Genomic DNA, 144,179 nt, shown 5'->3' on the forward strand with positions numbered 1-144,179 from the left:
AGTAATGGCTTTGTGCGGGCTCAAAGCCTAGGGTCCCACCCTCTTGGTCAGTCATACTCCTACCTGACCTCCTCCCGCTTGACCCGGCTTGGCCCCGCTACTTCCTTGGCTTTCGCTGAGCCAGAGCTGAAAAGTCCATCGGCTCTTCCAGGGTGTTCTCCGGTTCAGTCAACTCCATAGGGCAAGGCTCACTCTCCTCCTCTCTCTCCTCAGGAGCCCAGTCCATATTCTCTTCACCCCGCCCTTCTCCCAGCTGCTCACCCTTTCTTTCATTAAAGCTCTTTGGTGTCTCTTCTTTCTCCACCCACCTGTTCCACCACCTCTTCCACCAGGTTGGAGAATCAGCCTTATTCCTTCCCCTGCGGCCCTCCTCTGGAGACTCCTGGGAATGCACATAGTTTCTCTTATCCCCGGTCTCCCTTGGGGCATGCTGGGAGTTGTAGTTCTTTATTTCTAGTTTTTCCCTGGGGAATGTCTGCCTATAATGGGGGTATTCTGGCCTATCCCAGGGTTCCTTTGGGGCCTGTCCTACATACTCTTTACATACCCCCCCCTTAAATTTCCACCCCCGCATTCTTTTTCCTCCTCCTCCTCCACCCGGGACAGGGCATCAACATTTCCTAAACATCGCCCGGGACGATGCTCCACCGCATATTGGAAAGGCTGCAATGCTAAGTACCATCGCATTAGTCTCCCATTATTATTCTTCATTACATTCAACCATTTCAGGGGAGCATGGTCCGTTACCAACTTAAATTTTCTCCCTTCTAAATAGACACTACACTCCTGCACTGCCCATCGTATGGCTAAACACTCCTTTTCTATGGTGGAGTAATGTTCCTCATGAGGCAGGAGCTTCCGGCTTAAATAAAGCACCGGGTGTTCCTCCCCTTCATGCTCTTGGGACAGCACTGCGCCTAAACCCCTTCCTGAAGCATCTGTTTGAAGGACAAAGGGCTTTTCAAAATCAACTGCCTTCAGCACAGGTTCCTGGCACAGGGCCCTCTGCATCTGTTCAAATGCCCTCAACTCCTCCCCTCCCCACCTCAAGTGGTCCGGATTCTTCCCTCTCAGCATGTCAGTTAAGGGAGTGGCCATTGCGGAAAAATGAGGGATGAACCTGCGGTAATACCCTACCATCCCCAGGAATCTACGCAATTGTTTCTTGGTGTTTGGCCTGGGAAACTCTTGGATGCTTTTAACCTTATTCAGTAAGGGCCGGACCTCTCCCCTTCCCACATTATACCCTAAATACTTCACCCTGTACTGCGCAAAATAACATTTTTGGGGTTCAGGATGAGACCTGCCTCCCTAAAAGCCTGCAGCACTGCCTCTACCTGGTTTAAATGGGTGTTCCAGTCTCCACTATGTATTACCACATCATCCATATATGCGGCGGCATATGCCTGGTGTGGTCGGAGAACCCTGTCCAGCAACCTCTAGCAACTTGCAGCAGCTGAATTAAGGCCAAAGGGCAATCTTTTGAACTGGTGAAGGCCTATGGGCGTACTAAAGGCGGTCTTAGCTTGTGCCCCTGACGAAAGGGGAATCTGCCAATACCCTTTTGTCAAGTCCAGGGTGGTGAGATATTGTGCAGATCCTAGCCTGTCCACCAGCTCCTCAATATAGGGCATAGGATATGCATCTGCTTGCGAGATATTATTAAGCTGGCGGAAATCTATGCAGAATCTCCACTCCCCTTCGGGTTTTGGTACTAACACCACTGGGCTTGACCAGGGGCTATTTGACTCTTCGATCACCCCGAAGTCTAACATTTCCTGGACCTGTTTTATCACCTCCCTCCTTTTCATGGGGGACAGCCTATATGGCTTTTGCCGCACTACTTTACCCCTTTCCGTTATGATGTCATGTTCCACTAGGTGAGTATTTCCCGGGCAGGCCGTCAACACATCATCAAACCCTTTCAGGAGCCTTCCTATCTCTTTCTTTTGTACTTGTGTCAACCGGGGATTAACCCCTGGTTCACCGGGCTTGAAAATATCTCTTATTTGCGGTCCCAACTCCTCTCCCTCCTTTTCCTCTCCCTGGGTCTGAAAGCCTACCCTTGCTACCCAGGGTTTCATCAGGTTAACATGGAAGGTTTGGACCCGCCCCTTTTCATTCGCCACCTCATATGTAAGAGGCCCAAGTCTCCTCCTCACCACCCAAGGACCCTTCCACCTAGAGGCAAACTTATGAGGATCCTCCGAGATTAGGATAAGGACCCTATCTCCTATTACAAACTCCCTCTCCCGAGTACCCTTATCATAATATTCCTTTTGATGATTTTGGCTCTGTTCGAGCCTATCCTGGGAATATTCCTGTAACTTATCTAATCTGGTCCTCAGATCCTGTAGGTATTCGACCACTGACTGATCGGAGGTGTCCGGGGGTACCCAGTGTTCCTGTAAAATATCTAAAATGCCCCTGGGCCTCCGTCCAAACATCAATTCATAAGGGGCAACTCCTAATGAGTCCTGCACCTTCTCCCTGTAGGCATTTAGCACGAAGGGTAACAGTTGGTCACAACCCGTCCTATCCTCGCCTAACGCTTTTTTTAACATACCCTTTAAAGTTCTATTAAAACGTTCCACCATCCCATTAGTTTGAGGATGGTAGGCCGCTGTACGGATATGTTGTATCCCAAAAGCCTCCCACACTTGCCTTAAGGTACTTGACATAAAGTTGGACCCCCTGTCAGTCAAAACTTCTTGGGGGAATCCCACCTCACAAAAGATTTTTATCAGTTCCCTGGCAATGACCTTCGCTGATATGCTTCTCAAAGGAATGGCCCAGGGGTACCTAGTGGCCATATCCATAACCACTAAAACGTAGAGGAAGCCTCTCTGAGATTTTGTTACTGGGCCAATAATATCCATGGCTATTCTCCTCCCCGGTTGTTCCACTCTATCAAGGGGTTTTAACGGTGCCTTAGGCGGTAGCCGGTCTGTCACCTTCTGACAGTCGGGGCAGGACTTGCAATACCTCTCCACCTCCCCATAAACTCCTGGCCAATAAAACCAGCCCAATATCTGAGTCAGGGTAGCTTGGGAGCCCTTATGCCCCCCCAAAGGGTGATCATGCACGAGCCTTACTACTAGGGGACAAAAAGCTTGGGGGACTACTAGCTGTCTCCCCGCTTCAGAGTTCTCCCAATTGGGTACCCTGCGATATAGAATGTCCCCCTCTATCATGAACCCCGGGGCTTCCTGGCCCTCCCCCTGTCGGGCCCGCTCCCAGGCATATTCTAAAGTAGGGTCCGTGGCCTGCTCCCTATGAAACTGGGGAAACTGCTCGCTCAATTCTTTCGGGGCCACTGGCAGATAACTTTCTTTTCTTGCCTGCTCCAAGGCCTCCCGTCTGCCCCTCTGTTCCTTTTTTTTCAAAGCTTTCCCCTTTCTCTCTTTTCCCGGCTCCCCTAAGACCTCCCCTTGAAAAGGAAAAATACCTCCTATCCCCTCTTCCTCAGCGTCTCGCCGAGCCTGAGAGCGGGTAGTGACCAACACACTTTTCCCACTAATACACTCGGTAAAGGGGGGCCAGTCCCTTCCTAAAATCATCTCCTGTGGCAGCCTGGGCAGAACGGCCATGGCTATCTCTATCTCCCCTGTGGGCCCCTTCACGTGAACCCTATGGAGGGTATTACGAGTACTGGCCCCATGTATACATTGAATAGCCACTGCTCCCTCATAGGTATCCTTATATCCTGTCCTCCTCTTTCTTATTTGTTCCCATAACCTCCTAGAGATCATGGACTGGTCTGCCCCGGAGTCTAACATGGCTACCATCGGTAAACCCTCAACCTCCACCTTAGCCGTATACCGGGGCCTAAACCCTTGGGCAACCTGCGAGGTCCATCCCTCTCGACCTGGGCAATCCCTCCTGAAGTGCCCCGCCTTCCCACACTTATAACAGAATTTTCCTTCATACGAGGGGGCCTTTTTCCCCGGGCCTGAGGGCACTATGGGCTTTCTACCACCCCAGCCGTAATCGGGTTTCCCTCCCTGGGGATCTGGCTTAAAGAAGGAACTTTTGGAACCCCGGCCTCCCACAGGTCGGGGCTTACCCCCCCCAGGTCGGGTTCTCCCCAATGTTGGGCTTCCAAATACCACTCCAACCCGGCTGTCACGGCCTCCACCGTCTTACAGCCCCTTTGGACCAATCCTGCCCTAATCTCCCTGGGAAGGCCCTGCAGGAACTGCTCCACTACTAATTCCTGAAGAATCTCTCCCGTGGTGTGGCGATCAGGTTCCAACCATTTTTTTTACCAAGTCCATCAGTTTAGTGGCCACCGATTTAGGGGTTTCCCCCTTCTCCCATTTAGTGGACCGAAACTTACGCCTATAAGTCCATACCGGTCTTTAATGGCCTCTCTCAACCTCCCATAGTTGGCAGCGTCCCCAGGAGCCAAGTCTCTAAAGGCTCCTAGAGCCTCCCCAGATAATGAAGGCACTAACCGCATGGCCCACTGCTCTTGTGGCCACCCTGCGGCTACTGCCACCCTCTCGAAGGCGGTCAGGAAATCATCTACATTATCCTGCTCAGACAACTTTCCCCAAGTAAGTGAGTTCAGGGATAAAGGTCCTACCGCACCGCTTCCTCCTGGTCCCTGTCCAGTGGCTCCGGCTCCACCGCCCCTGGGAGCCTCGATCCCTCGCTGAAAAAAGTCCTGGAGCATATTCAGCACCGGTTGTTGCTGCTCTCGTGCGGCCGTCAAGGAGTCTTCCACCATCTTCCCCGTCAGTTCTTGCTGTTTCTGGAACTGCATCGTCATCCAAGCGAAGATCTCCTTGGGGTCCATCCTTGCTCCGGAACAGCGACTCCTGGTGGGGAACAAAAACAGAGGACACCTCCAAGTGCGGTTTCACTACTTATGTTTCCCCTTTTACTAGGATCCCTTTATTTCCCCCAATCTAGGCCCCGCTTACCGGAACCCCAGACGGGTCTGCGCCTTTCTCAGCGTTGGCCCCTCCGTCGGGCTTTTCTGTCCTGCTGGTCTTGGCCTCCTCGAGCGACAGGTCCGCGAAGCGATCCCACTCCTGACACCAATTGTAAAGTGTATCCTCTTCCCTCAGCGGTTGCAGCTCTCCACAACCTGAAGAACACCTTCCAGTACTGCTCCTTTTCCCCTCAGAACAATGAAGCTTGTTTATTGCCTAGGAGGGGCTTCCCTCCTTCCCTCAGTTGTGGCACCAAAACACAAAACAAAGCACAGTTATCATTCACCTTTCTCAATCCGGTTAGTTTCCCAGTCCAGGGTTCCACAGCTGCTGCCTCTCCCTCCCGCCTGGGGGAGAGTAGCAGCCAATAAAATAAAATAAAAAAGAAAAAGAAATACCCTGTTCAGTGTAGCGGGGTTTTCCAAAACACAGTTCACTTTTAGCCAGGCTTTACCCCTTTTGCTCAGTTTAGCCAGGCTTTCAAAACACAGTTCAGTTCTTGCCAAGCTTTCACAACACAGCTCAGTTTAGCCAGGCTTTCAAAACACAGTTCAGTTCTTGCCAAGCTTTCACAACACAGCTCAGTTTAGCCAGGCTTTCAAAACACAGTTCAATATTAGCCAAGCCTCAAAAACATAGCTCAGTCCAGCTAGGCTTTCAAAAACACAGTTCAATTTTAGCCAAGCTTCAAAACACAGCTCAGTTTAGCCAGGCTTTCAAAACACAGTTCAATATTAGCCAAGCCTCAAAAACATAGCTCAGTCCAGCTAGGCTTTCAAAAACACAGTTCAATTTTAGCCAAGCTTCAAAACACAGCTCAGTTTAGCCAGGCTTTCAAAACACAGAGTAATGGCTTTGCGCGGGCTCAAAGCCTAGGGTCCCACCCTCTTGGTCAGTCATACTCCTACCTGACCTCCTCCCGCTTGACCCGGCTTGGCCCCGCTACTTCCTTGGCTTTCGCTGAGCCAGAGCTGAAAAGTCCATCGGCTCTTCCAGGGTGTTCTCCGGTTCAGTCAACTCCATAGGGCAAGGCTCACTCTCCTCCTCTCTCTCCTCAGGAGCCCAGTCCATATTCTCTTCACCCCGCCCTTCTCCCAGCTGCTCACCCTTTCTTTCATTAAAGCTCTTTGGTGTCTCTTCTTTCTCCACCCACCTGTTCCACCACCTCTTCCACCAGGTTGGAGAATCAGCCTTATTCCTTCCCCTGCGGCCCTCCTCTGGAGACTCCTGGGAATGCACATAGTTTCTCTTATCCCCGGTCTCCCTTGGGGCATGCTGGGAGTTGTAGTTCTTTATTTCCAGTTTTTCCCTGGGGAATGTCTGCCTATAATGGGGGTATTCTGGCCTATCCCAGGGTTCCTTTGGGGCCTGTCCTACAAACTCTTTACAAGAGGAAGAAGCGACAGGTCTTGGCTATCTGCTGGATATGCGCAGAGAAGGAGAGGGAGGAGTCAAAGATGACACCAAGGTTGTGGGCAGATGAGACAGGGATGATGAGGGTGTTATCAATTGAGATAGAGAGTGAAGGGAGAGGAGAAGTGGGTTTGGGTGGGAACACAATAAGTTCCGTCTTGGCCATGTTTAGTTTCAGGTGACGGTTGGACATCCAGGCAGCAATGTCGGATAAGCAGGCCAGTACTTTGGCCTGGGTTTCCGCAGTGATTTCTGGTGTGGAGAGATAAAGCTGGGTGTCGTCAGCCTTGGGTCCAGCTGTCAGACCTGTGAGTTCCTGTACCAAGCAGAGCGCTGCCGAGCCCGGTAGTTGGATCAGGTTCTGCTTGGCGTCCAGACAACCCCGGGTTTCACCTGCGCTGACCGCCATTCCCCAGAGGTTGAGCCCCTAGGTGCGGGTGGCCTTCAGGGCTTACAAGATGGAGCAGGAAGCGGGGTGATGAATGTGATGGCCAGACAGGCAGCAGGCAAGAGAGTGATCAAGGTACAGGCAGAGTCAGTAGGCAGGCAGCAGACACAAGAGTAATCCAGGCACAGGCATGGTCAGTAGGCAGGCAGCAGACACAAGAGTAATCCATGTAAAGGCAGAGTCAGCAAAGAAGAACAAAGTAGAGGAGAAGCACACTATGGAACAAGTAACACCTACCAAAGTAGAAGCCGAAGCAAGGAGTCTAGGGAGAGCTCAGCTGATAAAGTGCTGGCGTCTGACATCAGCAGGGAGAAGGGGCACAGCCATAGGACAAGAGCAGGGGAAAGAGGAACCGGAAGACCAATAGGAGAGAAGCAAGGGAAGCCAGGCAGAGGAAGAGCAGACCCAGGTGGTTGGAAGCAAAGCAGTCAAGGAGCCTGGAAGCCAGGCAGAGAGACAGAGCAAAGCCAGGTACATGGAAGCAAAGCAATCAAGGAGCCTGCAACCAGAGAAGAAGAACTACACACACATGGCTCAGGGCTGTGCCAGTCAAGTGTGCGTGTCGACGGGACCCTGCGCAGCCCGAGAACGCCGCTTGCGTTGGGGTAGGGGACATGACACCAGCATCTTCTTCCCTCCTCACTCTATCTCACAATCATTGCCGGTGGCAAAAGTCATTCATATTGATTCCCTGTGTCAGCCCTGCAGGCTTCCCTCTGTTGCATCCTCCTGTCCTCACTGAAGTTACTTCCTGTTTTTTTCACTGAACATGGCAGAGACAAGCCTGTGGTGCTGGAGCAGGCAGTCTATATGAATGGCTGCTGCCACCAGTGATGGTTCTCAGTTAGAATCAGGAGGGTGGGTTCATTCAGAGAAATGAAAAGCTGCTGGGCCATGCGCAGGAGAGAAGCAGATGCCTGATCCAGGGCAGAAGAGAGGAGATGGCTGCAGGACAAAGAGAAGCCAGAAAGATGCAGACATATTGTTACCAGGGCAGAGAGGAGAGGGAAGAGAAAAAAAAAGTTATTTTGGATGCAGGGGAAGAGCAGAAGCAGGAATAGATATTAGACTTGGGGGCAGAGGGAAAGGAGGGAAAAGAAAGAGAGATATTTTGGACCGAGAAACAGAGGGAAGAAGGAACAGGGAGGGAGATATTTTGTATCCAGAAGCAGGTGGAAGGAAGAGAGAGGGGGAGAGAAATGTTGGACCTCAGAACTAAAGGTAGGGAGAGAAGAGAGAGAGAGAGAGAGAGAGAGAAAAGAAAAGAGATATTGGACCGTAGGGACAGCCAGGGAAGCAGTGCCACCAAGAGACATATCAGGCCTGGGGCAGGACTGCCCCCCACCTGGGCCACCCCCACATTTGGGCTGTCACCCCCTTACTGCTGTGTCTGACTGCTCCTCTTTCCATCTGTCATCTCTTGTTCCTGTGTGCCGGGACACGGATGATTGCATTAACACGATAACCTAGATCACCTCGGTTATCATGTTAATACAATCATCCAGGTCCTGGCACACAGGAGCAGCAGGAGAGAGACACACCCGAAGCAGGCAGGCAGGCAAGCAGGAAGAAGCTTGCCAGTGCCGACACCCCCCACCCCTTGGAGACTGGGCCCGGGGAATTTCCACCCCCCCCCCCCCCATCTCAGCGGCCCCGCAAGGAAGGAAGATAAGATAAGAGTAGCCATACTGGGTCAGACCAATGGTCCATCTAGCCCAGTATCCTGTTTCCAACAGTGGCCAATCCAGATCACAAGTTCCTTACAGAAACCCATATAGTAGCAACATTTCATGCTACAATCCCAGGGCAAGCAGTGGCTTCCCCATGTCTGTCTCAATAGCAGACTATGGACTTTTCCTCCAGGAACTTGCTCAAATCTTTTTTAAACCCAGATACATTGACTGCTGTTACTACATCCTCTGGCAAAGAGTTCCAGAGCTTAACTGTTCATTGACAACAAATATTTCTTCCTATTTGTTTTAAAAGTATTTCCATGCAACTTCATTGAGTGTCTCCTGGTCTTTGTACTTTTTGAAAGAGTAAAAAATCAATTCACTTTTACTCCTATCTATTCAGGATTTTGTAGACATCAATCATATCTCCCCTCAGCTGTCTCTTTTCCAAGTTGAAGAACCCTAACCTCTTTTATTGTTCTTCCTTGAACCTTTTCTAATTCCACTATATCTTTTTTGAGATACGGTAATCAGAACTGAATGCAATACTCAAGGTGAGGTTGCATCATGGAGCAATACCGAGGCATTATCATATTTTTGGTCTTAATTTGCATCCCTTTCCTAATAATTCTTAGCATCCTGTTTGCTTTTTTGGCTACCGTTGCACACTTGGCAGAAGATTTCAGCTTAATGTCTACAACGACACCTAGAACTTTTCTTGGGTGCTGACCCATAAGGTGGACTCTAGCATCAAGTAACTATGATTCGGATGATTTTCCCCCATGTGCATCACTTTGCATTTGTCAACATTAAATTTAATTTGCCATTTGGATGCCCAGTCTTTCATTTTCCTAAGGTCTTCTTGAAAATTTTCACAGTCTGCTTGTGTTTTAACAACCTTGAATAGGGTGATGAAGGGAGAAGGAAAGAGAAAGTCAGAGACGCTGGACCATGGGGCTGGAGAAGAGAGATGTTGGGCCACAGGTAGGAGAAAGAGGGAAAAAGGATGGGACAAAGAGTTACTGGGGGTAGAGGGGAAGGGACAGGAAAATGTCAGGCTAAAAGGATGGGGAGAGAGAAAGAAAGAAAGAGATGGGGAGATTCTGGGCTACAAGGATGGAGGGAGAAGAGATGATAATGGGAGTAGGAGAGGTCATGGGCAGATGTCAAGGACACGAGTGAGAGGAGGATAGTGAGTACAGAGGGTAAAAAAAGTCATAATGGGGAGTAGAGAACAGAAGTGACTAGGAGGCTGGGGAAGGAGTGAGACTGGAAATGGGAGAGCTAAGGGTTAGAGAAGGAGATGAAAATTTGATAATTAGGTAGAAAATAAAATGGAGGCGTAAAGGTTGAGAAAAATGGTGAAATTTGAGTGAAGAAAGGCTGAACAAGTAAGGGAATAAAAAGCTAACATGGAAAGATCTATATGTGACAAGCAGATGTAGTGAGGTAATGGAAAAAGACAGGAGGAGAGAAGAGAGCAGCCCCTGGAAAGAGAGTTAGCAGAAGATAGACTGAAAACTGGTACCAGCATGGTGGAAAAATTAAGTATCCAGACAACAAAGGAAGAAAAATGTGTTTTAATTTGAATTTATCAACTGGAATACGTTAGCTTTTGGAAATATGTATCACAGATGTCTTTCTGTTGAGTACAGGAGGAAATTTGTTTATTTTATTTCTACAGTGTTGCAGAACATGCAGAGTCTGACTTTTTGCTGTTTGCTGTTCAATTTTTGTCCTTTTTTAAAGTTATATATTATTTCACAACTAGTAAGAAAGGCCCGTTTCTGAGGCCAATGAAACGGGCGCTAGCAAGGCGCTTTCCTTACCACCCCCCTCCCCTTGTTGCTGGACTTACTGTCCGTGTTGATCGCGGCGGATCAGCTGTTCGAACTGCACTCCGTGGGAGGGGGGGGGCGGGTGGAGGATCTGCTTAGGTTGCTGTTTTTCTGTGTGCGTCGGGGGGGGGGGTGAAGCGTCGGAGGGCGGTGGAACTGGGGATCCGTTGAGTGTCGTAGCCCCGCCCCGAACGTCATCACGTTGTGCCGCGAGGGCGGGGCAAGCACTCCTGATGGAAAACTGATCTGGACCATGACAACTTAACTTGGAATGCTGGGTAAGTTTGCCTCATAGAACGTTGGCGGTGTGTTTTATAGAGAGAGATGTGCCTGATAGTGGAGAGATTTATGTTTCCGTTGCTCAGATGACATGAGATTCAGAATATTTTGCATGGCGACTTCCATGAAGAAATGTCTTAGTTCTGATCTGCATCTGTTATTGGTGGAGGTTGGATTTTTATTTTATTTGTTGCATTTGTATCCCACATTTTCCCATCTATTTGTAGGCTCAATGTGGCTTACATAGTTCCAGAGAGGTGTATTACAATATCCGGAGTAGACAAACACAGAGTGTAAATTATAATTAAATAGAGCTAGTGTGGTTTTCCCCATGAAGGTTGCATGGGGTGGGATCGTGCGGCAAAACGTTTGTGTACTGTCCATTTCCTAGTTTAATTATGTCGCTGTTTTCAGGTCTTTTTGGCGATGCGTTCCATAGTTGTGTGCATATGTAGGAGAAACTGGACACAGAAGTTGATTTGTACTTTAGTCCCTTACATCTTAGGAAGTGAAGGTTTAGGTACGTTCTTGCTGAGTCAATTGTGTTTCTAATTGGTAACTCGATCAATTCAGTCATGTAGCCAGGAGCTAGACCGTGGATTATTTTATGAACCAGCATACAAATATTGAAGGTTATACATTCTTTGATTGGTAGCCAGTGTAGTTTTTCTGGAAGGGGTTTCACACTTTCAAATTGTGTTTTTCCGTAGAGAAGCCTAGCTGCCATGTTCTGAGCGATCTGACGTTTCATTAAGATTTGATCTTTGCATCCCGCGTATATTCCATTGCAGTAGTTGACGTGGGTTAGCACCATTGTTTGAATCATGTTACGAAATGTTTCCCTCGGGAAGAATTGTTTTATGTGTTTGAGTTTCCACACTGTGTAGAACATTTTCTTTGTTGTGGCTTGGTTCTCTAGCGATAAGTTGATGTTGATGGTAATGTTGAGGATTTTCAGATTGTCTGAGATTGGGAGTGTATATTCCAGGGTATTGATGGTTGTGAGGTGGTCTGTGCTATGTTTGGATGAGAGAATGAGACCGTGAATTTTTTCTCTATTTTTAATTTGAATGCCACTGCCCAGGAATCCATGATGCTCATGCTGTTTGTAATTTCATTGGTGATTTCTGATGGGTTTGATTTAAAAGGCATTTATATTGTGACATTGTCTGCATAGAAAAAAGGGTTACGGCCTTGATTGGATAGGGACTTGGCTAATGGGATCATCATTAGGCTAAATAGAATGGGTGAGAGAGGTGATCCCTGTAGTACTCCGCATTCTGCTTTCCAAGGTGATGAGATATTTGACTTTGATTTTACTTGATATGTACTTGTGGTTAGGAGCCCCTTCATCCAGTTAGGAATATTCCCTCCAATTCCTATCTTATCGAGTATTCTTAGTAGTATATTGTGGTCTACACAAAGTTATTAAAAGTCATTAAATCGCGGGAGGATTGTGAAAAATTACAAGAGGATCTCACAAGACTGGGAGACAGGGCATCTAAATGGCAGATGACGTTTAATGTGAGCAAGTGCAAAGTGATGCATGTGGGAAACAGGAACACGAATTATAGCTACGTCATGCAAGGTTCCACGTTAGGAGTCGTGGACCAAGAAAGGGATCTAGGTGTCGTTGTTGATGATACATTGAAATCTTCTGCTCAGTGTGCTGCTGCGGCTAAGAAAGCAAATAGAATGTTAGGTATTATTAGGAAAGGAATGGAAAACAAAAGTGAGGATGCTATAATGTCTTTGTATCACTCCATGGTGCGACCGCACCTCAAATATTGTGTTCAATTCTGGTCGCCGCATCTCAAAAAAGATATAGTGGAATTAGAAAAGGTGCAGAGAACGGGAACGAAAATGATAAAGGGGATGGAATGACTTCCCTATGAGGAAAGGCTAAAGTGGCTAGGGCTCTTCAGTTTGGAGAAAAGGCAGCTGAGGGGAGATATGATAGAGGTCTATAAAATAATGAGTGGAGTTGAACGGGTAGATGTGAAGCGTCTGTTTACGCTTTCCAAAAATACTAGGACTAGGGGGCATGCGATGAAGCTACAATGTAGTAAATTTAAAACGAATCTGAGAAATTTTTTCTTCACTCAACGTGTAATTAATTCTGGAATTTGTTGCCAGAGAATGTGGTAAAGGTGGTTAGCTTAGCGGAATTTAAAAAAGGTTTGGACGACTTCCTAAAGGAAAAGTCCATAGACCATTATTAAATGGACTTGGGGAAAATCCACTATTTCTGGGATAAGCAGTATAAAATGTTTTGTACTTTTTTGGGATCTTGCCAGGTGTTTGTGACCTGAATTGACCACTTTTGGAAACAGGATGCTTGCCTTGATGGACCTTTGGTTTTTCCTAGTATGGCAATACTTGTGTACTTATGTACCATATCGAATGCGCTTAACATGTTGAATTGGAGTAAAGGGAATGTTTTTACCTATTGCAATTTCCTACTTGAATTTGGTCAGGAGAGTGAAATTTAGTTTCTGTACTATAGTGGGGTCTGAAACCAGATTGTGATTCATGCAGTATTGAAAATTTGTTGATGTATTCCATAAGTTGTTTGGCTGCAATGTCTTCAATCAATTTGATTATCGGTGAGATAGATGCTACTGGATGATAGTTAGTGATTTCATTTGTTTGTTTTTTTTCCCTTGGTGTCTTTTGGTATTGGTGTGAGTAAGATGTTGCCTTTTTTCTTAAGGAATAGGCCTTGTTGGAACATGCAGATTAGGTGGGATGTGAGATTTTTGTAGATGCAGAGAACGTTTGCATTTAACTTATAAGAACCTTCTCAATCCCTGATTGTAGTTATGAGGAGCACCCTCACTTTGCTGGTGCCTTAGGGAGGGGGGTCTGTGGGTATTGCATACCTGGCTTCTGCCTCTGCTCAAGGCCTTGTGTAGGCCTCCAGTCCATTAGGGTTTGGGATATATGGGCCTTGTCTGCCCTGATGTTCACTGGTCTGCCCAGTCCCAGTGAAACTGACTGACACTGCAGCAGCAACATGGCTCTAAGGCCTTCTCTCATGGCCCATGCAGGCACACTAGTAAGGTCTCAATTCTGGCCTCATCCAGAAATAAATCCAGAACCTCATTGGGACTTTTCTTTGCACTGATTGCAGCAAAGATTTTTGCAGCAGTGTAAATCAGAGCCAGAGCATCCCTTCCTCTGTTCCTCTACTGGTGCCCAGGTAAAAATCAAACTAACTTTATTTTACATATTTATGATGGAAGGTGGGATGGACAGGGGAAATGCTGTGCTCAGATAGGGGGTGGGAGGGGGGGTGATGGAGGGCCAACCCATGTTAACCACCCAAAATGGCAGGTCTGGCTATGTCACTGAGTCACACACATAAATAGTAGTATTCTATAACTTATGCATGAACTTGTTTGTATAGTATTTGTATGCACCAGATTGTAGAATGAGGGGTTTGTTGATATCCTTATTCTCCTATGGTAGTTACTTGTGTCAGTGTGATAAAGAATAGCCTGATCTAGCCGGTTCTGGGTTTTACCTCACTGCCTATAGGAGCTTGCAGTCTTGCTTTTTCTTAAGATGCATGCACACAGGAAAAAAAAACAGGACAGGGTTAACATGTTCCTAATCATATCTTTGTACTCACACCATCAATTTGTAATCTAGATGTTCCTTAAGATGTGGAGACATGTGTCAACCCTAATCCCCCCTCTGCCTCTTCCATCCATATTAAATGACTTTCTCAGAATAAGTCACTTAAATTATTCTCCTAATTTACATGGTTCATACAATTCTGCAAAGTCAAATAAATGTACTTCTGTCCCAGAGAGGGGTAATTCTGGTCCAGAGGGCAACTATCTTTGTGAATTTAACCCTATGGGTTAAATTTGAAAAGATTACCTGGCTCCTTCTAGATCTGGTGTAGAGACAGTGAGCAGCAGTGCAGTGAAACTGAGTGGTCTGTGTGCATGCGCTGAGTGTTCCGCATGCTGATGGAACTCTCAGGAGAGTGACAGCTCAGACTGGCAGTTGGGAAGGAGCTGTATTGGTGAGAACATGTTACTAGGAAAAGACTGGAAGAAAGTTGATGCTGGAGATCATCACCTGAAAGAAAAGGCGCCCACCGTTCAAGAGAGCCAGAAAGAGAAAACAAAGAGAGCAGCTAAGTGACTGGAACTATTTTAAAAAGAGCACATAAGAGAAAATAGTAAAGGAAACCTGAACAATAAGTGAGAGATAACTAAAAGAAAAAAAAAAGAGTAGAGGAAAACTTACATGTTGAGATCCTTGAAGGTCTCTGGAAATCTGAAAGACAAGAGAAAAGAAAGTTTAAAGAATCTAGTGTGTTGCAAAATTGAATGTACTTAAATGCTTTATGTACCATCTTCGGAAAACCAAGATATGAAAGGGTAAAACCACTACGAGAGAAACTATATTGGCTTCCACTTAAGGAACGCGTTACTTTTAAAGTTTGTACACTAGTCCATAAGGTCATCTACGGCGAAGCCCCAGCGTACATGTCTGATCTAATAGACCTACCACCCAGAAACGCTAAAAGATCATCCCGAACACACCTAAACCTCCACTTCCCCACTTGCAAAGGCATGAAATACAAGACGCTGCACGCGTCAACCTTTTCCCACAAGAGCACGCAGGCTTGGAATACACTACCGCGCAACCTGAGAATGATTGACGATCAAGCTTCCTTCCGTAAACTACTAAAGACTCACCTGTTTGAACAAACTTACGGAAAGAGCCAACTCACATAGAGTCCATACTCACTATTCATCAATGCAATATACATCCACTTTGATCCCTCATCCCGCACCCCAGTCTATCATACACTTATCCACGGAACTATGGACACCATATGTCTTTGTCTAACACTACCCTTTAGCTTCCCATTGTCCCCTTCCAATTATTTCTATGTTGATGTCCCATTGTCATATTCCTAATTTGATATTTGAATGTCTCGTATATCTTTGCACAATGTAATCCATAACCAAATTGTAACAAATGTATTTCTATTATTCATATCCTATTGTAAGCCACACTGAGCCCGCAAAAAGGTGGGAAAATGTGGGATACAAATGCAATAAATAAATAAATAAATAAATAAATAAATAAATAAATACCTAATATTTATACTTATCTGAAAATGCTACCAATGTTTCTAAACTGATTTGTGTTGCAAACCTGTAATTGAAATATGTATGTTAAATTTGCAAGTTGGTAAAACTTCAATAACATTTAAATATAATTCAAATAATAAAAAAAAATATTTTCTTTTTATTGTTAAACTCCCTGGTTGGTGTTGAGTCATTTTGGGGAAACACTGTGACATATTTGGTACCATCGTTGTTATACCTTGCACTGCCACCAGGGGGTTTACATGACGGTGACTCTACCAAGTCCTATTAGAGCTTTCTTGGCCCTATCTTATTTTTTACCTGATTCTTCCCTTGCTAAGACCTATTACAAGGACAGAGGTGCCTCTCATAACACCCTAATCCTTAGCAAGTCAAAATAGCTAATCCCTAAATGTAGTCTCATGGTCTTACCGCTGGGTAGGGGAGTCAGCCTTCCATATAAGAGCAATTTCCTTTCCTAATGATTCTACCATTCTATTTGCTTTCTTGACTGCCATTGCACATTGAGCAAAGAATTTCAACATATCATTTGTGATGACACCTAATTCCTTTTCCTGGTTGGTGATTTCTTAATGTGGAACCTTGCATCATATAGCTATTGGGCTACTCTTCCCTATGTGCATCAGTTTTCACTTGTCCACATTTGAAAGTGATAAGGGTGCAAATCACAATACAAATCCCCCCAATACAACGATAAAGCGTGCTCAGCATTGGGGAGGGGGCTATCACCCACAAAGCTGGCTTATATGATCACATTAGATGTCTAATTGGATGCCCTATCTCCAAGTCTCATGAGGGTCTCTTGAAATTTCACACAATCTTCATGTGATTTAACAACTTTGAATAACATTATGTCATCAGAACATTGGATCACCTTAATTGTTATTCTTGTTTCCAAGTCATTTATAAATATGATAAAAATCAGCACAAAAGGCGTATGACTCCTAAGACTCATGAAAGACTCCTAAGAAAGTTAAAAAGTCATGAGATAGGAGTCAGAGTAGGCTTAAATGTTCAATATTCTCAGTGGAGTAGTTTAAATAGTGGGGTTCCCCATGGATCTGTTCTGGGACTGCTGCTTATTAACATATTTATAAATGACCTGGAAATAGGAATAACAAGTGAGGTGATCAAATATGCTGATGACACAAAGCCATTCAAATTTGTTAAATCACAAGAGTTTTGTGAAAATTGCAAGAGGACCTCAGCATCCAAATGGCATATGACATTTAATATGAGTGCAAAGTGTTAAATGTAGGGACGAGGAACCCAAACTATAGTTAAGTGATGCAAAATTCCACATTAGGAGTCACCACCCAGGAAAAGGATCTAGATGTAATTGTTGATATTACATTGAAACTTTCTGCTCAGTGCACAGCAGCAGCTAAGACACAACTAGAATGTTAGGAATTACTAGGAAAGGAATGGAGAGTAGGGCTGAGAAAATTATAATATCTTTGTATGGCTCCATGGTGTGAATGCACCTCAACTATTGTGTGCCATTTTGGTCACCCTATCTGAAAAAAAGATATAGCAGAATTAGAAAAGGTACAGAGAAGAGTGATGGAAATGATAAAGAGGGAATGAGATGACATTCCTGTGAAGAAAGGCTAAAGAGGCTAGGACTCCTTCAATTGGAGAAGAGATGGTGGTGGGGAGATATGATAGAGGTCTATAAAATACTGAGTGGAGTGGAATGAGAAGATGTTAATCACTTGTTTACTCTTTCCAAAAACACAGTGAAAAGTGGGTATGCTATGAAGCTACTAACTAGTACATTTAAAACAAATTGGAGACAATATTTCTTCGCTCAAAGTCTAATTAATCTCAGAAATTTGTTACCAAAGAATGTGGTAAAAGCAGTTAGTGTAGCATAATTTTAAAAGGGCTTGGACAAGTTCCTAAAAGAAAAATCCATAAACCAGGGATCCTCAAATCCAGCCTTCGAGGTCCAAACCCCAGCCTGGGTTTCAGGATTTCCACAATGAATATGTATGAGATCTATTTCCATTTATTTCATCCATTGCATGCAAATAGAGCTCATACATATTCATTGTGGACATTTTGAAGCCCAGTCTGGGTTTTGGACCTTGAGGACTGGATTTGAGGACCCCTGCTATAAGCCATTATTAAGATGAACTTGGGAAAATCTACTGCTTGTTCCTGGGATGAGCAGTATAAAATCTGCTTTTCTTTTTTGGGATCTCACTAGGTACTTGTGACCTGGATTGGCCACTGTTGGAAATGAGATACTGGGCTTGACGGACCTTTTGTCTGTCCAAGTATGGCAGTGCTTATGTTCTTATGACACTCTAGTCCATCTCATTTGCATTGATCATGCTCTTCCCTCTCCTTCCTTTTCCCCTCAGTGTTTTGCTGCCCACTCATGCTTGCCATCTGCAGCATATCCCATGACTCATCCACCATCAGGGCCTTTTTTAATTCTCCCTTTTCTCGAACTGTAGTCCAAAGGGGAGATGCCCAGCAATATCAAAGAGTCTCATTTCTTAAAAAATATCACCACCACTTCTTTGATTTCTCTGTATGGCTGCAGTGTTGTTGTTCCACTTGGCATTCTATCATTGTTTTGAGTCTCACATCCTGGTTTTCCTCATTTGCTCTTTCACTGTAAAGTCCTTTAGGGAAGCTATTATATCCCTTGGTCCTGATCTTCTCCTTGGACTTAAGTCCTGTACGCATAGTCCACCTTGATGTGTTCTGGGGCCTTAACTCCCTCTTATTCCACCAATGACTAGGTGCAGATTTGCTGAACCACTTTTGCACAGTCCAAAAGGCTGTAGTCCTCTGGGACCCTCTGCAATCTAACGTTATTCAATCAGGACCTATTTTCCAAGCCTCTGCCATCATGTTGATCTAAATCTATGGCCTCCTCCTATTACTTCTACCTCACCATCAGGTGTTCTATTCTGTCACCAATATCAACCATGTCTCTTTTAGGGGCCCTTTTACAAAGGCATGAGAGGGCTAATGCTTGGGTTGTGTATGCCAAATTTGTACTACCGCTAGGCTAGAGTGTGCACCTGCTGGTAATTCTGAGTTTGGTATGTGTCGGATCCCACAGTAGAAAATAAATCTCTATTTTCTACCATGGGAGGCGTTCCTGGCGGTAATCGGCAGTTGGTGTGTGCTGCACAGTTACTGCACTGGTAGCGCAAGAGCCCTTACCACTAAGTCAATGGTTGGCGTTAAGGGCTCAGGCCATAAATAGGTGTGCGCTAGTTTTAATTTTCCGCATGTCCATTTCCTGGCCCATAAACCCCCCTTTTTTTTCCCAGATGCGGTAAATAAATGGCCCAGCATGTGTCCAAAACACGCACCCAAACTACCGTAGCCCGCTTTTTAATGTGCCTTTGTAAAAAGACCCCTGTGCTCTTCTATTTCTTTATTTCATTTTTTTACTGCTCTAATACTCTGCTTTAATCTGCCATCCACCTATGAATCTCCATTTTTGTGATCCTTCCCTCCCTCCATGCCACTCTCCCCCATGGCTCCTTCCTGCCTTCACTCTGACTCTGTTGCCCTATCCTTGGCCACCTTTAAACCTAGACTGAAAGCCCACCTCTTTAACATTGCTTTTGACTCGTAACCCCTTGTAACCACTTACCTCCACCTACCCTCCTCTCTTCCTTCCCGTACACATTAATTGATTTGATTACTTAATTTTTTGTCTATTAGATTGTAAGCTCTTTGAGCAGGGGCTGTCTTTCTTCTATGTTTGTGTAGCGCTCCTTGTCCGCTACAAAGGTGGTCTTGAATGGCTCCAACTTCTTCTTGATAGACTTCATTCCATTTGCATACAACTCGCCAACTATTATAGATGGGTTTTATTGGTACAAATAATTACTTCTGTAGCCTGCCCTCTGAGAGCTCATCAGTTTGGTGACCATCGTCATCAGCTGTCATCGTTCCTCTGGATATTATTTTTTAAGTAAACCCTTTTACAAAACTGTATTTCTTGTACAAACATACGGTTTGCATTTAATCTAAAGACATTATCTTCTTATTGGCACTGTACGTAATGAATGTTAAAATCTTTAAACCCCTACTTAACATTTTAATCCCTCAAATAATCCAAATCTTTGTGTGTCCCTCCAAAGCTCCTTAACTACCTCCTTAATGGCAAGTCACTGCCAATTATTTTCCATTCATCCACCTTCCCCAACCTAGGGGCTTGCTAACTTATAGCTAGAACAGGGGGAAAAAGGTGCGTATAGAAGTTATGGAATTAGCTGAGTCATTTGAAAGGACTGTATCGGGCAGTGAATGACATTAAGTACTAAGTACTGTAGAAAATATGGAATGATTTTCTGTCTAAAGCACTTTTGCTTGTAAAGAAACTGTTCTCTTGGAAATGTGTTTCCTTGCTATTATTTCCAGTTAAAGAGACTTTGTTTAGAGGAACCACAGTTTTGGTGCACTGTCCCTTAATCTGACAAGTGAATTTTTGTTAAGGATCTTGAACTTCACCTGAGGACCCTGGAGAGTTCTTTCACGCTAAAGAAACAAGAAGCCCAGTAGAGTAATTTTCTTCTTATGGGTTGATGAGCTTGGGGCTTATACCGCCTTCATTTAGCAGTCACTACATTGTGTACATAAGTACATAAGTAATGCCACACTGGGAAAGACCAAGGGTCCATCGAGCCCAGCATCCTGTCACGACAGCGGCCAATCCAGGCCAAGGGCACCTGGCAAGCTTCCCAAACGTACAAACATTCTATACATGTTATTCCCGGAATTGTGGATTTTTCCCAAGTCCATTTAGTAGTGGTTTATGGACTTGTTCTTTAGGAAACCGTCTAACCCCTTTTTAAACTCTGCTAAGCTAACCGCCTTCACCACATTCTCCGGCAACGAATTCCAGAGTTTAATTATGTGTTGGGTGAAGAAATATGTTCTCCAATTTGTTTTAAATTTACTACACTGTAGTTTCTCGCATGCCCCCTAGTCCTAGTATTTTTGGAAATCATGAACAGACGCTTCACATCCACCTGTTCCATTCCACTCATTATTTTATATACCTCTATCATGTCTCCCCTCAGCAGTCTCTTCTCCAAGCTGAAAAGCCCTAGCCTCCTTAGTCTTTCTTCATAGGGAAGTCGTCCCAACCCCACTATCATTTTAGTCGCCCTTCGCTGCACCTTTTCCAATTCTACTATATCTTTCTTGAGATGCGGCGACCAGAATTGAATACAATACTCAAGGTGCGGTCGCACCATGGAGCAATACAACAGCATTATAACATCCTCACACCTGTTTTCCATACCTTTCCTAATAATACCCAACATTCTATACGCTTTCCTACCCCCCAGCAGCACACTGTGCAGAAGGTTTCAGTGTATTATCGACGACGACACCCAGATCCCTTTCTTGGTCCGTAACTCCTAACGTGGAACCTTGCATGACGTAGCTATAATTCAGGTTCTTTTTTCCCACATGCATCACCTTGCACTTGTTCACATTAAACGTCATCTGCCATTTAGCCGCCCAGTCTCCCAGTCTTGTAAGGTCCTCTTGTAATTTTTCACAATCCTGTCGCGAGTTAACGACTTTGAATAATATCCAGTATATTTCAATCAGCTATTGACTTTCTAAAGTGCTCTTGGTAAGCTATTATAGACATGCAAAAACCATATCAATGATATGGAATATTCCATCGGAGTTACTCAAAAGAAAATTTTCTATTTGGGAAGCACCTTTTTGCTTGGGACTACAGCAGTTTTGGGTATATAAGACCTGGTGTTCAAAACCACCTATCCAGATAGAAGATGCCGCTAGCCGGATAATTTGTGCTGGCCACTTCTAGCCATTGATATTCAGTGGCATTTTCTGGATAATGCTGCTGAATTTTTTACAGACTAGGTCGGTATTTACCAGATAGTACTACGGCGGGGCATGGGTGAAGCAATGAAGTATTTGGATAACTTATGACAGTAAAATATTGTCCTAAATTATCCAGAGAGTTATCAGCATACTTACCAGTGCCAAATATGTCCACTTTCCGGATAGAGATGGCTGTCACCACTCTATTGAGATCTTCAGTGCCGGCCGCTGTCCGGATACTGGTTCTGAATATCTAAAGCTTTTTAAAATGCTGCAGCTGGCATTAAATAAATAAAGCACTTAACAGGTGGCTTAATATCAGTCCAATAATTTGTTTATACATCCAAAACTATGCATCTAAGAGATGAATGAGCCATTTGCAGCTTGCAAAACAAAACAAAAATGTTCAAAATGCATCATAAGGTAGCAAAAGGATGTTTTTCTCTCAAATATATCCAAGTTGCAATTTTTGACACCTCACTTTTAGACATTTTGCTCCACGGTTCATCCAAATTTCAAGGGGGTGCATTGGGAGCGTGTTTTGGGTGCGGCACGAATGGCATCAAAAGATAGGCATTTTTCTACAATAATGGAACAAAATGAAAACATCTAGGGACAAAGTTAAGACACTTTGGTTAGACCCGTTTCAATCATGACCAAAGAGTGACATAAATGACCAAATGACCACTGGAGGGATTAAGACATAAACTCCTGTGGTCTCCCTGTGGTCAATGACCCCCTCTCACACCCCCAAACTGTGAAAGAAACATAAGTACATAAGTAATGCCACACCGGGAAAAGACCAAGGGTCCATTGAGACCAGCATCCTGTCCACGACAGCGGCCAATCCAAGCCAGTGGCACCTGGCAAGCTTCCCAAACATACAAACATTCTATAAATGTTATTCCTGGAATTGTGGATTTTTCCCAAGTCCATTTAGTAGTGGTTTATGGACTTGTCCTTTAGGAAACCGTCTAACCCCTTTTTAAACTCTGTCAAGCTAACCGCCTTCACCACGTTCTCCGGCAACAAATTCCAGAGTTTAATTATGTGTTGGGTGACATCCTTACACCTGTTTTCCATACCTTTTCTAATAATACCCAACATTCTATTCGCTTTCCTAGCCGCAGCAGCACACTGAGCAGAAGGTTTCAGTGTATTATCGACGACGACACTCAGATCCCTTTCTTGGTCCGTAACTCCTAACGTGGAACCTTGCATGACGTAGCTATAATTCGGGTTCTTTTCCCCCACATGCATCACCTTGCACTTGCTCACATTAAACGTCATCTGCCATTTAGCCGCCCAGTCTCCCAGTCTCGTAAGGTCCTTCTGTAATTTTTCACAATCCTGTCGCGAGTTAACGACGTTGAATAACTTTGTGTCATCAGCAAATTTAATTACCTCGCTATTTACTCCCATCTCTAAATCATTTATAAATATATTAAAAAGCAGTGGTCCTAGCACGGACCCCTGAGGAACCCCACTAACTACCCTTCTCCATTTTGAATACTGCCCATTTAACCCCACTCTCTGTTTCCTATCCTTCAACCAGTTTTTAATCCACAATAGGACATTTCCTCCTATCCCATGACCCTCCAATTTCCTCTGTAGCCTTTCATGAGGTACCTTGTCAAATGCCTTTTGAAAATCCAGATACACAATGTCAACCAGCTCCCCTTTGTCCACATGTTTGTTTACTCCTTCAAAGATTTCCCCACACAAAAGCCGTGCTGACTTGGTCTCAGTAATCCATGTCCTCGGATGTGCTCTGTAATTTTGTTTTTAATAATAGCCTCTACCAAAAGTACATATCAGTTTCTTTGACAGCTTCAGATGTTATGGCCAGTCTTATTAGAGCAGCAAGCAGGTCCCTGGAGCAACCTAGTGGTCAGTGCAATGAATTGTAGAGAAAGGGACTCAGGCCCATATCCAATCTAATCGTTAAAGTTGTGGTGAAAAGTGTGAGTCCTCCAAAAACACAACATAGCTATTGAACCCAAAGTATGCCATTTAAAGCTGGTAGGTTTTATTTGGTTCTGTTGTATATTGAGTTCATGTGTTCTGGTGGTCTGTGAGATGGGCTTCAAACTGAGTTTGAGAAAGTTAGAGAAAACATTAAATTTCAGTTTTTTTTCTTCAGTTCTCTTTTTCTCTATTCCATATCCTTTCTTCCTTGTATGTGTGCTCCACTTACTTCAGCTTCATTCATGTATTCCTAAATCCCCTGTTAAATAAATGTACGTTCTCTCTTCTGCTTGCCTGTTACTATTCTCTCTGTAGTTTTAGACCCTGGAGCTGTCACTTTGTCTTTCCTTTTGCATCTGTGCCTACAATTAAGCATCTGGGTTTTGTACTCCATCTTACTGCGCCTGATCTTTCCCCCAAATCACTCAAAGACAGCATATAAATGATTGAAAGCGTTATTTTTATTCTTCTCTGAATGGAACATGCCCAGGAAATACTCAGAATAGTTTTGAAGTCACAGCTTCACGTGCTGTCCATCTTTATCCCCATTTGATTTCCTTTGCATTGTTTTCTTCTTTGGAATGAGTCGGATAGTTGAAGACCCTTAAACATAATGGGGCCCTTTTACCAAGCCACGTTAAAAAAGTGTCCAGCACTGCTGTCAATGTGTGGGTTTTCTACACATAGCAGGCATTTTTAGTGTGGTGGTAAAATGGACACAATACTATATTTTTCTCTAATGGCCACGTCCTAATTTCCCAATTAGAGTGTTATGAAGGCTCGAAATGTAATTTTTAAATGCACATTTATATATATGCAATCTAAGCTTATAAATATTTTTTGTTCATTGAGTATATAATTTCATTGAGCATATATAGATCATATTTTTTAATTTTAGTTATGAGAGTAGGAAATTTCATTCTCTCTTTTTAACAATACATGTATTTATATACAGTTTTATATTTGCTGTCATTATAAAGGTTTTTAAATGTTATGTCATTTGTCTTGTAGCCCCTGACGCAGCCCCTTTGGGCAAAACACGGCCTGTGTCGGGCTGTCTTGAATGTCTGGTTTTCATTTAATAAATTTATACTTATGTTCCACTTCTACTGATCTGCTTTGTTATTTTCCATCTTGGAGCTTGCATATCGTCTGCCTTGTTGTTTTCTTGGACCTCCTCAATTAGAGTGTGGGCATTACCGCGGGAGACCTTACTGACACCTATTTTGTTGGCACTAAGGGCTTCTATGCTAACCCCGCAGCAATCAGGCAGCACACAGCAATGTACCCTCACTACCTGATTAGCACAGGGCACACCTACTCTCCACCCATAATCATGCTTCCCATGCTGCAAAATAAAAAATCTTTTTGAGCACTGGATTAGCACACACTAATGGTCACACTACCGTGGGATGCCTCAGTGCATCCCATAGCAGTACATTTTGCCATGTGGTAGGCACATGCTAGTGCCAGGGATAGGAAATCCACCTGGGTGGATGAGCAACAAAATCCTACATAACCAAAAGACAGAAAAGAAAAGTAGGAAGTGGACCAATGACTCCAGAGACTGGGACAGCTGGGTCAAGTTAGGAAACTTTATTACCGACTTGACACAGATCTGTGCTTCGGCCACAGGCCTGCCTCATGAGTCTCTGTGATGTACTATGCCACTGAAAGATGGGGGGGGGGGGGGGTCTCCATTAAACATTCACTTGCCATAGTTCGTAACACGCAGCATATTACCTGCTCCAGGGACCTGTATACTGCTGCGATGGACTTGTGTACGGCATTTGAGGCTGGCATAGAGGCTGGCAAAAAAGTATTTTTAAACTTGTTTTTTTGTGCCGGGAGGGAGTTAGTGACCACTGGGGGAGTAAGGGGAGGTCATCCCCCATTCCCTCCGGTGGTCATCTGGTCAGTTCGGGCATCTTTTTGAGGCTTGGTTGTGAAAAAAATTGGACCAAGTAAAGTGCTCGTCAGGGACGCCCTTCTTTTTTCTATTATCGGCCGAGGACGACCATGTCCTAATCACGCCCCAGTCCCGCCTTCGCAACCGTGCCGACATGCCCCCGTGAACTTTGGTCATCCCCGCGACGGAAAGCAGTCGAGGGTATCAAAAAATCGGCTTTCGATTATGCCTATTTGGACGACCTTGCGAGAAGGACGCCCATCTCCCAATTTGTGTCAAAAGATGAGTGTCCTTCTTTTTCGAAAATAAGCATGATTGCAGCATGAGTTGTGATACGAACAAAAAAGATCAACAAAGCTCAATTATTTCAATTGCATGATATGAAAACATAGACCATAATTTGTCTGGAAATAAGCTATGAGAAAATAAATGTACTTTTTGGGATCTGCTCAGAAGTTGTTTCCTAGACTGGCTGTTGTTGAGGAAGGAAGCTGGCCTCATCGGATCTTGGCCTAACCCAGCATGACTTATCTTATGCTCTTATGTTCTAAGGAAGTATCCTATATAATAAAACTCACCTCCAACGTTCTAAAGTGCTTGGGACCGTGGCTCCCTCAGCACGGAGGTGGTCTGCTAGGCAGCATCGAACTTAATGACGTCAACAAACAAAGCTGAGCGCAGGAACTGGCCCTCCGGTCCCGCACTAAAAAAAAAAAAAAAGTGAACACACAGGCTCCGGGCACCTCAGCAGGGGATGTGGACTACAAAGCAAGCTGCATAAAGCTTAGCAGACCGACCAACTTTCCTAACAGCAGGTACAGGGCAGGAAAAAAAAGAGCACAATCGCGAGATTAAAAAAAAAAAAGAAAAGGAACTGAAAAACGAAACACGGAGGGGGGGGGGGGGAGGACGGGATGACCCTGCACCTCAGACAGAAGGAAGGGGTCATACACACACACAAACACACACACACTCACTCTTTGTGTGTCCCTGTGACACACTCTATCAAACTCACACACTCTGTCTGTCTGTCAGACACACACATACTCGCACTCTCTCAAACATACACTGCACCTGGAAAGACAGTGGCTTCACATGATAGTACAACACAGCAACAGATGATTTACAAATGAAACAAATTTTCCTTCTCATTATACCGTAATACTTTACTAACAACTCTACAGTTACCAAAAAAAAAAAAAAAACATTGCTAGCGCCCGTTTCCTTACAAACAGAAACGGGCCTTTTTTACTAGTTATATATAAATTCTCTAGCTACTATTTTCTGAATGAGAATAATCTTTATTTTTTAATTTATTATAAGCATTAATATATTTTTAAACAAGACATTGCATTACTTGTACAGAAAAGATTAGTTATCTTAGAAAATTAAACTGGGAAAAAAGGGGAAAGAAAAGAATAAACTCTAACCAATCTCAAGTCCACAATAAAAGTCCAAGATTCCTAAACAGCGGCGATTTAGGAAAAATATTTTTTAAACACATTTGCAATCAGACGTGAACCAATTCCTTATTAGATTAACTAGTGCTTTTTGATGTTATGAAAGCAGCAAGCTGAGAGGGTTCGTAATAAATATATTTAAAAGAGAATAATTATATATATATATATATATATATATATATATATATATATATATATATAATTCTCATTCAGAAAATAGTAGATAGAGAATTTTATCTAATGTAAGTACAATTCGGTCTTCATTGAACTTCTGTTCAAAGGAAGTTGATATATATTTCCAACTGAGTTTCAAATACATTGCGGGGGAGGGGGGAGGGGGGTGTTATCAAGGCAAAGTAAAAGCCGAGCTTTTACTACATCTTGATTTACCATGGGAGTCAGCAACCTGCAGTACAGTAGTCACACAGGTTGCTGATGCCCGTAGATATGGACTAATGCTGCTTTGTTGATCCAGTTGAGACATATTGCCACTGCCATTAAACAAGCAATAGTGTCCTTTTGAAAATGCTGCTGATGCAGGCAACACATGCCAACTCATAGCCATGTCAGGTCATTTTATGCAAGATAGTTGTTGATGTTCGCCAAATAATCCTTGGATTGCATGCATTTCGACTCATTGGTTGTGTTCTTCTTTCCCCCTTGGTCATCGTTGCTGTTCTTTCCACTGTTACTATTCTAACACCATAGGCATGACTTTATGGATATGCTTATTCAGAGGGTCCTTTACTAAGCTGTGGTAGCATTTTTAGCATGCAGTAATGATTGGCATGCACTAAATGCTAGAGCGGAGTGGAGGAGTGGCCTAGTGGTTAGGGTGGTGGACTTTGGTTCTGGGGAACTGAGTTCGATTCCCAGCACAGGCAGCTCCTTGTGACTCTGGGCAAGTCACTTAACCCTCCATTGCCCCATGTAAGCCGCATTGAGCCTGCCATGAGTGGGAAAGCGCAGGGTACAAATGTAACAAAACAAAAACAAATAGATACTATTGGAGATTCTACATGGAATGTTGCTACTATTGGAGATTCTACATGGAATGGAATGTTGCTATTCCACTAGCAACATTCCATGTAGAAGGCTGCGCAGGCTTCTGTTTCTGTGAGTCTGATGTCCTGCACGTACGTGCAGGACGTCAGACTCACAGAAGCAGAAACCTGCGCGGCCACATTGGTGATCTGCAAGGGCCGACTTCTACATGGAATGTTGCTAGTGGAATAGCAACATTCCATGTAGAATCTCAAATAGTAGCAACAGTGGAGGAGTGGCCTAGTGGTTAGGGTGGGGGGTAGACTTTGGTCCTGGGAAACTGAGGAACTGAATTCAATTCCCACTTCAGGCACAGGCAGCTCCTTGTGACTCTGGGCAAGTCACTTAACCCTCCATTGCCCCATGTAAGCCGCATTGAGCCTGCCATGAGTGGGATAGTGCGGGGTACAAATGTAACAAAAAATAAAAACAGAGATGTCCATGAGACTCTATGGGCATCTCTAGCGTTCAGCACATTCTTATTTTTAGCGAGCTAAAAATGCTATCACAGCTTAGTAAAAGACCTCCTCAGTGCTTAATATTCCACCTACTAAATGAATGCATAAGGAACTTTACAGATTAAGGGGCTCCTTTTACTAAGCTGCAGTAAGGCTAACATGCAGGTAGCATGTACCAAATCAATACTACCATCTGGGTAGCACAGGCACCCGGCAGTAATTTTGAAGTAAGTGTATGCTATTTAGGTACATAAGTATTGCCATACTGGGAAAGACCAAAGGTCCATCGAGCCCAGCATCCTGTTTCCAACAGTGGCCAATCCAGGTCACAAATACCCAGCAAGATCCCCAAAATGTACAAAACATTTTATACTGCTTATCCCAGAAATAGTGGATTTTCCCCAAGTCCATTTAATAACGGTCTATGGACTTTTCCTTTAGGAAGCCGTCTAAACCTTTTTTTTAAAACTCCGCTAAGCTAACTGCCTTTACCACATTCTCTGGCAGCGAATTCCAGAGTTTAATTACACGTTGAGTGAAGAAAGATTTTCTCCGATTCCTTTTAAATTTACTACATTGTAGCTTCGTCGCATGCCCCCTAGTCCTAGTATTTTTGGAAAGCGTAAACAGACGCTTCACATGTACCCGTTCAACTCCACTCATTATTTTATAGACCTCTATCATATCTCCCCTCCCACGGTAGAAAATATTTTTCTAAATTTCTACCACAAGGGGCATTCCCAGTGGTAATCGGCAGTGCGGCCACATTAGCGCACTCTGATTACTGCAGGAGTAGTTCACAAGCCTTTACCACTAGGTCAATGGCTAGCGGTAAGTTCTCAGGCAGTAAATAGCTGTGCGTTACTTTTAATTTTAGCGCACGGCCATTTATCGCCCCACTAAAAAAGCCCTTTTTTCTCAGCCATGGTAAAAAAAATAGTCTAAGGCATGCCAAATTCACACATCCAGACTTCCACAGGCCACTTTTTACCGCATCTTACTTAGTAAAAGGGCCCATAAATCAGAGAGAGAAGAACTTCATAAATTGATACAAAAAGATTGGAGAAAGAAGAAAGATTAAGAACAAATCAGGTTCCTCTAATGAGCAACTGACCCTGTAATTGTCTGCCAAAAGCCTTTTGAAAGAATTGTGTTTTTTAAACTGGATCTAAACTTCATGTAGGAGGGTTCTGAGCAAAGATTCATGGACAAAGCATTCCAGAAGGTAGGAGCAATGCAACAAAAAAAAAAAAAATGGATTGTTGAGTAGAGTAAAAATGAGAACAATAAACTGAGGAAAAGAACCAGGCACACCCATTAAAGGGGGGGCCGACCACAACCGGGCTGAAGGCCAGCGAAGACAGAAGTGTGAGGGAGGGTACAGGGAGGGCCAGCTAGAGAGCAGAGGTAGTAGTGGGAGGGAAACAAGGGGTAGCAAGGGGAGGGGGCAGGAAAGAAGGGGAGGAGCAAGGGAGGAAGAGAGAGGAATTCGAACTGCACAGGAAGTCCTTTTGAATTTGGAGGCAGGAGAAGAGCAACGCCCACCCGCCCACCCACTTGAGAGGCAAGATTTGTCGCAGCGAGGCGTTAGACTACAATGTTTACGCACAGCCAGCAATGGGTACACAGCAGCTTGACACATAACAGTTACAAATTTGGGGTAACTACTGCTGCAGAAAGAGTTGTGTGGAAAGATATCAAGTTGATGCAAATGGTAGGCTTGCATGTCAGCAGCTTTGTTATAAGGAAACAACGTGTATACAGCTTGTCTCCTGGCTTCGACGGCTGGGAGGCCTAGAACATCATTTTGCAAATGCGGTAGGTGCCTCCTTCAACGGGAGACACCAAGTGACGTCAGGTGCTTGGAAAACAGCACAGGGGGCCACAGAGGCTTGGTACGGCTTGCCCTGTGGCCCAGAATATGCAACTACGTGTAGAAGCTGTGTGCCTGGGTAGAAATGCATGCTGGCATAATGATTATTAGAAGATGTAATGTAATTTGTTTAAGTTGTAACAATTTTGATGTTCCTGGCTGCGGCCACAATAAATCCAATTCTATCGAAGATACGGCTTGTAGTGTGGTATTGAAGGGGGCGGGGGTTGATACGTCTGATTGTGTGCCGAATGCCTGAGTTGTAGTCTAGATTCATCTGCAGAACAACGTGCTTGAGTTGGAACATAGGATGTAACATTGGATGAAAGACAAGGAAGGATGCCAGAAAAATATAATTTTGTGAGTTAGCTTCAAGATTTTGAAATTAATTATTTAGCGGGCTGGAAGCCAGTGGTGATGGATCAGAAGAGGAGTGATACGATCAAACTTCCTGGCATGGGAAAATATACGACTAACTGTATTTTGGACAGATATAAGCATTTCATTAAACTATAAGTAATACCAGCATAAACATCGTTACAGTAATCTAATCTTAAAATAACTAAAGTATAAAGAAGGGTCATGCAAGCTGAGGCATCAAGGAATTTATGGACAGCGTAAAAATATTTTTTGTAATGGCAGCAGCTTCATGTTCAAAAGTTAGTTGTTGGTCAAATTGATGTTTGAGGTATTTAAACATTTCAACAAGGATGATTATCAGCACTGTGAATAGAAGGAATGGATGGCCAGTAAGACAAGATTCAATAGTCTTAGAAGAATTAAGAACAAGACAGCCAATGAATCAAGGCAGCACTGGACAGCTTCAATTGTGTCTTCCTGTCAGTCAAGTCACCTTACTAACATTCATCCTTTTTCTTTTAAAGATTGAATTTAAATTTAATTTTGTCCTTCTTTTATGGTATTTCATCCCATGTATATCAGTCCAGTACGAACAAGCTTAAAAATGGCCTGCGGTAGTGTAGGTGTGGGTTTTGGCTGCACCTTTAAAAAATGCCATTTTTGGGGGGGTTGGGGGGGCAAAAATGGACACGTGGCAAAATGAAAATTGGTGCACTTTCATTTGGGGTCTGAGACCTTACCAGCAGCCATTGACTTAGCAGTAAAGTCTCACCGGGTGGTAACGGTCAACGGGTGTTAAAAATGCCGATTACAGCCTGCACCATAAAATAAAAATATTTTTTCATGCATGTATCGGATGCATATCAAAAATGAAATTACACACCCAGGCCACGTGGTAGCTGGGTGGTAACTCAGAATTGACATGCGTTAGGCGTGCATAAGCGCTTATGCGGCTTAGTAAAAGGACCCCTGATAACGTTACACCTTTTTCCATTGATACTACTGAATATACAGCACATCTGTAATAAATTCACAAACAAACCATGGTATTTGACAGTTCTTGGAATGGATCAAATGCATTAGCTCAAATGGGAAAACATGTTCAAGTGTGGGCCAAAAGAAAATAGTTACATTTTTCCCCTGAAGAATTCTTTTTTATCCCAAGAAAGATGCATCCAGTGACACTTACTCTCCTTTTCTGCGCATATCCAGCAGACAGCCAAGACCTGTCGCTTCTTTCTCTATAACATCAGCAAAATTCACCCTTTCCTCTCTGAGCACACCACCCGAACTCTCATCCACTCTCTCATTACCTCTCGCCTTGACTACTGCAACTTACTCCTCACTGGTTTCCCACTTAACCATCTATCCCCCCTTCAATCCGTTCAGAACTCTTCTGCGTGTCTTATCTTCCGCCTAGACCGATATGCTCATATGACCCCACTCCTCAAGTCACTTCACTGGCTTCCGATCAGGTACCGCATACAAGTCAAGCTTCTCTTATTAACCTACAAATGCACTCAATCTGCAGCCCCTCATTACCTCTCTACCCTCATCTCCCCTTACGCTCCTACCCGTAACCTCCGCTCACAGGACAAATCCCTCCTCTCAGTACCCTTCTCCACCACCGCCATCTCTAGGCTCTGCCCTTTCTGCCTCGCCTCACCCTATGCTTGGAATAAACTCCCTGAGCCCATACGCCAAGCCCCCTCCCTGCCCATCTTCAAATCCTTGCTCAAAGCCCACCTCTTCAATGTCGCTTTCGGCACCTAACCATTATTCATCTATTCAGGAAATCTAGACTTCCCCAATTTGATTGTCTGCACTTTTTTGTCCTTTAGATTGTAAGCTCCTTCGAGCAGGGACTGTCCTCTGTGTTAAATTGTACAGCGCGGCGTAACCCTGGTAGCGCTTTATAAGTGTTAAGTAGTAGTAGTACTTCTTATTTTTCTTTGTATCTCTTCTTCATCCCCTTTACTCCATTTGTAAAAAAATTTAGAGGCATAAAGAGTAGGAATGATACAGTATATGCAATGCCCTGTTGTTAATAACTGTAAAATATGTAACCTTATATTTCCTATTCAAAACTAATATGCAGGGAACCAACGGATTTAATTCTGATAACGAAAATTTGTTACTGCAGGATTTTATTGCTGTAATAAATACAGAATTCATTTGGGAGACAAGACTTCCATTTGTTATAGCCCAGACTTGTAATAGAGGGAATCACTGTATTTCCTCTGGATGCTTGTTACAGTATCTTCCCTAATATTTATGCATGAACATTTGTTCAAGTACCTTATTGTCTCCAAGTTTTCAACCTCGTGTAATTTATGCAGTTCAATTCCTTTTCCATGTCAAGATAGATTACAGTGTTAGGGAAAAGTAGGAGGCCGAGCCCCTAAAATGTGCTTAATTAATAAAAAATTCTTTTCTATCAAATCCAGAATCTTTGATATTAATGTTCTGGTCAAATTAAGTATTTTATCCAGAGTTTTTTATTTTTCTGAATCATGTTCCATGGTTTGTTCTTCCATGGTTTGTTTCCTTCTCTCTCTCTTAGCCTCTTTATCTTTCCAGTGAAATGTTGATTTTCTATAGTGTAAGGGGATATTATTTGCATCGTACAGAAAGGGGTAAAGTCAAGAAAGTGCACTAAACATTAGGTGCAAAATATATGGGCACAGAGGGGTGAATTCTATAAATTGCACCTAAAAAATTGGTGAGGAGAAAAACCTGCTTAACTGCTATTCTATAAGTTATGCCTAAAGTTAGGCGTGGTTTATAGAACAGCACTTAAGCACAGGGGTCAGATATATAAATGTAGGTGTGTCCATTTGCACCAACAAAAATGAGGTGCAAATGCCCCCACCTAAATTTACACATGGAAACCCCTTATTCTATAATTACATGCTTAACTGGAATCCACATCCATGTTCCTTCCTGAATTTTGGCACACCTAGGTGACTTCAAGGAGCTGCCCATACCTGGATAAGGGCCCCACAAGGCTTCCCTATCCCCTGCCCGTTCCTCCAACCCCTTCCAACAGTCATAACAGTCTGATCACTAAAAACCAACCTGTTCAAAAAGGCATACCACAATGATCTATCCTAAATTCCAGATAACGAAACTTATACCAGAACCGGACAAAACTGGACCCTCGATACTTGATTGCTTAATTTACTCTGTCACCATTAAATTTTAACACAATACCACATTATTTCTCATTCTGGAAATGAACTCTCTATACCTGACTGCTTAAAGTACTCTGTCACTTATGAACTTTAATGCAATACCACTCTGTATTTCTCATTCCGATAATGGCGATCGCCACTACGGCATAATGTAAGCCACATTGAGCCGGCCAATAGGTGGGAAAATGTGAGAAACAAATGCAACAAATAAATAAAACACCCATGACCCTCCTATTTCCATGCCCACTTTTCTAGGATGTGGATTAGAGCTTGTTTATGCTTTGAGTGAAGAAATATTTTCTCAGATTTGTTCGAAATGAGAGGCATTTTCTAACTCGATTTAACAGCAGAAAACCCCTCCGGGAAAATTTACACTGGCTCCCATTCGAAAAACGCATTGCTTTCAAACTTTGCACCATGGTTCACAAAATTATCTACGGTGAAGCCCCGGGATACATGACAAACTTGATCGACTTACCAATGAGAAATACATCTGAATCAGCATGAACCTATCTGAATCTGCACTACCCAAGCTGCAAAGGTCTTAAATCCAAAACAACTTACGCATCCAGCTTCTCCTACTAAAGCACACAACTGTGGAATGCATTACCAAAAGCCTTGAAAACGTCACATGACCATCTAAAATTCTATAAAGCTCTAAAACCCAACCTGTTCAAAAAGGCATACCATACTGACCAAGCTTAAATGCTCAGTCTCAGCAACACAACAAAACTAAAGAACGTAATGGACATAACACAACCCTTCCGCTGTACGATTCCTTAATGTGGTTGTGCCACATGAACTTTATCTTACCACAACATCACTTTCTATTTGTTCACACCAGAGTCCGCAAACGCCTCTCCGGTACTATGTAAGCCACATTGAGCCTACAAATAAGTGGGAAAATGTGGGATACAAATGTAACAAATAAAAAATAAATAAATAAATAAATAAAACAGGATAGATGGCAATGATGATAGGAAATGCCTATGATTTTCTTTTTCTTCTGGGGGGTTATTAATATTGTTTTTTAAGCACTATAAACTACTAAGATATAAGAAAATGATGTGAGAATCAAGCCGGAGTCTTTTGCATAACTTCTTAGAGATCTGGTACAGGGTTCTTATACAGATGCTACTATATTCCAATGGGTTACTCCAATCTTTTTCTGATGGAACATCTCAGCTCATTACAGACAGACATTTTGTCAACTAACAGGAATTTTATTTGGGCAAATAATGGCAATAGTTTCATTCCTTACAAAATTTGGCAAACATCACCAAAGCTAGTTTAGGCTATTAACCCCCCCCCCCCCCCCCCCCCCCCCAGAATAAATAAACATGGCCCTAGCAAGCTTCTGCTTCCAGAATGTTGAACATAGAACCATTGTTACCAGTTAACTGATTATCAATGGAAAGACTAATTGTATTAGATGCATTACTCATAAACCAAAAGTCCAATCTGCTCATGACAGCTACAGTGGATTAAGTACCTCAGATCCATGAATCAAAACTGTATTGTATGATTAAATGGCAGAAATATGCTAATTCCCACTTGACAAAGACCTATACGTTTGGATACAACACACATTTTGTAAGGTCCCAGGGATGTGCACAGAAATTGAATTGTCCGTAATTCATCTGCAGAAAATGTTTGTACCTTTGTGTTCCTTCTTGGTTTCTTCTTCTTTTTTATTTCTTTTTGAATCAATGTAGTTGTGTGGATCTAAGGAAAAGTAATTTTTCCTACTTACTTTCAGTATTATAGGTTTAAGTGAACTGAGTTGTTACAGAGTTCATCATTTTTGCTCTGTACCCTGAGACACATTATATGATACAAGAGTAAATTCCATTTTTCCCAATTGTGCATTTCAGTCAGTAAGGATTTATTCTATAATAACCCAATGGCTCAGAGAGCTGAAGACACCTAATACATCAACTCAGGGTCACCTGGGTATATGTAAACTTATATTGTAATCTATAGCTCAGATAAAGTTGTACTGTTGACCACTGTCGGTGACCCAGACACGTTTAGGCTCATAATAATATGTACATCAAAAGCTAAAACAATGCAAAGCTATTTAAAATGTAAAAAATATTAATAATGTGTTGATGAACGCAACTATATCCTTGTGTATGCACACTAGTGAACAGATTACTTAATCAGAAATAATAAGATCAGATAATTATACAGTATCTCGTGCTTCCACCTGGAAAGATTCTCTAGTTCTTTTTGGCCTGTAATCAATACTTTTAAAGGCAAATGTGAAATATTTCACAGCATAGCGATACCAATAACTATAAAACAACATTGACATCTTGATGGGCGAACAATTTATCTATGAATTATCTAGTTTGTTAAATATTATAGACAGAGATATACCATATATACTTTAAAAGAGTTGTGAAATATTGACGAAGTGAATCTGTGCTATCAATATTTTTTCTACTATAGAAACAAACCTTGGGAGTTTACATTTGTGCTCTAGTTTTAAAACATTAAATAGAAATGAGGGCTCATTTTTGAAAGGGAAAACCATCCAAAAAGTGTCATAAAGCACCATTTGGATGTCCAAATCTGTGTTTTCAACACCTGTTTTGCAGATGTTTATCTAGGCATTTCATCTGCAGTGCATTCAAATCACAAGGGGGCTTGTCGGGGGAGTTTTGAAGGTGGGATTAGGGTGAGCTTAGGGCATGCCTAACACTTGGACATTTTACAGTCTTAATGGAAGACAACCAAAATGTCTAGAGTGAGAATGTCAACATTTTGGTATAAACCTGTTTTTCCAACAAATAAGACATACGGATAATAAGTCAAATAATCCCACTGGAGGGATTCAGGGATGACTCCCAGTGGTCACTGACCCATTCCCACCACCAAAAAATGTGAATAAAAATAGAATTCACCAGTCCCCATGACATCCTCAGATGTTATAGCTAGGTCCATTAGAGCAGCATGCAGGTCCCTGGAGTAGTGTAGTGGTGGGTGCAGTGCACCGTAGATAGGTAGGCCCAGGCCCATACCTGTAGTGGAAACTGTGAGCCCTCAAAAACTCACCAGAAACCCACTGTACCCACACATGTGCCCCCTTCAATCATAAGGGCTATTGTAGTGGCCTCCCACTTAACCATCTATCCCCCCTTCAATCCGTTCAGAACTCTGCTGCGCGTCTTATCTTCCGCCTAGACCGATATGCTCATATCACCCCTCTCCTCAAGTCACTTCACTGGCTTCCGATCAGGTACCGCATACAGTTCAAGCTTCTCTTGTTAACCTACAAATGCACTCAATCTGCAGCCCCTCATTACCTCTCTACCCTCATCTCCCCTTTACGCTCCTACCCGTAACCTCCGCTCACAGGACAAATCCCTCCTCTCAGTACCCTTCTCCACCCCCACCAACTCCAGGCTCCGCTCATTCTGCCTCGCCTCACTCTACGCTTGGATTAAACTCCCAGGGCATGCGGTAGCCAGGCAGTAATTCCAATTTAACACACGCTGGATACACGTAGGGCCTTGCAAGCCTTTCTAAAAGGGCCCCATAGAGAATTTACCTCCAAGGAAACCTTCAGGCTTTCATTTCACTTTTCAGCATTTTTGTCTTTCAACATATTTTATCCCTTTCGAGAAAAAAAAAACATGCTTGGCACTTCCCTATCAGCAGTACCTAAAAAAGCAAATGTAAAGCAGCACACCGATAGGGATCGGGTGTTGTATTTCTTTCAGTGAGTTGAAAAATAAAATACAGTCACAAGGAAACAGAAAAAAAAAGAACAGTAAGGGAAAAAGACAGACAGATTGATCTAGAGACAGACAGACACACAATAGGCAGCAGAAACATTCATAGATAAAGATAGATAAGACAGAGCTGGAATACGTTTGAGTGATTTCTCAATCTAAATCCCTGTATAAGCCAGCTCAGTTTGGCTAAGTAATCGGAGCCCTATGTCCTATCAAAATGAAACAGAGCTGAAATCAGGTCAGGCTCTTTATTTCAGTGGGAAATCATAAGAGTTATTATTTTCCAAATACAGTAAAAAATATAGTCCTTTTTGAACATACGTTCAGGTTGCTACAGCTGCAGTTCTTACCCAAAGACAAATGTTTGTCTTCTTCAGAATCTTCCACCTGAGCAGATATAGAAGGCAAGCTCATTTCTTTTCATCAGTTATCCAAAGCGCCGGTCGAGCTACTCTGTCAACCTAAAGGACATTTTTATGGCCACTTAACAGACTTTCTGGGCTTTTATAGATTTTCAGCACTTTTATTCCAAGCCCTGTAGGTTACACTTGTATTTCTCTCCTTAGCCTCTGTGTACCTAGAGACATATTTTAAGCACAATATTCTCCCTTCATTATCTGCCCCATCACATTAACTTCTCTCCATGCTGGTTCTGTTTTGGATTATATTTAACGTTTACTTTCACTCAGTCATCTACTCAGTTTCTTTCTGTTGTAAGCTTCAATAGTTAAAGGGTGGGGGGTGGGGGGGTCTATGGTTCTGTCCTGCTTTACTGGGCTTTTCTGAGCAATTAGGATCAATACTTCAATTACTTTGTCTTTGAATGTTATCAATAGAAATCAAACAAAATAAAACATGGAAAAGAAAATAAGATGATACCTTTTTTATTGGACATAACTTAATACATTTCTTGATTAGCTTTCGAAGGTTGCCCTTCTTCGTCAGATCAGAAATAAGCAAATGTTGGTAGCTGACAGTGTATATAAGTGAAAACATCCAAGCATTACTATGACAGTAAAATAGATACCATTGGAGATTCTACATGGAATGTTGCTACTATTGGAGATTCTAGATGGAATGTTGCTACTATTGGAGATTCTACATGGAATGTTGCTACTATTGGAGATTCTACATGGAATGTTGCTATTCCACTAGCAACATTCCATGTAGAAGGCTGCGCAGGCTTCTGTTTCTGTGAGTCTGACGTCCTGCACGTACGTGCAGGACGTCAGACTCACAGAAGCAGAAGCCTGCGTGGCCACATTGGTGATCTACAAGGGCCGACTTCTACATGGAATGTTGCTAGTGGAATAGCAACATTCCATGTAGAATCTATAGAAATCAAACAAAATAAAACATGGAAAAGAAAATAAGATGATACCTTTTTTTATTGGACATAACTTAATACATTTCTTGATTTGCTTTCGAAGGTCGCCCTTCTTCCTCAGATCGGAAATAAGCAAATGTGCTAGCTGACAGTGTATATAAGTGAAAACATTCAAGCATTACTATGACAGTGAAATAGATACCATTGGAGATTCTACATGGAATGTTGCTACTATTGGAGATTCTAGATGGAATGTTGCTACTATTGGAGATTCTACATGGAATGTTGCTATTCCACTAGCAACATTCCATGTAGAAGGCTGCGCAGGCTTCTGTTTCTGTGAGTCTGACGTCCTGCACGTACGTGCAGGACGTCAGACTCACAGAAGCAGAAGCCTGCGCGGCCACATTGGTGATCTACAAGGGCTGACTTCTACATGGAATGTTGCTAGTGGAATAGCAACATTCCATGTAGAATCTATAGAAATCAAACAAAATAAAACATGGAAAAGAAAATAAGATGATACCTTTTTTATCGGACATAACTTAATACATTTCTTGATTAGCTTTCGAAGGTTGCCCTTCTTCGTCAGATCAGAAATAAGCAAATGTGCTAGCTGACAGTGTATATAAGTGAAAACATTCAAGCATTACTATGACAGTCTGACAGGGTGGGAGGATGGGGGTGGGTAGGAGGTATGCATGGGGTTCCTAGCCCATTATAAACCATAAAGCTGTATGTCTCTGTTGATCACCCCATCCCTCACCTATCCACACCCATCCTGTTAGAATTTCAATGATATGCTTTGATGTCCCCATGCATACCTCCTACCCACCCCCATCCTCCCACCCTGTCAGACTGTCATAGTAATGCTTGAATGTTTTCACTTATATACAGTCAGCTAGCACATTTGCTTATTTCCGATCTGACGAAGAAGGGCAACCTTCGAAAGCTAATCAAGAAATGTATTATGTCCAATAAAAAAGTATCATCTTTTTTTCTTTTCCATGTTTTATTTTGTTTGATTTCTATTGATAACCTTAAGAGTGGACTAACACGGCTACCACACTCCTCTACTTTGTCTTTGAATGAAATAATAAAGAGAGAGGATCATTCAAGGGTGTTGGGTGTTGTCTTTGAATGAAATAATAAAGAGAAAGGATCATTCAAGGGTGTTGGGTGTCATCTTAGATTCAATGTTGACTTTTAAAAATCAGATTGACACCCTTAGTAAAAGATTCTTCTTCAGGCGTTTGCAGCTTCATGCCATAAGATCTTTGAAAGAAGATTTTAGATCAGTATCTCAGGCTGTTTTGTTGCCTCAACTGGATTATTGCAACTCACTATACATGAGTATTTCAGTAAAACAATTGAGACAGATGACATTGGTATAAAATACAACTATCAGGTTGATTAGTAGGGCTGGACGATTTGACAGTGTTCCTAACATATTGTGCTTTCCATTGACTGACAGTGAATGATCATATTAACGTTAAGGTGCTTTGGTCTTTAAATCAACATCTGGTTTAAATTCTGAGGGTCTAATTGAGTTACTGGTTTTGCCTTCAATGGGTAGGACCTTAGGTTTTCTTAGGACTTGGAACCTAGGTTTCCCCTTTTTGCAAAACATTCATCTTAAATCCCTCTTAGAAGCCTCTTTTCCTTTTTCAGGAGTCAGATTATGGAATAAGCTTCCTCTTAATGTAAGGCAAGCATCTTCTTATCTCCATTTTAGGAAAATGTTAAAAATGTACATGTTTGAACAGTGATTTTAAGTGTGTTAATAATTGTTTTTATATTTGTTTTTCTTCTGTCATTATCTTTGAAGTACTATTTAATTTGTTAACCACTTTTAATTCAATTGGATTATAGCGGAATACAAGACTTCAATAGAATAGAATAACAGGGCTACATTAAGCAATTCATCATTTACCAATATTACTACTACTACTACTACTATTTAGCATTTCTATAGTGCTACAAGGCGTACGCAGCGCTGCACAAACATAGAAGAAAGACAGTCCCTGCTCAAAGAGCTATGTAATAAAAGTGAGCCAAGTATAGGACAATCAAGCCATTGTGACATCACTGATGAGGTTGGCTCTTATTGGTGGCCTGAGGCATTATGACATCACAATATTAGCTCTGGTTACAAGAGACTACTACTACTACTATTTAGCATTTCTATAGCGCTACAAGGCATACGCAGCGCTGCACAAACATAGAAGAAAGACAGTCCCTGCTCAAAGAGCTTACAATCTAATAGACAAAAAATAAATAAAGTAAGCAAATCAAATCAATTAATGTGTACAGGAAGGAGGAGAGGAGGGTAGGTGGAGGCGAGTGGTTACAAGTGGTTACGAGTCAAATGCAATGTTAAAGAGGTGGGCTTTCAGTCTAGATTTAAAGGTGGCCAAGGATGGGGCAAGATGTAGGGGCTCAGGAAGTTTACTCCAGGCGTAGGGTGCAGCGAGACAGAAGGCGTGAAGTCTGGAGTTGGCAGTAGTGGAGTCCTCTGCCTCCATTCTTACCCTTCCCATCTCTATCTCAGTGACAAATCTGATCCAATAGCAACAGACGATAGCTACCTCCACAATTAAATACATGGTCAACTTAGGCTTCTCTGCTTGGTTTCACTGTTGTTTTTTTGTTGTTGTTTTTGTTTTAGTTTTGTTGTTGTTGTTGTCACTATTATATGATGTCTGTGACTTCCTCCCCATGGGTTGTGAATGCTTTCTCTATAGTGACTTTAAAATCTGTTTCTTTCTAACATGTAGTGAATGCCTCTGCTTGTCTTGACTGATAAAGGATCCTGGTGGTTTGTGTGTTGGGTCTGTGAATGCTTTCTAGGAATTGTGGGATCACTGGGAGTGTGGCCTCTTGGAACCTAGAAATTACTGGGGATAATTTGAGTGTGGGAGATTCGCCCAGAGGTGGTTGTGAACCAGCCGGTGGGAGGAGGGTGCTAGTATAGAGCACAAGTTGCAGGTAGACCTGAGTTGTACTGGGGATAGACCCTCTAAGTGGTCGCAGGGTAGCCGTAGGTGGATGGCTAGGACTTTTGTGACACAAGGGAAGACAGTGAAGGAGTCAAGATCTAAAACTCAGCTCTCCTGAAGTTAGAGGTGCTTTGAGACACCACAGATGCAAGTAATTCTCCCTTCCAAACCCCAATTCCAAATGAGAAGCTAGCTGACAGTTACACGTGTAAAAGCTGATAAAGTCATTTTCCGAAGTGTATGTGCAGTAAGAAATGCCTGGATACTGTTCAGGCCCCTTCAACCCCCTCTAATTCTGTGCATGCCATTCATAGGCATGTGGAAGTGACAACTCTTCCAAAATCACTACTTAGGATTAACTTCATGATTCTATACATGTTGCCAAAAATTGCAAGCACAAATTTAAGCATGCTCCCGATTTGCATGTACAATTTAATAGAATAATGTATCAATTAGTGCCAAATAATTGGCTTTTTAATGGGGACTTATATGGGATCCATACCTAAACGTTACTTATGGCCCAAAAAAGAGGATGCGGAAACTGGAGGGTCATGGACCTCCCGAGGTGGATCGTGGGTGTGGTTTTGAGTTACATATGTAATTATAGAATAACGGTGTGAATTTAGGTGTGGGCATTTGCACCATGTTTTCATTGCACCTAAATGTACTCACAACCTCTCCATTTAAGCGTTTTTCTATAAACTGCACCAAACTTTAGGGTGGCTTATAGAATACTGCTTAAGTGTGTGTGTGTGTGTGTGTGGGGGGGGGGGGGGGGCTTCATTGCTGATTTTTTAAATACCGTATATGGAATCTAGCCCTATCTGCCAGACTCTATATAGCACACCTAGAGATCCGTGACAAAATCCGGGCATATTCTATAACAATGCATGTAGCTTAATTGGCTAAACAAGCTAACAGCATTGATAACAGCAATTAAGCAATAATGAGCACTAATTGGCAATAATTAGAATTTACGCACATAACTCACGAGGCATATTCTGTAATGAGCTGCGCCTAAATTCTAATGTGCGCAGTTCAAAAGGGGCATGGCTAGTGCATAGTTTTAGGCACTGGGATATCAACTGAACATATTCTATATACCATGCCTAAATCTAGATGCCACTTATAAAATACACTTAGGCAGATTTTTAGGCACCTTATATAGAATCCGGCCCTATATGACTATTTGAATGCAAATGGCTCTTAACCATTTTCTACTCTTCAGTAAAACTGTTTAGTTTGTAACGTGTATCTGGTTATTATAATGTAGCTTTTTATCTTTTATGTGAATTTGGTTTTACTGTATATATTAGTTATCACCTGCTTTGATGTGAAGAGAGGTGAACTAAATTTTTATTTTGATAAATTTATTTTATTTATTTATAGTATTTATATCCCACAGTATTCCCACCCACAGGCAGGTGGCGTACAGCAGTTTCAAAAATGTACAATAATACAGCAAGCATATAGGCAATGTCAGAAAGGGAAAGAGAAATAACTGAGGAGGGTAAGGGGAAAGAGTAAAGGCTGACAATGTGTCGCTTCGTTTGCCGGAGTTCAAAAGGATGGGATGCCAGGTGGGTTCCTAGCGTAAGCTCTACCAAAAAGGAAGGTCTTGAGACGCTTCTTGAAGGTCGGGTGATCAGGGGTGAGTTTGACCAATTGAGGCAGCCCATTCCACAGCTGAGTGCTGAAATAGGAGAAGGAGGATGCATAGGTGGTCTTGTACTTGAGGCCAAAGACATCTGGGTAGTGGAGATTCAGGTACGAATGAGTTGACTTGTGGGAGTTCCTAGGCGGCAAGTTAATGAGGGTGTCCATATAAGCAAGGGCATCTCCATAGATAATTTTGTGCAGATTTTGAAAATAATTCTGTCCTGCACAGGAAGCCAGTGTAACTTCTCATGCAGCTGTTTTGAGCTATCAAACCTTGATTTACCAAAGATGAGCCTAGCCACAGTATTCTGGGCAGTTTGTAGCTTTTTTAGAAGCATGCCTGTGCATCCTCCATAGATGCCATTGCAATAGTCCAGACGGCTTATAACTAGAGACTGAACTAAGCTGCGGAATACTTCTCTAGGGAAATACGGCTGGATACGCTTAAGCTTCCAAAGAGAGAAGAACATTTGCTTAACTGTAGAGTTCACTTGCTGCTCTAGGGTCAAGGATCTATCAACTATGACGCCTAATATTTTTAGGGGCTCCAAAATTGGCAGCACAAACTCAGGAGTGATTAATGCTGGGGACGCAAATTTATTATAGGGAGAGGAGAGAATCAGACAGTGGGCTTTCTCAGCGTTGAATTTGAATCAAAAGGAATTGGCCCAGTCAAGCATGGTGTTAAATCCTTGCCGAATCTCACTGGTTATTTCATTTAGGTCTTTCTTAAAAGGGATAAAAATAGTAATATCATCTGCATAAATAAACGGGCTGAGCCCAAGTTTTGAAAGAGCCGCAGCCAAAGGAATCAACATTATGTTAAAGAGAGTTGGCGACAGTGGGGACCCCTGTGGTACTCCACAAACTGCTTTCCAACAATGTGATAAGTTAGAACCGGTGTTTACTTGATAAGTAAGAAAGCCTTTCAACCAGGCTAACACATTACCACTGGCACCAAAGTAATCTAGGAGCCGCAGTAAGATGTCATGGTTTACCATATCAAAGGCACTAGACACGTCGAACTGTAATAGCAGGATACTCTTTCCAACAGCAATTTCCCTCTTGAAGTTGGCTAGGAGAGTGACAAGCACGGACTCAGTACTATGAAGTGGATGGAATCCCGACTGCGAGCTATGCAAAATATTGAACTTGTCCAGGTGCTCACTAAGTTGTTTATGCACCATGCTCTCTGTAAGTTTCACAAAGAGGGGAATAGATGCTATTGGTCGATAGTTGGACAGATCACTGCATTTTTTCTTGGCATCTTTGGGTACTGGGGTAAGTAAGATGTTACCATAGCTTAAAGGGAACTTGCCATTACCAAGCATGTAGTTGAGATGCAGCGTCAAGTCGGTTAGAAAACAGGCAGGGGCACACATCCAGCTTGCAATACTTCCTGGAAAATCTGTGGAGCTCCTGCTTAACGGAATCTACAAAAAGAGGTGAGAAGATTAAAAATAAATGGTCTGCTGGGTGCTCGTCAGGTCCCGGGTCCAAGCCACTGATGAAATCACTAAGGCTGGAATTGCTCCTTGGAAGGGAACTCTTTAACTTTATGAGTTTTTCTTGGAAAAATTTGGCTAGATCTGCAGCCCGTGGGATGTCTTCACCTGTTGATGTAAGCACAGTAGGATCCGTTAAGTTGTGTACAAAGAAGTAGAGCTTTTTCACATCATTGTAATCCGGGCCTATCTTGGTTTTAAAGTAGTGCTTTTTAGCCTGCCTAATTGCGTATTTGTACTTTCTGTGAGATTGCTTCCTTGCATTGAGATGTTGCGTGTTCTGGTGCTTTCTCCAGGCTCTTTCGAGTCTTCTGTTGTTGGTTTTCATAGTTCTGAGGTCATCATTAAACCACGGGGCAGCAACTTTCCTTTTTGTTGAATGCGTCTTGAGTGGCGCTATGGTGTCCAAAATGCTTCTGCATCGGTTGTCCCAGTTGAGGAAGAAGCTATCCGAGTCCACCGGATCAGGCCAATCTGTCTCGTAAATGTACAGTAAGCAGTTACTATATGAATTAGCATAGGGTAACTGCTAGCACATAACCATGTATCCGTTATCATGCTGGCATGACAGAATACACACAGAGGAGCATAATCGAACGTGAACGCCCATCTACATGGATGTCTATCTCCGAGAACGGGTACGTGAAGGGGAGGGACAGACCATATTTTCGAAAAAGATGGGCGTCCATCTTTTTTTTTGATAATACTGTTTGTGCCAGGCAAATGCATCGGATTTGTGCGAATTTGAGCTGGGCGATATCGTTTTTCAGCGATAATGGAAACCGAAGGCACCCAGCTCAAAAACAAACAAATCCAAGGCATTTGGTCGAGGGAGGGGCCAGGATTCGTAGTGCACTGGTCCCCCTCACATGCCAGGACACCAACCAGGCACCCTAGGAGGCACTTGTAACAATAAAAAAAAAGTAAAATACCTCCCAAGTCCATAGTTCCCTTCCGTTGGGTGCTGAGCCCCCTAAATCCCCCCCAAAACCCACTGCCCACAACTCTATACCATTACCATAACACTTATGGCTGAAGGGGGGGGCACCTAGATGTGGGTACAGTGGGTTTTGGGGGCAGTTTGGAGCGCTCCCATCTACCAGCACAAGTGTAAAAGGTAGGGGGGGATGGGCTTGGGTCCACCTGGCTGAAGTCCACTGCACCCACTAACCACTGCTCCAGGGACCTACATACTGCTGTGATGGAGCTGGGTATGACATTTGAGGCTGGCATACAGGCTGGAAAAAAAACTAAAGGTCTTTTTTTTTTTGGTGGGAGGGGGTTAGTGACCACTGGGGGAGTCAGGGGAGGTTATCCCCGATTCCCTCCGGTGGTGGTCTGGTAATTTAGGGCACTTTTTTGGGACTTGTTCGTGGAAAAAAAAGGGTCCAGAAAAAGTGACCTAAATTCGCGCTAAAGGCGCCTTTCTTTTTTCCATTATCGGCCAAGCGCGCCCATCTCTCCTCGGCCAATAAACACGCCCCAGTCCCGCCTTCACCACACCTCCGACATGCCCCCGTCAACTTTGTCCATTTCCGCAACAGGTTGCAGTTGGAGACGCCCAAAATCGGCTTTCGATTATACTGATTTGGGCACCCACGGGAGAAAGACGCCCATCTCCCGATTTGGGTCGAAATATGGGCATCTTTCACTTTCGAAAATAAGCTGGATTGTCTTTCAACCTACCTATTTTTCCAATAAGGTTCAGTAAGTGTAAAACTTGATCACACTTTAATAAACAGGTCCTTTCGTATCACTCAAAGCCTCCACATATGTTACAGTACGATCAACATTTAGTGACACTCATTTTTCTTGGAACCTTCAAATGTAAATACAAAGATCTGATTCACTTATTCATTCAGTTGTGAAACAAAACATAACGTGAATCGAAAACACATTGATATGTCACTGCTAATGTTTATATGGAAATGAGAGGAAAAGCTTCATACTACCGTTGTTCTACTCGGTATGTTAGCCTAATTTATTTGAAAAAAATTAGAGCAATACGGTGAAAAAGTCAATCATAAGCTGGAAAAACCTCTCTTTTATTTAGCTTCAGAAAAGTTGTCAGCTAAAATATAGAACAAAGCAGAAATTCGTTTATCTGTGCTGTGAGCTGTTGAGTTGTTGCTCTCATAAGGGTGAGGTCCTGACGGACCCGTTTCGCGCAGGCTTTTTCAAGAGTCCTCACTATTATCCCTGTAACAGCAAACAGAAAAAGATAATACTTTGCTGAAGAACTTATTTTACAACTGGGACAATCAATATGTATTTGACGCCAACCTCCAGTACCTAGAGACAGTGGCGTTCCTAGGGGCGCTGACACCCGGGGTGGATCGCCGATGCGCCCCGCCCCCCCCGGATGCAGCGCCCCCCCGGCGAAATAACCCCTCGGGTGTAGCGCGACCCCCAGGCGAAAGAACCCCCCCCCGGGGTGCACGCCGCTGGGGGGGGGGGTGCTGCGCGCCTGTCGGCTCTTCGTTTCCATGCTCCCTCTGCCCCAGAACAGGAAGTAACCTGTTCCAGGGCAGAGGGAGCATGAAAACGAAGAGCCAACAGGCGCGCGGCACCCCCCCCCAGCGGCGTGCACCCGGGGCGGACCGCTCCCAACTCCCCCCCCCTTAGTACGCCACTGCCTAGAGAGCTATTATCCTCCGGTGTATCAAGCCAGCAGCCAGAATGAAAAATAGCTCCCTGGGTATTTAAGGGCACCTGATAAGGAAACACCCCATGACGTCACAACGTACTTGCGTCCAGGGGTATCCCCTAACATGCTATTCTATCTCCCAGTTATCAAAATACACATCTAAATTGTTATGGGAATAACTTGAATGAAAAACGGAATAATGACATAATGATATTGCCTATGCTTTATGTTTGCGAACATTTTGTTTTTGAGAGCAACAACAAAACAGCCCACAGCACAGAAACGAATTTCTGCTTTGTTCTATATTTTTGCTGACAACTTTTCAGAAGCTCCTCGTCTTTCCACCTAAACCCACCTCTCCTCTTCCTCCACTCTCCATCTCAGTTGACAACACCCTCATCCTCCCCGTCCCATCTGCCCACAACCTCGGAGTCATCTTCGACTCCTCCCTCTCCTTCTCTGCGCATATCCAACAGACTGCCAAGACCTGTCGCTTCTTCCTCTTCAACATCAGCAAAATTCGCCCTTTCCTGTCTGAGCAAACCACACGAACTCTCGTCCATGCTCTCATTACCTCTCGCCTTGACTACTGCAACCTACTCCTCACCAGCCTCCCACGTAGCCATCTATCCCCCCTTCAATCCGTTCAGAACGCTGCCGCACGTCTTATATTCCGCCAGAACCGATATACTCACATCACTCCTCTCCTCAAGTCACTTCACTGGCTTCCGATCAGATACCGCATACAATTCAAGCTTCTCCTCCTTACCTACAAATGCACTTGGTCTGCGGCTCCTCACTACCTCTCTACCCTCATCTCCCCCTATGCCCCCGCCCGTAACCTCCGCTCACAGGACAAATCCCTCCTGTCAGTTCCCTTCTCCACCACTGCCAACTCCAGGCTCCGCTCATTCTGCCTTGCCTCACCCTTTGCCTGGAACAATCTTCCTCAACCCCTACGCCAAGCTCCCTCCCTACCCATTTTCAAATCTCTGCTTAAAACTCACCTCTTCAATGCCGCGTTCGGCACCTAACCTCTCATGAAATATAGTATTACCTACCAGACGGACTCTACACTTGTCTTTAGATTGTACACCTGTCTTTTTAGATTGTAAGCTCCTTGAGCAGGGACTGTCCTTCCATGTTAAATTGTACAGCGCTGCGTAACCCTAGTAGTGCTTTAGAAATGTTAAGTAGTAGTAGTAGTAGTAAGCTAAATAGAAGAGAGTTTTTTCCAGCTTATGATTGACTTTTTCACCGTATTGCTCTAATTTTTTCAAATAAATTCGGCTAACATACCGAGTGGAGCAAAGGTAGTATGAACCTTTTCCTCTCATTTCCATATAAACATTAGCAGTGACATATCAGTGTGTTTTCCATTTATGTTACATTCAGATGTAAAACATTGGCCTGAAGCTGTTTTTCTGCTATTTGGCAATGACATTCACATTTTGGCCACATTTCTCTAGAAATCACTTCTAAAAATATTTGCGCTTCCCCTCAAAAATGACTTATCTGTGGCTTTTAAGTACTTTTGGTATTCTGTCTAATCCATTCGGGCTCTCAGTTCTCTTGAACTTCTGACAAATGATAGGGTCTTCCATAACAGATTAGAGAAAAGGGTTTTTGTTTTTGTTTTTTTGCTTTTATAAGCCTTCTAAAAGGTTTTTCCTCTGTTCAGATGTCATTTATTTTCAACACCCAATCTCTTCTCATTCACTCCTAAAGCAATAAAAACTTTGCAGCTGTTCAGTGTTACTGTTATACTTCATCTAGTCAGCTCTATCACCTACCTTTAATTTATGTTTAATTATACAGCCCACTGTAGTAAACTGCTTTTATCACAATACACCAGTTGACTTCGGGGTTAGAGCTGATTTTTGTGTATGCTACAATTGCTTATGATGTAAGAAGTATCATAACACAGAAGAATCCTGTACTGCACTGGAAGTAAACCACTGCACTAAATTTGGCCCCGTTAGCATGGATATGGATGCAAATCAGCTGCAAATAGAATTACTTCCAATGCAGCAAACTGCACTAAAGATTAATGCAGTTTGTTTCACTTTACATTTAACACTGGACGTTTATTTCACTTCATAACAACATAAGAATAGCTAACAGTCAGTAGCCAATCCAGGTCTCAAGTACCTGGCAGACTCCCAAAGAGTAGCAAGATTCTATGCTATCAAGCCCAGGTATAAGTAATAAGTACATAAGTACGTAAGTATTGCCATACTGGGACAGACCGAAGGTCCATCAAGCCCAGCATCCTGTTTCCAACAGTGGCCAATCCAGCAGGTCACAAATACCTGGCAAGGTCCCAAAGAGTAGCAACATTCCATGTAGAACTGCAAACAATAGCAAGATTCTGGAATCCTAAAGAGTAACAAGATTCCATGTAGAACCCCAAAGAGTAGTAACATTCCATTCAGAATCCCAAGTACATACTAAGTAGATATGTATTGTCATACTGGGGCAGACCGAAGGTCCATCAAGCCCAGCATCCTGTTTCCAACAGTGGCCAATCCAGATCACAAATACTTGGCAAGATCCCCAAAAAGTACAAAACATTTTATACTGCTTATCCCAGAAATAGTGGATTTTTTCCCCAAGTCCATTCAATAACGGTCTATGCTTTCCCCGTGTCTTTCTTAAGAGCATATTATGAACTTTTCCTCCAGGAACTTGTTCCCACATTTTTTTTAACCCAGATACGTGTACTGCTGTTACCACGTCCTCTGGTAATGAGTTCCAGAGCCTAACTATTTGTTGAGTTTAACAAATATTTCCTCCTATTGTTTTAAAAGCATTACTACGTAACTTCACGGAGTTTCCTCTACTCTTTGTAGTTTTTGAAAGAATAAAAAAAATCAATTCATGTTTACCTGTCGTACTTTATTCAGGATTTTGCAGACCTCGATGATGGCCCTCAGCTGCCTCTTTTCCTCCAGAAATGAATTAAAACCTTCAGAGGCGAAATCAAGTTTTGAGTTCCACTGGCTTCAAGTAATTGAGTTTTTTTTTTTTTAATAGCAGAACTAGATAGAAACATAGAAACACGACGTCAGATAAAGGCCAAATAGCCCATCCAGTCTGCCCATCTTCTGTAACCCAAGTCCTACAACATCCCTACCCTGAGCACCCTGGACCAGGTTTACTCATGCCTAGCCACCCCAAGTAAGGGCACATTGTTTCTGGTCAATTCAGACCAATGTACCTTGTAACAGGCTCCTGGAAGAAAGGCCCTGGATAAGAGACTCCTCCTAAGGGACCATTAATGCCTCCCTGGAATGACATAGGTGTACAATGTCCTCTTCACCATCCCCATTTTCAAGTTTCAAGTTTATTTGGGGCTTTTTACCCTACTCTTTGTCAATACACCTAGGTGACATACATGCTAAAATATAGGAGAAAGATTGGGAAAGAAGGGTATGGGGGTTGGATGGAAATGAAAGGAATGGTTGGGGGTATTATAATATTGATGATGTCAGAAAGGTCAAACTGATGTTATTCATATCAACCCAACTTGTCATTGTCAAAGATTGTGATGAAGAGGAGGACCAGGTAGGTATTGTTGATCCACTGGTGAGGGGGGTCCTAGAGGTTTGGTGATCTTTGATAGAGGATTTCCTTGTTCCAGATGTGCCCCAAAGCAGGGGTCCTTAGACCACAAAGCCCCCACTCCTAAAAGAAAGGGAAATTAAACTTGAAATGTACGTCAGTTTTAGAGAAGGTTACCAATATGGGCTACCATTAAAATATGCTATTTTGCCACTACCTCATTCCCTTTTAGCTCCGATCCCATTTTATGCAATCGCAGGGGCATAGCCACGGGTTGGCCTGGGTGGGCCCAGGCCCACCCAGTTTTGGTTCAGGCCCACCCAGCAGTGGAGGCAGCGGAGCGGAGGGAGCAGGCTGAGCTCCGATCCCGCATCTGCCTCCCCAGCCCGCCACTGCCCCGCCCCCCGCCGTACCTTTAAATATTACAGTTTTGCTGGAGTCGTGGGCAGCCGGCATTGAAGACATCGACAGGCTTACGCCGGTTCCAGCAGCCTTCCCTTCCCTCGTTGCAAGTCGGATGATGGCTCCGCCCTCGTAGATACAGGAAATACGTCAGAAGAGGGCGGAGCCATCATCCGACTTGCAACGAGGGAAGGGAAGGCTGCTGGAACCGGCGTAAGCCTGCCGATGTCTTCAATGCCGGCTGCCCGCGGCTCCAGCAAAACTATAATATTTAAAGGTACGGGGGGGGGGGGGGCAGGAAGGAAACAGGGCAGACGGGAGAGGAGAGGAGGGTTGCTGCACATGGTGGAAGAAGGGGAGAGGAGGGTTGCTGGACATGGTGGAAGAAGGGGAGAGGAGGGTTGCTGGATGGAGGGAAGGGGAGAGGAGGGTTGCTGGACATGGTGGAAGAAGGGGAGAGGAGAGGGCAGGGGAGAGGAGGGTTGCTGGACATGGTGGAAGAAGGGGAGAGGAGGGTTGCTGGATATGGTGGAAGAAGGGGAGAGGAGGGTTGCTGGATGGAGGGAAGGGGAGAGGAGGGTTGCTGGACATGGTGGAAGAAGGGGAGAGGAGGGTTGCTGGATGGAGGGAAGGGGAGAGGAGGGTTGCTGGACATGGTGGAAGAAGGGGAGAGGAGAGGGCAGGGGAGAGGAGGGTTGCTGGACATGGTGGAAGAAGGGGAGAGGAGGGTTGCTGGATATGGTGGAAGAAGGGGAGAGGAGGGTTGCTGGATGGAGGGAAGGGGAGAGGAGGGTTGCTGGACATGGTGGAAGAAGGGGAGAGGAGGGTTGCTGGATGGAGGGAAGGGGAGAGGAGGGTTGCTGGACATGGATGGAAGAGAGGGAAGGGAGAGAGAAGAAATGCTGGACATGGATGGAGGGGATGGAAGAATGAGGAAGGAGATGAGTTGAGGGAAAAGGAAGAGAGGAGAAAAACTGCACATGGATGAAGAAAATAGGCAGAAGCTGAGGACCAGAAATGAAGAAGAAAGGAGGAAAGGAAAGAAATGGAAAGGAAGCCCTGGAAACGGAGTTAAGAGGACAGATAGCAGCAGAATCGGATACTGGGCCAGCATGATCAGAAAAACAGTCACCAGACAACAAAGGTAGAAAAAAATCATTTTATTTTCATTATAGTGTTTGGAATATGTCCACTTTGAGAATCAGGTACTCAACATTAAAAGTTTATATTTATTTACTTATTTATGGCATTTTATCCCACATTAAACATGAATTAAATTGGAACCTGGGATCATTTAATTTTTTTTTCCTGGAGACAGTAATGCATTGCCCCCCCCCCCCCCCCCCCAGGCTCTCTCCCCGGCTATAGCCAGCTCTGCAATTTTGAGGGGAGGTGCACAGGTGGATGGGGGGGGGGGTGCAGAGGTGGACCGGGGAGAGAGCCTGTTGTTAAACATTTACCAGCACACCACTGTCTAGTGCCCACCCATCCAACCTGTTGGCCCACCCAAAAATTGACTTCTGGCTACGCCACTGATGCAATGAGATCTACTTATTAATAACTCAGGTGAACAGTAAAATAATATGTCTTAACGGACGCCTATGTTGATAATTCCCCCCCCCCCCTTAATGCTGAAGTTAAAATGGAAATAAAATATACTTTGAAGTTAACTTTCATTTTATTTTAACACTTTCTGGGCTCTGTTTACTAAGGTGTGCTAGCGTTTTTAGTGTGTGCTAATGCTAGAGACACCTATAGGAATATATGAATGTCTCTAGCATTAGCATGCACTGATTTTTAACGTGCGCTAAAAACACTAGTGCACCTACAGCACAGCTTAGTAAACAGGGATCTACATTTGGTGTAGTGCTAATGTTTCTATATTTCTATTTTACCATGAAGTTCTATTTTGCTGATCTTTTCTTATTGCATAGAAAGTAAACTAAAAATAACTAGCACGAGTGTATTAAAAATAGTATTAGGAATCCAACACTGATTTTTCTCATAGTTCTGTTATTAGAGGCTGTTTGTTTACTTTAACTTAAAATTATTACCTCTGTTTGTTCTGCCCCTATTTGCATGGAGGCAGGGTGTCTATTGTTTATATGTATTTGTTGGACATTGTTTATATCAGACTGTATTGCCTGTAACAGTTTATAGTGTTTGTGCCCTTAAGAAAGGCAGGAAATGCCTTTGGACTAAATATGTTTGTCTTTCTGCAGTGCTTTGTAATAGGCTTTTCCTGAGCACATGCCCCAGTTCCCAATGCCTTATGTGGCTTTTCCTATTGGCTGGCCCTTGTCCCTGTTTAGCCCGCCCCTTCTCTCTCCATTTGGGTTGAAAGTGTGTCTGCAGCATGCTTTTCTAAGATCTGTAAGCAGACTTGCTGTAACTTGTTGCATACTCTCCTTTTAAGCTACTGTAAAATTACCAAGGGAGCCCTTTTACTAAGCTGTGCGCATCTTACACGTGTCAGATTTGAACTACCGCCCAGCTACCATGTGGCCCGGGTGGTAATTTCATTTTATAACATGTGTCCACTAAGAGCGCCGGAAATTTTCCTGCACACGGCGCTAACCGGGCGTTAATTGGCAATGTATGTGCATAGACCATTATCACCTGCTTAATGCATGAGACCTTACAGCTAGGTCAATGGGTGGTGGTAACGTCTCAGGCACAAAATGGATGTGTGCCAATTTTTATTTTGTCGCACGTCCATTTTTGGCCGCCCCAAAAGTCCTTTTTTGCAGGTGTGCTAAAAAAATGAACCTATGTGCATCAAATACACACATCTACACCAGCACAGGCCACTTTTCGGTGCACCTTAGTAAAAAGACCCCCAAGTTTTTACCAGTTTAAAAGTATCTACTCTCTCAGCTTGGTGCTAAGATCTCATGTTTCCACTCATGAGCTGGTAGAGAACATACTCCAGTCCTTCAAGGCAGAGACTCTTGTCCAGCACACTTAACTGTAAGTCATTTCTTTTGTTTCATTTTGCATTAAAGAAGATTTTGGTTCTGCATGCTAATCTACTGAGTAGAGAGAGCCTATTAGGAGACAATTAAAAAACAGGGCCAAAAATGGCCTGAAGAAAAAGACTCCTGCGGATCCCAACCCCCTCTCATAGGTAAGAAGGGGAAAAATAAAATAAAATTACATTAAATTAAATTAAATCAAACCCTCAGGGGGTTACAAGATCTTGTCCAGGTAGCTGTCATTTCACTGGTGACTGTCCAAATATTGTCTCTGACCTCTGGTAGATATTCATGTAATGGCAGGGGTTTTTTTTTAAAGAGTATTCCAGAGGCATGACCAGAGGGTATCTGGAAAGAACATAAGAATAGCCTTATGGGGTGAGCAGTCTTTTGTAAAATTTAAATCAGCATTGAAAACATTATTTTTGGCTTGCATTTGGCTGAAGTGGCACTCTTCGATTCAAGCATTTTAACCTATATTATGACGCAAGATTGTTTGATCGTTGAGTTGAATGACTGTGCTATGTATTTCTTATCTCTTTGTAGTAATTTTATTCAACACAGCTAAGATCCACTAGCTTGGTATGAGTGATATACCAAGTTTTAATTAACTATAAACTATAACCATACTGGGTCAGGCCAATGGTCCATCTAGCCCAATATCCTGCTTCCAACAGTGGCCAATCCAGGTCACAAGTACCTGGCAGAAACCAAATTAGTAGCAACATTCCATGCCACCATCTCAATAACAGACTATGGACTTTTCCACCAGGAACTTGTCAAAACCTTTGTTAATCCCAGATATGCAAACCACTGTTACCACATCCTCCAGCAGTGAGTTCCAGAATTTAACTATTCTTTTAGTGAAAAAAATAGTTCCTCCTGTTTGTTTTAAAAGTATTTCTATGTAATTTCATCGAGTGTCCCCTGGTCTTTGTACATTTTGAAAGAACACTAATATATAACATTGATAATGATAATGTTTAAGCATTTATTTTTCAGTGTTTTGAATATCTGTCATACTGTGGTCAGTTTGAAGTATAGCTAGGACTAGGGGGCATGCAATGAAACTACAGTGTAGTAAATTTAAAACAAACAGGAGAAAAGTTTTCTTCACCCAACGCATAATTAAACTCTGGAATTCGTTGCCAGAGAACGTATTGAAGGTGGTTAGCTTGGCAGAGTTTAAAAAGGGGTTGGATGGTTTCCTAAAGGACAAGTTCATAGACCGCTACTAGAAAGGACTAGGGAAAAATCCACAATTTCGGGAATAACTTGTATAAAATGTTTGTACGTTTGGGTAGCTTGCCAGGTGCCCTAGCAAGCTACCTAAATGTACAAACATTTTATACAAGTTAGCTTGGCAGAGTTTAAAAAGGGGTTGGATGGTTTCCTAAAGGACAAGTCCATAGACCGCTACTAGAATGGACTAGGGAAAAATCCACAATTTCGGGAATAACTTGTATAAAATGTTTGTACGTTTGGGTAGCTTGCCAGGTGCCCTAGCAAGCTACCTAAATGTACAAACATTTTATACAAGTTAGCTTGGCAGAGTTTAAAAAGGGGTTGGATGGTTTCCTAAAGGACAAGTTCATAGACTGCTACTAGAAAGGACTAGGGAAAAATCCACAATTTCGGGAATAACTTGTATAAAATGTTTGTACGTTTGGGTAGCTTGCCAGGTGCCCTAGCAAGCTACCTAAATGTACAAACATTTTATACAAGTTAGCTTGGCAGAGTTTAAAAAGGGGTTGGATGGTTTCCTAAAGGACAAGTCCATAGACCGCTACTAGAATGGACTAGGGAAAAATCCACAATTTCGGGAATAACTTGTATAAAATGTTTGTACGTTTGGGTAGCTTGCCAGGTGCCCTTGACCTGGATTGGCTGCTGTCGGGGACAGGATGCTGGGCTCGATGAACCTTTGGTCTTTTCCTAGTATGGCATTACTCATGTACTAGTTCAATATCCTTCTGACAGTACTATCTGAGCACGCAGGAAAGGAGAAAGATGCTGAGGAGGAGAAGGCAGAGGAGACAGTAGCAGGCCTTACAGCAGGCCCAGCCACAGCCCTCAGGCACAGTGCATGAGATAGAAGTAAAGGTCCTTTAGGGTGTACAGGCAAAGAGAGATTTTTTTTTATAGCTCACAGGTATAGGGCAGCACTTACCTGGGCATGTAGCATGTAGCATTTTTAACCCCAGATAGTCAAAGTTGTGCAGTTAGATTTTTTTATGGCTTAGGAGCAGCTATCCAGGTATTTTCATTCAGTTTAAAAATCCTGGCCCATTTTTATTCAGTTGCTTGTATCTAGATAAGCTGCCACTTACCATGCTTGTTAATATTAACCAGTTAGTCTTTCCAACTCGATAAATGCTAGTACGGCACCTAAGCGATCTTGTGCGTATACAGCTTAGCTTGCATAGTGCATATTTGCAAGTGGGGCTCTACACAGGGTAGAAGAATTGGTGGGACATAGATAAGGTTTCCACTTATACATGTAATTTACATACTACTATAAATTATGCATGTTCTCGTCTCACTTAGGTGCACACTTATACCAGCTGTATGGCTGGCATAAGTCTGTGTGCCAAAATGTTAGGTGCATTGATAGTTGGTTACTCTATTATTCTACAGTAGAATCTAGACACCTAGGTTCCATTGTGAAATAGGGTCCAACCCACATACCCTCCAGGTATGAATTTCTCCCTAAGGGGAAGATTCTGTAAATGGTGCTTAAAGTCTAGATGTGTCCGATTAATGTGACTAGCACTGTTATATATAATGTGCCTAGAGTTAGGCACGGTGTATAGAAAAGCACATAGGACCAGGGAACATGCCTAAATTTAGGTACGGCCATTTATGGCACTGAAAACCTAGTGTAAATTCCTGCACCTAAATGTAGGCATGAATACTCCTGACATACCCGCACTCTTCCCATGGCTATGCCCCCTTTCCAGCTACGTGAGTTGGAATTTACGCGCTCCTCTTTTTAGAATATATCTGAAAAGAAGCACACATATATATTGCCAATTTGCGATGACAATTGGTTGTTATTATCATCACTGATTGGCTCATTACCATTTGAATAGTGCGTGTAAATTGGCCACATGCCCAATTTAATGCACGGTACTCACCACACCTTATATAGAATCCGGCCCATATTGTGTGGCACTTTCCATTACAGCAACATGTATCGTTAAGTTAAGTGTATCTGTGATATGAACAATGACTTGGTAAATATACCATCTAGGTTAAATATATGGGAAGATTCTGGGCACAGTCTTGACAATTAATACAGAGGTTTTACAATTATCATGCGTCTAGTAAAAGAGAACCCTTACACTGGTTGTTTACTCTTTGAAATCTTTTCCCCTCCTAAATTTATAACCCCATGGAGTAATGGTCTCTGGATGCTGACTTCTTCATGACCCTAATGATTATTCAGTGCCAACTGTCTCAAACCCTATGAGCTAACTAACCTAAGTGTGAGGTTTCCTGCCTTCTACCCACAACATGAATGTGAAAGCTCAAAAAGTGCCAGTGATACCACTTCAACAAGTCCCATTTTCAGGCTTATTTTCGAAAGGGAAGGGTGCCCATCTTTTGACACGAATTGCAAGATGGGCGTCCTTCTCACAGGGTTGCCCAAAATGGCATAACCAAAAGCCAGTTTTGGCCTTCCTCAACTGCTTTCCATTGCGGGGATGACCAAAGTTCACGGGGGCGTGTAGGAGGCATAGCAAAGGCGTGGCTGGGGCATGCCTAACACATGGGCGTCCTCGACCAATAATGGAAAAAAGAAGGGTGTCCCTGATGAACACGTGGAAGGACATAATTGAACGGGGCGCCCAAGTTGTCATGAGGGCGTCCTCACAGGATGGCCCCTTAAAGGGGCAGGGAAACCCGTATTATCGAAACAAGATGGATGTCCATCTTTCATTTCGATAATACGGTCGGGGATGCCCAAATCATGAAATTTATGTTGACCTTAGAGATGGTTGTCCTTAGGTCATTTTTGAGATGGTCGTCCCCGGTTTTCGGCGATAATGGAAACCGAGGACACCCATCTCAAAAATGACCAACTCCAAGCTATTTGGTCATGGGAGGAGCCAGCATTTGTAGTGCTCTGGTCCCCCTGACATGCCAGGACACCAACCGGACACCCTAGGGGGCACTGCAGTGGACTTCACAAATTGCTCCCAGGTGCATAGCTCCCTTACCTTCGGTGCTGAGCCCCCCAAACCCCACTCTCCACAACTGTACACCACTACCATAGACCTAAGGGGTGAATGGGGGGCACCTACATGTGGGTACAGTGGATTTTGGGAGGGAGTTGGAGGGCTCAACATTTACCACCACAAGTGTAACAGGTAGGGGAATTAGAAAAGGTACAGAGAAGAGCGATGAAAATGATGACTCCCCTATGAGGAAAGGCTAAAGCGGCTAGGGATCTTCAGCTTGGAGAAGAGATGGGTAAGGGGAGATATGATAGAGGTCTATAAAATAATGAGTGGAGTGGAATGAGTAGACGTGAATAGATTGCTCATTCCGAAAATACTAGGACTAGGGGGCATGCAATGAAGTTACAAAGTAGGAAATTTATAATGAATCAGAGGAAATATTTTTTTCACACAACATGTAATTAAACTCTGGAATTTGTTGCTAGAGAATGTAGTAAAAACAATTATCTTAGTGGGGTTTTAAAAAGGTTTGGATAGCTTTCTAAAAGAAAAGTCCATAAGCCATAATTAAAGTGACTTGGGGAAAATGCACTGTTTATTTCTACGGTAAGTAGCATAAAATGTATTGCACTGTTTTGGGATCTTACTAGGTACTTGTGATCTGGATCGATCATTGTTGGAAACAGGATGCTGGGCTTGATGGACCTTCAGTCTGTCCCAGTATGGCAATATAGTTATTTCTTGACCGGAGGAGGCTTTTGCCCCATGATGCTATGAAAGCCACATTGAGCCTGCAAATAGGTGGGGAATTGTGGGGTAGAAATGTAACAAATAAATAAATAAATAAACCTCCATGTAGAGTAAGTCTACATAACTGAGTTGTGAGATGCTGGCCTATATAAAGGTCCAAAGATGAGTTTGGCCTTCACAATAAACATCAGTGGAAACTTATCATGCCATAATATTTCAGAGTAACTATGGGAAAGTAGCTGATGCTCACCTGCCTAGACAGCATTATTTTGATGTTATCCTGTTTAAGCTGTACAGATAGGATGCTAGCAGGCTAAAGTATATTTGACACTATTGATGTTGGTTGAGTTGTTGTCTTTGATGTGTTTTTTATTATGTATGTTTTATTGTGGACAGCTTAGGTTTAAGCGGGTTATACATTTTTAAAATAAATAAGCAAATAAACACTTGGAACTCTATCCATCCGCTGTCAAGTAATCTAGAAATGGGATAAATTGAATACTAAAGTGACTTTACCCACAAGTAGTCAGCGTGTCAAGGTCATCTCAAGAGCAAAACAGAAATTAAACTTTGTTGTAAGGTGAGCAGTCTGAAGGAATTCTTTGTGGGGACAAGATTTTCCTACTTGGATAAGACTGCGAGATGAACAAAGTTTTGGAGAAATATTTTTGAAAAAAAGAAACCCGGTCTTATAATCAGAACAATACGACCAACAAGCTTTTCCAACAGGACAGATACCAGGTGGAAGACCAACCTATTATTTTGACCATCTAATTCTGGGAGGGGGTGCCCCTTTTAAGAGGGTAAAAATACATTAAAATACATGACTTGCATTTGTAGTCTGGGCTACTGAAATGTGTCCCAGAGAAAGCATCTAATTAGAGTTAGGCATAGTCTATCTTATGCTCTAATGACTGTATCTATTATTGCATTTTGCTGCAATTTGTATAGAAGTGCTCTAGTATGCTTTAAAATAACAATAGATAATAGAAGTAATTTAATTTTCTTCTGTCATGTTCAGTCCTGCCATCACAATAACATTTCAACAGCACAGAAAATAAATCATGCAATAATGTCGGAAATCCATAAATAATTTCCTTCAGTCTTGTAAGGTTTGGAAAATCTGAGAGGAGAAATAAATAGTACACACAAAAAATGAATCCTCTCTAGAGAAAGCTGGACAGCTGATTGGTAGAGAGGGCAAGCGACCCTGATACCACAAAAGAAGATGATTGTAAGCAATGTTATAACATGCAAGAGAGAATCTAACAAAATCAGTGGAAAATAATGGGGAAAAAAAGGGAAGAGGGGGCAGAACACATGGTTTTACTGTCTTCTTCTGCTGTCAGTTCACAAAGCCAGAGTAATATGTATGAAAAAATGTGTCTTACTAATGGGAAGTAATTTGCCCAAGGATGTTTTCCATGCCGTGAAGTGCCTTCAACACACAAAGCTTTGAGAACTTTACAAATGGAAATGCGTCAGACCAAGGTAATCAGCGCTGAAACTCACAATCTGTAAACATTGTTCTATGTGCAATGTCATTCGTCTTCAGGAAAGGCATTCTGTAACACAATGATACACAACTTCTTAAAGCAGTTTCGTAAAGCAGGTTTCTGTACATGTGTTCTCAGTCTGCAAGCAAGCTACCAAAATCTCTCGTCCATTATGGGGGAAAGTTATCAACCTGGGCTATTGTTAAGATGGGTTATTATACCACAAGTTTTGCTATTTTGGCACAGGGTCTCATTATATAAAATGGGACACTGTGCTAAAATATCACAACTCATGGAAAATAACCCACCTTAAAGGTAGCCTAGGTTGATAACTTCCCCTCAAACTTGAAATATTTGCCCATTTTTCAGTGCATTTACAATGCATTTCCTCTATTTTTCTTGAAAAATCAAAGCCCCCCTACAGCGAATTATATGATACTCACAATAATTCTATTTAGTACTTATCTTTGTACTGTATCAAAATAAGCAACAAGTGGTAGCCATTTTTCCCTATATGAAGCAAAACGAGAAGATTTCTTTGCAAGGTGTGATTCGAATTTATAAATTTCGAGCACTAAGTTCCACCATTCCTGGTAGGTAGCCTGATGTAAAGACTTCCAATGGGAGAAGATTACCTTCAATGCTAAAGAAACCATGGTGCTAACAAGAGCCCCTTTCACTAGGAGTCAGCAGACTCTTGTAGTACTGATCCCTAAGAATCACAAATTGATAAGTGAGTGAGCCAGGAAGGTGAAAAATGTCTACCAGCTGTGAGTATTGACTGGAAATCTGGTCAAGGCATTCTGTTAAATGTCAGTGCATGCTAATTGCCATGTTAACAAATATAGTCTAGTATACATTCCCCATAGACATATTAGTAACTGGCAAAATTATCATTGGATAACATCTCACAACCCTAGGCTGACTTTAGATAAATGTTCTGTTTTAATTTTTCCAATATTGATTCTCTGGTCCAACAATAACAAATGATGACCAATATATTGCCAGTAATTGATCGTGTATGGGTTCTCGATATAATTTTAGACAGATTATCTTTTCACCATCATAATTCCCAAAATGTGAACAATTGGGTTTTTTTTAAAGTTAAGGATGCTCTACTCAGTTCATCGTGTATTTGCTATATTGGCTCTACGTGTTTATACTCGTGCATTAGTAATCTTTATTTTAGATTACTGTAATGCTTTGCTGTGTGGCATTAGTCAATGAAAGCTATGATGTCTGCGATAAGCCAGCATTCCTAGTGCACTGATCCCCCCTCACATGCCAGGACACCAACTAGGCCCTAGGGGGCACTGCAGTGGACTTCAGAAATTGCTCCCAGGTGCATAGCTCCCTTACCTTGGGTGCTGAGCCCCCCCCAAACCCCACTACCACAACTGTACAACAGTAACATAGCCCTTAAAGGGTAACGGTGGGCACCTAGATGTGGGTACAGTGGGTTTTGGGTAGGTTTTGGAGGGCTCCCATTTACCACCACAAGTGTAACGGGGGGGGGGGGATGGGCCTGGGTCCGCCTGCCTGAAGTGCACTACAGTACCCACTAAAAACTGCTCCAGGGACCTGCATACTGCTGTGATGGAGCTGGGTATGACATTTGAGGCTGGCATAGAGGCTAGAAAAAAATGTTTTTTTATTTTTTTTTGGGGTGGGAGGGGGTTGGTGACCACTGGGGGAGTAAGGGGAGGTGATCCTTGATTCCCTCCGGTGGTCATCTGGTCAGTTCAGGCACCTTTTCAAGGCTTGGTCGTGAACAAAAAGGGACCAAGTCGGCCAAATGCTCATCAGGGCCGCCCTTCTTTTTTCCATTATCGGCCGAGGACAGCCATCTCTTAACCACGCCCCCAACCCGCCTTCGGTATACTGCCGACACGCCCCCTTGAACTTTGGCCGTCCCTGCGACGGAAAGCAGTTGAGGATGGCCAAAATCGGCTTTCGGTTATACCGATTTGGCTGCCTTTAGGAGAAGGGCGCCCATCTCCCGATTTGTGTCGGAAGATGGGCGCCCTTCTCCTTCGAAAATAAGCTGGAAAGGGTGCTATATTGGAGAAACAAGTCAGATACTAAAGAAGAAATTTAATTTATATAGACATCATATGAAAAATGCCAGTTTCAACCAGGATGTCACCTCTGTGGGACAGCACGTTACAAAACCATAACACTGTATCAATGATTTTATGGTGAGAATACTAAAAGGAAACTTTAAGAAAATCCAGGAATGTAAGACCTTTGAAGTCAGAATGATTAAATATGTTGACACCCACCAGAAAGGACTTAACAAAGATCTGGGTTTTCTAGCCCATTATAAACCATAAAATTCTACGGCTTTGTCACCCACTTGTCACCATTCATCACTCCCTGTCTCTCATCCACCCAGCTCTCCCTGTTTCTCATCTAACCTACCCTACTCTCTTCCTGCAAGACTGTCATTGGAATGCTTTGATGTTTCACTTATATATACTGTTATTTATCAACATTTGCTTATTTATGATCTGATAGTTACCTTTGAAAGCCAATCAAAAATGTTGTAAGTTAGTCCAATAATAAGCTATCATCTTATTCTCTTTTCTATGTTTTATTTTATTTCTATTTTTCTAGCACAAACTGAGCAGAGCTTGGTTTTACCATATTGAATGAAAGTTTAAGTAATTCTGATTCTACATAACAGGACCTCAAGTCTACATATGCAGTAGGTTAAACCCAGTACTACTACTACTATAAATCACTTCTATAGCGCTACCAGTCGTACGCAGTGCTTTACAATTGAACATGACCTGAATCTTGTTAATTTGTATGCTAAAAATCATATAGTCCAGGTCATTGGGAGTATTTCTGCTGCCTTTCTTCTGCATTTTGATAGGTTCTCCAAGGGTGTCAAATCTAAAGATCTCTGACATTCTACAACTTTCTCAACCTCCATTCAAAAAAAAAAAACAGGACCTGGAAAGGAGGAAATACCATCTATGCTGTGGATCACGTTAACTTCAACACAGTGCATTTAACATTCCAGAGCATTCCCTTGGGTAACATGTGGTTCATTAAGAAGCTCCATGATCAGACATGACTTAATTTTTATGCAGAATGGGCAGTCTCCTAAGGCAAAAGGTTCTGGCAATCAGTGGCAGCGGCACAGCTGAATAAGAGAAGATTCATAGGCATTGTAATCATCTGCACAGTCTAGTGCCCACCAAAAAAAAAATCAAAGCTTGGTACATCACTGAATGTCTTAAAATTATATGAGGTAATATATGCCATTTTGCTTTCTACTTCTGGCTAGTTTGACTGCGTCCCTGTTCGCGGATCCAGTACCCTTACACTCGTGCTTTGCTAGTACTCAAGGTTTGGTCTGATATTCAGCAGAAGATTTATCGACCCCTGAGGAAGGCATTCTTGCCGAAACACGGACCTTGTAGGGTCCTAAATAAACCTTGTTTGGAGCTCTAACTCCTGTGTTTTAATTGGCTGGTCACTTGGACTTGGTTTTCTTCCACCTCTTGTTTAAATTTTTTATTTATAACCATTTAAATTTTTACAAGCGATAAAACAACTTGCTGGAAATACAGAGAAAGTAATATGTAGGAATTATTTCAGTCAGGTAATTCTATTCTCTTCCTTAGACCACTAAATAGAGAGAGTGAAACAAGATAAGGAGATCAATTAAACAGTAAACAGAAAAAAAACCTGTGGTATTAACCTGATTATCCCCAGATATTACTCGTCTAACTCATTATTCCACATTGATCATCTGGTTGGCTTCTTCAAGGCCAATACGGTGTATAGTCAAATCATTTCATTGAAAAACATACTTATTATCCAATATTAGTTAGAAATCATACATCTGATTACATTCTTTCTCTTTTAAAAAACAGAAGTTATTTAACAATACATATACTTAAGTCTCTAATTCAAATCCCACTGATTAAAGTAATCCCAGTTTTCACAGGCTTTTCTTCCACCTCTTGTTTGGTGTGCTTGCGTTTTTGTGGAAGGAGTGGACCCCCCCCCCCTTTATTTTGGACTAATAAATAAGCAAGCCACAAGGTTGCAGCTACTTTGACAAGACCTGTTGATGTAAGCTAGAACTTTCTGCCATATTTTTGGTGTAAGAATCATACTTCTTTGGCCTACTTAATTGTCAGAAGCAGGGGCGTATCTGCGTGGGGCCACAGGGGCCTGGGCCCCCGCAGATTTCGCCCTGGCTCCCCTCTCCCGCCGTGAACCCTCCCCCGCTGCTTACTTTTGCTGGCGGGGTCCCAACCCCCGCCAGCCGAGGTCCGACTCGCAGTCTTCATATTTCGTCTTCCTCCCACTCCTCTGTGGCCATGCTGCAAAAATAACACTGCTGATTCGTTGAATCCATTTCTGAGTCTGACGTCGCAGCACATTGTACGCGCGTACAACGTGCTGCGACGTCAGACTCCGAACTGGATTCAACGAATCAGCAGCGTTACTTACAGCATGGCCACGGAGGAGTCGGAGGAAGACGAAATATGAAGATTGCGGGTCGGACCTCGGCTGGCGGGGGTTGGGGCCCCCCGCCAGCAAAAGTAAGCAGCGGGGGAGGGGGGCCAGGGCAAAATCTGCTTTTCCAGACAGTCATCCCCCTTATCAGTCTGTGAAAAGCACTGCAAAGTACAAGAGTGTATAAAGACTAGGGGACACTTGAGGGAGTTACATGGAAATGCTTTAAAAACAAATATGAGGAAATATTTTTTTTCACTCAACCAATAGTTAAGCTCTGGAACTTTTTTTCCAGAGGATGTGGTAACAGCGGTTAGTGTATCTGGGTTTAAAAAAAGGTTTGGACAAATTCCTGGAGGAAAAGTCCATAGTCTGCTATTGAGACAGATATGGAAAGCAACTGCTTGCCCTGGGATTTGTAATATAGAGCATTGCCACAATTTGGGTTTCTGCTAGGTACTTGTGACCTGGCTTGTGTCCACTGTTTGGAAAACAGGCTATTGGGCTAGATGGACCATTGGTCTGACCCAATATGGCTACTCTTATGTTCTTATATGTGTTCTTAATGTAGAACATCTCTGGTTACCAGAGATGCCTGAATATCTGTTATAAAAAAAAGTTTCCTTCCCCCCATATTTTACTCTATTTTGTGCATTTTTCTGATTGGCTAGAGGAACCACACACCTCTAGGGGAGCACAGTAGTCTGTATTGTAACAGCTAATTAGTAGGCACTTGTTGATAGACTCTTCATCTGAGCAAATATCTTAGGTTGCCTACACCAAGATCTTCAGGGCCTCTGTTAGGAAACCAGCACTAAGAGCAGTGCACAGCTTTCAGGCAATATATTTCTGGTATCTGTGATCTGCTGCTTTTGCATCCCCAGGGCAGGCATGGAGAAAGAAGGTCCTCGTTGTTCCTGCAACTCCTGCTGATCAGTATGCCTATCCGCCTGCTGTAATTACCTTCTAATTATCCATGGATGCAAAACAGCTGTATTCACACTTATGCTGTGATTCCTGGTTTCTGATGTATAGTTGGCTGCATCTATATGACATCTCTACTAATAAGATAAATATAATTCACATTCTTGAGGTGTCTGAGTAGAAATCTTTGCTCACCGCATGCGAGGAATGCAAAATAACCTTTTACTCTGGCCTTGACTAGCTTATTGTAGCCTCAACAGTTGTTAGCAGTGTAATGCAACCGTTTGAAGGCATTCCTATACGAGTAGTTTAGAGGTAGTTTGTCAGGTTTTCAAGTTCAGAAACTAGGTTAGTGAGCCCTTGGGCCACTGCCGTGGAGCAGCAGTGGAAGGCAAAACCACCCCACACTAGAGACAAGGCAGAACTCCGACAGGAACAGCTAGACTTCACCTGCACTTGACCGCCGTTCCTCAGGATTCGAGCCCCTGGGTGCAGGCGGCCGGCAGGACTTACCAGACAGGGCAGGAACTGGATACCAACTAGGCTGAAAAGGGACTGAAAAGGGACAGAGGTGAAAGAAAAATGCATGGGAAGCAAGACAGACTACTGGGCTAGGACTCACAGACAGACAATACAACACTAGGCAAGAAATGGATAGGCTTGAGAGCAAGGACTAAAAGATGCAAAGCAGCCACTAAGAAAGGAAACACAGACAGGTAAGAGACAGAACTGAAAGCTGCCAGGCAGCCACTAAACCAGAAACATAGACCATCAAGAACTTAGACAAAGAAATACAAACAAGAAACAAGACTGGGAAACAAGCAATACAGTACAAGATAAACTACACAAAGACTAGACTAGAAACAGGCAAGCCTCTCAGTCAATAAACTGGACTAAGCAGAAGTGCACAGAGCACACCAACATACCAGGGACCTTAGGCGATGCAAAGGCAAACACAGAAGTTTCCAGGTGATTAATAAAGCCCATCAGCTGCTGAAGTTCAGCTGCAGGAATCACAAGGCAGCTACGGGTGCTGTTCAGGCACAAACAAGAGCAGCAAGTCTGGCAGCCCGGAAGATCCGGACCGGACTGGGCTGAAGTCTGGAATGGGTGACAGTTCATAGCAGCCACCGGTTCTGGCCACCCGGGGGGCGAGGTGAGCACAGACAAGGAAGCGGTCACGAACGTGACATAGTTACAGTGGACATATGACATGGAGTGGGTGTAAATGTGACAGATTTTGTGTGCTACTGGAGTTTATTGTAGGAATTTGTTTTATAAAGGCACACTCTGTAGGTACCTTAAAATAGAAAGTTAAAGGTCACTTTTAAGCCCAACACGGGCTTACTGCTCACTAAAAGGGAAGTACAACCAGGTTATCGCAGTAGCCTAGTCGTAGTTCCCATCTCCAGCATGCCATGGTATCAAGCACTACAAATTTTTTTTTTATTTTTGTAGCACCAGTTTGTACCCAATGGTAATTGGGCAGTGCCACCTTACCACTGGGTTAGTGCAGGAGCCCTTACTGCTACCTTAATGGGTAGTGGTAACGGCTCCCCTACCAAAATGGCCACACGACAAGTTCTTCGATTGCCACATGGAGGGCATTTCCTGGAAAAAAGAAAGACCTACCTTTTACCTGTTGCGGTAAAAGGGGGCCTCGGCACACGTCAAAAAACACACACCAACACCAGTGCAGGCCCCCTTTTTGCCACAGCTTTGTAAAAGGGGCCCTAAGTGACGTGAATGACTTGTCCAAAATCACAGGGATCAACACTGAGATTTTAACCTGGCTTCCGAAGCTATAGCATTAGGAAACGTGGAGGGGAATAATCGAACGCGAACGCCCATCTCCATGGGCGTCTATGTCCGAGAACAGGTACGTGAAGGGGCGGGACAGACCGTATTTTTGAAAAAAAATGGGCGCCCATCCTTTTTTTCGATAATACGGTTTGTGCCGGGCAAATGCATCGGATTTGTGCGGATTTGAGCTGGGCGTAATCGTTTTTCAGTGATAATGGAAACCGAAGGCACCCAGCTCAAAAGCAAACAAATCCAAGGCATTTGGTCGTGGGACGGGCCAGGATTCGTAGTGCACTGGTCCCCCTCACATGCCAGGACACCAACCGGGCACCCTAGGGGGCACTTGTAACAATAATAAAAAAAAAGTAAAATACCTCCCAAGTCCATAGCTCCCTTACCTTGGGTGCTGAGCCCCTCAAATCCCCTCAAATCCCCCCAAAACCCACTGCCCACATCTCTATACCATTACCATAGCCCTTATGGCTGAAGGGGGGCACCTACATGTGGGTACAGTGGGTTTTGGGGGTGGTTTGGAGGGCTCCCATTTACCAGCACAAGTGTAATAGGTAGGGGGAGATGGGCCTGGGTCCACCTAGGTGAAGTCCACTGCACCCACTAACAACTGCTCCAGGGACCTGCATACTGCTGTGATGGAGCTGGGTATGGCATTTGAGGGTGGCATACAGGCTGGAAAAAAAAAGTTGTTAAAGTTGTTTTATTTTGGTGGGAGGGGGTTAGTGACCACTGGGGGAGTCAGGGGTGGTCATCCCCGATTCCCCCCGGTGGTCATCTGGTCATTTAGGGCACTTTTTTGGGACTTGTCCATGAACAAAAAGGGTCAAAAAATGACCCAAATTCGCGCTAAAAACGCCTTTCTTTTTTCGATTATCGGCCGAAGGCGCCCATCTCTCCTTGGCCAATAAACACGCCCCAGTCCCGCCTTCACCACGCCTCCGACACGCCCCGTCAACTTTGCCCGTTTCCGCGACAGCTTGCAGTTGAAGACGCCCAAAATCAGCTTTTGATTATACCGATTTGGGCGCCTTTGCGAGATGGGCGCCCATCTCCCGATTTGGGTCGAAATGTGGACGCCCATCACTTTCGAAAATAAGGCTGTTAGTTAAGCAAAACTTACTTGACTTTCATACTTCAAAGAAGGCATAGAATGGAGTAACTTGAACACAGTGACAGTTATTTAGGATTAAAAGCTACCATATATATGAGGAAGAGAATCTAAAAAGGTTGAACTACGAAGAAAGGTCTCTGTTATTCCGTCAGAATACGAACAGTGTTGAATTCTTTTGACCGTCTGACCCTGATGCAGCTTGATGAAACTCTAGTCACCATTGGTCACGGTCTGCCTGCTATAGAAAGAAGAGACTCTACAGCTAAGTATTGCTAGCTGATATATACTATTAATTTTTTTAAAGAAGTTGGCACAGTAAAGTTGTTTTGTTGATATTGTTTATTAAGAAGGTTTTTTTTTGCCGATGATGAAGAAATCTTGCTCCTGTGGCTTTTGACCAGGAGCTTCTTGAGGCTTTTTCTTCCTTATTTTTGATTCTTTTGTTTACTATTTGCCCACTGCTCTGAGATTTGTTGTGTTTATAGAGAATCTTTTCTTTCTTTGTAGTTATTTAGGACTCACACCCCAAAGCAAGGGAAAATATATAGAGCCTATTATGTTGTCTCTTAGGAAGGAAGAAAAGACCTCAGTTCAACTTTTGCTGTTCAAAGCTTGCAGTAGCATTACTGCTTATTCCATAATCGAGTTTCTTCTTCACAGGACTCAAAAACCTCCACCTCTTTTTTTTATTTATTAGACGTGTTTGATGATTTTTGAATATTATTTAAATACCTATTGCTTCTAAAAGCAGTAACTAATGCGGCATATAAATCATCCAGTTCGCCCTGGTTCCCTCTTATTTAAATACTTATTACTTCTACAGAGCAGTGAATGATCTGGCATGCAAATCCTCCGGTTCACTCCGGTTCACGCAACAGAGAGCTGCTGCAGATTTTTCAAGAGTTTTTTTAAAAATATGTTTTCACTGATCAGTCCTAAAACAAAGTATATTTATTTAGGATTACCACCTGTTCGCGTGCATGACGGCAGCCATTTTGGAGTCAGAACCACTAGGAGCAGGAGTGAGTGGGCTTCAGTCCTGCCTCTGTCATCTCCTTTGACCACCAGGAACTTCAGGTAGGTCCGGGGGGGGGGGGGGGGGGGGCGATTGGGGGCTATCCTGAGTGGTGGGGTGGTTGAAAGGAAGTATATGGTGTAACCAGAAAAAAAAACCTTTTAATTTTACCTGGCTTCTGGAGCTGGGAGAGAGCTCCAGAGAGCTCTAGTTGAAGGTCATTTGGTGGGTGCAGGTCCAATGTGAGACACCTGATCTTGGCATGACCTGTGGGATTCCGGACTGCTCCAAGATGGTGGGATGCCGGCAAGAGCATCCAGGAAAGTCCCCATCTTGTCTGAGGCCTGGGTTGTACTGTGGATGCTGCCATGACTATGCACAGCGTTTGCGATGCACGGTGACATCGTTGATGACATCACATGTGCATTCACACTATGGAAAAGGGTCCCAATTGTTCCTGGAGTGTCCCAGAAATTGAGAAAGCACCGCACCACCAATTATTAAATAAAATGTATGTGGGGAACATTTTAAATGGGTCTTTGAAAATGCTGGGTCACATATGTTTGTGTAAACTGCACAGGAATGACATATTTTTAATTAAACAAACCCCTGTGGTTGCTTGGAAGGGAAGGGGGGCTTGATTAAGCCTACAAATATGCCCAAAATGGCATGAAAAATTGCACATGTGAATTAAGTCACAGGACTGATACCTGCTATTAAAAACAAATAATTATGTTTTCAAAAAGTTGTGCCAATGTTTAAAGGTAAGAATTTAAATATGTAGAGCTGGCTGATGTATGCCAGCCATACATACTGGCATACTTTGTCTACATTCTGTCTGTATGCAAAATGCTTGAAATTGAGAGTAACCCGTTTGAGATAACTGGGGACCACAAAAACGTAAATTTGTATATAATTCAGATCTGGGCATGACTCTGACCTGATTTATGTTATTTTAAAGCAAAAACAAGGGTTTAAGAGGTCATTTTTAGTATAAATTAGCATAATGTAATATTAATGAGAGTTTGAGTGTTTGAAAGCTGCATTCTGAATGGCTGCACTGCTCCCTAAGGGCCTATATTATCAAGCCGCACTAGCGGTTCCCACTCAACAATGCTGATGGAGCACATTCAAAACTCACGGAATTCAGCTGGAGGTGGTCAGCGGATTTTTAAATGCTGATCATTGCCGGCTACCTGATATTCAGTGCCTGGACATAGTCAGGCACTGGCATTGTACATTGGGGATTTTTGGGGGGTGGGCTGGATGACCTGCACTTATGCAGGCCCGGCCGATATTCAGCCAGGGCTGCATAAAAGTTATGCAGGCCTGGCTGAATATCGGAATGGCTGGCCTGCCCACATAACTTTTATGGTTTTTTTTTTAACTAAACCCCTGAGCCCCCTCACGATCTTCTGCCAATGTTCTTTTCTTTCCCTCCCCCCCAGCTCACATCAAGGCCCCCCGACTCCCCCCCCCCCCCCAGCCTTGCAGGCAGGCCCTCCCTCCGGGCCTACCCGTATTCCTGGTGGTCCAATGGGGTCCTTGGGGGCAGGAGGGCAGCCCCCTTGCCCCTGCCCCTTGCAGTGCCGGTTTAGAATGGCTGCCTCAACCTCTCACAGAAGACTCGGTTGAAAAACAGCAGACAAAGGATTTTGTTGCTGTACTAGTCTTACTCAACCAGTTACTCAAATCCCTGCTGACGTACAATGCAGGGCTATTTTCAGGCACTTTGTAGTACCAAAGGAAATTATCACTGAAAGCTCTGTGTCCTTTCAGCCTACAGCTGATTTGGAGCTTGCTAACAAGGAAGATTCAGCTGGAGTTGTGAGAGAACAAAACCAACAATTCTTCCTGGAAACGGAGACTTCTGGACCAGAGCCTGTTTGGCTGCCACAATAAGTTGGAAATGGTTGCTTATCTCCTAGAGTTCATGGGTCAGATATGGTAGGTAAGATTTCCTTGGCTGCCAAGTGCAATTCAGACCAACTTGGTACTTAGTTATTTCTGCTTTCACTTTTATTTTATCATTAGAGAAACTTTGTTCGTACTAGGAAAAGAATTATGAGTTGTGCTGCTAAGTTATATTTTTGAAATACATTTGCAGAGAGTAATTCTGCCAGACATGTGTTGCTTGCCGTATTTATCCTGCCAGTAAATCACATTATTTTTCAGAACTTGGCATGTTTTTCTTACTGCCAGCAGTATAGCCAAGCTTAGGACAGGTGTTAATTTATTCCTTTAGGCAAGCTCTAACAACCCTAACCCAGTTAATGATACAGTATTTATGTTGCTATGGATTCACGGAAGGCTGCAGTCTTGCTCTTATTGGATCTCAGTTCTGTGTTTGATTTTAAGATCATACTTTGTCTTTTAGAACTGGGGTTGAGTGGAACAGTTCCTTCATGGTTCTGTTCCTGCTTCGAGCATCACTGTGTTCAAGTGGAGTTAAATGGTAAGCATTTTTTCTTGCATTGTATATAGGCTTCCTCAGGTATCAGTTTTATTGTCCAAGAACATGAGTGTTGTCATACTGGGGGGACAGACCGAAGGTCCATCAAGCCCAGTTTCCTGTTTCCAACAGTAGCCAATCCAGGTCACAAGTACTTGGCAAGATCCAAAAACAGTAAAACAGATTTTATGCCGCATGTCTTAGATATAAGCAGTGGATTTTCCCAGCTCCAGCTTAATGATGGCTTATGGATTTTTCTTGTAGGAAATTATCCAAACCTTTTTTAAACCCTGCAAAGCTAATTGCTTTTACCACATTATCTGGTGTTAGGTGACTGGAGAGCAGCAGAAGCAGATCATTTCTCTCTCCTATCTTTAAAACAACTGAGATCTATAGCTATTCAATGCATTCCTCAACCACCAGTAAAAAAGTATCTATTTCTTCCAGCTTTATGTTATGTACTATCGCTCCAGTGAGTGTTTCAGGGGTCAGGAAAGCAGCATAAAGGTGTAGATCCGAGTTGTAGACAGTATATGTTACCAACATTGTTTCAGCTAGACATAAAAATAAATAGATTACTACTACTTATTTCTAAAGTGCTACTAGATGTACGCAGCGCTGTACACTTGAACATGAAGAGACAGTCCCTGCTCGACAGAGCTTACAATCTAATTAGGACAGTCAAACTGGACAAACAAGAGATAAGGGAATATTAAAGTGAGGATGATAAAATAAGGGTTCTGAACAAGTGAATAAGGGTTAGGAGTTAAAAGCAACATCAAAAAGGTGGGCTTTTAGCTTAGATTTGAAGACACCCAGAGATGGAGCTTGACTTACCGGCTCAGGAAGTCTATTCCAGGCATATGGTGAAGCAAGATAAAAGGAACGGAGTCTGCAGTTAGCAGTGGAGGAGAAGGGTGCAGATAAGAGAGATTTACCCAGTGAATGGAGTTCCCGGGGAGGAATGTAGGGAGAGATGAGAGTGGAGAGGTACTGAGGAGCTGCAGAGTGAATGCACTTATAGGTCAATAAGAGGAGTTTGAACTGTATGCGGAAACGGATAGGAAGCCAGTGAAGTGGCTTGAGGAGAGGGTTAATATGAGCATAACGACACTGGCGGAATATTAGTCCTGCAACAGAACTTTGAACAGATTGAAGAGGAGAGAGATGGCTAAGTGGGAGACCTGTGAGAAGCAAGTTGGGCCACTGCAACCCTCACTATCTTCTCTCATACCAGTTTCAGTCTTTAAAAAAGATTGCAGCACAAGACCTGTAAACACACACCTGTGTTGAAGTGCTGTCATGTCCCTCAACTCCGGCAGGAAATCAGCAAGGCAGCTTTTGAGTATGGACCTTTGCTTACAGGGCCCACACCACCCCTAAGTCTTCTTTTAAGCTTGGGCCAGTGCAAAAGAAACTGAACATGACAGTATCCACCTGGCAAGGGAAGGGTCTAGTGCATTCTGTAGCTATACAACTAGCATAGCATAGCACTTATTCTAATATTCTGCATACACCAGACATCTAGTTCAACGTGGATTACAATTACAAGATTAACCAAGTGAATTTACAGAATCATAGTAACGTGTAGTGACATAGTAAATGACGGCAGATAAAGACCTGTACAGTCCATCCAGTCTGCCCAACAAGATAAACTCATTCCCATGGTATGAGACACTTTATATGTATACCTGATTTTGATTTGTCTCTGCCTCTCTCAGGGCACAGACCGTAGAAGTCTACCCAACTGTTCTTGTAGTAAGTTCTGAAGCTAACCTCGAAGCCCCTTAAAATTTACACTCCAGCCCATCCCTATCTATTCAGTCAAAATCAGGACATAGACCGTAGAAGTCTGCCCAGCTCCCATTTTGTTTCCCAATCACCGGCATTGCCACTCAATCTCAGCTAAGATTCCGCAGAACCATTCCTTCTAAACAGGGTTCCTTTGTGTTTATCCCACGCATGTGTGAATTCCATTACCGTTTTCATCTTTCAGTTTCAATCAGTTAAAACAATAGGTCACAAACAAACAATGAATCCTCATCCTATAACATATTTCTGAAATAAAAGAGCTTTTAAGAACTTTCTAAATTGTTAATACAAAATAGATCTTATTTCCGGTGGAAGGATCTTCTAGAGCTTACAGCATGAAAAGAAAAAGGATTGAAGCAAACGAGAGGATCTGATCCCTCTAGGGCTTGGATAAACAAACATAGGGCCCTGTTTACTAAGCCACGTTACAGGCACATTAACGTCTTTAATGCACGCTAGCCATGTACACGTGTTAACCATGTACGCGCCTACAATATCCCTATAGGCGTCTACACAGTTAGCGGATATGCTAATTGTAGGCACGTTAAAAATGCTAATGCACCTTAGTAAACAGGGTCCCTCAGTAGCCAAGATCTTGATTCAGGGACAAATTCAAACAAAGCATGCATATAAAATGGGGCATCACCACATAAAATCTTAAAAAAGAAAATAGAGTATAAATACTATCCTAGCTTCCACTGGAATCCAGTGGAAGTGCAAGTAAAAACTAGACACATGACATAGCACAAAGACCAACAAATATGAACTCCTTCACACATACCCAGAATTGTCTTTACTATCTGCTTGTTATATTAACATCATGCTTTAAAATTATAATGTTACCCAAGATCCTTCTATAATACTAAATGTTACATATCTCCATTATTCATGATTTATTGTAAGCCACATTGAGCCTGCAAAAAGGTGGGAAAATGTGGGATACAAATAAAATAAATAAAAAATAAATAAATAAAACAAATCAGATCCAGATAGTGAATATATAAGTCACATTACTGCTGCCTTAGATAGACCCTACTACTACTACTATTTAGCATTTCTATAGCGCTACAAGGCGTATGCAGCACTGCACAAACATAGAAGAAAGACAGTCCCTGCTCAAAGAGCTTACAATCTAATAGACAAGAAATAAAGTAAGCAAATCAAATCAATTAATGTGTACAGGAAGGAGGAGAGGAGGGTAGGTGGAAGCAAGTGGTTACGAGTCAAATAATTTACCTAGTGGCAGGACTGTGTCTGCAAATGCTTCAGCTGTTTTTTTTTTTAGAAAATGAAGTGTTGGATTTTCAAAGCTTGCAAAATCACTCATTCATTCATTCTTGTATCCCACTATTATCCAAAACAGGTTTTGGTTCCAAGTGGCTTACAGTTGTTGAACAAAAGAGAAATTACTGTACAGTGTTGCATTAACAGTTATAGCTTAGATTAGGACATTCGGTACACATGTTATTATTCATAGGTGGAGAGAAGTTACAGTTATACCTAGACGGGGTCATCCAATGTTGAGTACGTTGCTGTTCCAACCCCACTCATAGTTGCTCCGACCTTTACTGTTCTGTCTGGATCATGGAGGGAAGATTTCTATTGCCAAACACTACCTACTACTTTTAAAAAGAAATACTGATATCCCTCTCTATTTGAAGGCGGTAGGAAGTAGTTCCCACAGAATAATATAAGTATAGACATTTATTTATTTATTTGTTGCATTTGTATCCCACATTTTCCCACCTCTTTGCAGGCTCAGTGTGGCTTACAATACATCATGGATAGTGGAAATAAGAAGAGAATAACCATTTGGTATTGCAGAAGAATTTTGGGTTACATGGTAGTGGAATATATGATAGTAATAGAGAGAGGAGTGACCAGCAGAAGAAAGGCGGTTTTAATGCCCCTGTATAAGACATTGGTGAGGCCCCACCTGGAGTATTGTGTTCAGTTTTGGAGGCCGTATCTTGCGAAGGATGTTAAAAAAATGGAAGTGGTGCAAAGAAAAGCTACGAGGATGGTATGGGATTTACGTTCCAAGACGTATGAAGAGAGGCTTGCTGACCTGAACATGTACACCCTGGAGGAAAGGAGGAACAGGCGTGATATGATACAGACGTTCAAATATTTGAAAGGTATTAATCTGCAAACGAATCTTTTCCGGAGATGGGAAGGTGGTAGAACGAGAGGCCATGAAATGAGGTTGAAGGGGGGCAGACTCAGGAAAGATGTCAGAAAATATTTTTTCACAGAGAGGGTGGTGAACGCTTGGAATGCCCTCCCGCGGGAGGTGGTGGAGATGAAAACGGTAACGGAGTTCAAACATGCATGGGATATGCATAGAGGAATCCTGTGCAGAAGGAATGGATCCTCAGAAGCTTAGCTGAAATTGGGTGGCGGAGCAGGTGGGGGAAGAGGGGGTGGTGGTTGGGAAGCAAGGATAGGGGAGGGCAGACTTATACGGTCTGTACCAGAGCCGGTGATGGGAGGCGGGACTGGTGGTTGGGAGGCGGGAAATACTGCTGGGCAGACTTATATGGTCTGTGCCCTGAAAAGGACAGGTACAAATTCAATTCAAGGTAAGGTATACACATATGAGTTTGTCTTGGGCAGACTGGATGGACCATGCAGGTCTTTTTCTGCCGTCATCTACTATGTTATTATGTTACTATGTAACATAACAGAAGGCATTATTAAACATTTCTAGATATCTGTGGGGATTTTTTTCATGTGTTGATCTTTGTGGTATATCTTGTCAAAGAGATGGGTCTTCAATTGTTTGCAGAAGTTTTCCTTATGTATGAGGTAGATCTTAGTTTTGGAATTTTTTTCCATCAATCGACGCAGCAATTGTTAACAACCATCAAGAAAGCACACCATTGTGTTTAGCTCAGTTAAAATTAGTAATTCCACTCGATGTACCATTTTGCCTTTGCTTGCTAGCTGCATAAACATCAGGCATAAATTAGACAGGCTTCTTTAGGGTGCGTACACAGGTGGGTTCCCTTGGACATCATTTTGCAATATATGTACGTTTGAAGCAACACATGTATTAAACATAACACAAACTGTGGAGAATTCAGTAAATGGTGTCCAAATTTAGGCGCCGGGAAGATCCATGCTAAATTACTATTCTGTAAAGAGTGGGTGACTTTTACAGAATACTAGCTTAGTGTGGATCTCATATTAATTTTGGGCATGACACTTATTTATGGCTGCTGAAGCTTGGTGTAAATGCTGGCACGCAACTAATCTCTTTAACTGGTCTGAAGTGTCAGCAAAAGTCACTTAAATTGTAAATAATCATCAACCCAGCTGTTTTATCATTAATAGCAATGTTGCTCCTCTTTAAATTCAAGTAACAAATTCAATTACTTTCCGACCAACTTCTTGAACTTTTTCATAACAAATCTTCTTTAATTTTCCTTTTTTTATTTAATATTTAATATTGCTTTATCACAACCAATGTCCATAAATACACTTCAAAAATCCTTCAGTTTCAGTGCAATTCTTTCACATCTATATATAATCTTAGTTAGCAGTGCACAGACAAATAAAAGATAGATAGATAGATAGATAGATAGATAGATAGATAGATAGATAGATAGATAGATATAGATATAGCAAAAGAATTGCACTGAAATTGAAGGATTTTTAAAGTGTATTTATGGACATTGGTTGTGATAAAGCAATATTAAATTTAAAGAGAAGCGGCATGCAACTAATGACAGTAGGATGAGTAAATGCATTTCAACAAACATCAAATGATTTAAAATCCTTGTGTTACACCCAGTGCATTTTTTTCTAGCGAAAAAGGTGCTGGTACACAAATGCCAGGCCACCCTTCAGGGGTGGGGTGACCATTGAGAGACCCACCACACAATAGCCAGACCCCCTGCAACAAGTCACAGAATCAATGACAAGACAGAATTGGTGTGTAGTGCCTGAGCTCTTTTATTAAAACTTGGGTCCTTGGGTCAATTTTAGCAGACAATGGAAAAGGTGCCAGTACTCAGTACCCCCTCAAAAAAAAAAAGCACTGGTTACATCTAAATTAACATAACAATGAAGAAAGAAGAAAAAAACAAATGGAGAAAGAAGTCTGCATAAGTACATAAGTAATGCCACACTGGGAAAAAAACAAGGTCCATTGAACCCAGCATCCTGTCCCCAACAGCGGCCAATCCAGGCCAAGGGCACCTGGCAAGCTTCCCAAACGTACAAACATTATATACAATCAAGCCATTGTGACATCACTAATGAGGTTGGCTCTTATTGGTGGAATGAGCCACTATGACATCACAATAGGTTAAATCACTGCTCTATGTAATAAAAGTGAGCCAAGTAGAGGACATAAGTACATAAGTAATGCCACACTGGGAAAAGATCAAGCATCCTGTCCACGACAGCGGCCAATCCAGGCCAAGGGCACTTGGCAAGCTTCCCATACGTACAAACATTCTATACATGTTATTCCTGGAATTGTGGATTTTTCCCAAGTCCATTTGGTAGTGGTTTATGGTAGTGGTCCTTTAGGAATCCGTCAAACCCCTTTTTAAACTCTGCCAAGCTAACCGCCTTCACCACGTTCTCCGGCAACAAATTCCAGAGTTTAATTATGTGTTGGGTGAAGAAAAATGTTCCCCGATTTGTTTTAAATTTACTACACTGTAGTTTCATCACATGCCCCCTAGTCCTAGTATTTTTGGAAAGCGTGAACAGACGCTTCACATCCACCCGTTCCACTCCACTCATTATTTTATATACCTCTATCATGTCTCCCCTCAGCCGTCTCTTCTCCAAGCTGAAAAGCATATCTGTGGTATTTCCCTAGTTAGTAAAATACAGTCACCAGCAGAACTTCAGTTCATCATTGGCTCAAAAAAACCTCCATCCACTTTTATTGCTTGTCACTTCTATTTCATTCCTCTTTATTTGCAACCAATTTTTATGATTGTGTAGCATATATTTTATATAAAACATTCATTGCTCATCTGGCTCTAGAATCATAGCACACTTATCTTTAAACTCTGACGGAAACCAAAATCATAAATATTGGTTGCAAATAAAGAGGAATGAAGTAGAAGAGAGACGCAATAAAAGTGGATGGAGGTTTTTAGAGCCAATGATGAACTGAAGTTCTGCTGGTTACTACATTTCAGTGGTGTCCCGAGGGCAGCTGACACCTGGGGCGGGTCGCTGCTGCGCCCCCCCCCTCGGGTGCAGCACGACGCACCCTCCCCCCTCCGTAGCGCAACACCCCCCGCCCGCGAGAACATACCTGGAAGGCGGTAGAGGGGCGGGTGGGCGGGCCAATCCGCCGACAGCACGCCGCTGGGAGGGTGTCGGCGCCTCGCTGGTTCCTTGCTCTCTCTGCCCCGGAACAGGAAGTAACCTGTTCTGGGGCAGAGAGAGCAAGGAACCAGCAAGGCGCCGACACCCCCCAGCCGCGTGCACCCGGGGCGGACCGCCCCACCGCCCCCCCCTTCCTACACCACTGCTACGTTTCACTAAAGAAGGAAGTACCACAGATATACAGAGGCTTTTTCCTCCATTTATTTTTTCTTTCTTTCTTTTTTTCTCATTGTTGTGTTGATTTTGGTGTAACACAAGGAGTTTAAACCACTTTTGATGTTAGTTGTAAAATGTTTTTCATAAGTCGTAAAGTCCCCTTCGAGGGACACCACCTTGTAGTGGTGGAGGGGCTTCTGTGTTTCAGTGACTCAGAGGGCTATGCTGAAGGGTTACCCATATCAGACAGGCCTCTGAGAAACCAGACAAAGAGTGTCCAAACTAGGGAGAGTGGAAAGATGGTGACCTGAAGCTCGTACGCTCAATGGCCCAGCTGTCCTCTGAAGTTCTGTCTCTGTTTACTTGAAATTTCCTCTCTGCAACTGCAGCTACCTTAACTGACAGGAAGGGAACAATCTGGGGTCAGCCGCCGATGACCAGAGTTTTGTCCCCTGTGCAGCAAGTGTGGGACCGCTGCGCGATGAGCTGCCCACAGATGATTGGGTTGGTGAGTCCTTTGATTAGCGCCGACGAAGGAGCGTCGATGCTCTTGGAGCTGAAAACAACCTCATCGCTCCCGAATCTTTTAACCACCATGTCCAAAGGAGTGGAGGAGTGAGTTAGGAGTCCATGCTGAAACGGAAGTCGTTTACTGCTGAACCCGAGTCGGCGGTGCCACTCCTAAACCCGTAAGAGCTATCAGCTTGGAGTAAGTGCACTATACAAACATCCGTCTCGGGATTTTCAAATTTTCACATCTCATTATTGCTATGGCGCCTAAGAAGGTCCCATTAGGAAGGGTAACATCAGTGATTGGGAGATTGAGGCCAAGATGCACTAAAAAATCATTAAAACCTTTCCCTTACTGATTCCTTAGCGACGTTTCCCCATGGTATGTTTTACTGGAGAGTCAACAAGTTAATAATACATCACAACATTCTTCCCCGTTATGCGTAAATTCTATGAGATGAGCTCCTTTAAACCCACAGAAAACCTTAACACATTAAAGGAAAATGCTTTGTCATTGTTTCAATACTCCTATCCCGCACATTCCTTAATCTTCATTTTCCCAGTTGCAAAGGTCTAAAATACAAATTAACGCATGCGTCAAACTTTTCCTACCTGGGCACACAGTTATGGAACGCACTGCCACGCAACTTAAAAACGATTTATGAACTAACAAACTTTCGTAAATCTCTGAAGAACCACTTCTTCGAAAAGGCATACCATAAAGATCAACACATGTAAATGTGACATCTCCACTTTTACCTAATATCAGGACAGTTTTTTCACTTATCTGCTTGTCTATATTTTATTACGTCATTCATGGTCTTTATGTAACACTATGATATAATTTCTAATCTGTTCTCCACCAAGAACGATACATTGTAAGCCACATTGAGCCTGCAAAAAGGTGGTAAAATGTGGGATACAAATGCAATAAATAAATAAAATAATTAAATAAAAAGGAAATATGCAATGGAACTGTATGTACACCTTCTCTTTTGAAAAGTTCTTATTTTCTTCTGCTGCTTCAAACATTTCATATCTCATATGATTTTGGCCCTGTGTGATTTTTTGCAGCCTACCTCCCTCACTACAGAGTGTGATGAGAATCTATTATTGGAAGGCAGGAGCCTACATTTTGGTTTGCTGTCTGGGAATATATAGCTCACTGCTCTATATCTCTACACAAATGAAGTTACTTATGCATATGTGCAGTGGTGTGCTGGTAAATTTATAACATCAAGCTTTCTCCCCTGATATAGCCAACCCTGAAATTGGGGGGGGGGGGGGGGGGGAGCAGAGGTGAACTGCAGGGCAACACATTACTCTCTCTCTCCTTTTATCACATTTTCAAAGCTGGAAACTGGGTTTGTGAGCCCTTGGGCCACTGCCGAGGAGTAGCAGCGGGAGGCAAAACCACCCCCACCCCAGGGACAGGATAGAACAGGACTGGAACCCCGGACTGGAGTTGCAGCTGAGGCAAGCAGGCTAGAACAGGCAAAGCAGGAACCCTAGTCTTCACCTGCGTTTAGCCGCTGTCCCCCAGAAGTTAAGCCTCTGGGTTCAAGCGGCCGGCAGGACTTTGCAGGGCAGAGCAGGAGCTGGATACCCACAGGCTGAACAAGGACTAAGGGTCAGAAGGGAAAGGAACCTACAGGGACAGCAAGGCAGAAGCCTGGGCTAGGACTCACAGAAAGACAATACAACACAATGCAGGGAATAGACAAGCTAGGGGACAGAAACGGGAAGCTGCAAGCAGCCTCTAAACAGGGGAACAAACACTGACTAACAAGACAGAACTGAAAGAGCAGCCATTAAGACCCAAGCAGACAAAGACTAAACACAAAACTAAAGCCCAGAGACAAGACTAGCAAACTAACAACAACCTAATCTAACTACACACTGACTGGCTAGAACAGACAAGAATCAAGGCAAGGATTCAAACTAGGCAGCAGAGCAACAAGCACAAACATACCAGGGCCTTAGATGCAATGCAAAGGCAAGGACTGAGAATAATAAAATGTCTAATAAGCCCAGCAGCACTTGGAACTCAGCTGCTGCAATCACCAGGCAGCTACAGGTGCTGTGCCATCTCAAACAACACAAGCAAACCTGGCAGCCTGGAAGATCCGGACCGGATTCAGCAGAAATCTGGAACGGGTGATGGTCCATAGCAGCCACTGGTTCTGGCCACCAGAGGGCGAGGTGAGCACAGACGTAACACCTTCCCCCCTCATGTCAGAGCTCCCATTCAACCATAAGACCCCCATTAAACAACAAATCTTTATAACCCAAATCAAATGCCATGTTCATAGCCTTAGCTTCAGTGGAAGTCTCACGAGGCCGCCACTGGAAGTCTCGGCAGCCATTTTTAAAAAGTGACGTAGCAGCAAGAAGGTCAATGCTGGCAGCAGGCAGGAAAGATTGGGAATCTTTCCTGCCCGAAGAATCCACTAGACCACCAGGGTGGCTTCAGGTATGTGACAGGACCCTTCGGCTCTGGGAAGGAGAGGCAAACAGATGATGGTCGTGTATAAAGGCAATAGCAGGGAGTGGGAGGAGCTCTGACTGAATTTAACAACTGGCTCGCAAAATGTTTAAAAACTTAACAACCGGCTCTTGTGAGCCGGTGCGAGCCAGCTCCAGCACACCACTGCATATGCATATTTCTCCCCAACTTTTGCATAAATGGAATCCAGCCAGTCAGCGGCGCACCAAGGGCAGGATGGTGGGGGCGGTCCGCCCCAGGTGCTGGAGGGGCGCAGAAAGCAGCCGCGCACCTGTTGGCTCCGCTGGTTCCCTGCTCCCTCTGCCCCGGAACAGGTTACTTACTGTTCTGGGGCAGAGGGAGCAGGGATTCAGCGGAGCCAAGAGCCACGTGGCTGCTCCTAGCAGCTAAGAATGCACCTGGGGGGGTTGATGCACTGGGGGGGGGGTGCCGGGGGGGGGGGGTGTCATGCTGCGATCCGCCACGGGTGGCAGCCAACCTAGGATCGTCACTGCAGCCAGTGTTATGCTTTGTTGGAGACAATGATGTGGTTTGGCAGCAGATTTTATACATATATGGTGAAGATGTCCACGTAAAAATGTATTTGCTGAGTATTTGACAAGCAATAGTTGATATTACCAAGCTAAAAATTCTTTGCAAGATTCCATTATTCTTGCTGGGACAGATTAGCTCATTAGGAGTTTCTAAAAAGGTAGGTTACTTGATTCAAATTGTATTATGAAAAGCAAGTACTATCCTAGTCAGATACTGGAGGTGGAAGACTCCTCCTACTTTTCTGGAATGGATTCAGTAAGTACGGACAGTCACAGACAGAAGGAAAAATACTCTACTGAAAAGGGGGCATCAAAAAATATAGAAGAGTAACGAAACTTCTCACAGATGATGATGATGTTCAAAACAAAATTTATTCAGAATCCTTCTAAAATCATGCAACACGCGGCCCTTGTGGTAATTTCATTTTTGGCGTGCGTCCGCTACGCGCACCCAAAAAATATATATATTTTTTTTCTGGCATGCATCAGCTACATGTGCCAAGTGGCATTTGGCACGCATATGTCATTACAGCCCAGTTACCGCGTGAGACTTTGCCACTGAGTCAATGGCTGGCGGTAAGGTCTCAGACCCAAAACTGATGTGCAGCAATTTTCATTTTGACGCACGTCTATTTTCGGCAAAATTTTTAAAAAGGCATTTTTTTTTTGCAGGTGCACTGAAAAATGATTCTGTTCGCACCCAAAACACATGTCTACATTACCACGGGCCATGTTTCAGCCCACCTTAGTAAAAGGACCCCAAAATGTGTAATGTGGTCCATATTTGAGACAATCGGTCCTCTTTCTTTGTTTATATTCAAACATTATAAGCTGGTGTCTTCAAACATTTAGAAGCTATCTTGCTGCTTAGTCAACTTTTGGGGAGTTCTACTGTTGTGATGTCAGTTGTTGCTAATTGAATACATTTATGTTTATTTGCTTTCTCTTTTTGATGGTTTCTGCCTTGTTTTCTATAAAAGAGTGAGTATGGGAAATGGGGGGAGGGGTTATTGATTGGAATATTGTTATGAAACAAGAATATTTGTAAACAACTCTTTTTTGTATTGTCCTGAATATTTATGTAACACTCCTTTGCCTGGGTGCTCCTAGGTCCGGGGTCAGAGTGGGCTGGAGCCCCCACGAAAGGCAGACTCCATCGGACCCTCACTCACTCACTTGGCACGAGGTGCCTCAGCCTGGGGATGTTAATGGGTGGGATGACCTCCTTCTTTCCCAGGAACTCCAAAAGTCAAGGTCCAAAACCCCTGTGGCAGCTAAAATAGGCTGTCTTGAGGGGACAGCAATACACTGTCTAGTCTAAAATGACCACTCTGTAGTCAGCAGCTTAAAACTCAGTTTATTCATCAACATGAAACCACAGAAACATTCCAACTGCATAAACTCTTCATCACTTGGTGTAATCATTTAAATAAGTCTTTCTTCCGACATTCCCCAGGGGAATTCTTATAGTCTCCTCCCTTAGGGTATATTTTACAAGGTACTCTGAAACAGGATTATTTACACTTTATACATCTCCAGTCCATGCCCCAAAGGCAATATTCAAAAGGCTATGCTTTAGGTTCAGACCCTCCTGGTCTAACCTCCACCCAAGGTGACCTTTGCATTGGCTCACCTTGTCAACAGGATGGGCACTCCCTGACTCCTATACCACGCTCCTAGGCTGGGTCTCTCCACTTCCCACCCAGAGCTCTCCTTCACAGTTACTATTTCTCCAAACAGCAACTTTCCTTGTTCTTAGCTAATAGATTCACTTCTTTTCAGTGGGATCCCCCTTCTCCTTCTTTGGGTCACTTGGCAGGGTCTTGCATGCAACCAAAGACTCTCAGCAACAAACAGAAACCAAAAATCCCAAATGGAAAAAAAAACTCAAAAGAAAGACCCCCCCCCCCCCCCACAGGGCAAAACACTTAACTTTATCTCCTCCTAGCTCCTCCCCCCCCCATCACTCGTCCTTTCTTAGCACTATCTCTCTGCATTTTATTTCAGAACTACTCCCCATGGACTGGGCTTCCTCCTACTCGGGGATCTCCCAGTTTCTCCCCTAGTGACTCTCTCGTAGTAATCCCAACCTAATAGGGGATTACATTTACAAAAAAAAAGAGATTAAAAAAATTACTGTTCTTGCTGAACATGCCATCAAATATACATGTATTCCTGTATATCATTATACATTTGGCAGAGCCTTTTGTAAAATATAAAAGGGATTAATCACATTTTGACCTGCATATCTCAATTTCACATCCTATATATAATAGGGCTTAACATAAGATAATTTGCACCTACGGAAAGATATAAACAGGATGGAGTCGGTCCAAAGAACGGCTACAAAATATGTAAGTGGTCTCAGACATAAAACATATAGGGACAGGCTTATGAACCTGAACATATATATGCTGGGAGAGAGGAGATATGATAGAGATGCTTAAATATCTCAGAGACATTAATGTACAGGAAGTGAGCTTTTTTCAAATGAAGAAAAACTCTGGAATGAGGGGGCATATGATGAAGTTAAGCGGAAATATGCTTAGGGGAAATCTAACAAAGTATTTGTTCAAGGAAAGGGTGGTGGAAGCATGGAATGGCCTCCTAGTGGAGGTTGTGGAGACGAGGACTGTGTTAGAATTTCAGAAAGCGTAGGTCAAGCATGCGGGATCTCTTAGGAAAAGGAAGAGTTTGTGGTTACGGAGGATGGGCAGACCGGATGGGCCACTTGGCCTTTATCTGCAGTCATGTTTCTATGTTTCTAACATGCATTTGATTTTTAAATATGCATTTTTAATTTTGTGCATTCTTAATAGTCAAGAAAAAGAGGGGTTTTTTTTAGACTGATGATTACAAATTGATGGAAAATGACTGCACATTTAGGAAGCAGTCAAAAACGGCTTTATCTAGTCAAGCAATTGCAAACAAATAGATCTTCTAACGAGGGAAGAACAGCCAGAAGATTAGCTCTATTGTCTATGAATGTATTGTCTTACTTGTTTATTTCATTTAACTGTGATTATTTAGATATTTTATGTATATAATTTTGTGTGCAAAGTAGAACTGTGGATAGGTGCGGGTTATAAATATTTTAAATAAACTAAAACAAAAATAGGAGATTAATTATGAGCCAGCAAGGTGATCGTATTAGTAAATCATGACTATAAATGCCAGCCATGTCAGTATATCCAGCACCGCTATTTGTATAGGTCGTATGACTGCCAATATAAATCACCCACACTGCAATAGGGATCATTATGAAAGAAAACACTGCTCATCTTCCAGGTTTTGTTTTGTTTTTTTGGCTCAGTATCAGACACCAGTCATAATGCCTTGTAAATAGCATCCTATATAATAAAACACACCTCCACCATTCTGAAGCTGACTGCATGGCTGAGGCTTTCCTGCTCTCTGTATCCATCTCCTGAATTGACATCACGTACTTCTGGGTTCCTCACAAGCAGAAGTGACCAACCACACGAGGTTTCTGGGCTTCAGAATGTTGGAGGTGCATTCTATTAAATAGGATTGGTCAGTTCCTTGAAGGACAGCCAGAGCTCAGCGTCCTGCACAGTAACGCTCAGACACCAGAGAGAGGGGGGAGGGGGCTGACACCAGAGAGAGGGAGGGAGGGGGGGCCTGACACCAGAGAGGGAGGGGGACAGGGGTGTGCTGGTAAATTTTTACCAACAGGCACTTTCTCCGGACGTTGCCAGCTCTGCAGTTGGAAGGGCCAGGGGTGGCCGGGGGGGGGGGGGGGGGGGGGGGGGAGGGAGCAACACTTGCCTCTCTCTCCTCCCTCCCTTCGTGCGGGCACTCTAGGCATATCTTTGCTGGCAGCCACCACTCCCAACATTTCTCTGAGCAGCATGCTGGAACTTCTCTCACATGCTCGAGAAGTCTCAGCCTGCTGGCCAGAGCTGGAAACAAGGAGCGGGGAGCAGCAGTAGTCTATTTACTTGGCTGGCAGGGCTCAGCATCCCCACCAGCAAAGTAAAAGAGAATTCAGCAGGGGGTCCAAGCCCACATTTTGGGAGCCAGTTGTTAAAGTAGCCATGGAGGGCCTTACTTTAACAACCGGCTCCCAAAATTCTTAAAAACTTAACAACCGGCTCTTGCGAGCCTGTGAGAGCCTGCTCCAGCACACCACTGGAGGGGGAGGTATCTCTGTCACACACACTCTCTCTCTCTCTCAAACACACTCTCTCTCTCTCACAGTCAATGTCTTTCTCTCTCTCACTCTCACTCTCACACACTCTATGTCTTACACTGTATCACATTCACTCTCTATGTGTCACACAGTCACTCACACATTCTCTTGGTCTCATACACTCAGTCTCACAGAGATCTGTGTCTCACAAACACTCTCTCTCTCTCGCACACACTGTATCTATGTGAAACACACACTCTCTCTCTCTCTCACACTGTCTCACATACGCACTTGCACACACTCTCATTCTCACACACACACTCTCTCTCTCTCACAGACACACTCGCACCCAGACTCACTCTCTCTCTCACACACACACACACTCGCACATTCACTCTCTTTCACACAGTCACTGTCACATACACTCTCTCAAACATACCCACTCCGAGGAAAACCTTGCTAGTGCCCGTTTCATTTGTGTCAGAAACGGGCCTTTTTTACTAGTTAATGAATATAGCCTTTTTTGTTGTTTGTTTTTTTATTTTGGTTTTGTCTGCGGTAATATATGCAAGTATATAGGTCCTTTCCAAAAAAAAATATAGGGGCATTTTTATTAAGCTGTGGTAAAAGGAGCCCTTTGCTAGCAGCGACAACCATGTTTGCCACACGCCCGGGCTCCCTTTACCACAGTGGGTGAAAAGGCCAAAATGGTACATGCTGGGGGTGGAACTATCACCAGCACGCGCGTAGGGCCAGCGGAAGGTCCTGGTTGCCATGCGGCAAGCCCATTGCCATGTGGCGATCCTTTAGTCAAAGGGCCCCATAGCCACTAGCAGAAACTCTAGAGAAGCCATTGGAAATCTGAGAGGAGATGAGATCGCGCTTGTGCTAAGCTTGCTGGGAACTGCAGTTTGAAGGAAACTAGTCTAGGAAACCAGGTATAAGAAGTTAAGAAGTGGGAAAAGGAATGGAGGAAAACAGCTGGCAAAGAAAATAAGCAGCTGACAAAGCAGGTGCCAAAGAAAAGAAAAGTTGGGATTCTATTACTAAGGCAGAGCCAAGAAGCCAGAATAGCCTCAAGTCCAACATGCTAGTAGAGAAATTCCAGTTGAAAATGTAGGGCAGACAGTTGTCCTACAGTTCATCATCTCACCCATATAAAAACACATTTTTCCACAATGAAAGCATTTACTGACAGCTAATTACAGTATTTATTTATAGTAATGATGAAAAAATAATAATCTGCAGTAATTTTTACTACCCTATCTGTGCCCCTTGGTCACACAAGAATAGATTTATAAATTATTGCATAAGAATAGTGGTTTAAAATAGTTACGGTAGTTTAACCAATATTGCATATATTACATTAACCTGTCATGACATCAACCAAAGTCTCAATATCATGCATTCCTGGGCGGACGCATTTCGGCTAAAACTCAATGCAGAAAAGACCCAATGCCTAATACTCACCTCCCAACACAACAAGAAAGAATTCACCACCATTAACACACCAGCCCTAACCCTTCCTGTCTCAGAAACCCTAAAACTTCTTGGAGTTACCATTGATCGACACCTAATACTAGAGAACCACGCAAAAAATACAACCAAGAAGATGTTGCACTCAATGTGGAAATTAAAAATAAAACGTCCTTTCTTCCCAAGGAGTGTTTTCCGCAACCTGGTACAATCAATGGTACTCAGTCATCTAGACTATTGCAAGGCACTATATGCCGGCTGCAAAGAACAAATAATCAAGAAACTCCAAACAGCCCAGAACACTGCAGCTAGACTTATATTTGGCAAACCAAAATTTGAAAGTGCCAAGCCCTTACAAGAAAAATCACACTGGCTCCCACTTAAGGAACGTATCGCGTTCAAGGTATGCTCACTAGTTCATAAAATTATCCATGGAGACGCACCAGCTCACATGTCAAACCTGATTGACTTACCACCTAGGAATGCCAAAAGATCATCCCGCTCATTCCTTGATCTGCACTTCCCCAGCTGGAAAGGAATGAAATACAAACTAATGCATGCGTCAAACTTTACCTATCTGAGCACACAGTTATGGAATGCACTGCCGCGCAGCTTGAAATCGATTCACGAAAGAACGAACTTCCGCTCATTACTGAAGACCCATCTCTTTAATAAAGCCTACCACAAAGATCAACCAATGTGAATATGCACAACTCGCCCATTTATATTCAGAATTGTCTCTTAATATCTGCTTGTATACTATTATTTTGTTTTATTATCATTATGCTGACCAAAACCCTGCAATACTAAATGTTTATTTACTAACATTCTTCCACTATTCATGATGTATTGTAAGCCACTTTGAGCCTGCAAAGAGGTGGGATAAGGTGGGATACAAATGCAACAAATAAATAAAATAAATAAAAATGAATCCTCGTGTATAATATGTGATACTGTTCTAAGATTGACTACCCTAAGGAAAGCATAGAGGAGCTTCTTAAAGACATTGCAAAATAAGAACTGAAAAACAAGATTTTATAGATTGAATTATGCTACCTTCAAAATGTATTTTTGAAGTAAGTCATAGTCCACCCAGCTTAGCAGACCAATGAATTTGAGAGACTGAGGTTATAGTTAATAAACTTACCTCAAAGAAACACTAAATGTGAGGCAAGAAATTCAGACTGCACCTCCCAAATTGCAAAAAAAGTGATCTACAAAACAGTCCACTCTGCAGACGTCACTTACCTAGGAGCCAATGGTGGAACTCCTTACCACCCAAAATAAGAAATATACAGGAAGACACTAGATTCCGCAAAATCCTCAAATTGTTCCTATTCAAACAAACCCTCACAAAGAAGAACCATATCTCAAACAACTAATTATTACCTGAATTGGTTATTACTCTATTTACCATTAACCTTCTCTTTGCTTCATGTACAATTTCTCATTCATAATAGATTTTCTAAATGTTACGTATCCATAGCTATCCCAGTATGTTTATGCTACTGTACTGTAAAATTGGATTCTTACAACAAATTACTTTCTTATGCATTATTCTTTGTTATGTATCCTATACTGTTTATTGTAAGCCACATTGAACTCAAACTTGTTTGGGATAATGTGGGATATAAATGTCACAAATAAATAAAATTAAATAGTCCACATATCTTAGCTTAGGAATGAGATTCCTAGGGGGCATGCGATGAAACTACAGTGTAGTAAATTTAAAACAAATCGGGGAAAACCTTTCTTCACCCAACGCATAATTAAACTCTGGAATTCATTGCCGGAGAACATGGTGAAGGCGGTTAGCTTAGCAGAGTTTAAAAAGGGGTTAGACGGTTTCCTAAAGGACAAGTCCATGAACCACTACTAAATGGACTTGGGGAAAAATCCACAATTCCAGGAATAACATGTATAGAATGTTTGTACGTTTGGGAAGCTTGCCAGGTGCCCTTGGCCTGGATTGGCCGCTGTCATGGACAGGATGCTGGGCTCGATGAACCTTTGTTTTTTTCCCAGTGTGGCATTACTTATGTACTTATGTAGTTACTGTCACAGTACATGCACATTTTATCCATTTGGATACATTGCCCCCTAAAAACGTTGGAGTGGAAGCAGCAGAATCCAAATGACTGGTTTTGCAACAGAGAAATAAGATAAGTAGATGAGCCTTAGAATTGTTGTCTGCCCTCGTATTATGTGTTTCTGTGTTTTATTTGAGGTAAAGCTAGAGGAACAGGGAACACTGAAAGATTCATAAAACAGACTTCCAGCATATACGGTGGGAAAAAAACGGCCATAGAATTCAAGAAGAAAAATGGTATTTGAGTGTTTTCCAAACCCGTTCTGATGATCCCACCCCCAGTCAGATTTTCAGAATATTCATGAGATAAATGTACATTTAATGGGTCTCCATTGCATTGCGGATATTCTGAAAACCTGGCTGTCTATGGGAGTCACTAGAACAGGTATGAGAAGCCCTAGGGTAAATAAGAAGGTTTGAAAAAGTCAGACATCAACTGAGCTTTATGGCATTATACAAAGAAGTAAATTGGCAAGCTAGATGGTCCTCACGGGTCTTAACTATCTCAATATTTTCTATTTTTATGCTTCTATGAAAGAAAAAAAAATCATGGATTATCTATAGAAGAACATGCAAACAAAAGAAGAGCTGAAATGATCCACTGATTTTGTTTTCTACAAAAAGGTCTTTTTAAAGACCATATTTATTCATCTCAATATACTAGTGTTCATTGACTAACTGATCATTTACATTTTTAATTAAAAAAAACTTCTGAAGCAGGCTAATAGCTGAAATATTGTACTGCATCGCGTCTTTATCAATATTTTATTTATTTATTAGGATTTATTTACCGCCTTTTTGAAGGAATTCACTCAAGGCGGTGTACAATAAGAATAGATCAAACATGAGCAGTAAGCAATTAGAGCAGTAAAAATATTCGGAAAACAATACAAACTATGGCATGGTATACTTGCAATGACCACACGTGGAGGGGCATAATTGAATGGGGCGCCCAAGTTTTCATGAGGGCGTCCTCGCAGGACAGCCCTTTAAATGGGCGGGGCAACCCATATGATCGAAACAAGAGGGGCATCCATCTTTCGTTTCGATAATACGGCTGGGGATGTCCAAATCATGAAATTTGGATCGACCTTAGAGATGGTCATCCTTAGGTCATTTTTGAGATGGTTGTCCCCGGTTTTCAGCAATAATGGAAACCGAGGACGCCCATCTCAAAAACGACCAAACCCAAGCCATTTGGTCGTGGGAAGAGCTAGCATTCGTAGTGCACTGGTCCCCCTGACATGCCAGGACACCCTAGGGGGCACTGCAGTGGACTTCAGAAAAGATCCCAGGTGCATAGCTCCCTTACCTTGGGTGCTGAGCCCCAACATCCCCCCCCCCAAAAAAAGCCCAAACCCACAACTGTACACCACTACCATAGCCCTTTGGGGATGAAGGGGGGCACCTATATGTGGGTACAGTGGGTTTCTGGTGGGTTTTGTAGGGCTCACATTTACCACCACAAGTGTAACAGGTAGGGGGGGATGGGCCTGGGTCCACCTGCCTGAAGTACTCTGCACCCACTACAACTGCTCCAGGTACCTCCATACTGCTGTGATGGACCTGAGTATGGCATTTGAGGCTGGCAAAAAAGTATTTTTAAAGATTTTTTTGAGGGTGGGAGGGGGTTAGTGACCACTGGGGGAGTAAGGGGGGTCATCCCCGGTTCCCTCCGGTGGTCATCTGGTCAGTTCAGGCACCTTTTTGATGCTTGATCGTGAAAAAAAAATAGACCAAGTAAAGTTGGCCAAGTGTTCGTCAGGGATGCCCTTCTTTTTTCCATTATCGGCCGAGGACGCCCATCTCCTAAGCACGCCCCAGTCCCGCCTTCGCTACACTGCCGACACACCCCCCGTGAGGGAAGAGGGGTTGGTGGTTGGGAGGCGAGGATAGTGGAGGGCAGACTTATACGGTCTGTGCCAGAGCCTGTGATGGGAGGCGGGACTGGTGGTTGGGAGGCGGGAAGTACTGCTGCGCAGACTTGTACGGTCTGTGCCCTGAATAAGGCAGGTACAAATCAAGGTAAGGTTTACATATATGTTTGTCTTGTTGGGCAGACTGGATGGACCGTGCAGGTCTTTTTCTGCCGTGATCTACTATGTTACTATGTTTTGGTCATCCCCACGATGGAAAGCAGTTGAGGGTGCCCAAAATCGGCTTTTGATTATGCCGATTTGGGCGACCTTGCGAGAAGGATGCCCATCTCCCGATTTGTGTCGGAAGATGTGCGCCCTTTTCTTTCGAAAATTCACCTGGGAATATGTACTAGAACATTATAATTGGTAGAGAGGGGTAAGGCAAAGTTGTAACATATAGATGGATAAGAAAGTAGGAAGAATTAGAAAGTAATGTGATTAGTTTGTAGAAAGTTGCACGTGAGGTCAGAGAGATGGTTAAATGTTATCTCAGCTAGGGTAGGAGTGGATAAACATGTCCCACTGCAGTATGTGCAGCCCGAGTCAATCCTTGTTTGTGTGAGTGAGACTAACAAGTTAGTTACTTCTTCCGTTAAAGGCTTGGTTGAAGAGCCAAGCTTTCACCTGGTTCCTGAAGTAGAGGTAGTCTTGTGTTAAGCGGAGTCTTTCAGGCAATGCATTCCAGAGTGTGGGGGCTACTCCAGAGAAGGCTTGCTTGCGGGTATCACATTGTGTAATGTCTTTTGGAGAGGGTGTAGTTAGTGAAAGTCCTTTGGAGGACCTTGGTGTCCTTGGTGGTGTGTGGAGGATCATCCTAGTCTTCAGATACTCAGGGCCATTTCCTTTCAGGGCCTTGAAGATCAGACAAATGTAGCCCTGTATTGTACTGGTAGCCAATGGAGTTTTTGCAAAAATGGTGTGATGTGGTCACATAATAAACTGTTAATCATCATTTGAAGTCTCCTTCTTTGCTTCTGGTTTGCCTGGTCTATTTCCCACTCCTTGCTGTATCATTGTCATTTCATCATGGGATCATGGCGTTCCTCTGCCCCAGCAGACCCTCACCTGTTCCGTTGAAGTACACATATTTAGGTGACCTTTTACCAAGTCAATCCAAAAAGTGATCTTGACATTCGCACATCAGTTAGTCCATTTATGACACAACTCCTTATATATTTAAATAACACAATAACAGCTTCTTTGGAATAAAATTTGGCTGCAGCTTTGTTCACCAAAATTCAATAAATAACTCAGCTCCACTTAACCTCTTCTTAGTAACATATAAACCTTTTAGCACCAGGTTAACTTCCCCCAGAGCGGTTTACTAGTGCTAAGCCATTCGGTAATGAAACTGGCTCTCAGTTTCCCCACATTACCACTTCTACCCCTGTGACTTACGGTGCCGTCAAGCCACAGCTTACTCGTGGCGGTTCTGCCCCCGAGTTCTTTCCATTCCATATATTTCACAATATTCATTTAACTGCCTCTGGTGCCTCTTTAACCCCTCCAACAGGCACCCCCCTTAAAAGCTGCTACCAATCCCCAAACTAATCTCCACCCTCTCCCCCCTCCCTCCTTCTAACCACCCACCAACCTCTTCCCAACCCACCAATCTTATCAAACACATCGGGCGGGCTGGGAAGGGTCATTAAACTTACCCCTATCCACCCTCACCCTCTCCTACCCAACTACCTACTACTTTTTTAAGCACCAAAACTCTGTATCCTATCCTATCCTTTCCCACTTCAGCCTATCCTCATCCCTTTCCTTTAACCAATCCCCTTCCTTCCTCTTCTGTTGCTATCCTGCCTATCCTCCACCTGCACATGCTCCTAACCCTTCCCCCTCCCATCCTTCCTTACCACACTCCCTTCCCTTTTACTTGACTGACTTTCAGCCTCAGGCAATGTTATTACCCCCACAGCCTAAACTGTGAGGGTTTCCTTATCCCAGCATGGGTCTTTCCTACTCACTGAGGCCACTTTTAGCACAGAGGTAAAATGGCCCCATTTTCCATTTTTCCTATTAATGGCCACGTGCTTATTTCCCCATTGGCACGTGGCCATTACTGAGTGAGCCCTTGCCGCCACCTATTTTGTAGGTGCTAAGGGCTCCTGCACTAACCATGCACTAATGATTAGCATGCGTAGCACAGAACATGCTTATTCTCCGTCCCTAGACCTGCTCCTCCCAGTACTAAAAAATAAATTATATTTTTTTAGCGCATGGGTAGAACATGCCAATCCCAAAACTACCATTGGATACCTGAGCGCACCCTATGATAGTGCTTTTACACCTGCAGTAAACACATATTAGTGCTTACAGCACCTTATTAAAAGGACCCCTTATTTTGTTTCCTAGGCAGAGTCAATACATTGGGTGAATTTTAGTGCCACCTCAAGCATGCACCATTTCCAGTGTGACAGACATTTTTTTTTGTGACAGGGCTTACCTAGTGATAATTGGGCAGTGTCACATGCTGCCTGGTTACCACCAGGTTAGAGCATGAGCCCTTACTGCTTCCTAAATAGGTGGCAGTAAGGACTCCCCCACATGTCAAGTGTGCACTTAGCGCACATCCATTTCCTTTTTTTAGCCTTTTACTCGCCATGGTAAAAGGGGCCTCAGCGTACAGCAAATCCACATACCGCAGCTTGGTAAAAGGGACCCTAAATGTCTCCTTTCTTGGGTATGTTTTGGTAGTAAAAAGAAAATATGGCTTTCCAAAAATACTAGGACTAGGGGGCATGCGATGAAACTACAGTTTAGTAAATTTAAAACAAATCGGAGAAAACTTTTCTTCACCCAACATGTAATTAAACTCTGGAATTCGTTGCCGGAGAAAGTGGTGAAGGCGGTTAGCTTAGCAGAGTTTAAAAAGGGGTTGGACGGATTCCTAAAGGACAAGTCCATAAACCGCTACTAAACGGACTTGGAAAAATCCAAAATCCCAGGAATAACATGTATAGAATGTTTGTACGTTTGGGAAGCTTGCCAGGTGCCCTTGGCCAGGATTGGCCGCTGTTGTGGACAGGATGCTGGGCTCGATGGACCCTTGGTCTTTTCCCAGTGTGGCATTACTTATGTACTTATGTAAACAGAATTTTAAAAAATAATGAAAGGACGATCACAGAGTTGTCGATCATGGAAGTGGCAGACCTAGCTGCAGCTCACCTATCAATAGTGTCTCTTTAAATAGTTCTTGTTGATTGGATGACCCCTTTGTGCTTCAGCCACCTACGCTGACTCTTGGAATGATGTAGGCGCAAAGCTGAAGAGTCAACAGAGAGTCAATGGAGTGCAGAGCAAAATGGCACATTAGCTGTCCATTACAGATGTAGGCCAGAAACCTATGATTCTACCTCTATGTATCTCTCATGTTTCAATTTGAATAAATAATTCAAGAATTGCTCAAACTTTTAATAGCAAAAATATTCACAAACACACTTCCATGAAGGCTTTGTGTAAATAATTCATAGACCTCTAACTGCTTTCCCTATTGCACTCATAGAAACTGTATTAATCATTCATTGTCTACTTGTATTAACTTAACTATACATTTACCATGTACAGCAGTGTGTATACTCTTGCTGCTATACAGAAATGAGCTAATGTTAATACAATAATAAATCATGCTCTCGAATATCTGGTGAGATAATATGGTGAATTTCTGCTCGGATTGCACAGATGTTTGCAATTACTGTGATAGAATTGACACTTAGCATCCCTAGTTTTTGATGCACTTCTTGAAACGACTCCTTTGATCCTTCTCAATCATATAGGGTACCACCAATGCTGTATGTTTTATTCCAGTCTTCTGTTCACATTTTGCAAATAGGTCTCGGATGGAGAGTAGCTCCATCTCAGCTAAGTTCTCCTGAGGATGCAACTATAAGGCTAAACATGGACCACGTTGAGAACAAGAAAGAAGGATAAAAAAATGTATAGTATTGCATGTTGGAAAAGTTATCACGGTGATGTTTTATAAAGTAAAAGATTGCATCAAGACCAGCAGCGATTGAAAGGAAGTCACTGCAGCACCGACGTCAAAGCCATTCCAAGCTAAGTATACAAGTTTTTCAAACAAGATTTATGATTTTGTTAACTCTCAGTTAAACATGTGCTATAGAGGCAGGCAGGAATGGACAATGGTGCGATGGCGTAGCCACAGGTGGGCCTGGGTGGGCCAGGGCCCACCCACGTAGGGCTCAGGCCCGCCCAACAGTAGCACACGTTTAGCAGTAGCTGGTGGGGATCCCAAGTTTGGCCAGCTCAAGATTTCCCCCTGATGGTAATGAAAACGCTACTCTCCACAATAACAGCACCTGCGCATGCTCAGTTTTCAGTGCATGCCTGCTACAGACTGCCAAGATGAACAGAAGCGTTTTCTCACTAGCTGAGATATTTTTTGGGTGGTGGTTGGGGGGGGGGGGGAGAACACTTGGTGCCCACCCACTTCTTGCCTAGGCCCACCCAAAATCTGTTGTCTGGCTACGCCCCTGGTGCGATGATGGTGGATTGGTGAGATTACATTCTGATGACTTTGGTCGATGAAATACACTAAAAACTGGGCACTTATCACTAAATTAATAGAAAAGTAAACTGGTAGCACAGCAAAGAAGAATATTTGTTTAAGGTTTCCTAGGAATATTGATTCCGTTAAAATGTAATACCAGGAATGCAGAGTGATGCACTTTGGGGTGCAGAAATCCAAAGGAGATGTACCAGATAGGAGAAGAGAGATTAATAAGCACAACTCTGGAGAGGGACCTTTAGGGTGATGAAACATCGCGATAAAAGGTAGTGGCTAAGAAGGATGCTAGGCTGCATAGAAAGGAGGTGTTGATGCCACTGTACAAGTTCTTAGAGTGTTGTGCTCAGTTCTGGAGGCCGTATCTTAAGGAAGTGCAGAGTGATGCACTTTGGGGTCCAGAAATCCAAAGGAGATGTACCAGATAGGAGAAGAGAGATTAATAAGCACAACTCTGGAGAGGAACCTTTAGGGTGATGAAACATCGCGATAAAAGGTAGTGGCTAAGAAGGATGCTAGGCTGGATAGAAAGGAGGTGTTGATGCCACTGTACAAGTTCTTAGAGTGTTGTGCTCAGTTATGGAGGCCGTATCTTAAGTACATAAGTACTTAAGTATTGTCGTACTGGGACAGACCTAAGGTCCATCAAGTCCAGCATCCTGTTTCCAACAGTGGCCAATCCAGGTCACAAGTATCTGGCAAGATCCCAAAACAGTAAGGATGTAAAAAAGACTGAAGTGGTTCAGAGAAAAGTGACCAAAATGGTATGGAGTTTGTGTCGAAAGAGTATGAGAGGCTTGAGGACCTGAACATCAATACTCTGGAGGAAGGAGAGAAAGGGGTGATATTATACAAACATTCAAATATTTGAAAGGTATTAATCTACAAACAAACCTTTTCCAGAGACGGGAAGGTGGTAGAACTAGAAGACATGAATTGAGGTTGCGGGGGGGGGGGGGGGGGGGGGGTGATTCATGAATAATGTCAGGAAGTACTTTTCATGGAGAGGGTAGTAGATACCTGGAATGTCCTCCTGTGGGAGGTGGTGGAGATGAAAACAGAAATGAAATTCAAAAATGTGTGGAATAAACACAACATAAGAACATAAGAGTAGCCATACCGGGTCAGACCAATAGTCCATCTAGCCCAGCATCCTGTTTTCCAAACAATGGCCAAACCAGGTCACAAGTACCTGGCAGAAATCCAAATCGCGGTAACACTCCATACTAGAAATCCCAGGGCATCCTCTGTAGAAGACATGGAACAAAAGAAGCTTAGCAATGATTAGATGGCAACACCAGTAATTGGAAAGTGAAGCCAGTGCTGGGCAGACTTCTACAGTCTGTGTCCTGATCATGGCTGAACAGAGCTTCTGTAACTGGAGAACAAGGCCAGTACCAGGCAGACTTGTACGGTCTGTGCTCTGAAAATGGCAAAGACAAATCAAAATCATGTATGTTTCATACCTTATACTATGAGTTTATCTTGTTGGCAGACTAGATGGACCATACAGGTCTGTGTCTGCTGTCATCTACTATGTTACTATCCACCTTATAATTGAAAGAGAAAAACGCCTAGATTTCGACCCAAATCGGGAGATAGACGTTTATCTCACAAAAATGAATAAATCGGTATAATGGAAAGCCGATTTTGGACGTTTTCAACTGCACTCCATGGCGGAAGCGTACAAAGTTGACGGGGGCGTGTCGGAGGCGTGGCAAAGGTGGAACTGGGGCGTGGTTATCGGCCAAGGAGAGATGGGCGCCTTTCGCCGATAATGGAAAAAAAGTATGCGTTTGTAGCTAGAATTTAGGGCACTTTTCCTGGACCCTGTTTTTTCACGAATAAGGCCCCAAAAAGTGCCTTAAATGACCAGATTACCCCCAGAGGGAATCGGGGATGACCTCCCCTGACTCCCCCAGTGGTCACTAACCCCCTCCCACCACAAAAAATGATGTTTCACAACTTTTTATTTTCACCCTCAAATGTCATACCCACCTCCCTGGCAGCAGTATGCAGGTCCCTGGAGCAGTTGTTAGGGGGTGCAGTGGACTTCAGGCAGGTGGACCCAGGCCCATCCCCCCTCTACCCGTTACAATTGTGCTGCTTAATGCTTAGTCGTCCAACCCCCCCAAACCCACTGTACCCACATGTAGGTGCCCCCCTTCACCCCTTAGGGCTATAGTAATGGTGTAGATTTGTGGGCAGTGGGTTTTGAGGGGGATTTGGGGGGCTCAACACACAAGGGAAGGGTGCTATGCACCTGGGAGCTCTTTTACCTTTTTTTTTGTTTTTGTAAAAGTGTCCCCTAGGGTGCCCGGTTGGTGTCCTGGCATGTGAGGGGGACCAGTGCACTACGACTCCTGGCTCCTCCCACGAACAAATGCCTTGCATTTATTCGTTTTTGAGCTGGGCGCTTTCATTTTCCATTATCACTGAAAAACAAAAACACCCAGCTCACAAATTGTCGAAAAAAACATGGACGTCTATTTTTTTTGAAAATACGGTTCAGTCCGCCCCTTCACGGACCCGTTCTCGGAGATAAACGCCCATGGAGATAGACGTTTTCGTTCAATTATGCCCCTCTATGTTAATAGTCCTATCAAATGTAAGAAAGTCATACTTTTATAAAGAAATTATGGGTAGATATGGCTTACCTACAAGAAACATCTAACCTTATAGTAACACTTGAAAGTGAAAGATCATTGGTTCTCCCAAACATTTGCATCTTCTTTTAACGCTCACGAAATAGGGATAACAATTCTGATAAACACTGCATATTTGTTGCTGTTGAATCAAATTCAGGATTCTGAAAGCTGATCATTTGAATGCTAAATCTGTCGCTCTTCTGGTGGTTTATGCTCCAAAAGCATGTTAGTTATTTCATCTGAGAACATTTTTTTATATTTTCAAAGAGTGACAGGACAAACATACTTAGTGGGAGATTTTAATTGCACCTCAGTCACTACAGATAAGACTCAAGGGCATATTATTAATAAATGTGGGACTAAAACTTTGCAGATCTTCCTTCATGAGCTGGGTTTACTTGATGCCTGGTATATTCTGCATGTAAATGAATGGAATTATTTTTCTCTAAACTGCATAATTCTGATTTGCAAATAGATTTTTGGTCTATGCCCCAAGAGGTATGGAAGGACTTAGCCACTTTCAAGATAGAATGCTTTATAATATCAGATCATTTGCCAGTATCTCTAGAGATTATTATTGCAAAGAATGAGAAGCATCTGTTTGTCTGCCATTTGAATAGAATATTGCTGAAATATCCCTACTTTGTAGATCAATTGGTTAATGGATTGGGCAAATTTGTAAGTTTTAATAACATGCTATCAATATTACCGAGGCTTTTTCAGGATGTGTGCACAATAAAAAATAAAATGTATTTTTTTCACGGTGAGGGCATATTTGGGGACAGAGAGTGGGTGTGTTCTGCACTATTCAGTTAGCACAGCTGCATTTCCATACTCTGATTAGCATGTGATTAACGCATAAGACCCAGGGGCGTAGCCACGAGCGGGCCTGGACGGGCCCAGGCCCAGCCACTTTTGCTCCAGGCCCGCCCACCCTAACTAGCCCCAACCCAACCAGTGGCTTGGCTCTCCCAAGCGAGGCTCCAATCTTTTCCTGCCTCTTCTGCCCGCTCTCCCCGTCCGCGTGGTCTGCTCACTTTTACTGCCCTGAAGCACCGGCAATTCCCATAGCCAGCCTTCTGCCAGCCTGCGTCGTCGGGGCCTCTTCTCAGGCGCGTTCCGCCTACTCTGCAACTTCCTGTTTTCCACAAAGGTGGGACGCGTGCTTGAGGAGAGGCCCCAACGACGCACGCTGGCAGAAGGCTGACTATGGGAATCGCCGGCGCTGGAGGGAGAACGACGCTTCAGGACAGTAAAAATGACCATGTGCAGGGGGCTGTCGGTATCTGGAAGAACACTGCCAAATTCCCTGGGTTTGAAACAGTTCAGTGTGTGTGTGGGGGGGGGGGGGGGGGAGTAGGGTAGCGGGTGGAGAGGAAATGCGAGGCCCGTGCCCACCCAGTTCACCTCCAGGCCCATCTAAAAATTGAACTCTGGCTATGCTACTGGTAAGACCTTACCGCTTCCAAATGGATGGCGGTGAAGACTCATGAGCTAATCTCTTTTAATGGCCACAAACCAATGGCAAAATTAGAGCATGCGTAGAGGTAAACTAAATAGTAGTGTCAGGGGGTGAGATACCCAAATCTGCTAAACTGCACAATCAGTATAAGGGGTTCTCTTACTAAGTGTCAACACATAGAATGTTACTGGAGGAAAAGCCTCGAGACGCTCCTAGACTACTAAAATGTCTTACAGGAGCAGGACTTCTTCATCATTGGCAAAAACCTCAGTAAAGCAGTTTAATGCTATCAAAGTAATCAACTTAGCTTAAATTGTCAGGTCTCTGTCTTCTTCCCAGGGCCCCGACCAGTAACATTCTGTGTGTTGACGTTTAGTGAAAATTAGAGCATGGCCATTAATTTAGTGTCCAATGTTCCCGTAATAAGCCATATGGGAATAGATTGATGGGAACATTGGACACTAAAGGGTTAATACAAAAAAATTGGAAATTCTACCACTTTAGTCCAGCAGTAAAATGACCTTAGGGGCCCTTTTACAAAGACGCGCTGAAAAATGACCTGTGGTAGTGTAGACGCATGTTTTAGGCGTACACAGAATCATTTTTCAGCGCACCTGTAAAAAATGCCATTTTGAAACGTTTTGCCAAAAGTGAATGTGCGGCACAATGAAAATTGCCACACATCCATTTTGGGTCTGAGACCTTACCGCCAGCCACTGACCTAGAGGTAAAGTCTCACGCGGTAACCAGGCGGTAATGACCTACGCGCATCAAATGCCACTTGGCGCACGTCTGATACGCGCGTATCGGATGTGCAACAAAAATGAAATTACCGCAAGTGCCACGCGGTAGCCGGGCGGTAACTCCATTTTGGTGCGCGTTGGGCACGTGTAGACGCTTACTAGGCTTAGTAAAAGGACCGCTTAGTTTGCAAGACAGACCCACGTAAGGGCACACTAAGGCCACTTTTTACCATTTTTAAAAAATGATTTAAAGGGTCCCATAGAGATTTTATTTATGGATATGTGAATATGCCAACCAAACCAACAGATTGAGCAGGGAGCAGAGGTTCCTACCTACTTATTTCATGCTCAGTGGGATGGCCGCTGAATATTAGCATTAACCACAGATGTGTAACCCAGGGTCTGGGCAGTAGAAGAGTGCTCTGGAGGCAGATTCGTGGAGGAGCAGCAGTTATGTGGGTACTGGTTTTATTCAGTGCCAGTGTCCGCATAGCTAAGCGGACAGATAGAACTACACAAAAGGCAGGCTTAACTTTTTCTTCTTAGCAATGAGGTACCAGCACTGAATGTTGGCTGGCACTCGCAACATTTCTGTTTTGCTGCCACTAACTCTGCCATTCCTGCTCTGATTTTATTTATTTTATTTATTTATTGTTTGTACTTGTATCCCACATTTTCCCACCTCTTTGCGGGCTCAGTGTGGCTTACAATAAGATATGAATAATGAGAATACAGTTGTTACAAATTGGTTATGGGTTACATTGTACAAGTTATGCGAGATAATCGAATTATCATTAGGAATATCACAATGGGACATCAACAGGGAGAGTTTGGGAGGAGACAATGGGAAGCTTAAGGGCAGTGTTAAGACACATAGGCACATGGTGTACATATTCCTGTAAGTATATGTATGAGTAATGTGGAATTAGGGGGATGAGAGATCATAAGTGGATGTGTGATGCAATTATGTAAGTGAGTGTGGGCTCTATGTGTTTTGGTTTTTTCCGTAAATTGTCTCAAATAGATGGGTCTTCAGTAATCTGCGGAAGGATGCTTGTTCGTGGATCGCTCTTAAGTTGCATGGCAGTGAGTTCCAACGTTGCGTGCTCGTGTGAGAAAAGGTTGACGCGTGTAGCGTCTTGTATTTCACGCCCTTGAAAGTAGGGAAATGGAGGTTGAGGTATGTTCGGGAAGATCTCCTAGCATTTCTGGGTGGTAGGTCAATCAACTCGGACATGTAGGCTGGGGCTTCGCCGTGAATGATCTTGTGGACTAGTGTGCATACCTTAAAGGTGATGCGTTCCTTCAGCGGAAGCCAGTGTAGTTTCTCTCGTAGTGGTGTTGCCCTTTCATATTTTGGTTTACCGAAGATGAGTCTGGCTGCTGTGTTCTGGGCTGTTTGAAGTTTCCTCAGTGTTTGCTCTTTGCAGCCTGCGTATAATGAGTTGCAGTAATCCAGATGGCTGAGGACGAGGGATTGCACTAGGCTACGAAAGATGAATCTTGGGAAGAGTGGTCTTATCCTTTTCAGTTTCCACATGCAGTAGAACATCTTCTTAGTTGTGTTGTTTGCATGGGTTTCAAGTGTTATGTGGCGGTCGATAGTGACTCCAAGGATTTTTAGCGTTTCTGAGATTGGAAGGTTTAGGTTTGGTGTATTTATCGCGTTGAATTCGTTGGTGTTGTATTGGGAGGTGAGTACCAGGCATTGAGTTTTTTCTGCATTTAATTTCAGACGGAATGTGTCTGCCCATGTGTTCATGATGTTTAGGCTTTGATTGATTTCGTTGGAGATTTCTTTGATGTCTTGTTTGAAAGGGATATATATTGTCACATCATCAGCGTATATATGTGGATTGAGGTTATGGTTTGATAGGAGTTTTGCTAGAGGGATCATCATTAGGTTGAAAATAGTTGGTGAGAGGGGTGATCCTTGTGGGACTCCACATTCAGGTATCCATGCCTTGGACGTGGTTGAGTGTGATGTGACTTGATACGAGCGCATGGTTAGGAACCCCTTGAACCAGCTTAGGACATTTCCTCCAATGCCGAAGTATTCAAGTATGTGTAGTAGGATTTCGTGGTCGACCATGTCGAAGGCGCTTGACATGTCAAATTGTAGGAGGAGTATATTGTTCCCGGTTGCTATTATTTGTTTAAATTTGGTCATGAGGGTGACTAGTACTGTTTCTGTGCTATGGTTCGACCGGAATCCGGATTGGGCATCATGCAGTATTGAGTGTTTGTTTAGATAGTTTGTGAGTTGTTTGGTTACCATCCCTTCAGTTAACTTGGTTATCAGTGGTATGGATGCTACTGGTCTGTAGTTGGTAATTTCGCTCAAGTTTTTCTTTGTATCCTTAGGAATTGGGGTGAGTAGGATTTTTCCTTTTTCTTTTGGGAAGAGTCCGTTTTGTAGCATGTAATTTATATGCTTCGTTAGGTCAATTGTGAATTGTTGAGGGGCTGATTTCATGAGGCTGTTTGGGCATGCGTCTAGTTTGCAGTTGGATTTGGCATATTTTTTGAGAGTATTAGAGATGAGGTCTTCTGGTATTGGTTCGAACTCGGTCCAGGTTCTGTCTGCTGGGTGTGCTCCTTCTTCTGGGTCCAGACAGTCTAGAAGAGTGGCGTATTCTATGGGACTGGTGGGTATTTTGTGTCGTAGTAGTATGATTTTCTCTTTGAAGTACTTCGCAAGGCTGTCGACGTCTGGTATGTTTTTACCGTTATTTGTAACTGGTGTGGTATCTAGCAGTTTGTTCACAAGGCTGAAGAGTTTGTGTGTGTCTTTGTAATTTGGTCCTATTATTGTTTTGTAGTGTTGTCTTTTTGTCTGTTTTATGGTGTATTTGTATTTTCTCCGAAGTAGTTTCCAGTCGTTTCGTGTTTGTTCGTCTTTCTTTTTGTTCCAAGCTCGTTCTAGTTTCCTGACTTGTGTTTTAAGTTTTTTCAGCTCTTCGGTGAACCATGGGTTTGCTCTTTTCCTGTGTGATGTTCTGGTTTGGGTTGGGGCGATTTTGTCTAATGTTGTTGTACATAGCTCATCCCATTCTTGGAGGAATTGGATGGTGTCAGCGTTTGTTGTCCATTCGTACTGGTAGATCTGTTGCCAGAATGTTGTGGAGTCTATTTTTCCTCTCGTTGTGTATGTTGTTCGCTCGGGTTTCTTGGTCGTGTTTAAGTGTGTTTTTCGCCAGCAGAGAGTGACATTTGCTTTATGGTGGTCTGACCATAGTGTAGGTGTCCAACTTGTGTCCGTGATCATGATATTTGAATCCGATTCGAATTTATTCGTTATGATATCTAGTGTGTGTCCTTTTTCGTGAGTCGGTTGCATGTAAGGTGCTTGCAGATCCCAAAGTTTTAGGAATTCTTTGAACTCTCGTGTGCTTGGTGAGGTGTCATCTTCTAGGTGTAAGTTGATGTCTCCTAGTATGAGGATGTTTGAGGAAGATACGCAGGAATTCGAGACGAAATCCATGAGTTGTGTTTGGGAGTCTTGCCATTTCCCTGGAGGTCTGTAGAATAGGATTGTGTTGAGGTGGCCTGTTAGATTTGGATGGTTGATTCTTGTTGATGCAATTTCGAGATGTGGGGAGGTAGATTCACCCGTGATTGTGATGGTGAATTCAGGTTTGTAAATTATAGCTATTCCGCCTCCTCTTTTTATTCCATTCCTTGTCCAGTGGGTGATTTTGTATTCTGGTGGGCATATTTCTAAGATGGCTGGATCTGTAGGACTATGGAGCCAGGTTTCTGTGATAAATAGGAGGTCTAGTTTATCTGCGACGATCCAGTCTAGTATGTCTACTGAGTTCCTTACTGCTGATCTTGCATTGATGTATCCTAGATGAATTGAGCGATATGGTTCCAAGGGAGGGTTTGACGTGTTTATTTTTATTAGTTGTCTGTTCCTTCGGTGATTGAATTTGTTGTTGTTGTACTGCCTCTTTTTTCCATCCCTTCCACTCACTCCTAGTCCTTCCACCCGAGATCTGCCCCATCCAATCAATCTCCAGCTCTAGAATCCCCTTAACAAAGGCAGCACCCCCTCCCAGCTCTGCCTTGCCTGAGAGCTCCCCTTCATGAGCCCCTCAACACAAGCAGTGCCCCCTGCCTGCCCCCACCCAAAATTAGCCCTTGGTGACACACAACCTTAAAACTTCCCTGGTGGTCTAGGGGGTAGTCTAGGCAGGAGTGATGCCCAGTTGCTCCTGCCCATGTGGCACTGGATTCCAAAATGGTGGCCTCTAAGAGGTAACCATTTTGAAGTCCAGTTCCACAAGGGCAGCACTGAATGGGCATAGAGCCTGCCCATACTACCACTTGGACCACCAGGAAAGTTGTACGTTAGACTCATTTGAGCCTCTTGGGTGGGGGGTTTGGAAGAGGATGTTCTGCTTGTGTTGGGAGGTTTGGGAGAGAGTTCTATCTTGGGTGGGAGGGGCATATCATAGGTGATAGTTTCATCAGGGGCCCTGCTTATTTGGGGGTTCAGAAGAAGGTCTATCTTGGGGGAGGGGACTGATCTAGTGAGGGATGGGATCAGGAGGGGAACTGCTTTTTTTGGTGGGAATGGAGGAGTAGCCTAATGGTTAGTGCAATAGGCTGAGATCCTGGGGAACTGGGTTCAATTCCCACTGCAGCTTCTTGTGACCCTGGGCAAGTCACTTAATCCTCTATTGCCCCAGGTAAAAAAAAAACTTAGATTGAGAGTCCAGTAAGGACAGAGAAAGTACCTGCCTATGTCTAGTAGCGCTATATATGTGATTAGTAGTAGTAGTAGTAGTAGTAGATCAGGCATAACCATCTGATATTCAGCCTGCTATCTAGGTATCTAACCAGGTAGGAAGCTGAATATCATGCTTATGCATGTATATTCTGACGATGGGAAGAGGCTGGTCAGAGCCTTGATATTTAGCGCTGGCACCTGCATAGGTGCAGCAATGAATCTCAGGGCCTATTTCTGCCTAAGGCCTCAGCATTTTAAAAAAAGACTGAATGACACCAGCTGAATATTGACAGGCGAGTTTCCCAGATTAAAAAGGAGAATAACAAACCTTTGTTGATCCTGAACAAATAGCTATTCAGTTTGTTGGAACATTATCAGTGTCTTAACACCTCCCTGTTTAAAGCTTCACCTGTTGAATTGGAGGATTGGCTCTCACAGAGGTCCCTCCTCCAGTTGAGCCCTGAGGTGAAACATTCACTAGATCAGGGGAGGGAAAACTTTATACACGGAGGGCTGCATGAATGTTAATACTGCCCCTAGTGGCCAGAGTTGCCAGGTGGGCGGTTTTACCACCTAATTGGGTGATTTTTCGCCAGCGGCGGCGGGAAAATTTTGCCGGCCACGGGATGCGGTTTTTTGGGCGGTTTTCCCGTCACCGCTGTGCGAGTTCGGCGTTTTTTTCCGGGGCTTCTATTGGTCCAATTCGGTCCAATAGAAGCTTTTCCTGGGCTTCTATTGGTCCAATTTGGTCCAATAGAAGCTTTTCCTGGGCTTCTATTGGTCCAAATTGGACCAATAGAAGCCTTTCAGGGGCGGGGTGACATCAGGGATGACGTAGGGGGCGGGTCTACTGACGTGGGAGCCAGGGTTAGTGACGTGGGAGGTGGGGTTAGGTGCTGCGGGGGCGAGGTTGGTGACGCGGGGGGCGGGGTTCGGTGACGCGGATTGGCTACGGGCGGGTTTACGGCTCGTTTGGGGCTGGGAAAATTTTTCCCAGCTAGCAACCCTGCTAGTGGCCCATAACATTACCTTATGTCAGAAAAAGAAATACACAGAACTCCAAGGAGAATGCTCTGATAATTAAATAAATAAGTACAGATTTAACTAAAACCGATAAAATCAAAGTGCTAGAGTGGCAATTCTGAAAATATTTGCAACATACAGAATGTTAAATTGCCAAAATACTAGTTACTTCCAATGGTCTTGGTGGGCCTCATAAAATTCAGTGGTGGCTGCAGGTTGTCCACCCCGGGCCTCCTTTGGAGCTTTCACAGATTTATCAGGCTATTAGTAGTTTGATGCCCAACAAGGCTTCTGGCTTCCCGCAGAGTTCCATAAGACTCTTAGGGCTCTGTTTACTAAGGTGTGTTAGTGTTTTTAGCACGCTTACACTTAGTATTAGCACTAACCATTTAGATACCTATAGGTATATTGCAGGCACGTACGTGGTTAACGCGCGTATTGTAACCAGGTACCTCTAAGTGCAGCCAAGGATAGAACAATCTCCTCCAGCCACGGGCTCCCGGTACAGTCAAGAAATAAATGTCTACCAGCAACTTCAATCTTAAGGACTTTATTCCATGCATGTTTCTAGTAGACCTGATACACAGTTCGAACAGCAGCATTCACCTTCAATCTTAAGCACATGTAAGCCACCTGAAAGTGTGTGGCAAATAGTCCCCTTTAAGCAGTAGGCTATCAGCACATATCAGGATTCAATACAGGCTCACAGTTACCTCCAGTCTGGGCTCTTTATCCAGTGCACAGTAACAGTAGTTCAATTCCAAATAGAAGCAGTTCTTTCAGGTCATCATCACAGTTAAATTACAAAGCAGCAGTTTCTACCGTCTACTCTCTTTACCTTCAGAAGGGGTTCCATACTTTAGGGATTTCTCCTACCCCAAGGGATTCCCCTTTACATCGGCTTCACTGGTAGATTCAATACTTTAGGGACCTCTATTACTCAAGGATTTTCAGTCTGCAAATACTTTTGGGACTTTCTCACACCCAAAGGATTTCACCCTGGATCTGCTTCACTCTACCCTCTTCTCTCCTTCTGCTTCTCTCTCCCCTCGGACTCTTTCCCACCTGCCTAATCAATCCCTGGCTTCTGCTACCACAACCAATCATTCTCCTTCCATTAGTTTCCCCCACACCCATACCAGCTGAGTTGAGCTCCTGCACACAGGGTTTCCTATCTCCCTTTCCCCCTAGTGGCAGCCAATCTACACGTCCTGCCAGCTTACACCCATGTCTTCCCCTATTGTAGCTAGGAGTCCAGTCCGGGTTCTTCATCTCACCCCCTGGTCCTTGCCTGCAATGCCTTCTAGGACTTGTATTTCAGATTGAAACTGCCTTAACCCAACTATCCTGGATGTGACTCTATCACAGTATATGGTTTACATGCATTAAAAACATTAACACGTCTATAATGCTGCTTAGTGAACAGGGCCCTTAAAGACCAATTTGCCCCAATCTTATTACACGTTTTTAATGCAACATTATCACAACACCTGTTCTTTAACGTTTCTATAATGCTACTGTCACTGTTATTCCTAAATGTACTTATTTATTTATGTGAATTTGTTATACCACCTTTTATCGCGAGTATCAAAGTGGTTTGCAAGCAAAACAAGATTAGAACTGTGCTCAGAAAACGAATAACAACAAAATACAAATAAGAATACAAATGATAAAAGGAAATAAATCAAGAGGGAAGAGAATGAATAGCATAAAAATATTATTCCAGAAGACAACTCTAGTCAACAGAGACCCAAAGGGGGAAAGGGGAGGGAATTAATTAATTCCCCGCTGCTTTTGCTTAAAATTCTAAGTGGCTATATTTTAAAAAAAAATGTCTGAATAACCAGGTTTTTAAACCTTTTTTTTATATTTCTGATAGGATGCTTCTTCCCTCAGTCCCTTAGGAAGGACTTTCCACAACACTGGTATTACAATGCTAAAATCGGCCTGACTTGAATTTTAAAACCATAGTCTAATATGGGAGGGAATACCCAATAAGTTGGTGTGAGGGAGTGTATAGGACGCTGACACTTCTCCTTAAGGATACTCCCTCATAGTGTCAGAACAAGTTTAAAACTCATAGTCCCTTCCAAAGGGAAAAATGACACAGGAGGGGTAGAGTCGGGAGGGAATGGTCCAGGAAGTATAAAAGCTAGGTTTAGGATGCCAAGAGGGAAGCAGCAAAAGTCCATTGCTTAAGCCTCCACCGTGTATCTTCGAACTGCAACTGCGACAGCCAGGTAGGCCAAGTTCAACTTGGGACATTGACGAACTGTATACCTGACCCGGGAGGAGGCCAGTTGGTGAATGTTGTTGACCAGAGACAGTAGTGCATGCTGTGTCCTGCAAGAGCAGGACTGTCATGAAATGCCTAGACAGCCACCTGGCCATTAGATAGATTAAGGCACGATACCTATTTTAGTCCCCGAGTGGTTGCTGTCCCCCTCCCTCTCCCCTGATAATGAAACTGGAAAGGAATAACAGGCTCTGTGAAAGCATGGGGTATTATGAGCATTCTGGTAAGCATGCAGATCTAAGGAGTAGCCTAGTGGTCAGTGAAGTGGCCTAGAAACCAAAGGACCTAGGTTCATATCCAACTGTAACTCTTGGTTATTATTATTATTATTATTATTATTATGTGCCCTCCAGCAACAGAACACTAACTACCATACCCTGAATATATAAGCCACCTGCAATTCTGGAGAGGTACGATGTTCCTGAAGGGCTCACAATTACAACAACAACAAAAAGAGAGATAACTTGGGATTTACCAGGTTTTCATGCAGCCAAATAAGGCCACTAAACTGGCTTTAAAAATTGACAAATAGCCAGATATATCAGTCAATATAACCAGCTATCTGCTACCCGCTACTAACTGGGGATATTCAATGGGGATAGCCGGTCATCCCCTGGTTGAATATCGGCAGATAGCCAGTTAAGCGCTATTTAACCGGTCAGCAGCTGCTCTGGACAGATAAATAGCACTGAATATTGGAGGGAGGAGGGCACTGTTCTAGAATTACCCCTATAATAGAATCTACATGCCTGTAGAAAATGACCTTCTGGAGTGGTGGTTCTCAACCAAGTCCTCGAGATGCACCAAACAACTCTGGCTTTCAGGATACCCACCATGAATAACATAGTAACATAGTAGGTGACGGCAGAAAAAGACCGGCACGGTCCATCCAGTCTGCCCAACAAGATAAACTCATATGCGCTACTTTATATGTATGTTACTTCAAATTTATCAATAAAACTGTTTATCATTCAACATTCTCCAGTTTCTGGCATCCTTGGTCGCTCTCCCACTTTTTCTGTAACATTGTCTTTTCCGTGGGGTGTTCGAGTTCTCCGCTTTTCTGGCGGATCTTCTCCTACTTTATATGTATACCTGACCTTGATTTTTATCTATCATTTTCAGGGCACAGACCGTAGAAGTCTGCCCAGTACTAGCCCCGCCTCCCAACCATTAGCCCCGCACCCCAAACACCAGTGCTGCCACCCAATCTCCGCTAAGCTTCTTAGGATCCATTCCTTCTGAAAAGGATTCCTTTATGTTTATCCCACGCATTTTTGAATTCCGTTACCATTTTCATCTCCTCCACCCCTGCGGGAGGGCATTCCAAGTATCCACCATTCTCTCCGTGAAAAAATACTTCCTGAAATTTTTCTTGAGCCTGCCCCCCTTCAACCTCATTTCATGTCCTCTAGTTCTACCGCCTTCCCGTCTCCAGAACAGGTTCGTTTGCGGATTAATACCATAGGCAATGGCTTTTCTAGTAAATATTATAAAAGTTATGGTAAACACCAGGCCCCGTTGCTTATAGCGTGCTAAATTTATGTTTTTGAAATACATTTGAAGGCACTACCTCCATTGTATGCAAAGCTACCCCATGCACATTCATTATGGAGATCCTTATATGCAACGACTGGCTTGAGAATCCCTGTTCTAGACAAAATGGACTCAGGCTCTTCTTTCTATGAGCTCAGTGTAGATGGCAGTTTTTACTTGGCGAAAACCCGAATATATCAAAAACATGGAAGGGAGAATGGGTTGTATGCAGTAACTTCTGCAATGACACTATTACAGTTTCAGAGCAGAGGACTAGATTTGCTAAAAGGGTTGGCTTGCACTGATACTAGTTAATGGTGTTAGCAGTCACTTTTACAGCATTGAATTCTTAAGTAAAGCAAGCCCAGAAATGATAAATTATAGTGTTTATTTCAAAGACTATCCTTACAAAACTGTATGATGGCCTTTATGGAAATTTAAAAAGAAAATGATAAAATCTATTTTAACTGATTTAAAGCTGAATACATAAAATCAACAAGTAATACTGTGGGTCTTTTTCTGGGCATTGTTGAATTGCATTACTTGAATTATGAACCACTTTAAGTCAAGAACAAAGCTTATGGCAATCTCATAGAAGGCTATTTTGTATACGCATTTAAATTTTTCTTGGTTAGCACTAAGTTGGGACTCGATAACGTGAAAAAAAAATGCTAATGAGGCAGCAATTTAGACAGCTATGTCTCCGGGAGAGATCTCATCTCAATTCATTTTCATTTGTTGTCCCTCTTTCGTGTCTCTTCCATGAGCTCATCTCACATTCTGCATCTTCAATGGAACTGTGATTTTCATTTTCTTTGTGCATACTTCATGTTTTTTTAAAATATGTGCTTATTTCATATTAATGCACATATCACCAACTTTTTATACTACAGCATTTTCTAATGCTTTTTTTGTGTGCATGAGTGTGCAGGGAAGGTCAACCGTCCACAAAATCATCCACGCAGACGCCCCACTCTATATGTTAAACCTAGTGGACCTACCACCAGAAACGCCAAAAGATCGGCCCGCAAATTCCTCAATCTGAACTTCCCCAGCTGTAAAGGAATTAAATACAAACAGTCATACGCTACTACTTTTGCGTACAAAAGCACACAGATCTGGAACGCATTACCCATGGCCCTGAAGAATATGGACAATCTAACCAGCTTTCGCAAATCTTTGAAGACACATCTCTTCAACAAAGCCTACTAAAGACAACCTTAATAAATCATTCCTCAAACTACTCAGGTGCATCAAAAACACCTCTTACAACACCTTACCTAGCACCTTGCATCTAAATCACCTACCTTCAGCTTATTATTGACTGTATTTAAGATCATGTAATGACTGCATCATAACAACACTCTGTAAGCCGCATTAAACCTGCAAAAAGGTGGGATAATGTGGGGTACAAATGCAATAAATAAATAAAAATAAATAAATACTAATTTGACCTTTGCCCCTTAATTCTATAAAAGTTGCTTCAGATAGGCACACAGATTTGAGTGCATGCTCAAATTGTGTGCTTATCATAATTGACTAATTAGCCAATTAGTGTCAAACTGGCTTTTTAACAAGCTATTATTGGTGTTAATTGAAATCAATTAAGTTCTAGGCACCTGGGGCTATTTTACTAAGCAGCGGTAGGACTAACACGCGGGTAGCATATGCCAAATCGATACTACTGCAGGGGCAGCGTGGGCACCCTGCAGTAGTTTCAAAGTTCGCAGGCGCTCTTTCCCACGGTTGAAAATATTTTGCGGGTGTTCCTGGCGGTAATCGGCAGCACAATCACATTGGCGTGTGCTGTCTGATTACTGCGCGAGTAGCACGTGAGCCCTCACTGCTAGGACAATGGGTGGTGGTAAGGGCTCAGGCAGTCAAGGCCGCCGAGAGACTGGGCCGGGTCTGGGGCAAGGTCATCCCCGAGGTTGCCGCCGCCGCTCCCCCCTCCACCCACCCCCCTCTGTCCGCCACCGGGCCGGGCCCCCTGCATTGAAATCACAGAGCTTCTCACCTCCGTGTGAAAGCGCTGCAGGCAGCAGGGCAGCAGATCACCTCCCTTCGGCCCTCCTTCCCTCCTTGTGTCCCGTCCTCGTGGAAGTTACATCAGACGAGGGCAGGACACAGGGAGGGAAGGAGGCCCGAAGGGAGGCGATCTGCTGCCCTGCCTGCAGCGCTTTCACATGGAGGTGAGAGGCGCTTTGTTTTCAATGCAGGGGGCCTGGCCCGGTTACAGACGGTCGACGATGGAGGGCGGGTGGGACTGCGGCGCCAGGCCCCCCCTTGGAGGCCTGGGCCTGGGGAATTTTGTCTCCCCCTGCCCCCCCTCTCGGCAGCTATGCGAGGCAGTAAATAACCACGCACTAGTTTTACTATCCCCAATTTAAAAAGTCCTTTTTTCCCAGCCATGGTAAAAATTGGCCCAGCACGCTCCAATTTCACTTGCTCACACTACCACAGGCCACTTTTTTAACGCAGCTTAGTAAAAGGCATGCCAAAAAATGGCCTGCGCTGGTGTAGGCTTGTGTAAAGGCCTTTTTTTTTTTTTGCTGAAAATGGACGTGTGGCAAAATAAAAATTGGCAGCATCCATTTTGGGCCTCAGACCTTACCATCACCCAATGACTTAGCGATAAGGTCTCACGCGTTAACTGTGCGGTAATCGTCAGTGCACATACACTGCCAATTACCGCCGCGCCATGCAGTAGATAGTAAGTAAGGCGAGGGGAGGGGAATATGTGACAAGGGGGAGGGGAGGTGATGGGGGAGCAGGGGAGGGGAATATGTGACCCGGGGGAGGGGAGGGGAATATGTGACCCGGGGGGGAGGGGAATATGTGACCCAAGGGGGGGGGGAGTGAGAGCGAGAAAGGACGGGACAAGGATCCGAAAGGAGCGTGGTCTTTTTCTCTGATAGTTCTCTCTGTATCACGTTTCACTTTTTTTTTACATAATGCCGGACAGGATTGTAATGCAGCTTTTAACACATTTGTTTGTTAGGAAGATTTAACTGTGCTGTGTACATTTAAAGCAGTGTAAGGAAATACTACCATAGATTTCTCATAAAAGAAGTCTTGCCTCTAATATCAAGAGTTTTCTTTATAAACAGAAAGCTTTAAAACGTCTTATGTTTACTTTAAAATAATGATATCTGTTGCTTATTGTGCGTTCACCGACAATGCCCTTAATACCACAAAACATTTATACGTGGAGGAAAGCGTGGCTTTAGAATATTCATTTGAGAGGGAAGGAGACTGATGGTTATTTAATACCCTTCAGGATTTTCATGAGGCTAGACTGGATTGATCATACGCTTTATTTGATTTGGTGAGATGTATTAAAACGACTGTAGAGCACATCTACTGATACTGTAGGGAAAGGCACCAGAGGAAGGGGATATTATTGAGCTTCATTTTTCACAGAGTAGCAAGATTATGGCACAGCCAGCTGAAAAAAAAAATTTTAAAAAAGGGGAAGAGGCTGTTCTGAGTTTACTGATTTGTAATCCATAAAAAGAGAGAAAAAGCGAGAGTTATATCTTTATAACCATTTCTATATATGCTTCTCTAGGTAGTGATGTGCTGAATTTGTACAAGCCTAGGTTCACTGACTGTGTTAGACTACATTAATGTCTTTATAGGGACACCTGATTTAAGAATGCAAGAAGGCACCTAGGAGTGAATTCAGAATTACAACTGGGTTACCACAGTATCCCGGCGGTAGTTCCCACCCCCAGTGTGCGCCATTTCCGGCACTACAAAAATATTTTCTATTTTTGTAGCACTGGCGCTTACCCAGAGGCAGCGCCGCGTGATGCCAGGTTACCACTGGGTTAGCGTGGGCGCCCTTACTGCCACCTCAATGGGTGATGGTAAGTGCTCCTCCCCCCCCGCCTGAAATGGCTGCTTGTCGAGAAAAAAAAGACAAGCCCTTTACCCGCTGCGGTAAAAGGGGGCCTTAGCAAGCGTCAGAAATATATGCTGATGCTAGCACAGGCCCCCTTATATCGCAGCTTTGTAAAAGGACCTCCTAGTTAGGCACTATTTTATAGATATACATAGAGGCGCATAATCGAATGGGGCACCCAGGTTTTCTTGAGGGCGTCCTCGCAGGACGTCCCCGCGAAGGGGTGGGGAAACCCGTATTATTGAAACAAGATGGACGGCCACCTTTCATTTCGATAATATGGTCGGGGACGTGGAGGAGTGGCCTAGTGGTTAGGGTGGTGGACTTTGGTCCTGGGGAACTGAGGAACTGAGTTCGATTCCCGGCACAGGCAGCTCCTTGTGACTCTGGGCAAGTCACTTAACCCTCCATTGCCCACCGCATTGAGCCTGCCATGAGTGGGAAAGCGCGGGATACAAAAATGTAACAACAACAACAAATCTCAACATTTAGGTCGACCTTAGAGATGGTCGACATAAATGTTGAGATACTACTACTACTACTACTACTACTTAACATTTCTAAAGCGCTACTAGGGTTACGCAGCGCTGTACGATTTAACATAGAGGGACAGTCCCTGCTCAAAGAGCTTACAATCTAAAAGACAAGTGAACGGTCAGTCCGATAGGGGCAGTCAAATTGGGGCCGTCTGGATTTACTGAACGGTAAGAGTTAGGTGCCGAACGCAGCATTGAAGAGGTGGGTTTTAAGCAAAGACTTGAAGATGGGCAGGGAGTGGGCTTGGCGTATGGGCTCAGGAAGGTTGTTCCAAGCATAGGGTGAGGCGAGGCAGAATGAGCGGAGCCTGGAGTTGGCGGTGGTGGAGAAGGGTACTGAGAGGAGGGATTTGTCCTGTGAACGGAGGTTTCGGGCGGGAACGTAAGGGGAGATGAGGGTAGAAAGGTAGTGAGGGGCAGCAGACTGAGTGCATTTGTAGGTAAGAAGGAGAAGCTTGAATTGAATGCGGTATCTGATTGGAAGCCAGTGAAGTGACCTGAGGAGAGGGATGATATGAGTATATCGGTTCTGGCGGAATATAAGACGTGCAGCAGAGTTCTGAACAGATTGAAGGGTCGACCTTAGAGATGGTCGTCCCCGGTTTTCGGCCATAATGGAAACCGAGGATGCCCATCTCAAAAACGACCAAATCCAACTCATTTGGTCATGGGAGGAGCCAGCATTCGTAGTGCACTGGTCCCCCTGACATGCCAGGACACCAACCAGGCACCCTAGGGGGGCACTGCAGTGGACTAACTGATGCACTAACTGAACAGAAAAAGCCCTTCCCTTACCGATCCCTTAGCAATTCGGAAATGAACGAGCATGCATGAAGGAAATCACATGCAAATGAGCTGCTCACTGTTAGCTCACTTGCACACAATTTCCTTCCTAAGGAGGGGAAGCCAGTGCAGAGCAGCCAAGCATTATGCATGGCTGCTCAGCGCATGCCAAATACAGCTTCATACATGCAGACAAGCTGCGTGTATGATAACCATTTACAACCTTAAATAAATTGCCATCTACAACCTTAGAAAAATACAAGTCCAGGTGAAAACGTCCAAGTGCTCGTCAGGGACGTCTTTTTTTTTTTTTTTTAGAGTATGGATGAAGAACGTCCTTTGCTATGACTCTGATGGAAAGCAGTTGGGGACACCCAAAATCGGCTTTCGATTATGCCAATTTGGGAGACACTGAGAGAAGGACACCCATCTCCCGATTTGTGTTGAAAGATGGGCGCCCTTCTCTTTCGAAAATAAGCCTGATAGACACCTATGTGCCCCTTTGGGGACAATTCTATAAGTGGGCATCTCCATTTAGATTCCTCGATGCTATGTGGTAAGAACCTATTCTATAATGGCATCTGGGCACCCTTATGTTTACCAGCCATAGAACTGATGTAACTGTGTGCACCTAAATGTGCAAGCAATGTGCGGAATTTAAAGTATTCTGTAAGTTATGTGTTTTAGTGGGAACCCCATCCATGTCCTGCCCATGCTTCCTCATGTGTACACCTCCCTTACTGTTACAAACTATGGGGTCCTTTTACTAAAGTGCAATGAAAAATGGCTTGCGGTAGTGTAGGTGAGGGTTTTGGGCACACACCGATCCATTTTTTAGCACACCTGTAAAAAAGGCCTTTTGTTTTTTGCCGAAAATGGACATGCGGTAAAGAATCCAGGCGGTAATGACCTACGTGCATCAAATGCCACTTGGCGCAAGCCCAAAAATAAAAAAATATTTTTCAGATGCGTGTATCAGACACATGCCAAAAATGAAATTATCGCAAGAGCCATGCAGTAACTCCTTTGGGTGCGCATACAAGCTTATGCAGCTAAGATACCTAAATCTTTTTCCTAGGCAGTGACTCCTAATGTGGAACCTTGCATCATAGTTCGGGTTGCTCTTCCCTACATGCATCACTTTGGACTTGTTCTTACTACTTTCTTACTCATCTATATGTTACAACTTTGCCTTACCCTTCACTACCAATTATAATGTTCTATTACATGTGATTGTGTTGTCATTGCAAGTAGTATACCATGCCATACTTTGTATTGTTGGTTGAATATTTTTAGTGCTGTAATTACCTATTGCTCATGTTTGATCTATTCTTACTATACACCGCCTTAAGTGAACTCCTTCAAAAAGATGGTAAATAAATCCTAATAAATAAACAAATTTAATTTGCTATTTGGATGTCCAGTCTCCCAGTCTCATATGGTTCTCTTGCAATTTCTTTTTTTTTAAATTTTATTTTTTATTGTTTACAATATTTATTATCAAGCACAAAATCTTGAAAGAAAGTGATCCACATAAAGAAATCATTTTTTACATTCTTAAATTATATCTTCCAAATATAACAAATATCACTCAAGTCCTCTATTTAAGGATTCCAAAATCAAACCGGAGGAATCAAAACAGGAAAAAGTAAAGAAATAGCTTTGCGTTGGGAATGGTGTTACTTTATTTATAGAGATCCAGTTGTTGTCTCGGAAGTGATTAGTGTTGAAAGCTGCGATGGATCCATAAAGGTATATTTAGTTGTACCAAACCTTATTATGCACTTGCAGGGGTACCTCAAAAAAAAAGTACCCCCTGCTTGAATTACTGCCGGTTTCATTGTGGGAAATTGTTTCCTTTTCCTTTGTGTCTCTCTTGAGAAATCAAGGAATAAGGAAACACGCAGACCAAGAAATGGTTTCTCCCTGTGTTTAAAAAACATCTGGAATACCCATTGTTTATCAGCAACCAAGGCTACGGTTGCAACCAATGTTGCCGCCCAAGCCTGTTGAGTATCTGATGTCTCTAAGAGAGCAGAAATATCCAAACTCTTCACTTCTTGTTGTTGTTGCTGTTGTTCTGGTAATTTTGGGGGCAAATAGAAAACCCTTGAGAAAGGCGGCAAATTGAACTCAGGTATACATAGATGTTCAAGTAAATATCTTTTTAGCATATCTCCAGGTTTTATCATAGGAATATAGGGAAAATTGACAAAACGTAAATTTTGACTCCTAACATAGTTCTCAAAATTTTCCGATTTCAACCTTAAATTGGAAACATCTTTCACAATTGAAAACTGTATATTTTCCAACTTCTTTACCCCTTGTTCCACTATATCTAATCTAGGTGTCATCTTTACAACCTCCATTCTTTGTTTTTCAATCTTTTGTTCAATCTCATTTATAAATTGAGTTTGTTTGGTTGTTTGAGAAAGAAACATTTGTCCCAACTGGGACATAAGGTCCCACAATGAATCTAATGTTACCTCCTGTGGTTTGGTAGTGAGTCCTGAAGGAAATATGATCTCTCGTTCAGCCTTCTTCTCCCCAATCGCTTCCAAACCCTCCATTGTCACTTTAGGCAAACAAGTTTCTTCTAGAGGTATTAACCTCTTATCTCCTGGGTCCCCAGCGAAGTCGACGTTGAATCATCTTCCTGGGAAGACGCCGTCGCTCTCAAGAGCAGGGAACTCGTTGCCGTTGGTCATGGAGGCGGAGCTCTCTCATCGGGACTCAATGCTGTTTCTAACCCAAAAGACGCTGTTAACTCCTCCATTTCGACAGCACTTTGTTTCGAGTCGGTCCCAATCTCTTCACCAGCCCTCTGCAGCTGCACAAACCGATCCATCGGTCCAGGCATCGTGGAAAGAGTCTGGGGGGCTCGGGCAGCAGCCTTTCCACGTCTCTTAGGCATTGCAAGGTAAGGCAGTGCTGCAGCTAGTCGCATAAGCTTGCGGCCATCTTGGAATCCCCTCTCTTGCAATTTCTTGCAATCCCCTTGTGATTTAACAACTTAACTTTTTGTCATTAGCAAATTTGATCATCTGACTCATTATTCCTGTTTTCAGGTCATTTACCTGCATGTAAAAGTACAATTCTTGTGATGGTTTGTGTTTGTTCAGCTGTCGGGACTTATTGTTTTGCTTTGACTAAAGATGTTCTCTCCCCCCCACCACCCCAACACACCAACACCAGCAGAAGCTGGGTGACCAATGATTCTGATTAATGGTTAAGTCAGTCATGTAATCATATTGCTTTAATCCATTATTTGCATCCAGGACTTCAGTTGCATATTTAAGAGCAAAAACCTGCATTTGGTACAGTTTACACAATAAATTTGAACTGCTAGCAGCCTAATATTGCAAATGAAACAGAATAATGTTGTGGTCTACTAGCTGGTTATGAATAAACACTACATCTTCCTTGTAAAGAGAATATCTGTGTGTACTATCAAGCTGTTTTATGGATACATCGCATGATAAATTGCAACCCTATGATCAACTCTTTCGAGATAAATGCAAATAAAATGATCCACTGATGATTAAGACTTGTTCACTGGGTGTTTTTTTAAACCACCGCAGCAAAAATAATTTCATAATAAACTCATCAGAGTGATTTTTAGTAAAACACACCTTCTTATCTTGAAGGGTCCATTTTTTTTGCCCTGCTAATGGAGTAGTAAATCTAAGGGAACATTTACCGTATATCAAGTTTATTCTTGAACACAGCAGGCACACCAGTATTAAAGGCAAGAGGAACAGAGAATGTGTATTAGCGGGATAGAAAATATGTTCTATTTTTTATTTATTTAAGCAAATCTAGTATGTGTTCTTCTGCAAACATATTCCATGCTGGTTGCTCATCTAGGTGTGTTTCGCTTATCTCATAGAATCCTTTAGGGAGGGTCTATCCATCAATCTATATGTTTGTCTCCTTGTCTCTCTTTGTGCAAACAGAATCATGGCTTCAATTAAGAACCACCTGTCAGCTGCAGGTGGTGGGCAGCCAAGGCTTTGCTATTAAGAATAGATGAGATGGTGGGAGATGAGATGGTGGGGGCAGACTCAAAAAAGATGTCAGGAAGTATTTTTTCACGGAGAGGGTAGTGGATGCTTGGAATGCCCTCCCACGGGAGGTGGTGGAGATGAAAACGGTAACGGAATTCAAACATGCGTGGGATATGCATAAAGGAATCCTGTGCAGTGGGAATGGATCCTCAGAAGCTTAGCCAAAATTGGGTGGCGGAGCAGGGCGGGGGGAAGAGAGGTTGGTGGTTGGGAGGCGAGGATAGTGGAGGGCAGACTTATACGGTCTGTGCCAGAGCTGGTGATGTAGACATAGTAGATGACGGCAGAAAAAGACCTGCACGGTCCATCCAGTCTGCCCACGATAAACTCATATGTGTATACCTTACCTTGATTTTACCTGTCTTTTTCAGGGCACAGACCGTATAAGTCTGTCCAGCAGTATTTCCCGCCTCCCAACCACCAGTCCCGCCTCCCATCATCGGCTCTGGCACAGACCTCGTATAAGTCTGCCCTCCCCTATCCTAGCCTCTCAACCATCAACCCCTCTTCCCCCCGCCACCCAATTTCAGCTAAGCTTCTGTGGATCCATTCCTTCTGCACAGGATTCCTTTATGCCTATCCCACGCATGTTTGAATTCCGTTACCGTTTTCATCTCCACCACCTCCCGCGGGAGGGCATTCCAAGCATCCACCACCCTCTCTGTGAAGAAATACTTCCTGACATCTTTCCTGAGTCTGCCCCCCTTCAATCTCATTTCATGTCCTCTCGTTCTACCGCCTTCCCATCTCCGGAAAAGATTCGTTTGCGGATTAATACCTTTCAAATATTTGAACGTCTGTATCATATCACCCCTGTTCCTCCTTTCCTCCAGAGTATACATGTTCAGGTCAGCAAGTCTCTCTTCATACGTCTTGGAACGCAACTCCCATACCATCCTCGTAGCTTTTCTTTGCACCGCTTCCATTTTTTAACATCCTTCGCAAGGTACGGCCTCCAAAACTGAACACAATACTCCAGGTGGGGCCTCACCAACGTCTTATACAGGGGCATTAAAACCTCCTTTCTTCTGCTGGTCACACCTCTCTCTATACAGCCTAGCAACCTTCTCGCTACGGCCACCGCCTTGTCGCACTGTTTCATCGCCTTCAGGTCCTCAGATACTATCACCCCAAGATCCCTCTCCCCGTCCGTGTCTATCAGGCTCTCCCCACCTAACACATACGCCTCCCTTGGATTTCTACTCCCTAAGTGCATCACTTTGCATTTCTTCGCATTGAATTTTAATTGCCAAATCTTAGACCATTCTTCCAGCTTCTTCAGATCTTTTTTTATGTTTTCCACTCCCTCCGGGGTGTCCACTCTGTTGCAAAATTGCGATACAATTTGTACCCTGTTAACACAGTGTCCCATTGACTGTCCTCTTTCCACCAAGACTCTGAGATACCTATTACATCTACCTCATCATTTAGTGCTATATATTCTAACTCACCCACCTTATTTTTTTAGGCTTCTAGCATTTGTATGCAGGCACTTCAAAGTGTATTTTTCATTTGATCTACAAGCTGTTTAGAAGTTGAAAGGGATAATGTGCATCCTTAATCCTGCCTCTCATAAAGCACACCTGGCTTACTTTCAGCATTGTTGAAACCTCTCTACTAGGATTCCCTAAAGGTAAAATTAGTCCTTACCTGATAATTTTCTTTCCATTAGTCCCAACAGATCAATCCACAGACTTGTGGGTTATGTCCCTCTACCAGCAGGTAGAGATAGAGCCCACAGTTTCTAATAGGATGGATAAAACCAGCCATGAACTTGTAACCTTCAGGCTGAAAGGCCAGCCACCCTCCTGAATAAAACTAGTTTGATGTAAACAGTACACACAGAGCAAATGCCACCAAGGCAGCACAGAGGGTGCAGGATTACCATGGAAACCAAGAGAAACCTGAGAGGCCTGCACTAGCCTAAGAAATGTAACATTTCTCACAGAAACATGAGTCAACAGCCCTACCCTTGAAAACTGTATACTGCCATGCTCTGAGAAAGGAGAAGAGGGAAAAACTTAGAGTAGGATCCCTAATCCTGATCCCTTTCTCCCCTCCATTAAAGATGTACACACACCCTGAACCTCCTCAAGGAGGGTCCAGAAATAGTCTTAGTGTAAATCACCCAGTGAAGCACAGGCATCTCTATCAGAAGACTTTCAGATAGTCAGTACTTTCCAAGCTGTAGCTTAAGGCTCTCACTGCCACAGAACATCTGCAGGGGTCTAATGGGTCTCTGACATCGCCCCTGGAAAGTTGCAGGAGACTCACAGGCAGATGATCTAAAGCCCCGCGCTGTTCAAACAGCGCTCTGAAATAGCGCTGGAACAGTGCAGGGCACTATTAGACCTATGACCAGAGATAATGCATGCAAATTTAAACAGCGCAATTATCTCTGATCATGGGGTAGAAGTTTGGGCGAATTGTGCCGAGCATGCGCTCAGCACAATCCTCCCGCACTTGTTTGACAGGTCTAGGCTGTCAAAAGCCCAAACCTGTCAAACACAGGGGCTGGAGGTCCATGGGACCACCAGGCCCTGACTACCCCTGCCCCGAGCAACGGGGGCTGGAGGTCCATGGGACCTCCGGTCTCCCATCCCCCCAGGGTCAGGGAGGGCTGAAGATCCGGCGGGTCTCCAGCCCCCCCCCAAACCCCAAGAAAATGGTCCCTGGTGGTCCAGTGGCCGCCTAGTGTCCGTTAAAAAGATGGGAGGCAGGACTGGTGGTTGGGAGGCGGGAAATACTGCTGGGCAGACTTGTACGATCTGTACCCTGAAAAAGGCAGGTACAAATCAAGGTAAGGTATACACATATGAGTTTATCTTGTTGGGCAGACTGGATGGACCATGCAGGTCTTTTTCTGCCATCATCTACTATGTTACTATGAGAACAAGAAACAATCTGCGGGTGGCAAGGATGACAAGCCCTGCCACCCGAATGAAGAGAGTTGCTGAGCTGCTCAGCCACAGCAATACAAAAAAAACAGCATTTCAGTGCAGGCCAATAAAGAGCTCTGTCATGGTCATGAAAAGAACAAGTTTAGAGTGCAAACTCATAGTGGCAGATTTCTCCAGAAATATAGAAGCCCTCCCGCATGAATCCTCCAATCCCTGATGACTAATGGACACAGGGCATAGAAATGTAAAGCCCACCCCTTAATGCAAATAAACCTGGTGATATTAATCTTCATCTGAACACGTTACACGACTCTCACACTAGGATTTTTACAGAATTTCTTAATTATTGGAAATTCTTCCTTTTCAGTGATGGTCCATCTCATATCAAAGGCCATTAGTTAGATCTTCTATCATATAGATTTACTGGCAATACTAACTTTTTTATCACATATACAATGTGGTCTCCTGTTCCCTGGTCTGACCATAACAAGTTAACTCTGACACTTAATTGGAAGGTACACGTGGAGGGGCATAATCGAAAGGGGTGCCCAAGTTTTCCTGAGGACGTCCTCGCAGGACGTCCCGGTGAAGGGGTGGGGGAACCCGTATTATCGAAATAAGATGGGTGTTCATCTTTCGTTTTGATAATATGGCCGTGGATGCCCAAATCGTGACATTTAGGTCGACCTTAGAGATGGTCGTCCTTAGAGACGGTCGTCCCCGATTTTCGGCGATAATGGAAACTGAGGACGCCTATCTCAGAAATGACCGAATCCAAGCCCTTTGGTCGTGGGAGGAGCCAGCATTCGTAGTGCACTGGTCCCCCTGATATGCCAGGACACCAACCAGGCACCCTAGGGGACACTGCAGTGAAGTTCAGAAATTGCTCCCAGGCGCATAACTCCCTTACCTTGTGTGCTGAGCCCTCCCAACCCCCAATAAAACCCACTCCTCACAACTGTACACTACTACTACCATAGCCCTTAGGGTGAAGGGTGGCACCTACATGTGGGTACAGTGGATTTCTGGTGGGTTTTGAAGGGCTCACATTTACCAGTTGGGGGGATGGGGCCTGGGTCCGTCTGTTTGAAGTGCACTGCACCAACTAAAACTGCTCCAGGGACCTGCATATTGCTGTTATGGAGCTGGGTATGACATTTGAGGCTGGCATAGAGGCTGGCAAAAAATAATTAAAAAGTTTTTTTAGGGTGAAAGTGGGTTGGTGACCACTGGAGGAGTAAGGGGAGGTCATCCCCAATTCCCTCCGGTGGTCATCTGGTCAGTTTGGGCACCTTTTTGAGGCTTGGTCGTAATAAAAAATGGACCAAGTAAAGTTGCCCATGTGTTCGTCAGGGACACTCTTCTTTTTTCCATTATCAGTCGAGGACACCCATGTGTTAGGCACGTCCCAGTCCCGCCTTCGCTACGCTTCCGACACGCCCCCGTAAACTTTGGTCGTCCCCGCAACGGAAAGCAGTTGAGGATGCCCAAATTCGGCTTTCGATTATGCTGATTTGGGCAACCCTGGGAGAAGGACGCCCATCTCCCGATTTGTGTCGAAAGATGGGCACCCTTCTCTTTCAAAAATAAGCCTGATAGCGGTTAATGTTTTGGCAAATAAAAGAACCCTCTGCACAATCAAGGGTAGAGTTCATACTAGTGAATTTTAGTCTAATATACTGTTAAATCAGCTGCCATCTTCCTTCTCATCTAATTTCTTTCAATTTTAGGATGACATTAGCAGGGCAATATTGAATAGAATTGCACCTGAGAAAAAGAAACTGAGGTATTCTAGGAAACCTTTCTTTTAGTTTATATATGATATTCTGGAGGCAAAGCAAAATGTAGGCATCAAGAAAGGATCTGGGCTAAATCTAAACATGAGGACAATTGGGCCATCTGGAGGCGTCTATGCAAAGAGTACAAGCACGCAATTAGGAAAGCCAGAACTGCTTACTATGCAAAATATATAGACAACCCCAAACTAAGCATTAGGAAGTTATACTGTCACAATTGTGGCTGTACCCTGCGCCTATACTCACCTCTCCTCCAATTGACCAGGCCCTATGGCCGCTGTGGACTGCTTTTTCCCTGTTTCCCAATAGTGTTCCAGAAATCATGCCAGTCCTATTCTGATGTTCCAGCATTTCAGCCTTACTACTACTACTTATCATTTCTAAAGCACCTACTAGACTGTAAGCAGCGCTGTACATTTGAACATGAAGAGACAGTCCTTGTTCGACAGCGCTTACAATCTCTAATCAGGACAAACAGGACAAATAAGGGAAAAGGACAAAGAGTAGCAAGATTCCAGAATCCCAAAGACTACTGCTACTACTTATCATTTCTTAAGCATTAATAGATGTACGCAGCGCTGTACACTTGAACATGAAGAGACAGTCCCTGCTCGACAGAGCTTACAATCTAATTAGGACAGACAAACAGGACAAATGAGGGATAAGGACAAAGTGTAGCAAGATTCCGTTCAGAATCCCAAAGAGTAGTAAGATTCCATGTAGAATCCCAAAGAGTCTCAAGGGTCCGGAATCCCAAAGACTACTACTACTACTTATCATTTCTATAGCGCTACTAGACATATGCAGCACTGTACACTTGAACATGAAGAGGCAGTCTCTGCTCGACAGAGCTTACAATCTAATTAGGACAGACAAACAGGACAAACGAGATAAGGGAATATTAAAGTGAGGATGATAAAATAAGGGTTCTGAACAAGTGAATAAGGGTTAGGAGTTAAAAGCAGCATCAAAAAGGTGGGCTTTTAGCTTAGATTTGAAGATAGCCAGAGATGGAGCTTGACGTACCGGCTCAGGAAGTCTATTCCAGGCATATGGTGCAGCAAGATAAAAGGAACGGAGTCTGAAGTTAGCGGTGGAGGAGAAGGGTGCCGATAAGAGAGATTTACCCAGGGAATGGAGTTCCCTGGGAGGAATATAGGGAGAGATGAGAGTGGAGAGGTACTGAGGAGCTGCAGAGTTAATGCACTTATAGGTCAATAAGAGGAGTTTGAACTGTATGCAGAAACAGATAGGAAGTGAAGTGACTTGAGGAGAGGGCTAATATGAGCATACCGACACTGGCGGAATATTAGTCGTGCAGCAGAATTTTGAACAGATTGAAGAAGAGAGGGATGGTTATGTGGGAGACCTGTGAGAAGCAAGTTGCAATAGTCTAAGCGAGAGGTGATAAGAGTGTTGATGAGGGTTCTGATAGTGTGCTCAGAAAGGAAAGGGCGAATTTTGGTGATATTATAGAGAAAGAAACGACAGGTTTAAGCAGTCTGCTGAATATGTGCAGAGAAGGAGAGGGAGGAGTCGAAGATGACCCCAAGGTTACGAGCTGATGAGACAGGAAAGATGAGAGTGTTATCCACAGAAATAGAGAATGGGGGAGGAGGAGAGGTTGGTTAGGGGGAAAGATAAGAAGCTCAGTCTTGGTCATGTTTAGTTTCAGATGGCGCTGAGACATCCAGGCAGCAATGCCAGACAGGCAGGCTGATACATTGGTCTGGACTCCTGCTGAGATTTCTGGTGTGGAGAGGTAGATCTGGGAGTCCTCAGTGTAAAGATGATATTGAAAACCATGGGATGAGATCAGAGTACCAAGGGAAGGAGTATAGATGGAGAAAAGAAGAGGTCCCAGGACCGCTAGTGTTCCTTTAGCCAAGCCTCGTTCTGGTGTTCCTTTAGCCAAGCCTCATTCTTAGTTGTGACATCATCAGTAAAGGCCCTTATAAACACTCCTACTACTACTATTTAGCATTTCTATAGCGCTACAAGGAGTACGCAGCGCTGCACAAACATAGAAGAAAGACAGTCCCTGCTCAAAGAGCTTACAATCTAATAGACAAAAAAATAAAGTAAGCAAATCAAATCAATTAATGTGTACAGGAAGGAGGAGAGGAAGGTAGGTGGAGGCGAGTGGTTACAAGTGGTTACGAGTCAAAAGCAATGTTAAAGAGGTGGGCTTTCAGTCTAGATTTAAAGGTGGCCAAGGATGGGGCAAGACGTAGGGGCTCAGGAAGTCTATTCCAGGCGTAGGGTGCAGCGAGACAGAAGGAGCGAAGTCTGGCAGTAGCGGAGAAGGGAACAGATAAGAAGGATTTATCCAGGGAACGGAGTGCATGGGAAGGGGTGTAGGGAAGGACGAGTGTGGAGAGATACTGGGGAGCAGCAGAGTGAGTACATTTATAGGTTAGTAGAAGAAGATTGAACAGGATGCGAAAACAGATAGGGAGCCAGTGAAGCGACTTGAGGAGAGGGGTAGTATGAGTAAAGTGACCCTGGCGGAAGACGAGATGGGCAGCAGAGTTTTGAACCGATTGGAGAGGGGAGAGGTGACTAAGTGGGAGGCCAGCAAGAAGCAGATTGCAGTAGTCTAAACTAGAGGTGACAAGGGTGTGGATGAGGGTTTTGGTAGAGTGATCGGAAAGAAAGGGGAGGATTTTAAGGATGCTGTAAAGAAAGAAACCAACTGTAATAGCAAAAAACCACAGAATAAACATCTGGTAATATAATCAAATATAAAAGAAAAACCAGGGTCTCTATCAGGAAAAACACAATGAGAGAACAGATTATAATATAAAAAGTAATTAAATATATAAATAAATAAATAATTAATATATGTGTGGAGTAATCTCAGAGTAATAACTCACCCAAGCAAGGAAATGTGCAAGTGATTTATACCTCTAGGGGTGGACAAGCTTCTCAATCATTGATCTACTCCATATTTTTACATTTTTAGTGAGCAAATAAAACAGTTCGACTCTGCAGGGTTTCATTATCAACTTCATCAGGAACTTCAGAGATGAAACGGTCTGGTAAGCTGGAAATAAGCTGGAAATAACGTACCTCTTTCTAAATTGTTACTCCTTACTGGTCTAGAAGTGACCATTTTAAATGTTCCCTGGCAGGAAATGATGTCACGACACAGGCTCCTCCTCCCTGTATCCGCCCAACCAATCTTGTGCAAAAACTTAATTTATTTTATTTTGTTTTTGCACAAGATTGGTTGGGCGGATACAGGGAGGAGGAGCCTGTGTCGTGACATCATTTCCTGCCAGGGAACATTTAAAATGGTCACTTCTAGACCAGTAAGGAGTAACAATTTAGAAAGAGGCATGTTATTTCCAGCTTATTTCCAGCTTACCAGACCGTTTCATCTCTGAAGTTCCTGATGAAGTTGATAACGAAACCCTTCAGAGTCAAACTTGCAGAGGTTTGAAGGGGTCTATTTGAAAGATTATTTTGGAATGGATGAACGTGGATCATTAAACTATCAAAGTTACCAACAGTGCGTGGGACCTTTTGGATAGACTGCAATTGTTCCCGACGCATTTTATGTGTTTCAAAGAAGTAATTGGTGGGAGTTTTGAATGGTGATATTCAAGACTGTTTGGACTTACATACGTCCTGTCAGCGGGACAACCTTTATTAAAGCTAAGAGCTTTCTTTAAAATGTTTTTCTCCTGCCTCCCAGGACAATAGTAATTTTTAAGGATGAACTATTAAGGGGTTCAGAGTTTGAAGATTTAAGCGAGAGCACTTATGCTGCATTATTATTGAGTGCTAGAGTGAGTGTTTCAGGTGAAGCACTTTGAGAGAACAGGTATTTTGAGCACTTTGAGTGAGGTTAAGTTTCCTTTAGAGCACTGTTTTTTTTTTGCTCACTAAAAATTTAAAAATATGGAGTAGATCAATGATTGAGAAGCTTGTCCACCCCTAGAGGTATAAATCGCTTGCGCGTTTCCTCGCTTGGGTGAGTCATTACTCTGAGATTACTCCACACATATATTAATTATTTATATATTTAATTACTTTTTGTATTATAACCTGTTCTCTCATTGTGTTTTTCCTGATAGAGACCCTGGTTTTTCTTTTGTAAAGAAAGAAACGACAGGTCTTGGCGATCTGCTGGATATGAGCAGAGAAGGAGAGAGAAGAGTCAAAGATGACCCCAAGGTTTCGAGCTGAGGAGACAGGGAGAATGAGAGAGCCATCAACAGAAATAGAAAATGGGGGGCGTGGGGAGGTGGGTTTGGGGGGAAAAATGAGAAGCACCTGGGAACTTTTATGCCTTGCCTTTGCAACACAGGTCTTCAGATGAGTTCTTGTCTGTGTGTGTTTGTTGCACTCCCAGCCTGCTCCTGCTTAGTCTCCAGTCTGTAATCTTGCAGGGGGGTCCAGGGCCAAATCTATGGGGGGCCCAGGCCCCCCCGGCCCCATGTAGCTACACCACTGGCCATGACCCCTAGAGGTCTTTCCACATTACTGCAATAAGCCAGTGCTACTGTCTACCATGATGAAAACCCTATGTCAACTGTTTAATACAGTTTAATAAAAGAGCCCCTGAGGGCACTAACCCTCAGACTCTATATAGGTCACCAGATCTGCATATAAACTAATTAGTTAATGACCCATTCATTAATAATTGCTGTTAATTGTCATTCTTTTGGATTTACTTGCCCTGTGCCCTATTCTATAACAAGTGCACCTAAAGTTTATAGTACACATTTCAAAAGGGGGGTATGGTCATAGGAGGGGCACAGGCAAGCAAGGGGTGTTCCCAGAACTTAGGCACAGTGTTATAGAATAAGCTAATTTTTGTACCCAACTGCAATTGTTTGCCTGCCGGCATTTACACCTGTGGGGTGTACACAATTATCTTACCTCAGATAGCGGGCAGGCTATGAGGGAATGTACAGATAGTGACAAAATAAAGTAAGGTAGCACTCACAAACGTCCCTCCAACTACAGACCCAAATTCATTACAGACCAAAAATGCACACTGAAAAGAATGGGACACAAGGCTCACATATTATAAAAATATAAAAACTAATTTATTATATTGGCAGCAGTAGAAACAATGTAAATCAGAGATAAGGTACTTATACTAAATTACCTATAATGATGGTAAAGCAATGAGTAATTATGCACCTGTCAAGGTTAGGTAAAGATAATGCACACATTACCTTAGTCCTGAACTAATTAGGACCCCTATCTCTCTGACACTTGTGACAAGAACAGTTACAACCTGACATTTGAAAAAGCTCTTTCACTTTCATAGATACCAGAGGTAGAGCAGGTCAGGGAGCCATTGAATATCTCAGGAGGCTGGAAGAGTTGCAAGGGATGGTCAGACAGCAGACAGGATCAGATAGCAGGCCATTAGGTGCTTTCACTCTTTATGCAGGGCAGGCAGGAGCGGATGGCAAGGCCATCAGTTTAATGAGCCTCTCATGTATTCATGATGTGGCCAGATTGGATCTGGGCTCTCAGCTACTTCATTGATGGCAACTCCCAGGTGAACTGATCCAGATAACACAAAGATAACTTCATGGGTTTTTTTCCAAAGGCTTTTTATACCCTTCCCTTGGGTAAGGTGTGACTCTCAGTCTAGAACAACAGATTTGTGATTTTTCCAATGTTGTGGCTTGGAGAGCCAAAACATTGGACTACAATGGCAGAGTTATTGTGACCATGAGGTCACAGTTCTCTGTAAACAACATTTCCCTGTATTTAGCAAATGTCCTTTTCACTGCACATAGCCTTGAGGCGTATTCAAGCAACAAGCCTTAGAGATGAAACTGGCCTGAGGTTGTATCTTTTCAAGTCAGGTTCTTAGTACTAAATAGTGCCTCCTGCAGGTCAGGGGCCTTGTGCTCCCACAGACCAACAGGCGTAAGTGTCGTGCAAAATATCTTTTTCAGAATAGTAGCTTAACACAGATCTTCCTGATGTCTAACTTTAGGTGTCATTTATAGAATTCCCTCTAAGGCTCTAAACTATGAGAAAGTTACAGGAAGTAATACCAGCCCTAAAGTACTACTACTACTACTACTTACCATTTCTAGAGTGCTACTAGGGTTACACAGCGCTGTACAAATTAACAAAGAAGGACGGTTCCTGCTCAAAGGAGCTTACAATCTAAAGGACAAAATGTCAAGTTGGGGCAGTCTAGATTTCCTGAGTAGAGGTGTAGTGGTTAGGTGCCGAAGGCGACATTGAAGAGGTGGGCTTTGAGCAATGATTTGAAGATGGGCTGGGAGGGGGCCTGGCGTATGGGCTCAGGGAGTTTGTTCCAAGCATGGGGTGAGGCGAGGCAGAAAGGGTGGAGCCTGGAGTTGGCAGTGGTGGAGAAGGGTACTGAAAGGAGGGATTTGTCTTGAGAGTGGAGGTTACGGGTAGGAACGTAAGGGGAGATGAGGGTAGAGAGGTAAGGAGGGGCTGCAGATCGAGTGCATTTGTAGGTTAGTAGGAGAAGCTTGAACTGTATGCGGTACCTGATCGGAAGCCAGTGAAGTGACTTGAGGAGAGGGGTGATATGAGTATATTGGTTGAGGCAGAAGATAAGACGTGCAGCAGAGTTTTCAACGGACTGAAGGGGGGATAGATGGCTAAGTGGGAGGCCAGTGAGGAGTAGGTTGCAGTAGTCAAGGCGAGAGGTAATGAGAGAGTGGATGAGAGTTCGGTTGGTGTGCTCAGAGAGGAAAGGGCAAATTTTGCTAATGTTATAGAGGAAGAAGCGACAGGTCTTGGCTATCTGCTGGATATGCACAGAGAAGGAGAGGGAGGAGTCGAAGATGACACCGAGGTTGCGGGCAGATGAGAAGGGGACGATGAGGGCGTTATCAACTGAGAGAGAGAGTGAAGGGAGAGGAGAAGTGGGTTTGGGTAGGAAGACAATAAGTTCGGTCTTGGCCATGTTCAGTTTCAGGTGGCGGTTGGACATCCAGGCAGCAATGTCGGATAAGCAGGCCAATACTTTGGCCTGGGTTTCCGCAGTGATGTCTGGTGTGGAGAGATAAAGCTGGGTGTCGTCAGCATAAAGATGATAGTGGAAACCATAAGATGAGATCAGGGAGCCCAGGGAAGAGGTGTAGATTGAAAAAAGAAGGGGTCCAAGGACAGATCCCTGAGGAACTCCAACAGAGAGCGGGATAGGGGAGGAGGACGAACCATGAGAGTGTACTCTGAAGGTATGATAGGAGAGATAAGATGAGAACCAGGAGAGGACAGAGCCCTGGAACCCAAAAGAGGACAGTGTGTCAAGAAGTAAGTTGTGACTGACAGTGTCAAAAGCGGCGGATAGGTCGAGGAGGATGAGGATGGAGTAGTGACCTTTGGATTTGGCGAGGAACAGGTCATTGCAGACTTTAGATAGTTCCATTTCTGTAGAGTGTAGGGGGTGAAAGCTGGATTGAAGCAGATCGAGGATGGCATGAGAGGAGAGAAAATCAAGGCAACGGCTGTGAACGGCGCATTCAAGTATCTTGGAGAGGAAGGGTAGGAGGGAAATGGGGCGGTAGTTGGAGGGACAGGTAGGGTCAAATGATGGTTTTTTGAGGAGTGGTGTGAATACAGCATGCTTGAAGGTGTCCGGGACAGTTGCAGTGGAGAGAGAGAGTTTGAGGATATGACAGATGGGGGGGGGGGGGGTGATAGTAGGAGAGATGGTGTTAAGTAAGTTGGTGGGGATGGGGTCTGAGGAACAGGTGGTGCATTTCGAGGAGGAGAGAAGATGGGCGGTTTCCTCTTCGGTGATATCAGGAAAAGAGGAGAAGGAGGCCTGGGTTGGTGGGTTGAGGGAGTGGGTTATAGGATGAAGAGGAGGAGAAGGTTTTGTGGTGAATTCGAGGTTGATCTTCTGGACCTTGTCGCGGAAGTAGTCAGCCAAAGACATTCCAGAAAAGTTCTCTCAAGTGCAAGAGTGCGGTATGGGCACTACAGTTTTCCTGAAATCTTAGACATTTTTTTTTCATAACTTGCCTTCATCAACATTCATTATATTTATTACTGAGACCTCTTTACAACCGAACAGAAATTACTTGGAACTAACTCTGGTTTTTGAGCGTCTGGATATCATTAATTTTTTATGTTATTCCAATAAATTAGATAAGTTTTTTAAAGCTCAGTTTCCTATTAGAATTTCTTTCTAGACTGTTCCAGTGATCAAAGAAAAACAGACATCCATGGCTGGGACTGCTTTTCTCTTTCTTTCTTTCTTTCTTTCTTTCTTTCTTTCTTTCTTATCCTGTGTAATGAAATCTCATACAATGTGGAACTGAACCATCTACTAAAAGCATACAGGTTCCCAGTGGGCTCGCCCTCCTTCCGTGGGAACCCCTCAGTTTTAGTGGCTCAATGAACAAAAACACATAGACAATTGATGGTGTTTCCTGCTGCCTATGCCTCATGTGTTATTGCTCCAAATTCCACAGCAGACCATGGGGTGGCACATCATTGATGGTGTAGTCAGGGGTATGAAAGCAATTACTGATTGCCCACGACATAATTACGCTTTCAAGTAATAGATTACAGGTTCAGGTTTTTTTTTTTTAAACAAAGAATTTGAAGGAGCATTTTGATTATTTTTAAAGGCAAAAATGACAAAACACTTTGATTCATTTCTCTCACTATGTGACTGATGTGGTGTGACCTCAAGCGAGATAATTCACGTAGCATGCTATTTTTCATCCTGTGTCTTTTAATATGTTTTCTTTTGATCTTCCTCTTCCTGGATTTCCTTTTTTGTTTTCCTCTCCCATCTTTGCCTCATCAAGCAGTTCTCATGTGTGCCCACTAATTTGTTCCCTGTTGCTGTTCCTTAATCAGCTTATACAGATCAAGGATCGCATTAACATTTTATGATTAAGAGGGCAGGATTTAACTGGCATCATTGAAGGGCTGGCCTTAAGCAGGGAGCAGCCCGCATGGGGCCTAAGGCTCCTAGGGGCCCCACATTTAACCTTTATTTCTCTCCTCTTCCCCTTGGATCCACATATCTCACTCCTCTCTCAACCCATCTCTCCTATGGTTCAGTATCTGCACTTCTCTTTCAAACCCCCCCCCCCCACCTGTGGTCCTATATATTCCCCTTTCTCTGACACCCCCCCCCCCCCCCCCCCAGTGGTGTGCTGGAGCAGGCTCTCACAGTCTCGCAAGAGCCGGTTGTTAAGTTTTTAAGAATTTTGGGAGCCGGTTGTTAAAGTAGGGCCCTCCATGGCTACTTTAACAACTGGCTCCCAAAATGTGGGCTTGGGTCTCCTGCTGAATTATCTTTTACTTTGCTGGTGGGGATGCTGAGCCCTGCCAGCCAAGTAAATAGACTACTGCTGCTCCCCGCTCCTTGTTTCCAGCTCTGGGCAGCAGGCTGGGACTTCTCGAGCATGTGAGAGAAGTTCCAGCATGCTGCTCAGAGCAAGACGTTGGGAGTGGTGGCAGTCCATTTATTGGCTGCCAGCAAAGGTATGCCTAGCATGCCCGCACAAAGGGAGGGAGGAGAGAGAGGCAAGTGTTGCTTTCCCACCCCACCCCACCCGGCCACCCCTGGCCCTTCCAACTGCAGATCTGGCTACGTCCGGAGAAAGAGCTTGTTAAAAATTTACCAGTACACCCCTGCCCCCCCCCCCCCACACACACACACACATTGTACCTTAAATGGTGTCTCTCCCTGAGTCTACAGTTTGCTGGTATCAGCCGTGATTCACTTGTGCTGCTGGAGAACAGTCCTGGAATCTTCTCTCTGCAGTGTCCTGCCCCATCTGATGTAACTTCCTGTTTCTGCAGGGGTGAGAAGTTGCATAGGAAATGTTTCAGTGCTGCCCCTGGCAATGCTGTTGAATCGCTGCTGATGCTGCTAGTGAACTCTAGATTTATTTATGTATTTTATTTGTAGCAGTTATATCCCACATTTTCCCACCCATTTGAAGGATCAATGTGGCTTACATTTGCCGTTATGGCGATTGCCATTTCCGGACTTTAGATATGCACATGATTTTGCAATCAAGTGCGTACATACATGGTAGAAGAATGCATTGTGTGCTTGCGTACTTGTTAACACGTGGTTTTGCAATCAAGTGCGTATGTATGTGGATTCAGGAAGAGACACTGTTTAAGGTACAATGTGGGAGTGGGGGTGGTCAGAGAAAGCGGGAGATGCTGGATCACAAGGGAAGGATGCAAAGAGAGGGACAGATGCTGGAACATGGTGGAGATGGGTTCGGAGAGGTGGAATATACTGAACTGTGGTGGTGCTGGTGGTGGCTCATTTGAGATCTTAAGATTATCAATAGAAATCAAACAAAATAAAACATGGAAAAGAAAATAAGGTGATACCTTTTTTATTGGACATAACTTAATACATTTCTTGATTAGCTTTCGAAGGTTGCCCTTCGAAAGCTAATCAAGAAATGTATTATGTCCATTAAAAAAGGTATCATCTTGACTTCCGGTGACGTCACTGTCCTCGATGGAAGCCTGATTTTGTGGCTCCCGAGTAATCCAGCTAAAATAGCGAACTATAGCAGTAAATACGACGCATTTTGACTCATTCCCGCTGATCGAACCTCGTTTGAAAGGTTGGAAGGTAGAATGGCACAAAAGTTAAAGAACTCAGAGGCGAAAAGCGCGATGCGCAGTAGCCAGCGTACATCTAAAACGCCCTCGCGCCATGTCTCACCACACCTCGAAGAGGCCTCAGATTTTGAGTCGGAAAGATCGGAAGAAGACACAGGCAGTGTGAGGAACTCACATTCTGCTCGTTTGCTTAAGGATTTGAAAAAAGATTTAGCGCATATGAAAGCGGACATAGTAGAGCGCATTGATAATTTACGAGGTGAACTTAAAGAAGTAGGTACCCGTATAGAAGATCTAGAAGTGCGGATGGATGAGCACGTGGAAGTAGTACAACAAATGCACCTACGTGAGGAAGGAACTACAACGCAGATATCTGACCTACAATATAAGATAGATGACATTGAAAATCGCAGTAGACGTAAAAATCTGCGATTTCGTGGGGTGCCAGAAGGAGGGAGCCAGGAAGAGGTCTTGAAAATAGTGCAAGAGGTTTGTGGACAGCTTCTAGCGGCACAGCCAGATATGCCTTTACCAGAGGTCGAGAGGGCCCATAGAGCGCTGGGTAATTCGCAAAATAACAGACCAAGAGACATTATTGTTCGGTTTTGGAAATTCACTGAAAAAGAGCAATTACTTGCTTTGGCACGCCAGAAGAAAGAACTAATGTATAATGAGACTTTGATAACAGTATATCAAGACCTGTCAGCAAATACATTGCAATGGCGTAGAGAGATGAAACCAATACTGGACACTTTGAATAAACATAATATCAAATATCGATGGGCCTTCCCATTTGCCCTCTGCTTTGTTATAGCAGGCAAATCATATCGAGCACGCACTGTAGCAGATGCGAAACAACTTCTTCAAGTAGCAGGCCTAATGGAACTGGAAGCGGAGGAGACAACAGCGGCCAGCAAGGCGCGGGATAAAGTTCATCAATGGAAACAAGTCTTCAATAAAGCAAAGAAGCTGCGTAAGACGACAACACGATCTGTGACTTGAACTGGGACAACACTAAGATTTTGTTATTCATGATAAGAGAGCACCCAGAGAAGTGAAAAGAAAGGTGCACTTGTATTGAACTGAAGAGTCGTATTTCAGGGATGAAGGGAGGTTAGGGAATCGGGCGGTGTGAGAGGCTGTTGACCTTGTTGGGAGCTTCATGTGGGTGAGTGTGGGAAGAGTTTTTTCTGTTTTCTACACTTCACACATGGAATACATTGTTGGGGCTGGGGTTGGGGAGGGTGGGTGGGAGGGATTCTTAATCTTCTTCTATGTCTGTAAATGGGAAGGATTCTACTATAGGTGCTGGTATATGCAGTCTCTAATTAAGGAAGTTAGATGCTACCAGATCTAAAAGTAATAACCTGGAATGTTAAGGGTTTAAACTCTCCGAGAAAAAGACAGTTGATATATCAAGAATTAGCCAGATTGCATCCACAGGTGGTAATGTTACAAGAAACACATTTGAAACGAGCACATGAACATTTGTTTCACCCTACCTCATATTCAAAAATCTATTTTGCCTCTGATATTACCAATAGTAAGAAGCGAGGAGTGGCTTTACTTTTTCATGATAGTATACCAATACAAGTTCAGCAAATTAAGAGAGACCCAGCAGGGCGGTACCTTCTTATTAGGGGAATGCTGGAAGCTAAGGAATATACTTGGGGATCTATATATGGGCCGAATGCAAACCAAACCTCCTTTTTAAAAACGTTAAAGAGGAATATTAGACCTATGGTAGGAGGCCAACTCATATTGGGAGGTGATTTTAATGTTACCATGGACCCGAACTTAGATCGATCGGGACCTGTCTCCCGAACGGATAGAACACTGGCGGGTCAGATGGCTACATGGGTGGAAGAAATGGGTCTCTTTGATACATGGAGGGATGGGCATCCATTGGATAGGGATTACTCATTCTACTCTTCAGTACATGCCTCATATTCCCGTATAGATTTTCTTTTTCTAGATAAATTACTGGGGGGACAAGTGAAAGATACACAGATTGGAAATATTACTATTTCAGATCATGCACCCTGTGAGGTATTATTGTCCCTCTCTGGGATAGCTGATGGACATAAAAGGTGGACCTTTAACAACACTATGCTAAAAGATGAACACATCTGTGCAGATTATGTGAAGATGCTTAAAGAATATTTACATTTTAATCTGGATTCAGGCCCTTCCATTGCTATTGTCTGGGACGCTTTGAAAGCGGTATCCCGTGGCCACTTTATGAAAGTGGCGGGTCGCCTTAAGAGGCAACGGGAATCGCTAAAGAGATACTGGAGGGGTAAGATTGAAGAATTTGAGATTATTCATAAGCAAACAGGTTCACCTAGGATATATAGATCTCTTCAGGAAGCGAGGCTCCAATTAGATGAGCTGCTTTTTAGAGACCTTGAGTTTATTAATGAGAAGCTCCGTCTCCATGCGTACAATGGAAGAAATAAAATTAACCGTCAACTGGCCCTACGTTTACGTAAACTTAGGATGGACAGGAACATATTCCGAGTTAAAGATAAAAGGGGCACAACTCTTTCCACATCTCAGGCTATTGGAGAGCGATTTAGGGAATTTTATGCTGAATTATATACTAAAGATTCCTCTATACAAAATACTGCTATCCAAGCATATCTAGAGGAATTAAATCTTCCAGTCCTGCTCCCGGAGCACTGGAGCACATTGGAAGCTCCGATAGAGGTTAAGGAGGTCCTTAAAGCTATCAAGACACTGCAGACAGGCAAATCTCCGGGGGTGGATGGATATACTGGAGAATATTACAAGACATTTGCCCCATATCTTGCGCCTATATTGACAGAGGTTTGAATTTTGTTAGGGAAGGAGGGAATTTGCCTCCAACCATGAAGGATGCTTGGATAGCAGTTATTCCCAAACCCAATAAGGAGATAACTGAATGTGCTTCGTACCGCCCGATTTCTATACTAAATGTTGATGTACGAATCCTGGCCAAAGTAATGGCCACTAGGTTGGTGGGTATTTTACCGACCCTAATACACTCTGATCAGGTAGGCTTTATAATGGGCAGACAAGCCTCTGATAATATTAGAAGGACGATGGACGTCATGTACTTGGCGCAGCAGCAAAAGTCCCCATGCTGTTTGCTAAGTATAGACGCTGAGAAGGCCTTTGACCGGGTGCATTGGTCCTTTCTGCACTCGGTCTTACAAAAGTTTGGGTTTGGACCTATGTTTAGAGGGTTGGTGCAAGAATTATACACTGCACCTAGGGCCTGTGTTAAGATTAATGGTAACTCTTCCCCTTTTTTTGAGTTATCTCGAGGAACTCGTCAGGGTTGCCCACTCTCCCCCTTATTATTTGCTCTAGTACTGGAACCTTTAGCTCATAATATCAGATCCAACCCGGGTGTCCAAGGGCTGAAGGCGGGGAGATGGGAGTCAAAAATTGCTCTTTTTGCAGACGACATTTTGTTGACCTTAATCTCACCCTTAACATCTCTACCAGCAGTATTTATGGAGATTGAGGCATATAGTCAAGTATCAGGATTTAAAATTAATTATACAAAGACTGAAGCCATGGCAGTGGGGATGGAGGAGAGAGACTATCAGACCTGCTGTCAGACATATCCGTTGACTTGGGTCAAGCAGGGATTACGGTATTTGGGGGTGATACTTACCAGTAAATTGAATGACATGAGTACAGCCAACTATTTGCCCTTAATTAAGGAAATTAGGAGAGATCTAGATAGATGGGATCCCTTGCATCTCTCGTGGTTTGGGAGAGTGGCAACTGTGAAGATGAATATTCTCCCACGTCTGCTATATCTATTTCAGTCTATACCGCTTCCAATTAATAATCGTATGCTTCATTTGCTCCAAACCAGAATAGAACACTTTATATGGCAGGGTCATAGGGCTCGTCTCCCTAGGTCCCGTTTATATGCAGCTAGGAAAAGTAAGGGTGGACTGGGGGTACCACATTTGGGGCTATATCACAGAGCTGCCCAAGCGAAAGCTGCAATAGAATGGTTCCATGAATCAGAACATAAGCTTTGGATTCAGATAGAGCAGTATATGATACAGAGCCCACTAAGGTTGGGACAATTACTTTGGCTGGCACCTAGATATCGATATTTACCTCAACCCTTAAATCCAATCATTCAATACACCTTTTCTTGTTGGGACAAACTAGAGAGAATGAAAGGATTCTATGAATCACGACTAACACCTATAGCTTACAATGCAGCATTCCCTCCTGGATGCACACTGTCTCCTTTTATTAAATGGCGGAAAACTAGATTGATTTGGTGGGGGCAGTTAATGAAAGATGAGCGCTTCATTACATTTGGGGAGTTGGCTAGTGAATATGACTTACCTCAGCAAGACCAATATGCATATAATCAGATTATTCATTTCCTTCAGACAGCAGGTTTGAAGCGTAAGTTATGTGGGGAAGTTACTTTTTTAGAGCAACTATGTGTGGAAACTGAAAAATCCAAGGGTTTGATCTCTAAGTTATACAGCCATTTGAGGGACTCCCTAGGGGTTAGTTGTAGACACCGGGATAAGTGGGAAAGCGAATTGGGAGTGACATATACCCCTGAAATGTGGCAACAGATAGAGCGGGCCTCAGTTCACAGCTCTCGAGCAGTCAATATCCAAGAAAATTGTACAAAAGTAATATATCGCTGGTATCTCACCCCGGCAAGGCTACATCATATGTACCCTGGGGCATCGAAATTATGCTGGAGAGGCTGTGGACAGATTGGCACAATGGGACACATTTGGTGGTCCTGTAGAAAAGTACAAGCATTTTGGAAATCGGTACGAGGCAGGGTGAATAAATGGGTGGAGGGTAACATACCATGGGACCCTGCAGTGTTTTTATTTAATAGACCAATCATGGGGCTCACTAGCCAGGGGAGCCAGCTGGCAAAACACTGCATCAATGCAGCTAGATTGCTGATAGCACGGATGTGGAAACAGAATGGATGTCCCTCAATACGGCGATGGTACAATTTGGTGTGGTATATAAGTAATATGGAAAAACTAATGGCTAAGGAGCGTAAAACCCTAGCAAAATGGGAACAGATTTGGGCACCAGTAAACACATCGTTATCATAGATATGGATCTTGGAGTCATCTTTTGGGATGAGACATGGAGAAGTGAAGGGAGGGGGGGGGGAGTTCTTTGGGGTTACTGGGGGGTTATAAAAGGTTTAAATGTGACAAGAAATGTTTTTGCTTTTTATGGAAATTACACTAGGAGTCTTTATGTATTATGGAAATTAATGTGAGAGGAACCTGTATGATAAGTGACTGTACAGTTTTGAATTGTACTTTGTGGTTTCACCCAATAAAGCTTCTTGTTAAAAATTAAAAAAAAAAAAAAAAAAAAAAAAAGGTATCATCTTATTTTCTTTTCCATGTTTTATTTTGTTTGATTTCTATTGATAACCTTTAAGAGTGGACTAACACGGCTACCACACCTCTCTACTTGAGATCTTAAGATAAAGAAATCCACCACATTTGTCCACACAGGGCCCTAAAATTGCTAAAGCTGGTCCTGCATTACTGTTATTTTCAGTGTTGCTTTCTTTCGTCAATCTCTCCCATATAGGAACGCCTACTGGATCCAGATTTGCTCAACATGGTTGATCCAGTCCTGGGCTTATGACGTTGCATTTAGGGAATGTAGTCTTGTTTTTCTTAAGGAATTCATTGAGGAAATCACAACTACAATCCCTGCGTGTAATGTTGCAGCCCAGGACTGGATCAACTGCCGGGCAAATCTGGATTGCAATGGCAACCCTATTTCCGTGCAAGTTGTTAATCCTTCCTCAACTGTAATCGCAGCTTTGGCTATCCCGCCTAGAGATTAGAATTTGGGATTACTCGTCACCAATATGGAGCCCTGTCCACTAGATGGTTGAGTCAGTCGTTCCTCCTGTTTCTTACAGCATAGGTGTGTGCAAAGAAAATTACAAAATCAGAGTGGCCTAGTGGTTAGGGTGGTGGACTTTGGTCCTAGGGAACTGAGGAACTGAGTTCAATTCCCAGCACAAGCAGCTCCTTGTGACTCTGGGCAAGTCACTTAACCCTCCGTTGCCCCATGTAAGCCGCATTGAGTCTGCCATGAGTGGGAAAGCGCAGGGTACAAATGTAACAAAAATAAAATAGATACTATTGGAGATACTACATGGAATGTTGCTATTCCACTAGCAACATTCCATGTAGAAGGCTGGTCAGGCTTCTGTTTGTCAGGCTTCTGTTTCTGTGAGTCTGACGTCATGTGCAGGACGTCAGACTCACAGAAGCATGCCTGTGCGGCCGGCCACATTGGTGATCTGCAAGGGCCGACTTCCACATGGAATGTTGGAATAGCAACATTCCATGTAGAATCTCAAATAGTAGCAACAGTGGAGGAGTGGCCTAGTGGTTAGGGTGGTGGACTTTGGTCCTGAGGAACTGAGTTTGATTCCCACTTGAGGCATAGGCAGCTCCTTGTGACTCTGGGCAAGTCACTTAACTCTCCATTGCCCCATGTAAGCCACATTGAGCCTGCCATGAGTGGGAGAGCGCAGGGTACAAATGTAACAAAAATAAAATAAATTCAATTTCCAAGCGGTTTAAGAAACACAAATTATAACCTGACTTTGGCACAAGCACAAAGCTGACAGGGCAGACTTCTCATATGGCAGGATTCAAATTATTTTCACATCAGAACATAGAAATATATCTACTCAAGAATACTTATGTGCATGTCTCTATATATATTTGCAAGCCCTGGCCTGTTTAGGGTTACTTTAGGTGGTTGTGTAATGTGTGATAGCTGGTCATGTATGTAATATTTTGTTTTTTAGGGTGTAGACCTTCATCTTCATATCACAGGATTTAAATTGTTTCCAAATCTGAAAACAGAAAAAAAAAATACTTCAAGGGCTGCCGCGGAGCTCTGCTCATCTTTGGGTCAGTCCCTGCTCGCTTTTCTGTCCCCGCCAGCGACACTGAGGGAGGCCGATGCCGGGAGGGTTGGCATTCAGGCCCACAGTGCTGCGGGGAGATTTCTCTGCAGCGGACTCAAGCGAGGAAGTGCTGCTGGTGGAGGATACGGGCAGTGGGTGCTGTCGGGCACAGTGCGGGGTTCATCAGCCACGCTTCACGGTTCAGTCCCGTTGCAGGAAGACTGGGTATCTGCATCGAGGGAGGAGTTTATCAGCGGGAGTGGTGGTACAGAAGAAGGGCTGTTTGAT

Source organism: Microcaecilia unicolor, chromosome 2 (genome assembly GCF_901765095.1).
Source record: "Microcaecilia unicolor chromosome 2, aMicUni1.1, whole genome shotgun sequence".
Lineage (NCBI taxonomy): Eukaryota > Metazoa > Chordata > Amphibia > Gymnophiona > Siphonopidae > Microcaecilia > Microcaecilia unicolor.